Source organism: Nipponia nippon, unplaced genomic scaffold, assembly GCF_047370975.1.
Source record: "Nipponia nippon isolate SJK-2023a ecotype South Korea unplaced genomic scaffold, ASM4737097v1 scaffold_9, whole genome shotgun sequence".
Taxonomy (NCBI): domain Eukaryota; kingdom Metazoa; phylum Chordata; class Aves; order Pelecaniformes; family Threskiornithidae; genus Nipponia; species Nipponia nippon.
This window is the reverse complement of record NW_028262413.1, coordinates 15,364,709-15,466,822: the sequence shown is the minus strand read 5'-3', so window position 1 is coordinate 15,466,822 and position 102,114 is coordinate 15,364,709. Positions and strand designations below refer to the sequence as shown.

At 43.7% G+C, this 102,114-nt stretch overlaps 1 protein-coding gene and 2 long non-coding RNA genes across 10 annotated transcripts; 2 read left to right on the top strand and 1 right to left on the bottom strand.

Moving 5' to 3' along the window:
• Positions 1 to 24,092: 24,092 nt before the first annotated feature.
• LOC148050114 (uncharacterized) lies at positions 24,093 to 30,039 on the top strand. 2 transcript variants are annotated; one of them, XR_015701488.1, is made up of 4 exons: positions 24,093 to 24,258; positions 25,433 to 25,471; positions 25,556 to 25,616; positions 28,294 to 30,039. It is a non-coding gene; the product is annotated as an uncharacterized LOC148050114 (long non-coding RNA). The 2 variants fall into 2 exon arrangements; XR_015701489.1 differs by having other exon boundaries at positions 25,433 to 25,616; positions 28,309 to 30,039.
• Positions 30,040 to 30,091: 52 nt separating this feature from the next.
• LOC148050113 (uncharacterized) lies at positions 30,092 to 31,829 on the bottom strand. Its single transcript, XR_015701487.1, has 3 exons — positions 31,339 to 31,829; positions 31,136 to 31,202; positions 30,092 to 30,923 (listed from the first exon to the last, which is right to left on the bottom strand). It is a non-coding gene; the product is annotated as an uncharacterized LOC148050113 (long non-coding RNA).
• A 5-nt stretch (positions 31,830 to 31,834) lies between these two features.
• On the top strand, positions 31,835 to 95,508 carry RAD18 (RAD18 E3 ubiquitin protein ligase). Of its 7 annotated transcripts, none has more exons than XM_087744657.1 (14): positions 31,835 to 32,031; positions 32,602 to 32,683; positions 37,606 to 37,667; positions 39,127 to 39,197; positions 47,197 to 47,552; positions 49,715 to 49,814; positions 52,555 to 52,739; positions 56,673 to 56,749; positions 57,461 to 57,521; positions 63,840 to 63,974; positions 67,190 to 67,346; positions 79,784 to 79,846; positions 81,126 to 81,183; positions 94,219 to 95,508. In XM_087744657.1, exons 1-13 carry the CDS (start codon positions 31,972 to 31,974, stop codon positions 81,148 to 81,150), a joined length of 1,434 nt encoding a protein of 477 aa, XP_087600783.1. In that variant the 5' UTR covers positions 31,835 to 31,971; the 3' UTR covers positions 81,151 to 81,183; positions 94,219 to 95,508. The 7 variants fall into 7 exon arrangements, with proteins under 7 accessions (XP_087600783.1, XP_087600782.1, XP_087600781.1 ...); XM_087744656.1 differs by having other exon boundaries at positions 94,216 to 95,508; XM_087744655.1 differs by lacking the exon at positions 81,126 to 81,183.
• Positions 95,509 to 102,114: the final 6,606 nt, after the last annotated feature.

Below are 102,114 nucleotides of genomic sequence, written 5' to 3'. Positions count from 1 at the left end.
CAAATGAGCTAAAGCTGGTTTTTGAAAAATGAATACTTTTGTCTGCGTTATATTGTAGAACCATTCAGAGGTTCCCATTACTGAGATCTGTACAAAAGTGCTGTAAGAGATTTTTCTCCACTAAGATTTCTGCCAGAAAAGAAAAGGGGGGAGGAAACTGGAGGCAAACTCACCATGTGGGTGTTAAATACCACTTGACTCTTGGTACTTAGAGTCCCATTGTGCCTCTAACTTGGTTTACTATCTCACTAGTAACCAAAAAGGACGTTAACATGTGTATTAATGGCCTATGCATTGCGCTGTAATTATCTGCCATGTCCACTGAGCACCGCCTTGCGAATCTAATAGCGTATGCAAATCAAAGGAGAGCTGTGCATGTGCGTGTACAGTTCCGTTTCTGGATGCAAACTGCTTGACACAAAGATGGATGTGATCCATGTAGCCCAAATAGTGCCCTGGCTGCCGGGGGTTAAAGGAGCAGATGTGGCTCGGGGCAGGGGTCTGCTGTGCCCTGGCGGGGGTGCTGGGCTGCGACCACCCCAGGGTGGGGAACACAGGGGGACTAGTGGCTCCTCTGAGACCACCGTGCAGATCCAGTGCTGGCCACGTCGCTGGTGAGCTTCACGAGCAGCCAGCCACCCTTTGGTCCCGGGTCCGCCTGGGTCAGTGAGGTGCACGGGTGCCTCGCTGCTCGGGGGCGCGCTGGAGGGGCTCTGTCGCCGTGACCCTGGAGCAGGGCGATGCCTTGTTGCTGTACCCGCCTGTGATTTTACATACAAAATAATTGCGTTTAAAAAAAAAAAAATCTAGTTTGGCTATTTCTGAGTGTTTTGCAGTGTGTTTTTGTCCTGATGCCAGGGACAGTTATTGCATTGCACAAGAACTAAACTTTCTCCAGACCTTTTTTCTCAGCGTATCTTAATACTGAGATTTGGGTATTTTATTAGAAGGGAAAATCAGCAAAGAAGATACGAAGAGCATGATAGCGAACAAATGATTTCTAAATAATTTTTCTTCAAGCTTGACTCTAAATCTTATCCAAGACAGTTATTACAGCTGAAACTCACTGTCCTTGTCCCCAAGATCGGAAATTTGATGCATTTTCTGTGGAACTAACTCAAACAATGGTGTCAATGGAGGAATGAAGCTGATCTGTAATCTGGGAGGGGAACTTAATATATTTTTTCTTTCTTAAATAGGTTGCTCTAACTGGAGCAGGCTGTCTCTTGTGAAATATGTGCATCATAGCATATCATCTCTGCTGCGATATTTTTTTTTTCATAGAAAATTTGATGACAACATTACTCTTGAGCGATAATGTGAAGAGGGGCCAGGGATTGTTGCTTGGCTGAGCAGGAGCAAATGCAATATTTCGCGGAGCACATGTGGCAGTGCCTTTGATTTGCAGTGGGACCCATTTGTTTTTAAGACAATATTGATTGGGAAAGCAGCTCCCATCGATTCCTCCTTGAGGACTCTTTTGTTTTCTTCTTTTCAGTAAATGGTGTTTCCTTGTAAAGCACCCACTTTTCCTGAGATAAAATAGACCTGCCTGAGGTGGCAAATGGCAGGATGAATTGAGGTGTTTCTATCTGCAGCTAACGAAGTGGCCCACGGAGGTAGCTCCTGCTCCGCTGGGTCAGGGCCCGGCTGAGGGTCTGGCTTTGTCACCCCAGGTGCTGCCCCCGAGCTCCTCTGCGCTGCGGAGGCCCCGGGCTGCCCAGGGCTCCCTGTCCTCCCAGTCCCGGAGCGCAGCAGCAGTAGCACCTCCTGTGCAGGTACCGAGGGGCATTTCTCATTATCATGAGGCATTTAGAGATTGAGAGAGACAAGGTGTTAGAGGTATCAGTGATCACATCGTGCTTCTGTGCAGTTTTTACCATTACGAAGCCAGGACTGCAGAGCAGCTGCCTGACTCTGGGGTCGTGCCGGGAAGGGTCTCAGGACAGAAGCACACCCAAGGGTGTCAGGAGACATGTATTTCTGTCAGACCAACTGACATGCAAACAAGCTGTTGGATGTGTGATTAGGTGAACAGCTGGTTGGGGAAACGGAGAGATTAATTCACTGCTTGCTGGTAGTACTGCCCTTTAAAGCCTGACTCCCCCCGCTGTGGGAGAGCAGGGACCCCGACCCTCCGGGGCCTCAGACCCAGCCATGTTCTTGCAGGGACACTGGGAAGAACAGGATGGCTCCGAAGCCTGCCAGGCAGTGGGAGAGGCAGGGCCAGCCGGGCTATCTTGTGTTCGGTTTTGTTCTTCCACTATTTTAGTTTGTTTTATGCCTGCCCCATTGCTATGTGCTTCCCTTTTATGAGAGGATGATCCACAGTAAACAACGAAGTTGTTTATAGGTATGATGAAAGGAGCAGGAGATTTCAATTTCACACTAGAATAAATGCAAAAGAATTTGTGCCCTGGAGCCGCTCTCTTTCTGCCTGCTTCCAGTTGTTTTTGCGTTGATGCTGTTGGCTTTCTTTTGCTTCTGGCATTCATCCCCCATCATCCAAACTGTACCTCCTCATACGCAGGCAGGGAAGCTGCTCCCCGGCACCCAGAGGAGCCCTACCTCGTGAGGCAGCGATTTGCTTTCAGCTGTGCCTCCCAGGCCCTTTTTGCAGGGAGGGATGGGGTTGGTGTTGGGAGGGGGTGCTGGGCCCCTCCCTAGGCTCCGGTGGGACCTGCCACCATCCGCCACGGCCGGGACGCACCCCGGCGGCAGTGCCCCGACTTCGCGTCTCAGCCTCACCGAGGACCTGATAGTTTAACACGAAACCACTCTGAAATGCTGAAATGAAACCTTGGCCGCCTCCAACCATCTTTGGGATAATTAATTGTCAAGAAATGCTCTGAGAGTAATTTGCCCTGTATTTAGGTGGATCCAATAATTCAATACTTAGGTGAATCCAACAGCCATTCACTGTATGTTCTTTAAAGATGCACCTCAGGGCAGCCTGTCACTTGTCATGCTCACAGCTAATGAATGAAAAAATGACATAGAAATGAAATGTAAAGGAAATGGTGGCAGCATTTAGAGTGATTAATGCTTTGAACCTGGACTTGAAGTGCAGCAAGTGCTTTCAGCGTTACTGACTGAATTAAATAATCCAAATTAGTAATATATTTTAATTTTTTTTCCTGTGTAAAGACATTAAAGTGCTTTTAGCAAATGAGGTAAAGATTTTACCATCCATGTTTAAAGCAAAAATGGAGCACTGTGCCGTGGCATTCCCAAAGCCTGCAGCCAGCTCATGGTGTGGGGCTGCGTGTGGCTGTCCCCTCCCTGCGCAGCCTCTCCTGTAGCGCCTGTGAGTCTGACTGCCCTGAATGTGGCCCTGTTGGTGCTACTGGTGACAGCGGTCATCTGTGCACAGCCACGGGTCACACTGTGACAGATGGCTGTGGAGCCAGGATTGAACCTGGGGTGGTTGCTCATCCCTTGGGGAGAGGACCGTCCCCTCCTGGTGAGAGCCAGGGCCCTGTGGGATGGTCTGGGACCACCTGGCAGGGGGACTCACCCTGGGCATCCCAGTTCGGAGGGATTTTAGAGACCCTGCTGCTGCCTTCAGCTCAGGCACGGCTGCGACTGCGGGTCCCTTCGGGCAGCGGCGAGCTGACGGTCTCTGCTCCAGCCTGCCCTGTGCTGCCCTGGCTTGCTCTCAGTTGGCAGCTGCTCTATTGCATTGGCGTTGTTGATAAGGGTACATATTAATTGAACCGTCATCATTTCTGGTTCGACCACATCCACCTTGGGCCATTTACTGCATTTTTCCCTCCCTGATGCCCTCTATCCGTGGCATGCTCCATGTCCAGGGCGGCCCATCAGCTATGGCCTCTGAGGGGCTGGCTGCTGCTGGGCAGAACAGTGGGAGCAAACGCAGCCCGAGTCATGCAGCGGCGATTTTCCTGAGTGGATGCACATGAGTTTTGGAGACGTTCCCTGTGAGCATATGTTTAATTTCCTGTGGAGAGGGGAAAGGATTTGCTAGATGAGATTGACTCTTGAAACGGGCACAGCATTTTTTAAAAAGTAAATTCCCCTGGGTCCACCTGGCAAGAGTGGGGGAAACTGGCACCAGTTAGTGCCACTGCAGTACGTGCTGGGTTTCAGTGCATTTTGATTTTATTATTAATTTTAATATTTTTCTTTGAATGTCTCCCTTCCTCCTCCAGCACGTAACCAGAACAATATCCCCCATCTCCCTGGAGCTGCAGCCCTTCCCGTGGCTCTCCAGTGCTGATGTGTGGCCGCTGCATCTTGCGGGCGCGCTGGGGAGCCCGTCTGCGTGGCGGTGCTGCCTGTGCCGCCAGCAGAGACCCCCGGCTGCCGCCACCCTCCCTGCCCACCGGCTGGGCTCCAGTAGGATGCAGCAGCGGCAGTGCTGGGCCAGCTCTGTAGTACCTGCTCTGGGTGGTTAGCTGTCCATCCTCCTGGCCGGAGCAGTGCAGCCAGTGTGGGAGGTCTCTGTGGCCATGAAATCCTCCTCCGTAGGGATGTCTGCAAGGCAGCAGGAGTGTTTGCAGAGCCAATCCCCAGCGCAGTGTCCGTGTGCCCAGGACACCCACAGGACAGGTTTCAGTGCTGGAGTGGCTGGCGTGCACCTGCTGAAGTCCTTGCAGCCAGGTCTGAGCTTGCGGGCGCCAGTGGGGAAGTTGTGTTGTATCCTGTGCCTAAGCTGTCCACTGTACCAGAGGGAAAAATAAGAGTTTTCCCCCAACTTCTGTTAACTTTTTTTTTTTTCCCCTTAATATACACCTACAGGCTCACTCTCTAGAGAAACATTGGAAACCAGATTTTAGCACGCTTTAGGGATTGCAGCGTTATCCATCTTCTGTAAATACCGCAGAGCTGTGTGGAGTTGGAAACCCTTTTATGATTGCAGCTCAGCTGAAAACCAGTGCTGCGTTCCTGGTGCGCTTCAGGATCACTTCACTTGTCAGCCGGGTGGAAGGCAACAGCTGTTGAAGCGTTTTGGTTTAAGTGTTTCATGAGAGCGAAGCGCAGGAAATGGAATGTACTGAATTTTAAATACATCTCACGTGTCGAGATCGGAGTAAGTGTTGCAGGTAAACGAGTATTGCTCGATACCATAGGGACACTTCATCCCTCCCCAGAAATCTTTAAGAAACTTATGCTTGGAATACTTGATACTACAAAATCAATGGAGGTTTGTGTCTTGGAAATGAAGCTCCAGCGCTGGAGCAAAACTTATCCCAGCCCTTTAAATCTAATCATGCGCGTTGTCAGCATCCAAAGGCCAGACACCCTCTTGACAGCTCCTAATTCCACCCAAGCGGCCATCAGTATGAATAAGACACATCTCTGTGGACATGCAAATGTATTCGGTTCTATTTAACAAAGATAAATATCTTAATTAAGATAACCAACCGCCTGGGGGATTTTGAAAATTAGATGAGCGTGGGCTCCGCAGTGAGAGCTTGGCGCAGATGCTTTGGCTGCTCTTCCAGAAAGCTTGAGCAGCTTCTGACAGCCGTGGCGGGATGCAGTGCTGCAGCGCTTGCAGCGGCCCCGCGCTACCTGGGAGCCTCCCCGTGGTGAGGGGGCATCGCTGAGGCTGGCCACCAGCCCAAGCCCTCGTACACTGGCTCAAAGCAAACGTGCTCGTTTCCCACCCTGATCTGTCTCAGCCGGCAAGCAATAAATGTTCCTGACAGAGCAGCTTTAAGCATTCCCTAACATGCTGCTGGTGAAGATGAATTTCTGTCTTCAAACTGTTGTTGTATCCATTTAGTTCTTTTTCATTCCCTTCATAAAAGCCTTTTTAAAAATGATAGCAATTGCTGAAGCCCGCTGGAGCCCTGGGGTGGAGCTGGGGAAGTGCTGAGCGGCTCAAAGGCACAAACTCAACACCTTGAGACCAAGAGCACCTCTGGAGCGGGGCAGCAGCCGAGCCCTTCCCAGCCTGGGGCTGGGATCACAGAGCCTGTCCGGGGAGACTGGCGCTGCTGCAGGGCCGGAGGGAAACGCTAATAAAAGAAAACAGCTGCAGAGCCAGTGCTAATGGGATTATTAACATCCTTTGGTTTATCGCTTGGCTTTCAGGTGCTCCATGGGGCTTGCAAAGAAGATTGCTGTGCCAGGGTGGTCCTGCGCGGTCAGGAGAGAGGCACTGATGTGTGCTGAGGTGGAAGTCACCTCCTTTTTGCTCTCCTTGCCACTTTGAAACATGAACTTGTTTTGTGCAAGGTAGCTGGTGCACAGCTGCAGGGAGCCCCGTCAGGGTGCCATGTACCTCTGAACGTGTCCATCACCTCCTGAGCCCAAACCCGGGCAGGCGTCGGCTCGTCCGCAAAGCCTGCCCGGTCGGGGACAGGCTCATGAGGGTCCCCGGAGCCAAGTGCTCAGTCACCAAAACATGGGCTTACATTCTGTGACTGTGGTTTAGAAAGCTCTGTACCTTCCCTCCATAGCAGTCACTGTGCTACTCAGCAAAAGAAATGGAATTATTCCTCGCAGGAGCAGAGCCCCAGCGTAGCAGCTTCCTCTGCAATCCTGAGGCTTCTTAACTGCCCAGGTCCTGAAATGACTGAGGGTAAGGGGGCTCTCAAGAAGCCTCCAGGGTGAGATGCAGGCTTTTTTTAAAGAAAGGAATAAAAGAAAAGTCTTGCATAAGTCAAAACAGCTGCTAGTGCATGACTAATGCCTTCCCTTCTCCCTCCTCCCCTCCTGTAGTAACAGAAGTTCACAGGCATTATATAAATGATTGTTTCCTGTAAAAAGTTATACATTGTTCATAGGTCTTTTGGAGACAAACCTCACATTCAGCAATCCGTTACCTTGCCGTGTTTACTAATAGCTTTGGATCCAGCTGACGAACGCGCTCTGCTGCCCCGCTGCATTTCTGAAATGAGCTGATAACAACAAAGTCCAAACCCATTGTTCCCGGCCTGGCTGGTGCGAGGGGGCTTTATTCCTGCCAAAGTCAACTGGGACAATTCTCTATGTTTTAAAGCAGAGGTTATTGATGAATAGTGTTGACAGCTGAATTAGCTGGGCTCTGCTGGCGAGTAACGGCGCTGGGGCGTGCGCGGCGCTGCACCCGTCGGCGTGGCTGGTGCGGCAGCCGCCGGCGGCACTGGCCGTGCCCTCCCAGACCACCGTGCCCTCCCAGACCACCCTGCCTGGCGGCGGGGCTGCCGGTGCCTTCCCCAGGGAAGTGCTGACTGGCAGCCAGTGCAATGACAGAACCAAGGATTTGCATCTTTTTGGTTTAAGGGTGTGCATTGGCAAGCTCCTGGAAAATTATGTTATGGTTGGTTTGTCTTATGAAAAGTGCAAGGAAATCCTTTAAAGAGCTGACAGCTAAACTGGCCTTGAGACATTATTTCGTTCAAGCCATACTTTCCCATTCTGGCAGTGCTTCTCTGCAATATCTTTCTAACTTCTTTGCTCACTTGTTTGCCTCTTGCTGGTTTAAACCTTTGGTGGCTCCGGCTGGCCGGTGCGGCAGGAGGGCAGCAACTGGGAGGGGATGAGGGGCTCCCTGCCCATCTTTTGCTGCTGGGAGCAGCACCAGCACCCAGCTCTGCAGTGGGAAACGTGCAAAGCCTCTTGCGGGCAGGTGCCTGCTGCCCAGCTGAAGGCTGCCAGCCTCCCCTTCCTTCCCTCCTGTGTCCCAGCGGGAGCACTGCTGCTGCTGGTCTGCCCAGTACCATGCAGTGGGGAACTGGGATGAATCACTTTTATGCTGAATTTTTAATGATATGTCTTGTTCTTGTTTTCCTGCATGGATCTCTCGGTTCTGGATGTTTTGGGTCTGTGTCTCTGTTTAGATTCGTGTGAGTTCACACATCCGCAGCAGAAAGGATCAGGGTGTCAGCAGGGATTCTTCAGCCTGAGGTTTCAGGGTCTTTTCTGAAAAGCTTTTCTGAAGCTTCTGAAAGCTTCTAGCACAAAAGGCTGAAGAAATAGGAGTGTGTATTTACCAACCACCGAACTTCTTTCAGAGCCAGTGACTCCACAACCTGCGTTCAGCTGAGTGATGTGACAGTACATTCAGGCCAGACCTTTCTGTCTGGCCCCAGCACGAGGCATGCCAGCGCTGCTGCTCCCCGTGCTGCTGGGCACGGTGCCGCCCGGGAGGAGCAGCGCTGCTGGCTCCGGCAGGGATGAGCACCCCCGGCAGAAGGAGCCAGTGCCTGAGCACCCGGAGCACCGGCTGTGCTGGGGGGCTGGAGCGGGGACGCTGCTGCGGCCGGGCACGGGCAGGGCTGGGGGAACGGGGCTGGTTTGGTTTCTTGCAGCTGATGCCTTTCCCCTGAGCACTTGTCTTCCCTCGGCTGCGGCTGAAGCAGCTGAATGGACGCACCGTGTCTCTCTGGTTCCCAAATATTGCACTGCCACAGGACATGCTCCCGGTTTCTGCTTTTCTGTGGTCTGGGAGGTAAACTGCTGCTAGCGTTACTAATGGACTTCTGCTTTTAGCCTGAGTGCTGCGGGCTTCTGTACCAAGGTAGGAATCATGGAGTCAATTAAGTAATTACCTGGTGTTTCAGTTGTCAACATACGAGGCTTTGTGTTTTTTTACCGTTGGCGTCAAACCCTACATGCGTCTTACTCCAGACTCATCAGTGATAATTTGTCCAAACCTCTCTGCCCTGTGGGCTTGGGGTGGACGCGTGAGGTGATGTGAGGGAGCCAGGGCACCCTCCTGCCCTTCGGAGCTCGCCCTCCCCCTGTCGCTGGGCTTGAGAAGGTGGCGTGGGGCACCCGGCTGGTCACTGCTGGCTGATGGCACCCAGCCGGCCCCTGTCCTGGTGCTTTCTGACCTGTGCCTAGTGAGACCCGGGGGAGCCGGGACCGTGCTCACTGCTGGTGCAGAGCGTGATCCCTCGGACAGCAGAGCTGTGTTGTTGTGATGGCCGGGAGAAATTAATATTTCAGTCAACTCCTGGACTCTTCAGCAGAATGGGCTTTAAATCCTGAGCATTTCATCACTGTAACAGGCCGCAGCTCATCATGGCGCAGCTCTGATGGAGTCACCCAGCACTGCTCATGTGGACGCGATGCGAGAGTCCTGAGGCTGCTGATGCTTTGGCACGTTCCCGACAGGACAAATACATCACTGCGGAGCTGTGCTGTGGGCATCTTCATGCTGTGTTGGCCAGGAGGAGGGAGAAGACCAGAAGCAGATGTCACAGTGGATCCTGGCTGTCTGTCGCTGGGTTTGCCGTCTCTGCCATGCAGAGCAGCACAGGCCGATTTGCGGTGCCCGGGCAGCACTGCATGCACGGAGCACAACCAGCCCCTGGAAAGGCAACGCAAAGCACTGTCTTCCCTTTGTGGGAAGGCTTCAGAAATCCGGGTGGTAGATTATGCTTTGGAAGTGTTAATCAGAGTACATCTTCTAACAAGCTATGAAATAGTTTGTACCTCTGGCTGAAAGCCCTGTGGCATTTCACCGTGCACGGGACCTGCCTCTCCGCTTCCGGAGAATCTGCATCCCAGCCGGTGTCGCAGAGTCCTGAGCACAGACCCTGCAGGGATCCAACTTGCTTTGCAGCTTTTACTTTCAAAACACTGTGATGTGTTTAAGGTTCTCCAAAGGGAAACGTCTCCCTTCTGTAGGAACAGAAATGGTTTAATGGTTTTGTTTTTTCTCCAGAGAAAAAAGTCAGTCTCCTGAGTCTCCCCAGTGGTGGCAGATGCTGTCATCTCAACAGCCAACTGATGTGCTGGCTTGGCTCCTCAATCCTAGCTGAGGAACTGACCTGGTCCTGGGGAGGAGGCTCCATCCACCAGCATGCCAGGACCACCCCCCACCCCCAGCAGACAGTTTTTGGGATGGTTTCTGTCCAAATCTCAAGCCTCTCCGTTCCTGCTTGACTTGTCTGCAAACAGCCTGACCTCTTGACGAATGGAGCCGGCAGGAGAGTGGTCACAGCCCTTCTGGGGAGGTGATGCAGGTTGAAGCGGTAGCGGTGGTTTCCTACAGAAACAGGGGGCACTTGCTGGTGTTTGCAGACTGGTGCTAAAGTAGGAAGGTGAATCAGGAGCCTGGAAAATGCTGGGGAGTGGCACCAAACCAATGGAGAACGTTGAAGAAAGTTATTTATTTGGGGGGGGGGGGGGGGGAAGGACAATAACAAAAATACTTTACAGATCAAAAGCTTCTTTCAGTAATTTTATACACATGCACACACACACGGCCGTTCAACTGATCACCCCACAGCAAACGAGCAGGATCTGTCTTGTGTCAGAGACCATGCTCCTGGGTTTCTCCGGGAAAAACGGGACGAACGTCTGTCTGCCAGGAAGGTCCAGTCTTCAGCTTGGTTAAATCATTTAGTGAAATATTTACTGACTGCTTTTAAAGTCCTGGATCTGTCGGTGACAAATGGCCAGTTTCTGCTGTTGGTTGTGCTCACTCTTCACGGCACTGGGCAGGTCCTGGGAGAGTGTGCGCAAGGGCAGCATCGGGCCCTGGGCTGGGGTGGGCTCCGGCAGCCCCGGAGCAGCCGTGGGCTTTGCTCTGCAGCTCCCTCCGCACTGAACCCCTGCAGCTGAGACCAGCCCCCCCAACGGAAGGGGGCAATCAGTGCTGCAAAACCATGGAGGGTTTATGCCTGTAGTAACTTACCGTACGGCAAGGGCTGGTGGGGATTTCTCAGCTGAGGAATAACTTATTCCTCATGTAAAATCTCATTCTGTACAAATAATGAAATGCCTTCAGCAGTTTCGGGATTTCCCCAGGTGGGCTGTCCCCCACACCCCATGGGGTGCTCAGGCAAGCGTGGGACAGCATCGCACTTGGTGACAACGTGCTCATCCCCAAATGTGCCCATGTTTGATCTGATTCATGGGAAATCAGTGGAGTCTGAGTCCTGCCGTGAAGTGTTTTACTTTCTCCACTGCCTGACCTTCCTGTCAGGCGTGCTGAACTGAACTGAGAGCTGCTCAGCGAAGCAGGGGGTAAGCTGGGTCTTGCCGTTAACGGGGTTTTATGTCAGTGACTGACTGTAGTTGAAGTGTAGGGGCTATTTATTGCAACATTATTTACAGTTTTTCATCTTTCTGAAGAGCAAAATTATCCACAGAGCAGCTAGCTACCTCCTTCGGCTGCAGCTGGTGCTGGGTACCTGCAGGGAAGCGGTTCCCTCTGCATGCCAGAGTTATAAAACCAGTATCACAAGGCTGGTTTATATGCCCTAGGAGAGGAGCAGCCAGTGAACACTGACTGCTCCGCATGCCAGAGTCATTTAACATGAGACGCGACTTTGTGAGGGCTCAGTGGAGCTGGTGGGGGTTAATTACGACTTTGGGTACACCTCTATATTTTGGGAAGCAAACATCACTCCCCCCTCCTGGACCCTGCCCAGAGGCGCGGTGTGAGCCCACCCACGGGTGCTGGATGTAACTGATGGTGCAAAACCATTCTCTGGTCGTTTTAGTCAAGTTTAGGGCATTTCACTGCAGCGTCAGCAGCTGCAAAGGGAACAAATCAAAGCTCGGGTATCTGGAGCGCTGCAGGCTCGCCACGTTTCCATACCGCTGCTGCCATGGCCCCCAGCAGCAGGGCAGCACTTGCCAGCCCCGGCGTGTGCCGAGCCACCGGTGGGTGTAGGCGGCAGGGCGCGGGCCGGGGCTGATTTTTTTTTTTTTTCAGTGAGGAATACACCTGCTTTTTTTTTTTTTTTTTTTTTTTTTTGACAGTTTGGTCCAAATATTGTTTTCCATTGCCTGTCTCCAGCTGTCTGTTCCATGTCCTTGAATATTGATCTTTGGGGATACTGATCATCAGAACATGACAGTATTTCTGTGGTTTAATGTAAAGCTTTTCTTTTGGAAAGCAGCTTCGTAGGAAAAAGTTTGGATCATTGAGGACTGACAACTAATATTGCTCTGTTAAATTCAGATAGGTCTGATTAGTTTACCTTTACAGCATCCCTGTGGTGCAGTCAAGTATTGTCATCCTCCTTACAGACAGAGGCAAGATGACATCCTTCAAACAGTTACGGAAGATGTAGCAGAGCTGGGGACAGAAAGTATTATCTTGCAAATCCCAGGTGAGTGCCCTAGAAAGCCTTTCTCCTTTGGAAGCAGATCCTTAAAACTTACATCCGTTTCTCTTTATAATTTGTTTCTGCTCTACATATTTCTGCGAATATGATGTTTTGATCTCTTTTTTTTAAGTCTCCTTTATGTTCTGGGATTATTTCCAAGTTGCTGTCTAATCAGATTTTTTAATTGTTTTTATTATATTAGCTGACAAATACAGACAAACACGAAGGTTTGAGTTTTTTTAGAGTTTTAATTTTTATAATTGTTTAGTGAAAACTATAGAGTAATCTCCAAATTGTCTGGAGAATGAAATAAATGTAATTTTATGGGAATAACATTTAGAAGGGTATTAGAAGATTGAAGATAATTGAGAAAATGTTTTCAAATTACAACATCCAGTCTCTGCACAAAGCACTGTTGTGGCGGTATGCTCCCCCTGCTCCCCGCCCCCGCCTGACCTTTTCCCGTAACTCCGATCAAGTGATAGCTGCCAGCGGTGCCCATGATGGGTGCATCTGGTCTTGATGGCTGCATCCCGCTCGAGGTGGATTGGGAGAGACGGATAACACCACAATAGCCAAGGGCTAATTTATGGCAATGCGCCCACCTGACCAGTGCTCATCCGTGCCCGACTCAAGCCAGATTTGGAAGAAACTGGCATCTGTGGTCGGTATGCAAATATGACTATAAGTCAATCATCTCACCCCCATAAATAGTGAGCAGCCCAAGAGCCCTTTGAGCTCTCCTGCACGGCAGCGGGCTGCACGCCGGGATCTCCCCTTGAGTAGGGACACCTCTCAAGGTTACTGCTCGAGGTTGAGAGAATCCTTATCACGTCAGATACTCGGTAAGTGAATCGGGAACAAGTGCACTGAAACTTTGTAGCCTTAGCTAAGTAATATAAAGGATTCATTGCGCATATATTATCCTTTAGACATAAACCGTTGACCAAGTCTGGGACTAGGATTGTATCCAGCCGCACCTAGACTCCTCTCTGAGAAGGAGTTTAGAAAGCAAGGGGGTTCTCTCTGAACCTCGTGACTCAACGGGAGGGTCCCCCGACAGTCTTGTCTGACCCTGTCCCCATGCAGTAAATAATCCAGTGTACCTTGCCATTGAATCTTGTTAAACCACTATCACATTTGCTATCGAACTTTGTTATCAATAAACATATTGTTGCTTCTCTCTTATGAGTGAAGTGCACTCTCACTCCATCCGCAACAACTATCAAATTCAGAGTTTGGTTCGTACAGCTTTGATTACCTTCAATAGCATTTTTCTTCAAAAAAAAAAAAAAGAGAAAGTGAAGCCTTTGCAGCCATTAGTGAGCGGCAGGCAGTGGTAGATGGGAAGGGCAGCAGCTCTGAGCAGGGGAGCAGCAAGTTCCCGTTTGCTGCTGGTGCCCCTTCACAGTCCGGGTGCCAGGGCTGGGGGCAGCTGGCGGCAGCTGCTGAGTGTCGCCAGTGATCGTCTGTGCCCGAGGCTTTGCTGGTGCCCGCAGTGGGGAATCAGACGTTATTTCAGGGAGGGCAATGGCTTTTGTGCTGTGGCTGTGGGAAAAACCATGATGCGTTTGGTTTGCACGTGCTGCAAGATGCGACCCTGGAGAAATAAGTCCCTTCTGCTTAGTAAGATGTATTGTAAATGAATAAATGTCACACTGTCCTGCTCCTGTTTTCTGTATTTCTTATCAGAACGGGCTCTTGAGATGCATCTCTGCAAGCCGACTCATGCTGGACCTTATTAAAATGTCTTCTTTTGACTTGCGTGCCTGTGAAAACCAGAAGGCAACCACATGGCTTGCAGGCAGCAGAGCAGAAATGATCAGCCTGTACACAGGCAATGTAATTCTCAGAGCTTTCCTGTGTCAGAAAAGGGGCCGTGGGATGTATCCTACTACCCAGCAGCGTAAATCCGTCCATATGGAAGGGACTCCATCTTTCCCCACCTCCTCAATGCTAACTTCAGCTAGTCTCTTCCCATTTTTCTTCAGTGGCTGCTGCCTGCCATCCCTCTGCCTTTATCCCATTAGATGTTTGCCAGAGAACTGTGATTTATTCCAAATTAAATTTTAGTAGTAAAAAGAATAGAGTCACTCTAATTGTTTTTTCCTTTGAAAGCGGGACAGAGAGCAATATTGTTTAGCAGGCTCCAGTTAATTTGACTTTTAGTCTATTTTGCAGTTATTGACCAGCATTTCTTAGCTATGTTGTTCACTGTAGGTATGGATAGTGGAAGAAGTCATAAATCTCGCAGCATGCTATTAAGCTAAGGGAAGCCCTGTGAATTGGCAGCGTTGGCCGGGATGATCTGAAGCGTTCCCTGATTCGACGCAACCCCCCGCACACCAGGCCCCCCACCGCCCCGCTTCCGTGCCCCCTCGGCACGTGCTGCTCTTTGTGTGAGTGCTGTTGCTGAGCCCAGGGGCTTAAATCACAGTACTGTAGCGTGGGCTGAAAACCCTGGTGTGGGGAGCGGGGACGGGAAAGAGACTTTCAGCATTTTCTGGAACAGCTTAAAGGGATGAGGTTTCCACAAAATCAGTCAAATGCACCATTTCTTCCTCAAAGTTATACAGAAAAAGAAAACATGAGTAAGCATTGCTAAGGAGGAAGAACCTGATTTCCCATTTTTTTTGTCTTAGTAGCTCACTTCTCCAGAAGAGACTTTCAGTACGGTAATGAAGTGTTTTATAGCAAAGAACATTTTCTGACTACTACCAGTGAGCTGATGTATGAAAAAAGAAGCGCCAGTAGTGAGGCTGATTAGCCACAATAAATTATACAATCTAGAAAACATGTCAGCCACTGAGCGTGCAGGATGTCTGATGGGCGGAAAATCTCATTACTGAGCCGGGGAGAGCGGCCAGGCGCCGTTTTATTCATAATACAAATGTGCAAATTAGCCACAATGAAAGGCCAAGCTGTCAGAAACACGAGCTGTTTACATCTCGTCGCAAATGTGAAAGTAGAGCCCATTTCATTGTAAAAGATGTCACATGCCAGGCATTTGTACTTGAAGACGGTCCTGCCTTCCCAGTGGGAAATTCAGGCTTGTGTTTGTGACATCCGAGAGTGCGGGGCTTGGTCTGAACCCTTCCGAGCGCAGCAAGCCCAGCAACACAAATGGTTTTGCTGCAAAAGATAATGCATAAATTTTCCATACTGCGATGGTAATTCCTCTCCTCCGATGCTGGGGCTTAATGGACTGGTGGAACCCACCTGTTTTATCCTCATTTCTGTGGGCTCTGGCATCTGCAGTGACCCTGGTATATTTAGAACCAGAGTTTCAAGTACTTACTGAAGAAATGTTAGGAAAAAACACATGGGGGTGTTCTGGGCTTGGGTCTTTTTAGCAAATAAGAACTTCACCCAGAAACAGTTTTTATCAGCCCCAAATTAGTTGTGAATTCATCTCGAATGACCCAGACAGCATTGCTTGGGACAAAAATTAGGAAATGGTCTGTGGGGATGATCTCGGCTGATGCAGTGTTTGAGAGGCTTTGCACAGGGCGCTGGACACCATGCTCAGCTCCCTGCCCTGCCCCAGGGCTCCTGGGTCCTCCTCCCCCTCCTCCCCCTCCTCCTCCTCCTCCTCTTCTTCCTCCTTCCCTTCCCCATGCTGTGTGTGGGGCCCTCTCTCCTCCCAGGTGCTCCTCAGGCAGCAGAGCCTTCACCAACCCGGTGGGTGCCTGGTTGGTTTGTCCACAGCAAAGCAACTCCCCCCCAAACCCTTTTCTACTCCTGCTTTAAGACAGATTCGTGCCATTCGCTCCTTTTTGTGCATGTGGCTGTCTGGCAGTGGACCAGAGAAGAGCTTTGCGAATCCCAGTCGTCGCCACTCTTCCCATTCATCCCAAGCTATTAAATACTTGTACACCACTTTTAAGCTGTCACTCTATTTCTCCCCAGAGTCAGCTGAATTTCAGAGCTGGGAGAAGGATGACTCCTATATGAAGTTTTCATATGCGGTTAAATTCAGCAAGGAAGCCCCTATATAAGTGTAAATGATATCCAGCAGTAACGCAGGAGTTACGTGCTGTCAAATCCGCTCTACAGGAAGGAACCGAATGGTTTCTTGGAAGCTGGTACAGTTGTCTGTTGTGGAGCAAACACAGGAATAGCTTTTCCTTTTCGTGAGAAGCTCTGAGCAATGTGGAGAAGACTGGCTTAAGTAAAAAATGCAAATTTTCTTACCCTGTATTCGTGCAGAGAAAGAAACACAGTTTGCACAGGGTGCAAATTTATGGTGAAATTATTTAACGAACAAGAAAACTCGGGCACGACCTCTGTGACCATCTGCCGCACTGAGCTTCCACTGATTTATGCTTCCAATAGATTTCTTAATTAATGCCATTATTTTCTTTCTGTTTTCTTCAGTAATTATAAGCAGAGCATCAGCCGGCAGTGAGTATTGCAGAGTGCCATGACTGCGGGAGGAGCTGCACAGCCCAGCAAGTACAGCTCTGGGATGGGGAACAAATGTGCAGTTTTGGGTTTATGGATGAGAAAGGTAATAATGTAGAAAGAAATAATGCAGAAAGGTAATAATGTAGAAAGAAATAATGCAAGAGCTAGCTGTGCTTAATGGCTGGCAATGATGATGACAAGCTCTTTTTGCCTGTTAAATGATTTCTGGGAGTCCCAGACAACATGAATCCAGAGGAGGAAACAGATGATTCTGGGACTGTATCGGAATTTGTACTGGGAGACTTCATTTAAAAGGATCTGGCTAGGGTTTTGATGGGAAAAGTGGTGACAAAGGCTCTTGCTCATCCTGTTGCCCAGAAGATGTGCAAATAAGCAGGGAACGCGTGCTTCTTTATGGCGCCATTAAAAAGTCTACCGTCTCTTTGCCAAAGCCTCCAAGGGGCGACACAATTCCCTTCACTTGTGCCTTTGACAGACTGGTGTCAAGCAGAGAAACTGGGATGGGAATCCAGTCTCGAGGAGCAGCTTCCAAAGAAAAGGAAATTTTGACCACAGCCGTGTGAAAGCCAGAAGCCTGCAGCGTGCTGCAAGGGACGGCGCCCGTGGGGAGCACCATGGGCGCTTGCTGCCGCGTCCTGTCTCGCACATCTCTTCTCGTGCACCAGAAGGCGTCGCGTCGGGACGTGCAACTGGAGGTGCAGAGGGGAGATCATGGCCCCTCTGCTCGTCTGCACGGCAGGAGCACAATTTCTAAATTACCTGCTCCAGCTGCATATACAGTAGCTGCTTCAAAGACTAAAAAATCGGTTTTGCTTCTTTCATCTTCTCTGTTCATAACTCACTTCCTGAGGCTCAGAAATACAAACTTCCTACAATTTCTCTTTTTTCTTTTTTTATTTTTAACCCTCTTTCTCCCAGGAAGGCCAGTGGGACCTGGGTCCTGGGTTAAGGGGTGCCCTGTCGAACGGCTGGCTGGGCTTGAGTGCCCTTGCAAGAGCAGAGCAGAAATACCAGGGCCACCTGCGACTCATGGTTCATACATTTAACAATGCATGAAAGAGTTTTTTCCTACAATTAGATAGCAGCACATAAAAGCCAGGGGACAGTGATGTCTATTATAGCACTTCGCAATTAGGTCATATGTTAGTGTATGAACATATTTCCTGCTGCTGGTTAATTCATAGATAATTAATTAGCAGAGATGTCTGATTAAATTGCAAATTAAAGAAGGGCAAATAGCACACAAGTTCATGTATCCTGATTTTTGCAGATAAAGCTGAATGAAAATTTTCACTGAAATTTTTGGTGGGGAAGCGAGCATTAAACATCTATTATGTTTTATAGGAAAGGGAGTCACTCTCATTGGACACTGAATTAGAAAAACACTTTATTTTGAATTTATCAAAATGAAATGTCCTCACTTTTTGTTGCCAGAGTCATTACTTGGAAGACTGAAATATAGAAAGGGAAAGAGGCAAACCAGAAGCAGCAGCCATAGAAGTGCTTTAAATTATTGTGGCAATGTCTGGTTAATCTGAACCAACCCTTTTAAAAAATTGTAGATTTCCCCCCAGTTGTACATTTCAGTCCCATTGAATCTGGGTTTGCAAACAGTCTTGGAATCTCAGCTCTACCCTGGGCAGGAAAATAGTTTTCTTTGCAGGCTGAGTTATTGCTATCTATTTATCACCATCCAGAAAGCAGGCTCGCTTCTGCACTGCAAGTAACACAAAGTGGCTGGAGCTGTTTTTTTCTGCAGGTGCTCTGGTTATAAATTTCTCTTTCTTTCCCTTTTTATTTTCACTGCTAATAAATAAATCCAGGCATAAAGAGGCTAAGTTGACTGGGAGCCAAAATTGCCTGTTCATAGTTCTCTTGTTCTAGCTATTTTACTACCCGTTTATTTGATGAGCAGCAGTTAACCCAGGGAAATGAAGAGATAAATGCATTGTAGGTGACAGATACAGCAGCACGAGGAGCAGTGAGAGTCTTTGCTGAGGCACAGTTAGCAAAGCCATGATTCAGGGAAACATATCTTCAGTGGCTGCTGGAGACTCATCAGCATCTTGGCGAGACGATGCTGAAAGCGCTAGGGACCACTGGTGTTTACTAACAAGCAGGCTCGCTGGGACAAACTGCTGCTGGTGGCAGCATGGGCTGGCAGGAGGGGCAGGACGGATTCGTGCCCTCGGGGAGCTCCAGGCAGAAAGTCCATAATCTGCTGTAGGGCTTGATGGCAAAAATTGTATTCCTAATTAAACCAAAGCTGGAAAGTGCTTGAGGGGGGCAGAGCCCAGTGAAAAGATATTCACTGTGTCTTGCACTTCTTAGTAATTAATGGTGGGGAAATAAACAAATGTATTATGGAGCAGCAGCAGGTTTGGGGAACGATGTAGTACTAAAAGTGGCCTTGCTGTCAGCTCCTTCCTACTGTTTGGCTCCTTTGACTGCTGCCCTGTGTTCTTCGAACTGCCTTCAGGGAGAGGGAAATATAAGCCAAAAAAGCTAGAGCAGCTTGTAAATATTTATACAGAATACTTTGCAGATCTGGGAGGACCTCTTGACTTTCAGTCCTTACTTGTAGGTTGCCATTATTTTATCCATTTGGAGGTTTGTGAGATTGGTTTGGCTGGGGGATGAGCAGGGCCAGAGCTAGAGAGAATGCTGCCCTGGAAGGTTACAAGATAAATCTTGTAGAAACCAAAAAAGTTGATCAATTTGCTGCGTTACATTCCCAAAACAAGAGGTTTACTGTTAAGACAAAGATCTCCTGATGAGGATGAAGAGGCTTATGTGGGGAAGTGGCAAAAGAACTGATTGCCCACTGCCATAGCAAAGCAAGCTGTTCAGAGTTGCTGTGGTTAAACAGTCCAGAAAGATACAGCACAGAGCATTGCCTTTTACAATCGTTATTTAAACAACTCCTTACGTTCCTGGGGAATGTAACCTTTCCTTAATTCCACAAACACCTACTGAGCAGAGGAGATTGGGGTTAGAGGTTTGTTTAGATTTAATTTCAAGGCTTTTCCTTTCAAAGTCATATATTTTACTTCACGTATCTTTTGAAGTTTTTTCCTTGCATTAGAAAGTGGACTGCTTGGCCCATTGAACACCGAAGGAAACCAGGACACAGACACACAACTCACAACCCTCAGCAAGTCAGTGAAATTAAAAGGAGCCTCATCCCGAGCCCCCTCTCCAGTTCTGCATCCCAGGAGCAATGCAGTCGTGCTCCCAGAACGGTGGCTCAGGGATGGGTTCTGTGCTGAGCATGTCCTGGCTGTGTCGCTGAAGTGTGGGGTGCTGTGACCCTTCAGAAATTTTGGCTCATGAAAAAGCAGGGGGTGGGAAGGCAAGAGCCCACCCGAGGCTCTTCAGTCCCAGCGCAGGGACCCACCTTACCCCTCTCTGTGTGCTAATCAAGTGCATTTTCAATTATCCAAATTGTCCTTTCTTCCTAGATAAGCTCTTTTTAAGCAGGCGCTGGCGATGCTGCTGCGCCTGCATCCCTAGGTGTGAGCTCTGCAGCCCTTTGGCTTCTCCTTTCAGGTCCACACAGAATTACACAAAGCCCGTCCTGGCTACAGCCGGCACCTTCTGTGGAGCAGAAATCCCAGCTCTTGCTGCGGTCAAGTGCAGGAAATAAGATTCTCTCCCCCTCTGGTATGTTCACCCAATACAGCATTTTAGACATTGTCTTGTCTTCTTCCAGAGCATCTTATTTTGGCTACCGTAAGACTGAGCTAGATGAAATGCTGCTATGCTCTGAAACAATACTTGCCATGTTCCCAAGGCAGAGGGGATGTTCTTGTGGTTGCTCTAACTATTTAAAACATAGCTGCGTGGTTGATTTCCATGGATCTTACCTTAGGGATTTACAAGATCTTCAGTAAATCTGACCCCTGGGCACAGTTCTCCCCTCCCAGTCACAACATAATGCACCACTGCATTTTTTGGCTGACTGGTGCTGCCCTCGGCCTGCCCCTGGGGAGCAGCCCCAGCCAGGCACTGGAGATGGAGTGGAGGGAGCTGTGCCACCCCAGCACGGCAAGGCTGAGAACTGCTTAATATTCAGGAACAGGGGAAGGCGTCAATGAAATGATAAGGACAGCAGTAGAATAAACCAAACACAATCTTTAGCAAAAGAAAAAAGTCCCAGTGATGAGCATTTTGGTGGCAAATCTGCAGATATATCACACAAGAGGCTAGGAACAATTTGTATCCAAACTCCCAGGTCTTTCAGCTGAAAAAGGCTAAATCTGTGCAGGAGAGCTGAAATACCACCTGAGAAACACTTCAATTAATGTATTAACATTTTTGCCTTCGTATTCACATACTTTACCCATTTTTCCTCTGCATGGGAATGCAAAGTGTTGTTTTCTATTTGATAGCTACTGTCTGTTACCTTAATTGCAGCTCTCGCTGGGGGTGAATACAGAGCACTGAATGTTGTGCACACCCAGAGACACGGAATAACCACATAGGAAGTCACTAAAAGAAATTTAGCACTGGAAAGTAAAGTAATCTCATGCTGAGAAACGAAGGGTCTTAGCACTGCCTTTCCTGGTGCTTGGATGCTAATTATGGGGTCTTTCTGCTGGTTCTATTTCTCAAAAGCACGCGGCATCCTTGCTTTTCTATAAGCAACTGAATTAATTTTGTTCAGCTTTTTTTGGGGGAAAAAAAAGGAATTGCACCCAGGCTGAGAACCAAGCAACCAGAGACTCTAAATTAAAAAGCTAGCAAAAGAATAAACTATTGGAGATGATCAAATAGAATGGAAAATATTACGGACCTACCAATGCATCTAACTGTGCACAGCTTATCAGTTTGATAGTTTTTATATTGGAATTAATCAGAGCTAGTGAGATTACTCATGATTTTCATAACATTTACTGGATCAGCATCAGTGCCCAAATGGGAGATATCTGCATGTGCTAGAACAACGGCTCCCTAACGTCAACAAGCATCTGCTGTGGCAGAAGACCAAAAAGGCTAATTCATCGACGGCTTATTATTTGAATTTGTGTCCCTGTCTTGAGTCAGGGGTCCAACGGGTTCGTCTGCTGCCTCCTCTCCCCGAGCTGCCTGTCAAGCAGGCACTGGCATTTCATGCTGCCCTTAGGTCAGGTCCAACTCGATCAGCATTGGTTTATTATGAAATGCCCAGAGTGATTTTACTCATCGTGTCTGTCTCAAAACAGTTCAAGAGAAAGTTTAAATATTATTTCTGGCTCCTTCAGCCGCTAACTCTAACAGCTTTTTCATGGAAGTTTCCATGCTGCTCTGTAAAACTGTAAGATTTTTTCCCACTGATTTACATTGGCCTAAAAACATTGAAGTAGACTAAAAAAAAAGATGAAAGGATTTCGTTTGTGCTTTCAAGGCATTTCTGTGTGAAACAACCAGATACTCATGGAACCGTGGCACAGATAAATAGCAGCAGAAGGGAGCTGACTGCAGTTCGGTGCAGTGTTACCTGCCAGTATAACCTCTGCCGGGGGTGATAAATACATTTCAGCACAGGGGCTGTGAACATTTTGACTAATGAAAGGTTATTAGCATTTCCCTGTTGTCTTTTGTGCTTGGAAGGCAGCGACCGAAGCTCTCGGTATCTCTGGCTGCACTGCTGCGCACGAGGCTGCTGCACTTTGCTCGCCAAGAAAACAGTAGTGGGGTGGTGGGACTATCATTAAACTGGAGGCTTTTAGCCAACAACTAATCACATGAAGTAAAAAATAGCACCTCTGAATCAGCCTCTGCTGTCTGTTGTCTTTGAATCTCACAGTGATTTATACATGTTCAAAAAATAACAGACGTTGCAGGGCTGACCCAGCACCCCCTTACAGACGCTCCGATACTCTACCCCTGTGAAATCCTCCTCTGGCTGCTTTGATCCTATGCCTGATTTTTCTCTGGCAGAGGAGTGGCGATAACAGCTGGGATGAGAGCTCAGGCCTCCAGCTTGTTCAGCCCCGCTGCCACCTCCCGGGGATGTCTCTTCGCCCGAGGGGGCTGGAGCAGAGCCTGCACAGCCTCACCACCCTCCAGTGCGGGTGCTGCTCCCGTGTCCTCCACACCACCCTGCTGCGGAGTGCGTATGCACCTTCCCTGATGGCACGATTAGTCTAATTGCAGAGATTGATTAAGACATAAAAGTTAAACCCAGGCTTTGAGGGGAAGGTACTCTTTGTCTCATGAAAACTTATTTCATGGCTGCTGAGGTCTATTTTTGTAATGGCTCTTTGAAGAGTTCCTGGTTTTCCTGTTCAGCAGACGCAGGGCTCCTTGTTTCATCACAGCAAAGGTAAGAGTAGGCTGCAAACACCAGAGCCTAATTAACAGTGCATGTAAATCCCATTTGATAATGGATGCTTGGCCTGATGAAGTTTGGGGAGGTTTGATGCTGTGCTGAGATGAGCAGGATGAGCTCACCCAGTTCGAGGAGGAGGAGGAGGACCAAGCCTGAGCATCCTTGTTTGTGTGATGGCAGCTCCAGCGGGGGTCAAGGATCTTCTGAGCTAGAAGAGAGAGAGGAGAGCCAGCAGGACTGTTGAACAGGCAGGGAGGGAGGGAAGGCCTAGGGTGGACACATGGACTGTCAGCAGACATGGCTGCTGCCACTTGTGTTGGCAGAGCCATGGCGGAGGAAGCGGGAGGCCAGCGGCGCTTTGGCTGTGCCCGCGGGCGTTGCTGAGGGCAGACCGGGGCGGGCAGGGGCGATGGCCGCCCAGTGGGCAGTAATGCCAGGAGAGGGTGAGGTCCTGCTACTGCAGCTGACAGTGAGCTCAGAGTGCCAGCTGCACAGCTTTCACGCCTTCATCTCGCTTCGTCAAATACATCTAAACTATCGCACGCACTTCTTCCATGGGTGCGTGAAGGACGTTCTCACCAGCACGTGTACTCACGGAAGGATCCTGTTGGTATTTACAGCAGCCGAGCAACCTGCCTGAGCTCTCCTGTGGGCAGCTCTGTTCCCCACTGCAGCTAAAGGAAAACCCGCTGTGGAGGCTCGAGCGAGCCTGGCGAGGCGCATGGATGGCTGCGACTCCTGACCTTTTCAAAGCCCTGTTGCAGATGGCTGCTCTCCTCCCCGATCTCCCGAGCTAGTGCAGCAAGGTCAGCCTGAACGTGCTGCCCGCTCCTGCTCAGTGTGGGCTGGAAAAGAGAGGATTTATCATTGCATTGTGATTTAATTTGGTTGTTTGTCCTGTAAAGAAAAGGTGAGGTATAATTAAAAAGAACTTCCCTAGATTTTGGGCTTTTGTGTCCTATGCGGAGAAGGGTTTTGGTGTGAGTGACCTATGATATGGATCATAATCCAAATACATAACTTGCTCCTTACCTCGACTTTGAAGATCGTATTTTTGACCTCTCAAAGAGATGCTACAGCAGTACAAAAAATGTTATTCCTTTTGAAATTGAAAAATACACATCAGGAGAACTTTTCATGGGGGGGCAATGTATGAAATGTTGTATAATGCAATGGTTTTGTTCTGGTTGCATGTTCAGGCATGGCAAAAATGTCAATATAAATTGTAAACACTAAAGCAGGCATTCACATTCACACCTGTAGATGTTAAAAGCTTTATAGCAGTCATGTGAAGTCCCTAATGAGCCTAACAGATAAGGAAAGCAAGGCCAGGGGTAGTCCTTGTCTGAAGTTGAATGAGTGGGCTTTAGAGCTGGGAATAGACCCAAACTTTCCAGAGAGCCAATGCTGAAGAGAGCCAGCGCTGTTATCTGCCAAGGAACAAGGAGCCGAGCAACAAACAACAGCAGCGGTGCTTCAGCGGCAGCTGATCGGGTGTGTGCTTCGGGTTGGGTGTCGAGCGCCTTGAAACGAGGGTGGGAAGCAGAAGGTCTTGGTGTTGGCAGACGGAGGCGGGCCGGTGCGTGCGCAGGATGCCCTGCACTGCCAGCTGCCGGGGAGGGCCAGGAGATGCTAACGCACCAGCGTGTCGGTCGCTGCGCCGTCCGCAGCTTGAGCAGCAGAGCAGGGTCGTTGCTGCCAAGGGCTGCACAGAAACCCTGAGGAAGGGAAAGAGGCTATAAAGTGCACAAGTGTCTTATAGGGCCCCAGTGTCAGCTGGAAATGCCAATCATTGATTTGTAAACTGCCACTAAAGATGAATTGCAGTTTAAATTGGATTTTGTAAAAGCAGCCATAAACCATCTTGCCATGCAATGCCATCTCCTTTATAAAGTGCCTTGTGCAAAATGCCCCCGACGCCGTGTGCTTCAGACAAAGCGGTGTGGATCACTGCTATCTGGTGATCCTGTTTGCTTGCGATGCTCTCGCTTGCCCAGTTCGCAGCTCTCCAAGGAAATGATGGGAACACAGAATAAAACGCCCCGGTGTCAGGGGTGCCTGGGCTCCGCTTGTGCAGTTCTCTGAGGGTGAAGCATGCAGAACAAAGTGCTTTTTGGTCAGGTTAGTATGCTGAACCAAATAGCATCAAAGACATAGGAGAGAAGTATTTCCTGACAGCCACTGCAAGGAAACAAATAAGTAGCATTCACAAAGTTTAACTTTCCAGTCTGCCCCATTACTTCAAAGCTTAATTACACCATTTAGAGGACATCGGATCAATGGTAGTAGCAAACAGCAGCATTAGCTTACCCAGCAGAACAGCCCCTTCTCTGTCTCTGCCATACTAAATAGCTTGTTTGGCCAATATCCCCTTTGCCAAGAGGGTGGTATAGGAAGAATTAAACTATTTAATCAATGGTTAGAGGCTGTAAACATTTAGTGAAAAGGCTTGTAATTTTTGGTTTAATATATTATCTCATTGCACGTCTTCTATTAATTTCAGGAGGCATTTCATATACTGCTTGTTTAAAAAACAGGAGTTCCACATTTGAGAAATGCCTGTAGAGCTGGAGGCCTTTCTGTGTTTTGTGCGTTTCATTCCCTTGCCCGTTGCTGGGCTGCCAGAAGTGCTGTTAATGGAAAATGTTCCTGTCTCTGTCCTCTCCAGCACAACGGACTCCTCTGAGATGGACTTCCACCGCCACAGGTCTGACTCCCCCACGCCGCTCCATAGGTCCTGGGTTTGGCCGCTTGTGCCACCGTTGTGCTACAAACCGGCATTCTTTCCCAGGTGAAAAGCATCACGTGAGCTCATTTTCCATTTGCCAAGGACAAAGCACCTCAAATTCACGGTAATGTACATCAGCCTCCAGTTTTGCTATTTATGTATTTCTTACCTTTTTTTTTTTTTTCCTTTGCTTTCTTTAAATTAAAAAAGATTGAGCAGGGTCTTTTATACCAATGTAGGCACATTTTATTCCATGCTGTTCTTCACTACATGCAGTTCAGCTAAAATACTCAACAATTAAATGACACACACACTGGACAGTGAGTCCTTTTCTTACGGTGCTGGCAAGCCAAGTGCTGCCATAATGCCTACCCGCACAACCTGACCCATTTAATGCGTGTTCTGTTCTTTGATCCTATGAGCTGCTAATGGCCGAGTGGCGCTTAGCATCGCTGGTTGACTGACAACGTCTGGTCCAAGTACTAAAACTGCATCATCTCATTGCCATGAAAAATCCTTGAAGCAGAAATGTTAAATTTCTTTTGTGGCTCCTGTCTCTGAAAAGGATATGAGAGAAAACAATTCTGCATAATCTCGTTAGACTAATGCTATTATTTTTAATGAATCGCTTCAGATTGTGCCTTGAAGTAAGAAGGGCAAAAAGGATAAAATTTTCTGCTTCTGATAGCTCTTTCTGTCTCAGAAAAGAGAACTTTGGCACAAGTACTAGACATTTGCTATGAATTAGATGCTGACAGTGAGCATTGGAATGTCCCAGTTTTCCTGCCTGTGAAAATGGAAAATGCTATCTCTGTTGTAGGAATATTCAGAGGATAAATACATTGATATTAGTGCACTGCTTCAAATATTTACTTCCTGGTCTGGCAAGGTGTTAATGTGCTGTGGTCTGCACCAGATCCTGGGAAGGTCACAGAAAAGTGTTTGTACCCCCTGGGGACGTGCAAAGGAAGAACCAAGCATCACCATGCTTGTGCGAGTTGTCTTCTTACCCCATCCCAGGCCAGTTCTAACGCTGAGTACCCTATTGTGGTATGTGAAAGAAGAGAGAGATTTAGCTTTGTAAAATAATACCGTACTTAGAGTGAACTTTTCAGTAATTTATGTCTCATTTAAACTCTTCAGCTTCATGCCTGAGAAGTCCGTCTGCATTTTTCTCTAATAGTCAATAGGAGTTCTTAAATGACAATCTATCTGGGTAATAGTGACTATTATTAGAAGATTAAGGCAGCCAAATTGAGTACACTCTAGAGAGACTTTTGATCCCAGCTTTACGCACTTCTTTCCATATAAAATTCTAACAGCAGACCTTTTAAGAAGCGCTGGTAGTGCGCTTTGAAAGGGGGGGTCTGAAATACAGCTCTCAGCCAGAGTTACTCTGCTAACTCCTCCTGATTCTGACACTGTAGTGTGAATAGACAGGCGCTCCCCAAATATCAGAAATGAGAAGATGAGCAGTGAGTCCCTCTTGTGCTTGGTTCACCCTGAGCTTGCTCCTGGGAGCTTTCCTGTGGCTCCTCAGCCTGCCCTCGGTCCGGAGGGAGGGACCCCGCTCCCCAGCTGAACCCCACCTGGACAGGCTCTCTTGTCCTCTCGCTTCAAAAGGCTGCACGGAGCATTTGATGGAGGAGGGGGAAATGATGTGATTTCTTTTGCTTCTATCATCCTGAAAGGTCTGATTTAGAGGGAAACAGACTGCAAATAGATTCCTGAAGAAAAAAGTAAAAATGTTTAGTGCTACCAGTTACTAATGCAATAAATGTCATGGCTAGATTACATTTTACTTAAAGCATAGAACTAGGGTAGAAACGTCTTACTGGACATTGCAAAGACACCCTTCTACCTCCAGCAATGACTCTATTTAAACGCCCTGTTTTTGAACCCTTGTGTCTTGCTAAATGACAAAGGTTGTATGTATTGATTAAAATACAGATATATATATATATATATATATATATATTTGTAGCTCATAATCTTGACTGCTTACAAAACTTTGCAAGTAGAAACAGGACAAAATATAAATTACTGATATGTTCAGGTGGTATTGTTTTTTAGCTAGAACTATTTATTACAAAATGATGATGCCAGCTGATGTGCTAGCTATCACGTAAGTAACTTTTGACACTAAATAGTAAGTTCACGCTGCGGTGCTAAGCCTTCTCACACGTCCATGACTTACGCAAAGGCTGTTACACACTACGTCTTTGCCGTGTTGCCGCAGGCTTTTGATCAATGCTGTGCATTCGATTCAGTCCAGGAAAGAATGAGTAAAGCTCTTTGGACGAGTGCTGGGCCTTAGCTATGTTTCTGGACCAAACCTTGTCTTGGTTCACTTGCATTGGTCTGATGGGCTGTTCAGGCTATCTGCACTGGCAGATGTTAGAGCTGAAATGCTGTTATTTTGGTTGGCATGGTGAATATTTAATTCAGATTGCTATTGAAAGGATTGCTTTGACAGGGACTTTGTGTAGTCCCGTCTCAAGAGTTAGTACTTCACGGTGGGATTTTTTTGTTCTAAAATTCTCAACATCAGACTAAATTTAGTAATGTACAAATCAATAAATTACTGCCAACTTTAACATAAGGGCAGAGTTAGGTCAATGTTAAATGTTTTTGAACAATCTTACTCATGGTATTTAGGCTCTTCTCCTCTTTAGTTGGGAATGACACGATGAGAAACTTTCCACTGCTTTAGATGTTAAGGAATCTTTGAAAATATTTAGAAACAATCAATTAAAAATGTTCTATGGTTTGAGTTTTGATTTTTTTTTTTTTAAGTACAGCATGTTCTTCTGCAGATTTTCATCCAATCTACATGCTTGTGTCCCAGAGGCTTGTTTCCATGGTGCATTTGTATTTCTGTCACAGAGGATGTCCAGTGACACATACGTATGAGAGGCGGATCATAGTGGACTATTTCGTTTTAAGAGCAATCTACTAAGGGCAGCTGAAGAGGAGCCGTTTGTCTGTCAGAGCACAGAGGAAAACAGCAGTTCTGTAAGCAGTGCTGAAGCTGGAGCACCATTTGGGAACAAGCAGTTTTTACATTATTAAGTTGAGCACAACCAGCTGGAAACTATGTAAAACTCCACTTAAATGTTTCTTTGTCTCAACAGTATATATGAAAATAAGTAGCTTTTGGAGATTTGCTTCGTGTCAGGCTACTCCACCTCCTACTAAGGTTTTCCATACATTTCTGTCTGCTAACAGAACAGGGTAATAAGCTTATAGAAATGTAGGTTGGTACCTACTGGTATTTTAATTTAAATGACTATTTCAGGGGGTTGGGAGAAGGGTATATGTTCTCTGTGGTGTTCTGTGTATAATAACGAGTTATAACTTGGTACTTCAGCAAAACAAACCAGTTTAATACTGCTACACCGGAGTCCAAAGTGCCAATAAAACAGCGGGAAGCATTCCTACAGAGGAGGAGAACTGTCCTCACTCTGCAGGAGTCCTTGGGTTTAAATCTGCTCCCTGGGACCCGTCATGCTCAAGCAGGCTCCACCCGAGCAGGCGGGAGCATTTTGCCTGACCAAATTCTCCCGGCAGTCTGGTAGAGATGGAGAGGGGTGAGAGGCTTCCCAGCGCCTCTCCCTGCAGTGGGATTGCTGCCGTGGGACAGCCCGCAGGACTGCATCTCGCAGGGAAAATGCTCACAAATAAGCACGCTCTTTTAGCCACCAAGGCTGGATGGGCATCCATGGCTCCGCCGGACTGAGCGCCAACTGAAATGTCCTTTGCTGCTTCTAAATGACTGCGCCTCTGTGGGGCGAGACCCCCGGGTGATAACGGCACCCAGCTCCATCCCTGCCGCCCCGTCGTGTCCCCCGGCACAGAGCCACCGCAAACCAGAGGCACTGCAGGATGGCTCTGCTGAACGCTGCCCGTGAGACGGAGCAACGCACAGCCCTGAGCTCACCCCCTCGCTGCAGGCTAAGGGGATAATTTGGCTGCGCTGCCTAAGAAGGTGGATGCTCTCCAACTTCTGAGTCGTACAAGATTTAAGCGAAAGCACGGGTTTTCCAGTTTTTTTGATACGGTGCTTTTACTGTGGAAATAGTTTAAGTTGCTTTTTATCCAGTAGCAGCCTGTGTGGATGGTGCTCAGCTATAAACTCATTGCACTTTGGTATTCATCAGTCTACCAAAATAAAAAATAAACACGTTGCTGTAGTAATGAAATCCTTGTGTCCGATCCTGGGGAGGATGAGTTAATCGCCAACCAATAAGCTCATGTCAGAAAGTGTGTGAACCTGGAACAAGATCTGCAGTGTGCATGAGGGAAGAGAAAGAACAGAAAATTGAAAAAGAACCGTAAGAGATTGATACATTGGTTTTCCACAGCTCGCAGAGAAAGCAGAAGAAACAGATTCCTTAAGGTGAAAAGAATGGGCACTTAAATGGCAATGAAATTATTCTGTAAATTCTGGCACTTTCGGCAAGTGTCAGACAGTAATCAGATCCATTCAAATATATAAATTCAGAGATTCATAATGCGTAAGGCCAGCAGAGACCATTATGGTAATTTCTTCTGATCTTCTGCATCATGTGGGTCATGGCGTCCCTTATACATATATAAAAAAAAAAGAATTACTGAGTGCCAGTTCATGGAGCTTGACTTTATTTTATCCAATTCAAAAAACAGACTAGTATAAATCAGGAATAAGACCGTGGAAATTACACTGCTACAGAAACTCACATGAAAAATCAGGCATGCGTGCGCATGGTTTTCAGATAACAGCACATTTTAATCACCAGCAGCTACAAAAGTGAAGTGCTTAAAACAAACCTGTGAAATGAAGGAGGCAAAGTGAGGCATTATTGTTCTGCAGACTAATATAGTTAAATATGCATTGTGTGCGTGTGTAAAAACCTCTGCTACAACAAATTTAATCAACGGGAAGATTTGTAACAGTGTGCAGCATGGAGTGGAGCGTATCAGTGTATCGCAGCGCAGTATCTGCAAGGGGACTGACGTCGTTCCCCTTCAGTGAGCACCATGTGCCATGGGCACTACATGAGCACTGGTGGCATAGCCTTGGTAAATGACTGGCTTCTGAAATTTGAATTGCACCGAGACAGCACAATTTGGTTTGCAATTTTATCCTACGTGACTTTGGCAATGTGCTAAGTTCCCCCAAACTCCCAGGCAATTATTAAACCTTCTGAAACTACATCAGTAGTGCTCAGCCATGAGCATTGCTCCCTGCCATTTTTTTGTTTTTCATCCATAAGGCCATGTATTTTTAGTCTGGGTTTTGCGATGTCCCCTCTGTGGAAATCAAAGAGCCAGATCTGGCCGTGCCCAGGACAGCGGTGATGGGGCTGATGCCCATTTCCATGGCAACCCAGCACAGCCCTGTGCACGTCTGTGCAGAAGGTCGTTCCCATAGCAAAGGCCTGACGTACACCTGTACGGAGAAACGTAAGCAGAAATCAGGACTGGCTGTGAGGTGGTGCAGCAGGTTAGTTGCAGAAGGGAAGTTAGGTAGGGGACCGGTTTTCCAAATCTCATTGACACGTTGTCTTAGATGTTTTTTAAATTAATATCTCCTGGAAGATACGGGTGAACACTCTCACATCTAGCTTATGGGATCACTCAATGACACGTTTCATTTGTTACCTGAGTAAACAACCGATCACAGTGGCCGAGAATCATGCTGCATCCATAAGCTGTCCACGGGAGTTCACTGAACGTGACAAATACAAAAACGGTGCCATTACTTTAGCTCCTGCGGGGATGTCTGTGTTATGAGGTAACTTCCACGGGCGCGTTAAAAAGGGGAGAGGTAGGTACTGAAAATGCATTTGGTGCTGAAAAATTACCTCACTTAATAGTCATCCATAGGATTTTAAAATTTCCCAAGTAGGTGTTTAATTAAACAGCCTTAGAAAATGGGTGTGGGTGGGCACGGCTCCCCAGCGCCGGCCCAGTGACCCGCCGACAGCGGTGCTCCTGCCCGGCGGAGGCCGACCCCGCCGGCCCCGCACGCCCGGTGCCGGTTTCGTGTCAACACAGCCGTTTTCCTTCCTTCTTTCCCTCTTTCCTTCCTTCCTTCCTTGCTTCCCAGGAGCCGTGGCCGCCGCGGGCCGGGCGGGCTCAGGGCTCGGCCTCAACGTGCTCCGGCCGCCGCGCTCGGCGAGGCCCGGCTGCCCGCACACCCGCGCAGGGAGGAGCCCTACTGGGAACCGGGAACAAGACTGTGGGGATGAACCACAGCGGACTGGGGCGCACGCTGCAAAGCAAGCGGCGCCGGCGAGCTCCGCCGCGGCCCGGCGAGGCGGCCTGGCTCCCGTCCGGTCCCGTTCCCGGGACTACAGCTCCCGGCAGTCCGCGGCGCCGCCGGAAGCGCGGCCCGGTGGCGGCGCGCAGGGCTGAGCGCGGGGGATTTGGACTCGCTGCCGGCCGGGCCGGGCGTGAGGCGCGGGTCGGGAGGGGCCGGGCTGGGCCGGGCCGCCATGGCCCTGGCGCTGCCGGTGCCCGAGCCGCCGTGGCCGGCGAGCCTGTCCCCGCTGAAGGTGCGTGAGGCGAGGGGAGGCGCGGCGGGGCCTGCTCGCAGGGCGGGAGGGAGAGAGGGCGGGCGAGATGGCGGCGGGGGTGTCAGCGGGGCGTCCGGGGAGCGTCCCGCGGGGTGGCCCGGCCTCAGGTGGAGCCGCGCCGGCACCGCAGCCCCCTGTGCCCTGCGCGGCTGGCGGGCGGCAGGCAGTCAGGCGGGCGGGCGGCAGGGAGGCAGGCAGGGCGGGCAGGGGCCTCCGTGGCTCTCCCTGGCGGGGGGCCGAGGGCCCGGCCCGCTCCTCCGGGCCTCGTCGTGCCCCGGCGCGGGGCCGAGCGCCGGCGGTCAGCGGGCCCCAGCTGAGCCCAGCGCGGCCCGGCCGTGGGACAGCCCGCCGCCGCTCCTGCCGGCGCTGCCGGCCGTAACGCCCTGACACTGAATCCGCCCTCGCCTGAAGCGGGCGATTTGCCTTAATCTGCACTGTGCGAGAGCACAGCGCAAAAGACTACGTGGCTGGAAGTGCGCGCTTGCTAGCGTGCTGTTCACGTCCGACGTCCCACCGCGAGTTATTCGGTGACCTCGACTTTTCTTGCAGGCAGTGGATGACTTGTTGCGGTGTGGGATATGCTTTGATTACTTCAGCATTGCGATGATCATTCCACAGTGTTCGCATAACTGTAAGTACGGCGTAAGGAGTACGGTTACTTCTCGCACTGGGAGTACCGTGTGTAAATTTCTTGCTCCTGTGGGACTCGTCCCATCCTACTGTCTGGTGTACTAACTTCATGAGTACTAAGTTCATAGAGGCCAACAGAAAACTGTTACTTCCTTTTCATTTTAAATCTGTGTCTCCTGTCCTGTGATTAACGTCATATTTTATGGATGATCACTTAATACATCACTATTGACTTGGTGGTTGTGGTTTAAATGTACTTGAGTTTTAATAAAAATTGCACAGAAACAGCAATTTTAATAAAAATTGCTCAAGAATAGGAGCCAAGGTAAATGGGGCATTTATGGCAAGTCAATAAAGGGGCAGTGACATTGTCCTTCCCTCTATCCTGGGGCTTTTTGGAATTTACAATTAATGTATTTCATGTAAGTGCACCTTCCCATACATTCCAGGGATTACAGGGGTGGCTGTGATGGGAGTGTGTCTTGTCCCTGTGGCTCCATTTAAACCTGACTTGTCGTTCAATTGACAGATTAAGGCAAACGGGTAGGGCCAAAGACGGTGTGCAGAAATTTTCAGTGAACGGTTTGGTCTTCATACCTCCTTCCCAGGAAACGCAGGACTAGAGAATGACCTTGTGGGCCTTATGGGCTGGCACAATCCTCTTGCACCTTATCTGAGTCATAGACAACTATTGAAAAATGTCCTATAAAATATTTTCTTCTTTAGACTTTCAGAGACAAGTCATCATTTGACCATTTATTATTTACTGGCATGTTGAGCAGAGATTACTGATCCTTTATTTCCTTTACAAAACATGTAGCTCTTGTAGCTTAGTGAGCAAGGACGTTTTCCTGTGAGGTATTACAGAGGGGCCCTTTTGGATGAAAGCTGTGAAGCAGCCAGCAACCTTTCCTTTTGCAGTTATGGTTGCACCCTTCTGACAGCACAAACACCTGTCGTCTGGATTAATGCCTTTAAACACCACCTCTTCCTACAATTATTCATTTAAATATCTTTCATTACACAAATAAGCACAAATACAGGCTGGGCAGAGAATGGATTGAGAGCAGCCCTGAGGAGAAGGACTTGGGGGTGTTGGTTGATGAGAAGCTCAACATAACCTGGCAATGTGCTCTCGCAGCCCAGAAAGCCAACCGTATCCTGGGCTGCATCAAAAGAAGTGTGGCCAGCAGGTTGAGGGAGGTGATTCTCCCCCTCTGTTCCACTCTCGTGAGACCCCACCTGGAGTGCTGTGTTCAGCTCTGGGGCCGCCAACATAAGAAGGACAGGGACCTGTTGGAGCAAGTCCAGAGGAGGGCCACGAAGATGATCAGAGGGCTGGAGCGCCTCTCCTATGAAGACAGGCTGAGAGAGTTGGGGTTGTTCAGCCTGGAGAAGTGGAAGCTGCAGGGAGGCCTTAGAGCAACCTTCCAGTACCTGAAGGGGGCCTACAAGAAGGCTGGAGAGGGACTTTTTACAAGGGCGTGTAGTGACGGGACAAGGGGTAATGGCTTTAAAGTGAAAGAGGGTAGATTTAGATTGGATATGAGGAAGAAGTTCTTCACTGTGAGGGTGGTGAGGCACTGGAACAGGTTGCCCAGAGAAGTTGTGGATGCCCCATCCTTGGAAGTGCTTGAGGCCAGGTTGGATGGGGCTTTGAGCCAACCTGGGGTTGGAACCAGATGATCTTTAAACATCCCTTCCAACCCAAACCATTCTGTGATTATATGAACATCTCAAGGGCGGAACAAAATGTAAAGCTGTATGGCAGAGGGCATTAAGTGTTACGAGCTAAAATTTTCCGTGCTGCTCTGTCTGTCTCAGGCTGATATCTGCTGGAATGTGGTAGCGAAGCAGTTTACTGAAAGTCAGATTGGGGGAAGTGCATTGCCTTTTCTCACATTAAAATAAATGCTTATAATTGTTTTGTTCAGAAACTATAGCACTTCTTCTTCCTTACATGAAGGAGGACATTGTAGTTCGGCAATGAAATTTAGTTTAGCTTGGCAAAACTACCGCCATTGAAAACAGCACATTTATGGTGGGGCGCACTGGAAATTCTCTAGAGTAGCTGGTGGTACAGCCTGCCTGTGACAGCTGTGTTCAGAGGCCCTTAACTTTGAAAAGAATCTGTCTCCCTTCTTTTTTTAACAGATTATACATTTAACTTTCCCCCATAAATTGCAGCCAACCTAAGTTTTCTACAATAAATCAAGATTTCTTGAAATATTTCCTACTCGGTTGTCTTTGTGTAATCTCTTCAGTCCACTGAGATTGTACAACTGGAGGAAAAAAGCCCTCTGCCATTAATGAGTGATTATTTGCAAATAGATGAAGATGAAATATGTTTGCTTGCAGAATTTGTTTCTCTTTTTCTTAATGATCTACTACAGGGCGTCTAGCCATCTCTATCATGTTTGCACCTATAGCCATTTAAAATTCCTCCCCTGCTCATTCTTGGGTGACTGGTAGCCTTCAACAGCTCTCTTGACAGTAGTTGTTTAACTTCCACAGTGCTTCGGATTGTACCTTTAGTGACAGAAGAGATGTGCCATTCATATTTTTTTCACATAATAAAAGCGTCTGAAGATGGACATCTTTTTTAATGTGGACATCTCCCCAGGTGGAGAGTGAATTGTGGCTCTGAGATTTCTTATACTTTCAGTCTGAGAGGATTGGATTTGGTTAATTAATATGGCGTGGGCTGGGACAGTTGGATCTGAGTTTTTGTCCCAGCCCTGAATGGCCTCTTCAGACCCGCAAAGCTGCGGCTGGCTGAGCCCACGTGCCCTGCCTTTCAGGTGTGTGTCCTACACCTCTGTCTCACAAACTCAGTCCACTCATGCTGAGGTGGTTGCCTGGTGGGCATGACCACTGGCACGGGGTGTTAAAATGTGCTGCTCTGTTGAGGGACCCTGGCGGCTGGGACCAGCCAGGGGATGGTGGTGGGTGAGGGTATCTCAGCTCTGCGTTCTGCTGCCTCTGCCGTCAGGGTGCTGCCTTCCAGCAAGGGATGGAGCTGGTGCCGGGAGCAGCTGCCGGCCCCAGTGAATCAGCAGCGTGGTGAAGTCAGAGCCTTTATCCCAAGCAGAGCTTAATGCAGTGCAGCCCTGGCCTGGGGCCAGCGTAGCTTGGAAGGTGGGCAGGGGAACCTGGGTCTGTTTGACTTATTCACATAGAAGTGGCTATGGATGTTGGAGGGAGCTCTTTTTTGTCATCCAGGATTTTCCTTTCTTTAAATCTGTATTGAAACTACTACTATGCTTCCAGTTAAGCTTGCTCACTTAAAAAAAACGCCTATGGTCTTCGATATGTTGTGTGTAAATTGTGGCATTACTGACTTTTCTTGTGCCAGGCTTGTTTTATTCCTCTTTCTTCTCACAGCCTTGCTACTTCCACTTTAAACTCAACAGAGATTGTTATTTGCTGGCAGTGACTTGTATACTTTCACTCTGTCATTGTCATTAAGCATCCCATGATGGTTGTCAGATTAAATTCATACTTTGGCATTTTCTTCAGTATACTGAAATGCAGTGCTGTGGCTGAGTCTTGTAATTAGTTTGGTAGATGCAGTTTTACAGGTAGGTTTGGTCTGTTGGTGCAGATGGAAGTGAACTTTGTGGCACCATTTAATTCTTGGTGTATGTGCTGTCTACAGTAGGCAGAGACCTATTTTGTTACCCCAGGAATGGCCAGGCTGAGACCTGGGCCGTGGTGGGGCTATTTCTGCCATAGGAAGAGGAGGCGAGTGGGAGAGAAGGGACTGGGGAAAGAGAATTGTGAGGCCATTGTCTTCTCTGCACATGCCCAAGGCCAGCCCTAGGCACAAATGTTAAGACTAAAAGTTTGTCATTTATTATCCTCGAACATGCTTCAGTTACCCTGGTTCTGAGCAGTGATGGCTGCAAACATAGGTCAGTCCCATTGCTTGCTGAAGGTGACTGGTTGTTGGATGTTGGCAGGCTAGATCTATAAGCTAATTCGTATTCATTCAGTTGAAATATATTTCTTTTTTTTTATGGATTCCTCCCCCATATCACATCTTACTATGTAACGTAACTTTTGAGTATTTAGATGGATTTGCGGTTTTAAGTGTTGAATTAGTGCGTTAATTCTCCTGCTGCTTTTCAGACTCCTTCACGGAGGGTCTTTGAAATATATCTGCTTAGGTAGCTCTTAAAGTGTGTTGAATGCTGAGACTCTGACTGATAATGATCTAGTAAGTGAATGTCTGTTTTGCTGGAGAGTGATAAAACTTTTTATATCTTGAAGTGGTTATGAAAGCTCATAGATAAGTAGAGAAAGTAGAATAATTTCAGGAATTTACTGTGGCAAAATGAAGCTTATGCCATATTTCACCAAAGAATCTATTGAAGCATCCTGTGATGATGATATGACTTGCTTTTTCTGGGAAACATTTAAGCCATCTCTCAGTTAGGATTCCAGTGCTGCTTCCCATCCTTTTTAGCCTTTTCCCTCAACAACAGGTTGGTATTGTTTTAGAAAGGGGAAGAAACACCTGGGAAGAAGAGGAGATAGAGTTTGTCCGGGGCTATGCAGGAAGGTGAAAGCGATCCAACGTTAGTCATGTCAAAAAAAAAAAAAAAGTGGTGGGGGGGGAGTGAGCCATGCAAACACACTGCTTTTAGTGGTGGTAGCAGACTAAGGTTTTCTTGTCTTGCAAAAGTAAACATCTGCTTTTGACAGAGGGACTGAGATTAAATGTTGAAAGATACTTTCATGAAATACGGATTTTTTTGCTACTATGGTAATCTTAACTCTATGGAAAAATGGTGTATTTTCAATATTGGTGTATTGTGGAATAGTTTGCATATATTGTACGAAAAGAAAATACACTGGTGAGGATGTTGAACTGCATTTAGAAGACTGCATGTTTAAAAATTATGTATTTTGTTTTTCCAGATTGTTCCCTTTGTATACGCAAGTTTTTGTCCTACAAAACTCAGTGTCCAACATGCTGTGTGGTAAGTGTTTTTCTTTTCCTCAGCTTGTTTTTTGTTTATTTTTTGGTGAATCTTAGGAGCTTTTGCCTTTGGACTATGCTAAATAATTAATTCTGGTCACGTATTACCACCTTTCCTTTTGGTGAGCAGCTCTTTGGGCAAAGTGTGGTGCTCTTACAACTGGAATTCTCCTGTTTCAGAGCTACTCTTCTGTCAGCATAGGCAGAAGTAGATGGAACATCAAACCTGGGTTTTGGCTCACAGCTGTGTATACAATCTATTGTGAAACATTTAACATTGCCTCCTAAGTTGTTACAATACACTGTCATTTAGCACGAGTGCTGAAATTTAAGCACTTAAATTTTCTGTGTTTGAGTGGCCTCACTTCATCTTTGAAGGAACCTTTAGAAGAGTCCACAGACCACCTACACCTAAAACTCACTGACTCTATTGTGTAGCCTTTTTGGGGACGAGAGGACTATGTTACGCACCAGGGAGAGGAGGCGTTTTCCATGGGAATTAGGTTAAATGTGAAAAGCACTAGTGGCAGGTTTGGCCTGCTCTGCAGGTGGGTGATTATTACAGTCTGACTTGAAGGCCTTTTTTGATTAAAGATCACAGAATGCAATTTATTCTAGGCCTTAATCTAACTTTTCATCTTAAGCCAATTGGGCTTTATTGAACTCCTAAAAATGGTAGGCGGCCTAAAAACAATGAATGGTGCTTCAGGAATATTGGCAAAATAGAAGTAATTTTCTTCTGTGTTTCTAAAGCATGAACCAGACTAGACTTTTCAAGACTGGAAAGCAGATCTATTTGTAGCTTTGCCAGTTTTTAAACATTCAAACAAGTACAGACTACTTGATATACTTTTCTGGGGAATACATTTTACTACCGCCTTCTTTAAAATCACAGGTATTGATAGTAGCAAGACTAATAAAAGCTTTGTAAAAAAAGAGCAGCAGAGAGAGACAGCCAGAGAGATAAAAATCAGAAATTGTTTAAAAAGAATGAATTGAATACACAAAGCCATCTGATAATTCATATTTTCATTCTATAATCACTCAAAAGGTTAACATTTCCCTTCATCAGTTTTCATGCCTTGTTGCTTAAGGTTTTTATCACATTCATGGGATCCTTGGTTTGGTTTTTGAAGTAATTAGAACGAGGCTACAATAAAGCATTGTTGGAGACGAGGTACACTGGATTTTGTTACTTTAGCTTTATGCTTCATTTTTATCTATTACCTATAATTTCCAAGACTTAGAGTTCTCAGGCAGTTATTTTAGTTTGGGATATTTTTCAGGAAAAAACGTTTACGCTTTATGCGTCTTCATTCACATAGCAATTTAGTGGGGGGCGGTTGAAGCATAGATCCAAGAAACAAATTATTGATCACTTGAACATTTTCTGGGTACTTGTTGTTTTCACTGTATTTGAATTTTTTTTCTCCCTTTTTCTTTCTTTCTTTTTTTAATAGGCAGTCTCGGAATCTGACCTGAAAAATAACCGGACATTAGATGAACTAGTAAAGAGCTTTAATTCTGCAAGGTATACTGTAATTTTATTAATAGTCTCTGGTTTGGCAGTTGGAAAGGCAAGTGTGAGTTACTTTGTGTGATCAGGCCAGGAGTCCTCGTAGAGGAGCAGCGTGAGGACTGAGCGACAAAATTGCGGTGTGACAGAAATGTTGTCAAAGATGAATGTTTATGCTTTTGGAAAAATCCTACAGTTTTCTGGCTGAAGGTTGCTGTCCACTCAGGTGATGTGTCGGGGTTGTGTAAGCTTATTTTGGTTTTGCTTCTGGCTAGCTGCCACCTAAGTTACGGTCTCTTTTAACATCTAGGAAGTCAAGCAGATGTGTCAGGATTCTCCAGGGAAAATAATGGTAATAAAGATTTTCTTCTAAGATCCTTCTAATGTGTGCAGGGGAAATTCTGAACAGAAAGATTTTGTCGAGTGGTAATGGTCAACTTGCAAGAGAGTTCTCTTGGTGAAGTCATTGGATGGGAAAAATGTAGGTATTGAGGGACCACAAATGGGAGTTTTCCTGGATAAGAAAAGTAATGGAGTATTGTGCTTTTGCTTGGATTTCTTATCTACTTTTCTGTTTGTTTTTAATTAATTTTTGATCTCCTCATCCCTTTGAAAGACAGGAACAACAGAATAAGTATGACTTGGTAAATGCTTACCACTGTAGATATATTAGATTTCTTGTATTATGTCTCTGTTTTCTTTTGGTTAGAAGCAGCTCTGTGACTTGCGAGGTATTTTGTAGGTGTTCCTATGTCTATGGGAGACAAATACACTATCATCTTTTTCTCTGAAATGAACTTGGAGCTTGAAGTCAATGAGATTCTTGGCTTCATAAGTGATAGGAAGCATAGTTCAGTTTATTGCTTTGTTTCTTGAGAGAGTTTCTCTGTGATGAAAATCTAATCTTCTGTATGACCACTATTAGATTGAATTGATTTTATTTGAAGAATTGAAATTCCACAGTTCCATTATTTTAGCTTGAACTCTGTCTTTGGTGTTCCCTAGTGATAAATGGATTACTATTTTTTTTGGTAACGTCTAATTTTGTAGGGAACAAGTAGTGCTGACTTGGATCCATTATGATATTGAATCTTAAACGTTAATTTTTTTTGACTGCTTTAATGGATCAATATAAATCTTACCAGTCAGCGTAGTTTAATAATCTTTCCTTTTGTGACTTGGAGTTCAATCAATTTCTCAACATCAAGTCAGATCAATAAGACAAAAACTGTAGTGTCCTGTTCAGCACCGGGTAGGGGGTGAGGTGGGAGAGCGCCAGTGCAGGCTTCTTTCTGGCTCTCGGTGACAAAGGCCCAACAACAAATGGCTTACTAAGATAACTGCTTTATTAAGACAGACTCATATGAGGAATATAGGTAGCGAGTAAATCTTGCGTTGTTTCAGATGCTGGGCACCCTGCATTCGTGCCTCTCTCAGCCTGGGATTGTGTTTACTCTGCAGATGGTCCTGAGTTTGAGGGGAACACTGCTTGCCTGGAGGGTGTTATGTGATATAAGTATCATTAAAGCATAAGAGGATTGTTGGTTTCTGCCCTAGCGATGTTGGTACAGGACAAATCTGCTGTCTCCCCCGCTCCTTCCCCATCTGCTTTGTTTCCTTTTAGATGTCCCCAAAACAAATCCAAAGTCCAGGGGCTGATTTTGAAACATGCTAAGCTCTTCTCAAGTTTGTCCAGAATTGACTTTGAGCCTCAGGTAGTTTAGCATTTACGAAAATTAGGCCTTAAATCTTTTCAGTATTTCACAAAATTCAAATGCATTTCTTAAGTCAGGCCTGTAGGGAAAGAAAATGTTAATGTTGGTAGTACTTAGCAAAGTAAAAGCTGTGCTCCAAGGTCAGTGTGTGCATGGAATAGAAATCATTCTAAATAGACCTGAGTGCTGATCCCATTTATACTTCTGCTCAACATTTAGCTCGTGCGCAAGTGTTTGCAGAATTAGAGCCTTCATGATCATTTGTGCTCAGTGAGTGTTGTCTTGGGAGTCCTGCTTCCTTCCCGTAGAAGTGGTGGACTCTGATGTTTCCCAGTAAAAGTGAAGATGCGTCATTCATTATGGCCCATTAACATCATATTCTGTGTGAAAGGGTAGAGGAGCAGTTTTGAATAGGCTTTAATAGGTCTGAATTCATGTTGCCCTGCCCTTGTGTTCAGGTGCACACAGAGATCCTGAGCAGTGGTGGAGTTAAGGGAGTGCTTTGCTCTGATCAATTACGCCCATCGGCTCCTGTCAGGGTGAGGGCAACCTTTGCTCAGCTTTCTCTCTGCTGCTTATGCTGTGCTTTGCAGGCAGAATTTATCGCTCTGATCAGGTCAGGAGAGCAAGACAGCGAGTGCTGTTTGCACCATCTTTCCTTCAGTTGCAGTGAGGCCAGTGTCTTAAAAAATAATGATTTGGGATTGTTTTGAAATTAATTTCATTGTCCTCTAATAAAGAGATTACTTTGATGAAAATTGTCAGTTTCTACATCACCTAGTTAGAAAATTTATCGATAGAAATTAGAATTATACTTGCGTAAGTATAAAACTAGTCCTTGCTGAAAATGATCTGTCCTTTTTTCATACATAGGGAAGAAAAATATGTTTTTACTTTCGAGTTTATATCGTAGTTTCCTAATCAGGGTTACTTCACGGCTAGTGAGTCAGAGGAATAAACACATCCACTCTGAGTGCTTGAGAGAGCAGGTACCGTCATTTCTAATACACCGACTAAACTTCCAGGAGGACTGCAGAAGGAATTTCAAGGAGAGAAATTGTCCTTTAGTACAGTTAGGAACAGCTCACAGACGACAGTCCTAGGAAGATTCACGACCCCATCTCTTCCCCAGAATTAATTTATGTGGAAGCACTGGATTCCCATCTACTTTCTCTGCTTCATAGCTGCTTTGGGAAGGGAGAAGTAAATGGACCATAAAATGGGAACCAGGATCTTGATGAAGGAGGACACTGGAATTTTTTTTTGTGGGTCTTGCAGCTCTGAAGAAAAAATATTCACAAGATGTTTATAGTGTTATTAAAGCATGCTTGGCAGAGAGAGTATGCTGTATAGAGTGAGTTAAGATGACCATCCATTTTTAGTTAAACTAAAAGAAGCCTAGCTCCCCGTCCTAACCCAAGCCAGCGATTAAAGAGGATGGGTCTCAGAGGAGGATTTCGGCAGTGGTTGTTAACAGTGCACGTTAGGACTCGCTAACATCTCGTTGATTCATCTTTCAGCTTTTAAAGGGTGCCTGTGCTCTTAAGCTGAGGTTTGTCAGCTGTGACGCATTTATTGCTTTTGTGCCAGGAAGGTAAAATTGTATCTGCTAAAACCTTTCAGAGCTGAAAGTAGTCTGCCTTAAATTCTTAAGAGCATGTAATAGATAATGTTGAAAACTGCAAGCAAAACGCAGAGCTTTTTGAAAACGGTGCTGTCCTGAGGTTTGCCAATAGAATGAGTTTGTAGGCGAGCTGGACAGTCTGGTGATGGTAGAGGGTGGGCTTCTCCATTAACTGCATGCTTTCTCTTGACTCTGCTGTCTCTCTCTGAATGATGGATGAATCTTCCACTCTAGTCAGGCTTGTCCTAATCACTCCAATAACAACTATCAGAATTCCTGTGAATAAAGAGAAATTTGAGTAATTCACTCTGGTGGTGAAGGAGGGGAGTGGCAGCTGATAAAGGTGCTGTTGGGTAGCCCAGGGCTGCGTGTGAAGTGCTGGTGGTGCTCTGGATCCTCCATCCCTGGGGCGCCCGGGTTTGGGGTGCCCGTTGGTGGGGCGCAGGTCTGGCAGGGCCACTAGATGTCATCACACGGCCAGCGAAGCTGCTCAGCGTGCCCAAAATACTGCCTTCTGGGAAAAGCCAGTCTGGGACTTTTCTCTCCTCTTTTGAATTTGGTACTAGTGTTTTCTGTATTTTCCCACAAAAAAAAAAAAAAGGCATACAGAGTTTTCATGTGTGTTTTCGCAAACAAGTTTTCATATTCTCATCCTAGTGTTCTTTCCATTGATTCTGTGCCAAAATCAGATCCCTTCGGAAAGTCTATTCATAAGTCTTTATCCTTCAATACGAGGAAAAATGCCGTATGATTATTTGTAGACCAGTGGTGTAATTAAAGCAACCTTTATTATCAACTTATTGTTAGGGTAGGTTTTGGGTTTTGGGTTGTTTTTCCAGTTTCTCTCTCTCTCTCTCTTTGTTTTATACCAGACCATATTTTATTGAGACAACTGTTATTACAGAATCTGAATTTTCTGTTCAGGTTTCTCTATTTTGGCTGCCTTCATGCAAATATTAACAAGTTGCGTTTGAAGTGAGATGGTCTTTTATTTGAGTAGTCTGTTTTGTCAGCTCTGGAGTAACTCTCTTGAGTTCAGAAGTCTATCCTTTCGTGCAGAACTCATTGCAAAAATGCCGAGTCTTGCACTCTGAGCCTTTTGCTGCGTGTCTGCCGCCTGCTTCTGTTGGCCGCAGAGCTGCCTTCCTCCCTCCAGCTCTACCTTCAGCCTTTATCGGAACTGCTCAGCTGCCCCTTGCTTGGCTTTGCAGTCCGTCTCGGGTCCAGGCCCACCTCCAAACGTGCATTTTGGCCCGGCAGCCTTCCTGAGGGACAAATCAGACTACTGAAGTTTCTCCTTCAGAGAATTCGAGGTACTATAAGCTGTACTATTGTAATACTTCCTGAGAAAAAAATGTTGAGAAAAAGATATACGAATCACTCTTAAGTCTGGAGAAAAGATAAACGGATTGTGAAGTTTGACTTTCAGGAGTGCTGTCAGCTAGTGTGAACACGTTGGGAAATACATTTTAGCTAGTGAATACATGTTGTGGAAAAATAAACAGACATAATCGGTGGTAACAAATAGTAGAATGTGTTACTTTGACAAGAGGAGGAGCTCTCAAAAGCGATAGAAAATACTCTGAAAAGATGAGGGAGATCAGTTGCATTCTCTAGATGAAGACAATGAATATAGGCAACTGGCTAACTGTTCAGATATTTTTGCCTTTTGGGGCTGTATTGTTCTTTATTTTATGGGAAAACTAAACTGTGATGTGATGCGAAATGATTACATTTACGGATCTGTTTTATGGTTTCTGAGCCATGCAGAATTTAGCATGCTGTAGCATAGGACGCTGGGCTTTTGTGTAAAAATGGTTGCTTAACAGTCAAAAGAATAATATGATAAGGCTGTGTGTTGACTTTGATTAGCTACTTTAGTGGTATGCTACCTGTATGAAAACCTGGGGGAGCCTGAAGAAATAGACATTTTTTTTACATAACCAAAAGATAAATTCCTTGTTCAAAAAGGGGGAAAAAAATTTTAAAAGTACATCTTTGGTTGAACACCCAGCTGCATCCTTTGGAGGGTTAAACTTTGCCTAAGTGTATAAGGAATAAAAGGCAACTAATTTGTTTGCTTTTGAACCTGACTGTAGAATATAACTGTCTGTGATGTGACAAGTCTTCTGAGGCTATAGTTTGTAGCCTTTAAGTTGAAGAATACCATGCATTTATCTGCAGTAAAATGATATACTTTGTCTGCCAATTATTGCTGCTAATGGCCGTGTTGAGCAGATCATGCTGTCAGACCTTTCTGGTATTTCTGTGTGAAATATACTCCTTTTAAACAGCAAAGCAGGAGTGGGACAGGGCTGCGTGAAGGTACTCTGTTTATGGTCCCATTACCTAGCTCCTGAGTTCCCCGTGAAGTTGATCCTACGCCAACAGTAGCTAGACCACTCTGTCTGTGTCAGCTGGGGAATTAACCTCCTGAAAAACTTCCAGACCATATCTAGGCATAAGCAGACAGAAAAACATAGTTTTGCTGCCAGACTTAATTGCACTTGTTTGCAGTGCAGAAAGTTAGAGTGTTTTGGGACAGACGTGAATTGCCACTGACAGATGTGGTCATCACATCCAGTAATCCGGGAAACTTAAACTCCAAATCGGGCTTCTGAGTCTGGCTTGTATACAACCAGTGCAGAGTGTTCGGTGTGCTGAGCTCATCGTTCTGGTTGTTCACCAGGAACCTAACTTAAACTAGTATAATTGTGGGGTCAGCTGGTGACTTATGTATCTTTTAAAAATTAGTTGATATATACAGATGTTTCTTAATTAGTTGTCCTTCTCAGACATGAAAAATCTTTATCATAAAAGACTGAAACGTTTTCCAAGTAGTTACCCAGTGCTGAACTGTCTTCAGCACAGCAGGGACTGGGGACATGGAGGCACAGAGACATGCAAGGTATACCGTGCCTTTTGGTGTAGGGGCTCTTAGACTCCTCAGCATCCTCAAAAGCGATCCCTGTTCCCACCCCTCCCTCTTGTGTTATCCTGCTATAAAGAGAAGTGAAGGGGAGGTCCTCCCTACCCTACTTAGCAAGTGGGGACAGAGTATCTCTAAGAGGTGAACCCATCTCCTCCATTTGTTGTTAAAGGGACAGGTCATTTCCTTTAAGATTTTCTGTTTTTTGTAAGCTGTCCCAGGGTGTCAGAGCTTGTAGATGGTAAAACTTTTTTTGTAATTGCCTTTTTTTTGGGTAGGACTTCTGAGGATGCAGCAGGCTGGGGCTTGGTGGGCGGTAGTTGTGAGAATGGCAGCAAGTCAGGGAGAAAGCTAACAAACACCTGGGCAGCTGTGCAGGCTTTGCACTCTTGGAGAGCTCAAGTGAATGGTGTGCAGGTTGCCAAGAGGTGATGGAGCGGTGAATTAAAGAGGAATAGGTTAATGACTGCATGTGTACTTCTGCTGGCTGTTTTTGGCTGGATGATACGATTGTTGTGACCCTCAGGATGTGAAGGACTCTAGTCAAAGTAGTAGTGGGTAAGAGTGGGACATGTGGTTTGTCTGTCATTGACGTTAGCTGGGAAAGCCTTCCCCCCACCTGTGATGATACAGGAGTGAAAGTGAACCACAAGGTACGCAGGCAGTCTAGACAGCTGCATTGCTATGCCGTCCCCATCTCCCTGCCAAGAATACAGTCTCTGGCTTAATTTATCTTAGACTGATCTGTATAAAATACATGGTAAAATAAACAGGATTCTGCAAAAACTCCTGGGGTGGGGGTAGGAATAAAACATGTCTTTAAGATTTTTTGCAATTGCCTGAGTTAGGACAACTGTGACTTTAATACTTTTAGCTTTGAGGTAACATGAAGAATTATAACGAGACAGACAGGAGAATGAGCCTTCTGCTGTTACCGTGTTCCAACTGATAAAATATTAGTTTATTTCTTTGAAAAGAGACTTCTGTTTAACTTACGGCTTGACATTTGCTAGCCCTGAGGAGGGTAGGGAGTACAAGTGGCGGGTAAAGAGTGCGTAGATGGGTGGCAAGCGTTCTGGTGGAGGTTGAAGTGAGCTGTTCTTGAGGGCGGTTATGTTTTTCCCTTATTTTATACGAGAAGAGAATGGAGGGTTTGTGCTCTTTGGCTGGTCATCGATGGAACGTGACAGAAATAGTTTGGGTTAGCTGACACTCTCAAGAGTTGACAAGCATGCAGTTATCTCTTGGTGGGGTTCTGTTCAGTTGGCTGGGCGCCGAGCAGCTGTGCTAAGGAGACCCACAGTAAGGAGGGACAGAAGGAATATGGCAATGCTTTCTGCTAAGCTCTTTGGTTTCAGGAGCCTCTGTCACAGCTGGTACAGTGCTTGAAGTACTCTGACTTGAAAATGGTCATCTACCATCTTCAAGTAAGGGGGAAAACTTTTTGTCCTTTACTATGTTCCATGTGATGTTTTGAGAGGCATTTTATTACATTTGCAAAATGTCATTTATTATGTTTGAAAATCAGGAAGATAATTCTTTGATTCTGTAGAGCACGGTGGGGCTCAGCTGGTGTGCTCCTACTCCTGGTTTGTGTGGGCCAGCCAATTCCCAAGTGCTGCAAGGGGGAGAGGGATGAAGGAATGGAAGAAAAGCTCCGTCTGTTTTTGTTCTGGTTTCTTCTCAAAGAAAAAGCTAATAGTGTTCAGTGTAGCTAACTGCATGTTGTCTTCTGGATGCCTCTAGACAACAGCTGTTCCAGTTGGTCTTGGATACTCCACTGATTTCATCTCCATTGGCCTGTAGCAGGCATTCTGTTGGCAAAACCCACATTAGGGGTCCTGTTTCTTGGCCAGTTTTAAAAGAAGAGGTGCCAGTGATTGGCAGTTTCTTGAAAAAGGAAAAAGTTTGCACCTTGACAAAGGCAGACGGCCTGGAAGGAACAGATCAGAAGATTTTCAAAACTGAGGAACATCATAACCTTTACGGGAGTTCTGCAGAGGTTGATGGTAAAGACAGTGAAGTGGCATCACGAAAGAGTCCTGAGTGCACCAAAAGTCATGAAAAGCCTTCGACATCTGTGGTAAAAGCAGTCAAGAAAGGTGAGATGCTTAATTTTTGGTTTTTTGTGGTGTTCTCTTCCCCAAGTCCGTGGTTGTGGTTGGCTGTATGCATTAGAGTACCTTCAGTATGTGGCATTCATCTCATTTCTCTGCATTGTTCTGATCTGCATTGGCATGTTCAGATGCTTCCCGTTTAACTGAACTATGCTTCATTCAGCTTACTGCTGATGTGGGCCAGCTCTCCTACAGGCATATTCTTGATGAGGAAGTTTGGGCTGATGCCAAGTAATTAAACAGAGTTCAACACTTACAGATTCCTTTGCTTTGAGTAACAACTCTAAAAAACAATAGTGGCACAACAGACTTGCTCAGTAAAAAATGAAGTAATTTTCTCTTTTCCTTCCCCTTAATGACTAGATAGACAACACTGACATTCATTCTGCTCTCATATCCTTAAGTAACCAGAAGCAAGGTATTTTATAATGTGTTTGTTATTTGAAGGGTGCAACCACAATCAAAATGTTCATGGTTTCAGTTTTGTTGATGTTCCTATTCATACACTCTCCAGAAGAAAGTAATCTGCTTTGTTCTTCTGTAATTCTACAGTGTTAAGATTAATGTATTTTGAAGCATGAAAATGCCCACTTATGCTAATCAACTACAATAAAATGACAGAATCCTCTTAGTTTTCACATGATGCCAACCATCCTATTGACCCAATTGAAAGCCTAAATTAAAATAAAAGACCATGTAGGAGTGCAACACTGCTTCTTATTAGTTCATATTTATCTGTTCTTTTGTTTAACAATTTATTCAGCTGGAACTCTGAAGTTCATATTTATTCATTAGCTGGGTAAATACTGCTTAAAGATGTAATACAGCCAGCAAAGTAGCCATATGAAAATGGCATCAACTTAGCCAGAAGTTATGTTTCCTAGTTTTATGCATCAGACTTGCTTGCGTTAGTAATTTAAAACTCAGATGAAATTTTACTGCTCATTTATTCTTGAGCAATTGAAATTTTCACTTGCTTACCATTTTATGACCTTATTAAATCCTCGAGCATGCATTACATTGAAATTATTTCCATAAATGCAAAGTAGTTGGTCAAACAATATAAATGAAAGACTTGAAATGAGGCAATGCTGCAGTGGTTTTAGTAAGTATTATTTGTTCCTGTGCTAAGAATTGAAATGTTAACTTCAAATACAATAATAGACTGCTCAGAACTATTGTGTTATGTTACTGCCCCAACTTTTTTTTTGTTTTTAACCTTTGACTAGAATATGATGTCATGGGAGTCAGGAATTGCAAAGCAGTGTTACCAGATAACTCTCTCAATTCCCACAACATTTCACAGCATTTTTCATAGGTTGTTTTTTGTTTTGTCTTTTAAATCAAAACCAACTTCCTTCATACTAATACAGAGGATGTCAGTTAAAGAATCTTTCTCATACTGTTCATTTAAAATTAGCCTTTTGTTTTTGACGTAATGTGACTGCTAAAGACAAATATTTTAAGTCTGTGGTTTTTTTGACTGTCTTTACAGGTAATGTTTCTAAGTGCTTCTTGACAATAAGATGCAAGAAGAATTCTGAGTTGGGTGGGACCATGGTATGGGGCGTTTGTGAGCCTCTGAGCCCAAGTCACAAAATCTAGTTATCTGTACTAAGAAATGAGTATGAAGCATGGTTGGATTGTAGGATTCCTGTGAGGCTGAGTTAACTCATGTATTGACAGCCCTGTTGAGAGCCATAGACTGGGAACATGACGTTGATATGAATAAAGTGTGTGCTATATTGTTGTATCGAAATGAAGCAGCTTCCTTTATTTAGGAGTGAAATACTGCAAAAGTGAAAGACATTAGCATGGAAATATGCTGCTGTTTATATTAGCCTCTAGGTTTCTGTGTAGAATGTATGTTGTTCTAGATTTTTATTAGAGATTTCATTCCATCTGACTGCAGGGAAGTGACAGCCATTCCGATATTACATAGAGAGGAAAATAAGTGTTCTGGAATGAAAACAAGAGCAAAAAATGAAGATTCTGGATAGACGTGCCAGATCTTTTAAAAAAAAAAAAAAAGAAATCTGGAATTCTGAATTTTCATTTTCTTCAATCAACAATTAGTTTTTCAGATTAAAACATTTGCTCTTTGCTGTAATATACATGCTAGTAAATTCCTTCTCCCTTGCTTTCAGTGGATTGTCCTGTTTGTGAGGTTGCTATTCCAGAGCAATATATAAACAAACATCTGGATAGCTGCTTGACAAGAGAAGAGAAGAAGGACAGCCTCAGAAGGTAAAAAACAACTTTAAGAACGTTTATATGCATGTAGCCATTTTTCTGCACTGCTGAAATAAGAAATATTAGTTGATGGGTTATAATACAGTGGATTGTGTTTGTTTCTTGGTTGCCTGCTGTATAGATCGCTCTAAAATCACTGTATAAATATGATAGCGGTGATTTTCCCCTCTCAAGAAAGTATGTGGATTGTCAGCAGAATTACTTTTTGGCTTTTAGAGGCAAGAAAACCCTGGACAATGTTTTAAAGACTTCAACAGAGGGAGTAAAACTTAGTCTGTATGTTATTTTTGTCACATTTCTGCTCACTAGCATTAAAATTCTATTCAGATAACACTTATTCCCATTTTTCACTTGGTGAATGAATTGCTTCCCCTGAGCCAGATGGGCCAAAAGACAATTGCTTCACTAGCTGTCAAGTTAAAAAATAAAAATCGTACCTTAGTCTGCTCACTGTGATTCTTTTCAAGTTGCCTCAGTCAAGGTTGTTTCTTTAAGATCTCAATTTCCATAAGATTAATGCATGCCTTTGACATTATGCCTCTGCCCTAGAATTTGTCGTGGTCGCCACATTCACATCAGAAGTGTAGATTTCAGTTTGTTTTACTTACTAGCATAAATTTAGGCCATTATTATTTCTAACTGATCAGACTTAAGAACTGCAAGGGACTTTTACTGCATGCCGTTTTTACTGCATGCTTGTATTTCAAATTCTTCTGAACCTCGAATTAGAAAGTAATTTTATGTTAAAGCTCTTATTTTGCCCAGTCATGCTTAGAATGCAATCTATAAGCTAAAGGACTTGGAAGACGAATAGATGGTAAATTAATATTGAGATCTGATTTTACATTTGAATTTTCATTTGGGATGTTTTTAGTGTTTTCTCTGTTCTTAATGAATGGAAATAAAAGCCAGATCTTTCTTTGGTGTTAAGCCGATGTCCCTAACAGAATTTTAAACTTTCCTTATTTTATCTAGACTGCTTGGATCTTAAGAAAGTATCATGCAAGATACTTCTCCTTAGGGACTGGCTATCACGTATTTAATACTGCCCTTTTGGCAATGTATTTATTTTATACCAGTGTGGTTCGTGTTTCAGTAACAGCACATCTCTAGTTCTTCTCTGAGAAATTTTAGCTCTGTTTATTCTCAAATTAGGAGCACATGGCATGCTATGTTAACAGTTGAGCAGTATTTCAGCGGAACTGATAATTTAGTCCCCAAAACCTGCACAGGATTAATTACAACAGGTAAGTGTATGTTCACAAAGAACACTGCATTTCTCAAGGATGGGGAAAAAAACCCCACCAATGTTAAGATTCAAAACTGTTGTGAACTGTTTTTACGTAGCTGTCTGCTTGCAAAGCTGTCATCACACTTCTAGGTCATGATACCAAGCTCTTTCAGGGCTTTCAAAAGATTTAATTATTCAATGACATTTTTTTATATTTCCCAAAAGAATCTGCAAAAAGTCTTTTTCCTGAAAAGTGTTTTGTGGTAATGCATCTTTTTTTGCCAGCTATGCTACAGGGGCTATATGAAAGTAAATGAATTAATGACAATTTTTGTGTAAGCTTTTTTTTTTTTTTTTTTTTAAAACTTTGAAATTCGTTTTCTATGTGATAAGTTTAAAGTGCTGAATACAGTTTTCAAATAAGTCTCTTGCTTTCACAGTGGGAAGCTGTTAATTTCTCTGTAATTCAGAGCAGTGCAGCTGAACTTTATTTTGCTGCAGGAAGAAAAGTGTCTCTAATTAAATGCTGTTCTTCTGTAACTAATAAATGATTTAAGTTGAAGTAGATGAGTGAGGCAGTAGATGGATTTCGGTACCTTTTGTTGGCTAGTTTGAGTGTATTTCACCAGGAGGTGTAGGGAAGACTGAAGTAATTTGTGCAGAAGGAAACGGTTCTGCTAATTTTAGATGACAAAAGTTGTAGTAGGACTTGAATTTTCTATGGCAGTTTCCTGTAATTAAGATGTTTTCCCTGGTTGTGCCAGGAACGTTGAGTGCTTCTGACATAACGCAGTGTGAAGGAGTAAATTTTGGTTTTAGATGTTATTCATCTGAGAGCACTATTCATTCTCTTTAATGTCACCTTCTGTATTACCAAATTACCCTTCTGTTAGGTGGGAACTACAGATTTGCTTTCAGGTGCACGACTGTATCTTTCTCAAAGTAATTTTCCCAGAAAGCTGAAAAATCTCCTAATTAAAGTTTTGGCTTGCAGTTTTAATGCTTTTAAAACTTCAACTGATTCAGGTAAGACATGGCCAGTACTTGGGTGGAAAACCTGTGTTTCAGCAATCTGAATCCAGTACGCTTCCTTTTGAATTCAGAGTGAATGTAAGCTTGATCCTAATGAAGACGAACAATACTGCGTTTGCTGATATGATTCTGAAGCCTTTACTGTAGATATAAAAAATGGAGCTGCAGTACTTGTTACATGAGCAGTGTTTGCATCATTTCCTAAAGAAAATCAGTAGTAGACCTATTGCTTTCTGCATGTTTGAAATTTTCTTTGTGGTAGATGGAAAAAGTCTTCTGGCTTCCTAGAGCTGTTGCTGTTGCATCTGTAATAAACTGTGTAATTGGTTGTGGGTCTGTCACGGCTGAAAAGATTTTTTTCAGGTATTTCTTACCCAGAGTGGGTGAAGTACCCTGTCAAAATGTAAATCAGTACTTTAATTTTCATAAGAGTATTAATTAAAAAAAGTTTGTTTCCTTTTCCTTTTGCAGTTCTGCTCACAAAAGGAAGCCTATGTCTAAAGTTGTTTACAACTTGCTCTCTGATCGTGATTTGAAGAAGAAGCTAAAGGAACATGGTCTGTCTACTCATGGGACTCGACAACAGCTCATTAAAAGACACCAAGAATTTGTGCACATGTATAATGCTCAGTGTGATTCTCTAAATCCCAAATCAGGTAAGTTAGAAATTCTAGGAAAGTTGTTACCATTGCAAACTATTTGTATGCATTTCTCCTTCTCTTAGTTCTCAGGGTAGGAATAAGATTGGTTTGAATATTTGGGAAAACTGCAGCTGGAAGGATTTATCTTATATAAATCAAGATTAATGCAAAAAAAGGAAATTTAATGAATACCAGAATTGTGTTGCTATACTCTGGAAGTATCCAGCAAGGATGTAAATTTGTGTTGAAATTCTTTGATACTTCCTGATTTACTAACGCTGTTCTGAAAAATATTCTGTGTTGTTATTGACTTTGCATTTTAATGAGTGCCTTTAAATTAGACTCCGAGGCTTTTGATCAAAAAATTGGAAATACTTGAGGTTCTTAGTAAGTGAATGAATTATTGATTTATCTTTTGTTCTGAATTTGTTCTCTTCCTCCTATACACCGAGACTTTTACATTTTTATTGGATTTAATTTCAAAATTAGATTTCTTTTTGGAGATAATAGGTAAGGGTAGAATGAATTACGAAGAAGGTGTTAATGTTTTGCTGGAGTTTGTATCAATTTAGGTGTTTGGCAGCAATTTTATGCAATTAAACTCAGACTGTATATGGCATTAAACAGCTGTATGGGATAAGGAGAAGTGTTTTAGTCTCTAATGTAGTGCAATATAAACTTCCTTTAAACAGCAGTCTATTGTTCGCATGTGCTCAGGCTTAATGCTTGGAAAATGCCAGGGCTGGAACAGGGAGGATGAGATCTGAGTTAGGGTATTTGTGCTGCCTGGTTTTGTAGGCAGTGTGGCCATTTTTTAAATTTTGAATAGCATGTATGAGCTAGAGGGAGAATTGTCCCAGCTCATCTTGTTATATTCTCTTTTCTACAAGATGAAAACATGCATCTTTTTTGAAGATTCGTCATCTCTCAATTCAGTTCTGCAAGTGATACAAGTAACAGCACAAATACACTGGCATGTGTGGGTGAGGGATACATGTCAGATTTATAGCTATATTTTTTTTTTTATTTGATTAGAAGCTTATGGCAAACAGTCCTTTTAAAGGAATTTCTAACAGGATCATGTTCTGATACTACTCTCCTGGGAGCTGCACAGCCGTTAGTGTCCTGGAAATTCTCATATAGCTGGTATTGTATTTTCTGCGCTGTTTTCAGAATGTAGCTTGCTGTCTGCTAGGTCTATAGCGTAGGTCAGTCCTGCGGCTGGCAAGAGCTGGTCTCAGTTACTTCAGAGGTAGAGAGATGAGAAATATTGTTCCTCACCCTTAGTTTGGTCTCTTTAATTGTCATGGTTACTTAGAGACTTAAGTCCTGAAGCACAAGTTCACCATTTCTTCCAGAAGTTGTAAACAATTCTGAATGTTTTTCTGTGTATTGAAGGGCTCGGAAACTATTTGGACCAGACAAATTTTTGGTCTCGCTGGCAGTGGGACTGTCGGGAACTGAATGAGTGGGCAGGCAGCGCAGGCAGGGCAGAGCAGTGAGCCGGGAGCTGCAGAGCTGCTCGTGCACAGCTGGGTTCAGCATCTCTGTGGGTCAGATAGCGTACCGCTGCAGGTGCACAGCTAAACTTTGCATTTGCTATTGGTTGCATATCCATAACAGAAGTAATTTGGGGCCAGGGGTGAGAAGTAACCTTTGAGAAGGATGCCAGATTTAAACACAGTAAAAACCACTTAATTTGTCAGTTATAATTTAACAAATTTGACAGTATAGGGAAGTATTTATTTCAAGTGAATATTAAAAGCTCATATGTTTACTCTGTGCACATGTGGTTTTATATGTGACCAGACAGTTGGAAACGCTGATTATCCACAACTTCTACCATGGCATTTCAAAAATAAAGTATGTTTTTGGTGTTCAACTCCTTCTATTAAACAGGCAGAACCAGCAGATGTGGTGCTTTTTGAAAAATAAAGCCAGTCACTGAGGACTGTAAATACGAATTTAGCAGCCAAACTTTAGGCTCCTGCTTCTTGAAATCTTGATTTCACTTAACCAGCTCGTGGCTTGGATTGTGGGAGCAAGTGTATGAGAAAAGCGAGTTTGCAACCAACACTATTTTCTTTTTCATTTTGCTCCTTTAACCGTTTTAAGAACTTGACTAAGAAGGTTAAGTGCCTATGTGATTTAGGTGCCAAATGTCACTGCTTAGTTTGTGCCTAAGCACTTCCAAAAATAAACATAAATGCTTTCAAAAATTGTTTTCTAGGACTTCAGGAAGTCTCTGGGATGAGAACCAGCACACACAATTAAGACTGTGTTTGACTTCAGCAACAATAGAAGTTTAGGAAGTTTGTTGTTTAACTCTGCGAGAACAGCACTTGTATCAGAATTTCAATCCCGATATGATTTATGTTGATCTTGGAAATTTAATTAAACACTCTCAAAGCCCCTCTCCGAGTTCCCCGGGGCAGGAGTAGACGTAAAGCTGCTGTAGGTCATGGAGGTACGCCGTCATCCGGTGGCTAAACAGGAGCGGAGCAGTTTTGAAGTAGAAGCGAGGAGTGAGCTGGTCAGGAGCCGCGGCAGCTCCGGGTGAGGGGAAAGGAAGGGTGGCGGGGTTGCGGTTGCACTGCTGCTGTTACGCCGCAGCAAGGCCAGCATGAGAAGTGGATGCTGGTTCGACTGGAGCCTCGTGTTGGCTCAAGGCATGCTAGAACTGAAGCTGTGCAGTGCAGGTGGTTCTCTGTTAGCCCTTCAACGTGCTGGGAGGTACTCGGCTCTTGGTGATTCTTTGCTTGATGCTGGTGATGAAGTAGCTCCAGGTCCCTGTCTGTGTCGTTCGTCCAGGCTACCTAAATGAAGAGTTTCATAGTGTGTCACAGCATGCTTCAGCTAGTCTGCCCTAAATAATACAAAACTTTTACTGCGTTCTGGCTCAATACCTATTTATAAAGGGTGATTTATTAAACTAGCACTTAAGATGCAGACATGCATTTTCAGTGGTAGCAGTGAACCTAAGGTCACTATATAATATGAATAGCTGAGCTTCTGAGGAAACATGGGTGCCAAATTCCTGGATTTTGCTTAAACCAGTTTTGAACGGGTTTTATTCCTTCACAGCTTAATAAGCTTCTTGTTCTCTAGATACTTTACTGTGTAGTGAAAGTGTTTGTTTTAATAAATACCCGTAGCTACCTAGCAGCTCTGTGAAAATGATTAAGTGTAGAAACAGATTTGTAAAAGTAAATGTCAGAAGACAGGGTCCTGCATAGCTGTAGTTTTAGTTAAAATATTAACAAACAGAGTTATGTCTGTTTATGTGCTTTTGAGGTGTTGGACTTAACAGTTAGAGTAGGTTGTAATTCGTCTTTGGACTACAGATTTTGGACATAAGCCTGCAGACAGTTTTGCATTGCCTTGGAAGGTATTCCTTGGAGGTAAAAGTAAGATAAACAGTAGATGTCATTATTTTATCTTCTGTTTCAAGATACGTGATAACATGGAAACTCTTTATAAAAAACATGCCTGTACACAACAGAAATACTATAGTATGCTAGAGTAAGATCCAAATGCGATTTGAAAAGGCTACATTTTCCCAGGAATTTAATACAAAGGAAATAAGAGTAATGGCCCGGGAGGTGGCTGAGAGCCAGCTGCCAGCAAGCACCTTGCTGCAAGGCGCCTTGGCCAAGGCCCACGGCTCCCGACCTTGCCTCCTGGGCCCAAGTCTCAGGTACTGCCTCTGCTGCTCAGCTGCCGCAGATGGAAGCGGTTCCTCTGCATGAACAAATGCCCACTGAGCATGGGTGTAAAACCATGCCGTTTGGATTTGCCTGTGATTGGAGTCTGAGTTTTCGCTGTTGGAGAGCTAATGCTCATTTGTCTCTTTGTGATTTAAGTTCATGGTAGTTTCGTTCAGTGCTGTTCAAGCTTTTTATTTAACAGCTCCTGTTTCAATGATCCCTTTCTTGTATTTTCAAACAGTTGCAGAGGTTGTTAAAGAGCTGGAAAAGAATGAGAAGATTCGGGTTCAGCTTGAATTTAATAAAACCGGTGAAAATGTAAGCTAATTATCTTTGTTCTCAAAGAGGGGGATGGCTAGGAGAAATTGCAGAGTGGGCACTGAACATGTTTGCCTATCAGTTTATTATGGGAATTCCCAGATTCCCAGGTTGCATGTTGGAATTTGCATATACCATCTTATAATCAACATGATTTTCTCATACCACTCTTGTCATGGGCAGTTCTTCATGCACTGCTGATGTTTCTCTGCCCAAACCGTTTAAGTAGGAGCATTTTTTTGATTGTGATAAAAATTCTTGAGAAATGTTCCCCTTGGTCATATTGGAGGATTTTGACCCTCCATGGCAGTGTGGGGAATATTTTGCTTCCTAGAATTCTCTAGGATTTAGCTAGCAAATTCCTTGCTTCCGTATCAGCAATAGCGCCTGTTCTTTTCCCATGACATATGATACTTTTGTGACTTTTGGAGCATGTTTGTGGCACGGTATTAGGAAATATTTTATGGGCCACACATGCTGGGTGTTAAATGGGGTGGTGTGGCTTAGTCCTGTTGACTTTGTGAAAGCAAAGCAAGACAGCATGTATACATACTTTAAATATATATTACTGTATGTAGATGAGATGGTAAGAGCTGGCGGGGGGAAAAACAGACAGCTGATCCTTCTAACAGTTTTAAGTTTTTAGTTTTAAAGTATGCAGCTTTATCATCTTTTTGTTTCTGTAAATAAACATCTGTGTGATTTCTGTAGAGCTTGACCTTCACAAAGGACCAGACAGAGGAAGAAATAGATGAGATCCACACTGATTATCGTAAGTAATACTCAAGTTTCACTTCATTTTGTTTCTAAATTCACCTTCTTTTCCTTTGTATTAAAATATACACACAAAAGTGATGCTTTTCGTGTGTGTGTACTTCCCCTGCCCCCCATTTAATAAATCAAAGCTGAAACTTCTTTGAAACCTCTTTGAAACTCAGTTTCTGTTAAGTACAGACGTTTGACAAAACTCACTGCCAGGGCTGGATAAGATTGAGATGGAAGCTGGTTAGCACATCTCCATTTATGCACTTTCTACTTACCTTCTTAACATCCTCCTATGTTTGTGGGACATAAAGAACAGCAGAGTTTTTCTGTCTCCCGCACTGGATGTGCAATGCGTAGTTGTATGGTTTCACTGGGAACCCTCAGGCAGAAATAAGGAGCAGAACTTCTCTGAAAGGACTCCCTGAGACCCCAGCAGTGCTGGGTGTGCGTGCCGGCCATATCCCGTCGAGCTGCCTGGGCTGCTGGCTGTCACATGGAGGGGGAGCTCTGTTTCGGTGTCCTGCTCTGCGTCAGACTCTCCGTGCAATTCTTATGATGCCGGTTTTGAAGAGCAGAAGAGCAGCTGTGACTGTGGTGAAAGCTGATCGTGCTTTGCTTGTGAGATTTCACCCTTCCTTGCCCCAGATTTTTTGGCACGTTCTCTGAGAATAATCTGAATTACTCAAAGAGGTTCATGTAAATTGGTTAATTATTTTGCCAGTTCTATACTTTGTTAAAACTTGGGCTTGCTGATTGTTTAAAAAAAAGGCAGCTTATTACCTACTGTTGTGTCCCTGTGAACAATGGCATGCACTCCTAAGTGTTTTTATATGTACAGAATTTTCTCAGCTTCAGGTTTGATATTGTTTTCCCCTTTTTTTGAGGTTCTGGGCACTGTATGACTTCTGCTCTGCAGTCAGTTCTGCTGGCTGTGAGCCCTCCAAGAGCACCAGCCTGGCTCAGGCATAGCTGAGCCGCTCCGGAGGGAGGCATCTCTGCCAACTACGAGTGTGCTGAGCTGGCAGGATGGGGTGAATGCTGGCTGTCTTGGCCCTGCACTCACCAGTATACCCAGTAACACAGATAATGGGAAAACCCAGTACTCAGGATATTCTCTGAGAACAGTGTTTTCTCTCTCTGTGGAACCATCTAACAATCTTTTTTGTTAGTTTAGAAGCAAACGTTCTTGTGAGAGTTAAAGACTGCAGGACTTGCATCCTGTTGTAGTAATTTAGTACAGAAATAGCTAATGTAAACTGATTTTTACAGGTGATTTCCTGACCCTTCTTTGTGTGTGTGTACTTAGGTCCCTAGTCGTGTTTTATTATTCACAAATTCGTTCCTGTTGTTTCCCACTCATTTCTCTTCATGTGCAGTCTGCTTGCTCACTCAAACATGGTAGTTAGCCATGTAATGCTAAAACGATATTCAATGAACATTAAACTTCTCTGCTTTCAGCCACAGAGGAGCAAAGCAATGAAGGGACAACTTGTTCTGATTATACTTAAGGGTGTATTTAAATCTGCAATATGGTCATATTTCCTGTGTTTCCTTGCCTTGCTTCAGGCATATAAATTATTCCATAATGCGGCTAGATTTAGCCTTGTTGATTTTAGTTGGGTTTCTGTGAAGGCTAAATAAGGGCCTAAATCTTTAGCAAATTTTTCCCTTGCTTTTTGTTGCTGTCCCTGAGAATATATTTTTTTTTTAAGTGTACATGCACTGTTTGTGGTTTTGAATCTTAAGCGTTCTCCTCTAATTCCAAGAAACTGGTTAATAATTACTCTCTTGCCATGCAGAAATCTCTAGCAATACAATGCGGGGAAAAAAAAGGTAAAATGATCTTAAAAGTATTAATCCCAAATTGGGTATTTTCCCCCACAAGGCTTTAGTAGCTCTGTAAAGAACAAATCCAAAGTTCAGTGACAGAACTTTTGAATGGAGGGCCCCAGAACAGAGCAAATGCCTCGTAACGAGCCGTTAGTGCGCCGCTCGTTAGCGTGCTGCTAAGGTGGAAGGTGAGCCTGAACAAAAGCTGTCCGAGGAAAGTACCTGAATTCACAGTCAGCTGTGAGCACCGTCACCCTGATCCTTCTCCCCGCAGACGGGGAATGTTTCGGGGTGGCAGGGCTGGCATGGAGTAACCCAAGAGCGAAGGAGCTGCTGAGGGGGATGTGCTTGGTGCGGTGCCCGCACGGCTCTTTGTAGGGTGATGCTGTCACCAGAGAACTGATCCTATGCTAGAAACCCACTTAACTTGCTTTTTTTAGATGTTGGATGTGCACAGATTCCTTGTAAAGCTGGATCCCTGGTTGCGTTCGCATTGCAACCTTGCAAGCAGTTGTATTGCATGACTGGGGTGGGGCGTGGAAACAGTCGGCCAGTTCTGCACCGGGCTGCTGTGCGCTGCTGGCAGTGGCCACGGGGGAATGGCATTGCCGGTCCTTCCTTTTATTTTCTTGACCTGTTGTACACGTTTTAGAACAAGAAGATATTAAAGTGCTGTCTTAATTTTCCAAAACCAGGTATTTTATTGAGTTTGTATGATTAAAAGGATATGGTTTCAAAATTATCAAGACCACCAAGTGAATAAATTAGCCTCAGGCAGCTTAATTGAACATTTAAAAGTCAAAAAGAAAAGAGAGTTAGGAAAAAAGAGAAGATAGAAATATTTTAATAGGAATATATGGTTTTAAAATGAATAAAAAGTGATGACCAAAGAGGTGAATGTTAACTAGTGTCAGCAAATTATTTCTCATAAAAGCAATAGGGAAGAAATCATAAGCATGAAAAAAGGATTGTACATTAGAATTAGTGGAGATTAAAAGAACTTTTATCAAATGCCTTTTTTCACTGTAGCACAGATGGACTTTAAAAAGCTTTATTATACAGTGAAGGGTTTTTTTTCCTTTTAATTTACAACATTTGCACCCTCGGTCCCTAATTCAGAGCTGAATTAGTGGATTAATTAACTATGGCATAAATGCTGAATAAAAAACCCCAACCATATACTTTTTGTTCTGTACTTCCATATGAAACACACAGCACAGTGGAACTATGTCACAGCCTTGTTGAAAAGCAAGATAAAACAGCTGTGATAAGCCCCCCCCCCCCCTTTTATTTTATTCTTGTCTTCTTTACAATTTCCTATGCTCTTGGCAAATTGCAAATTACACTGTTGGTATTTTTTTTTTCTTTTTTGTGTGTGAAGTCTTTTTGAAATACCAATTAATATTTTGGCTTGATGAACCTGAGGCTGGTTTATATGCTAGCTGGAAGCTCTGCATGAGCAGCCGCCAGAGTCTGTGCCTGGAAGGTGCAATTAAATGTGCTGTCCCCTGCAGTAGCTTCCGCCTGCTCCTTGGGAACTCGGTGACACCCTCAACCCGGTGTCAACCTCATTCTGCTTTTTTCATGGACAGGCCTCTATTTAAAGAGTTAAAAAAATCTACAGGAAAAGAAATACATTTGTTCAAAAAGATTTTATTCTGTTGCTCTTTCTTCTTATAAATCTTTTAATTTGCAATGTTATTCAGAGGCTTACTGATTTATGTTTTGTGTTTTAAATATTTGTAATTATATCTGTGGTGGTTTTATTATTGAAATACCTGTAGTTTTACAAAATGTGTGTCGTATGTCGTTTCAGCGCAGTGGTGATTTACAGTGTATCTGAATAGTGCCTTGCTTTGCCAGGACATTTGTTTTTTACTTTACACCATAAAACAAAACAACAAAAAATAGTAATACTGGAAAAACTGAAGCGCCGAAGGAATTACGTAATGAATGTGCAGCGGCTCAAACACAAGCATCTGGGACAAGAACTTTCTTTTTATTAAGGGAGTTGTTGACCTTATGTGGCGTTTTCAGCTACGCAGGGAGAGGGAGTCGGTTTTAAATCTGTTTCCTTCTGTGGGGCAGAACTTGATATGATTTTATCTTAGCTTTTTCCCCCTCCTGTCACCGCAGCAGGATGTATATCTGGGTTAGGCGCAGCAATTATTTAAACGTGCCGTACCCCGTGCAGCGCTTGGCAAGGGGTGTCCGCTCCTTCAGGCGCTGGGCCACCCTGTCTCCACTGCTACACATGCCCTGGGCCAGTGTTGGGTGCCCTGGCCGTGCTGAGCAGGGTGCCGAGGCCAAGTGGTGCTGTGAGAAGATGTCGTGGTCAAGGAGGAGGTCAGGGCTGGTCACGGGGGAAGCCAGACCCCACCGTTGAGCCAGGACTGGGAGGGATGGGGGAGTATGGGCAGCAGGAAGGGAAGAAGATGGAGAACCGCCAGTGCACGCAGAGGAGCACGGGGTGACGGCGAGATGCGGGTTGGAAACCCGGGGAGTGCCTGTACTGCAGCTGTGGGGAAGGTTGGGGTTTTTCCTGCGTCTCTCCTCTCCCTAACCCGTGGAGGAAAAAGAAAGTAGTTCAGAGACTGATTTTAAAAAAGAAAACAGAAGCAAACTAACAAAACAGATAAGTTATGAGGGAGTTCTTTGTTTCAGCTGGGCTTGAAGTTGATTTCTCAGTATCCCGATTCACCAGGACATTTGCTTTGCTGCCACGAGTTAGACGTTGCTCTCGGCACTTGTGTGTGAAGCTTGCGCGTGTGCCCGCAGTGCAAGGGGGTGCCCGGGTGGGCTGGCTGCGTGCGGCGGGATGGGCCAGGTCTGCAGCGCTAGCAGGCTGGTGGCCCAGTTTGCCCATCGCTAGCCCTCGGCTCTTGTTAGTCCTGAGGATTCCTGTTCACTTTTCTGCCCATCCTCTCTGCTGGGGTTTAGCTTAGTCTTTCCTGCAAGCATAACTTCGGCAGCGTGTGTGGCTTTTACAGAGCAGAGACTTTAAACAACATTCAGTTCTGTGTGTGCAAAGAAAGAAAAAAGACTGGGTGTGCGCACTGGTGCGTATAAGACAAGGTATGCTCTTTTCTCACGAGCTGCTTTATTTAGTCCATAGCTATATTGCAATTGCTGGGAAACTTTCCTGCAGATGATGTACATGTGCTGCCAGCCTTCTGCGTCGGCGGAGGAGGGAGCATGGTGGTCCCCTACCGCTGTGTAGAGTCCTGCTCTGTGCAAGGATGGATCGGAAAATACTCCGGCTCGGAGCTGGGATTTTATTGCGTCTTGGACCTCTGAAATCTCTATGAGCTGGTTGTCCAGACACTGTTGAGAGAGGTAGTATGGAGCCCAGAGGAAGGGTTCTGTGTGCTTCACCTTCTTGTGCTGTTACAAACGGTTGCTTTGCCCCAAGGATGTTTCGGATGTACGTCGGGCCTTCCTGCCTCTGACGCGGAAAACATTTTGAATGCTTTTTCCGTCGGCTGAAAATTAGGCTAAAGGTTTTAGCTGAAATACTTTATTTGTCTCAAAAGAACCAATCTGTTTCTCAGGGTGATTTTTTTGTTCAGAGTGCTTCCGAATAAAGGAAATTAATGTTTGCTGCCTTCGCTTTAACATATCAATATAAAGCCATGCGTATGGACTGAGACGTTCATGCTGTACTAGCTGTGGGTAGCTACAGTCAAATACGCTGTTTCAGTAGAAGTTGGCGTGTTCTGTAGGGAAAACAACGTTCCCTTCATGAGCAGTGAGGGTTAGGTAATCTGCATTGTCTGTCTGAGGAGACCGGGTATTTTCCCAGCCTCTGAGTAAAGAATGTGAAGTATCTAGATTAAAAAACAACATTGCTTTGACTGAATACCAGAATATTGCTTAAAACATACTAAGTGATTGAAAGTGCAAAAAGTATGCCAAAGAGCAATTAACTGTGATTTAGAGGTTCTGAATCAAAACAGCACAATAAGCATGACACAAAGGCTTTCGACATTGCTTTACTGCAGAAATGGGGGAAAAACCCAAAGCAACTTTAAAGCAATTTGCAGAGTAGTCATGAGATTTTACTCTTTCTCTCTAGCAGAGTGCTCCTTGCAGGACTACCTAAAACTAAACCATGTGACTGAGAGCATCGTCCAGATGCTTCTTGAACTCTGACAGGCTTGGTGCCGTGACTACAATATTAAATGTTGTCACAATTAGGAAAAAAAAAAAAGACATCATATGAAGAAAAAACAAACAGTTCTCCTGTGCAAAAATTAAGTTTGCGTCTGTGCAAGTGTTCTTGTCTACTGGGTAACTCTGTAAAAGCATAGATGCAGATTCGGATTGTTAATAGAATATGGAACATATTGCAGTGATGAGTTGCTTTTCATTTGCTGTAACAAAAATGTTTTTAATTCAGTATTTTTTGTTTATTTCTGTTCACATCCTGTTTACTTTTTATGGCGTACCTTAAGAGTCCTGTGGCAATGATCAGTAATGCATTGTTACATTTCAGGAAACAAACACAGAAGTGAATTTCAATTTTTGGTGGATCAAGTAAATAATCGGTGGAAGAAAAGTGGTAAGAGGAAAACAGAAAGTGCTCAAAACAAAGAAGAAGTCACTGTCAAAGAATTGCCAGTGGCCACAGGTTAGTGATGTTGTCTAATATCCCTCTCTTCGATCCACAGTAATAAGTGGGGGTTTTCCTAAAGAAATATTCTTTCCTCCCGTTGTTCTTCTACAGTCCCTAAGGGGAAAAAAAAGGCATAAAAATCAAACAGACCCTAAAAAGATTGACTGCCATTGATTTTACTGTGATACAGAAGCACAACCCGTAATAAATATATGATTTGTTTGATTTTAGTGGGATTGTGTATAGATGTGCTTTATTTAGGGGCATATTTTAATTAGCTGGTTGAAATGGGATCTTAGGTTCCAATCCAAATCTACTGAAGTTGCTGAGAGTGGGCATGTGACAATCTGCATCTTTGAAATGAAGGCGACCATGGGTATTGCTTGCTGGGTTTCAGCTTTTCTTTATCATAATCTGATCGGGAGTTGGTAATCGGGACCTACAAAGATATCTGTGTGGATTGGAACAAGTGTTTTTTTTGTCCTGAAGTTGAAGCAATAAAATACTTTGGCTTCTTTTAGACTGTTTCTACAGTACATTGCCTCTTTTTTTTTTTTTTTTTTAACTTGCTTCATTTTGTGTTTATATGCTTCAACACAGTGAAAAGTGGGAAGGCACAGCTGCAGTTACTTGGTTCTTTATGAGTTAGGAACAACATCCAGCATATGTTCGTTATCTTCACTACCCACAACATCAAAGAAATACCCTTGTGTGCTTTTAACTTGTTCCTTATAGGCTTGTTCAGTCTCATCTGTTTTATGTTACTGGTTGCTTTGGCAGCGTACATATATCTTTGAATGTGTGATTTAGAAAAACATTCCTCAACCTAATATAACTTGTGGAGTTATAATCTATTCAAGATACTGAATTTTGGAGAGAATTCCATTGAACAGAATTGGATGTGCTGTTGTCTGTATCCTTGCGAAAATATGGCAGTTTAGTTTGTATCAGCTCTCACAAATCCCTGCTCTCTTGAGTTGAGCTGAACTAATCTTTGGCTATCTCCTCTGCTGTCTTCTCTAGCAGAGCTCTCAAGAATAAAAATAAATGAAAATACCAATATAATAGTATGAATTTTATCCTTATCGTTTCATGCAGACCTTGATGCAATGCATAATCCTTTCCATGTGAGGGGTAAAAATTAAGGAATCTCAAGGATAAAGTTTATCTTGTTTGACATAATTTACAGTGATGTTCCTCTTCTATAGCAGAGACAGAAGCAATATGTTATTAGATAATGGGATCAGAGACTTTGAAATATTAATTTCTAGCTATGCTCTGTGGAGAGATCGGCTACTGTGAATTACTGGGTTTCTATCTTCTGTGTAAGCTTTTTGTTTGTGCACTGAACCACAGACTTTGAGAAGCTGAAGTAAAGCCATATAGTTTTTCCAAAAGAGTGCTCAGGTAGAAAATAACTTGTATCAGGTGTATCAAGCTGTATCGTGTTGACTTAAGTACATGATACCACCTCAGCTGGTTCTGACAAACCTGCAAAATATTGATTATGATTTTTGTGCACTGAGCGTTCAATAATCTTTGAAATTTCACCTTCTAGTTTTATGCCAAACATCTGCACCTGGTTGTTTGTAAACCATTTAAAAAACAAAACAAAACAAAAAGAAGATTTATGGGTGAAGTGTTCCTTATTAACAGCAATTACCTTTTTATTAAACTAGAAATTATAATATGTGAGAGGAAGAAAACCAGCAGTGGTCTGATGACTTGCCATTTCAAAGGCTTTATATGCATTCCTTACCCACTTTATTTGGATTCTCATGGACGTAGTGGAATTGTACAGAATTAAAACGTACTTTTTTTTTTTTTTTTTTTTAAACGCTTCATGTCTTCCATTGCCCTCTACTGTAGTATTGGTTGATGAAACTTAAACCTCTCTGAAAATCTCACTCTGTTTTTGCTGATGTTTTAATCATCCCTTCCTGATTTACATCATCTTGTTTTGCATCTTTAAACTGAAAATGTTCGATTTCCAGTCTTTATATTCTATAACTTTTAAGCATAGTTTTTTGCTTTGCCTAAGGCGAAGCACCATAAGAATTTGATAAATACTTGTGATGCACTTCCTCTGGATTGCATTATTGCACAGGGCCTTTGCTATTTTTAACCTCATAATTTCAGAGTTATGTTTCATTAGTTGGACAACTGACGCACTGTAATCTGCCGGTTGTTTTCAATGAACAAAAATATGCTCCTGATATTTAATTATACATTTTAGCAGAAGGGAAAGGGCAAACTGTAGCCAAATTCAAAGATTGTATAGTTCTTCCACACTCTAATTGCAGTTCTGTTTGGCCATTTCTGTCAAAATCATTTCTGGAGGGTTAGAAAAGTCAAAGTGGTTTGAGGAGGAACATAGCTTGATTCATGAGGGTGAACAGAATACTTCTGTGAACGGCCGTGATAAGGATTATTGAGATGAGTCTCAGTATGGTTTTAATGTCCCATGCAACTTTGTAGTTAAATAAGTAATTTGAAAATATTTGTGGATATGGCATGAGAGTAGTTTATCTTTACATATCATACTTTCTAGTCTATATTTGCTTTCTCTTTGGAGAGGTAGAAGGTATCTTTTCAGACAACTGTTCATCTTTTTATAGATAAAAACACTTGACACAAAAATAATGGAATGGTTTTACAATTTGTTTCTGATACGTGTTGTCTAGAAATGATTTTTCCTATTAAAAAATGGAAATCTCAATTGTCTAGATTAACATTGTCTTTCTTAGATGCATAAGGAAATAAATCATAATGCTTCTCATTGAAAACAAGCCTATTAACTTGATCTGTAAAACTTTAAAGCTATCAAGCTGTCTCATGCAGTGGATGAAGTGAATTGGTAGCAAGAAGCAGAGAACAGTGCTGTCCCATTAAGTGTTCGCTAATTTCTGAAATAAAGTTTCATCTTACGAAACGTGACGAATATCCTTACCCTCTATTTCTCTTCTTGTTTGTGTTTGATACTCCTATCAATGAAACATTTCTGTTTCAGTCTCTGGTTCTTAGGGGGTGGGGTTTTTTACTATGCAGAAAAAGAAATTGAACCTTGGAAACTGTGAGAGTTTTGGGAAGCAAGTAAGTGGGAATGAGGTGTTGCTATTTAAATATTTATAACTTTGTTTTTTCTTAAAATCTATCTCCAGGCTGCAAAAACTTAAACAATAGTATTTTGCTTTGTCATTCTTGCTAATCTCTGCCTTTCTTCTTGGTAGAACATAGAGAAGAGCATCACACAGGTATTGTCCTTGGAAAAGCCCAGATACTCAAAACAGAAACTCCTGATGGCAAAAGAAGTGAATCTCATTCCTTGGAGGAAGGCCAGAGATCGGTCTCTCCTGCGTTTTCACTGTCATCTGGATCAACAAGCAGGTCAGTGAAGAAGAGTCTCTTCTCCCTGGTTTGTACTAGATGAGAGCAAACATGGAAAAACTTTGCCAGTAACCTTGAGCAATATGTGTCCTACTTCATAGGATGGGTTCCTAAGCTGTGGTTACTGATTCATTCTCCTCCATGTTTCTGGCTGTTCAGTTGCTTGAGGGATGGAGCTGAAATACATTCAGAATTCACTTAGTAGTTTTGTAATGACTTGATAAAGGGATGATGGTGTAAATGTTCCTTTTGATACAGAAACAGTGAGTGGAATGTCTGTGGAACCAGGAGAACGTTTGGTGTTGCTCTTCCACTGCATCATCTTCCCTTCTGTTTCAACTTTTATTTAGAGAGGTCCAAAAATTGATATCGCCTGTCTTTTAATAGTTCTTTGAGTATTGCTGTAAGAAATAGAGCTTAAATGACCCGTTATTTGCAGTCAGTGGTAGAATGCCACTGAACCTTGAAGTCCTGACCGCCATTCACTTTTCTTTATTCACGCGTTTAGTTTTGCTTCCTGAAATTGCCTTATTTGGTTTCAGAAAATGAAGGATCAAGGAAGGCTTTATAAATCAAGTAAGATTTTATGCTTTGGTAGTTCAGTGATAATTTTATTGGAGACTCAGCTGTTATTGCTGAGAAGATCTATCTAGTTTTTGAAGGTAGTGTTTGTCTCTGTTTAAGATAGTTACTTCATAGATCATAACTTGCTATCTACTACTGCATCAATTGTCAAAGATGATGACAATGAATACTTAGATAAACATCCTTTTGCAATACTGGTTGCTGTGGCCCCAGTTTCTGGAGGAAAGGGGAACAAGTCATTGGAAACAAATACTGAATAACTGGTTTTTGATATGTGTCTAAAAGTAAGAAAGCTAATCTTGATAATAATCTCATTATCTTTTTGATAACAGAAATGAGAGGATAAGGCACCCTTTGCAGATCTGCATTTACTAGGAAGAAAAAGGTTTCCTATGTTTAGAAGTGGGAGATAATCAGAGGAAGTAGCTGAAGGTCAACAGCTCAGCTAGGAGTAACATTTCTTAATTTCCCACCCATTACACCCATAGCGTGTGCCTCCTCCTCCTTGTTCTGCGTATATGAAGAATAATGTAGTGCTTGACTTCATCATAATTTATTAAAAGAACAATTTAGCTGTTGAAAAGTTTAACAGAAACAAATTTTTCTAAGTTCATTTTGGTTCACAAAGAGTTTTTAAAAGTCAGCGTGGGCATTAAAGATGTTGCCTTTCACAGAGGTGAATATTAAATGGTGAATTAAAGCCTAGGAAGACATAGGAAAGAGGACATCGACTTGGGGGATTAGAGAGCATCAGATGTTAAATGTCTTTGTTTTATATGATGAGGTTTTGCTGCCTGTTTAGTTCATTTCCTTGAACTAAATGGGAGCATATAGTAAATATTTGCCTGTAAACAGCAATATGCTGGCTGGGCAGATCTCTTATATGGAGGCAGAAGGGGTCTTTGTTGCTGTTTCAAACTGTCATTACATTTTTGTTTGGCTTCAAACTTGCATTATATACCAGTAAAGACATTCCCCTCCCAGCGGCCTTTCCCCTCTTTAGTGTATGTGTCTTTCTGCCTGAATTGTTACTGTAAAATTCATAAATGTAGCATATCATTGTATTTGCTGTTTAATGTGTAACAAACCTATTAAGACTACTGATGTACTAGCTTTATCCAAGTTTCTCAGGTTGTCATGCAAATGATGATAGTTTTTCCTTCCCTGTGATGCAGGTAACTGTTATCTCGGTAATTTCTTCACTTCTAAAATAGGGTCCAGTGCCCTGGACTCACAAAGAGATTTGCACATTGTAATACCTGATGTTTGAGTATCTTATTTTTAGGTCTGTGGTCTTCAGAGCAGAATCCACAGGTCTCAGTAGGACACACTGAATCACAGAGGCTGGGCGACCCTCTGGAGATCATCCAGTCCAACCCTGCACAGAGCAGGGTCAGCTGGAGCAGGCTGCTCCGGACCTTGTCCCATCGGATTTTAATATCTCCAGGCGTGGAGACTCCATACCCTCTCTGGGCAACCTGCTGCGGTGTTTGACCACCCCCACAGTACAATGGCTTCTTCGTATGTTTTGAGGGAATTTCCTGAGTTTCAGTTTGTGCCCATTGTCTCTTGTTCTGTCACTGGATACCACTGAGAATAGACTGTTGTCTTTGCTCCCTCCCATCAGGTATTGCTAAACATTGATAAGAACCCCTTGAGCATTCTCTTCTGAAGGCTAAACAGTTCCAGCTCTCTCAGCCTTTCCTCTTAAATCTTAGAAGAATTAAGAGTTAAGAAGAATTAAGGGCTTCAGAATTAGCTTTGTGTGAAGCAGCATGCTGAGCAGTGAGTTGTAAGGACTTACCAGTGGACACCACAGGTGAGAGTGTCTTTGAAGTCTGCCCTTGGCAGCGTGCAGGTGCCTGGCTTAGCAGTGTTGCCTTGTGATTCACAGCCAAAGCCCTCCTGATTTTAAGCACTGAAGCCCTTTTAGAGATGGACCAAGAACTAAGCCCTAAACTGGAGGGGGAGGTGTACGCCTTAAAAGGCCCTTGTAGGCTTGCGCTGTTCTGGGTTGCGACAGTCTCTTCTTGAAGCTGCTCCACTCAGGATCTGTACTGAAAGATGAAATGGGCCAGGGAAAAATGACTCTTCAGTGCTCACTTAGAAAGGAAGAAACTGGCCCTGTGGCTTTGTTCCAGAGCCTGGTTTTATGTGCCTGAAGCCTCAGCTTTCCAGTTTGCGGCCTGGGCCGTGGCTGCTCTGCTGCCGATGGGCAGTTCTGGGGAAGCACGTGGCAGCAGGAACCTGACGTTTGGTTTGTGTAGCGGTGGCGGGCAGGATCCCAGGCAGAAGCTGTCCCCCAGGGCTAGTGCAAGGCCAACTCTTGCGGGCTTGTGCGTGGTGTCATGTTTGACAGGTAAGCAGATGATAAATGGAGCTGCTTCATCCTCACTCTGCCTGCTGTTGCGGTTGCCCTAGAGCTGTGACTGTTATTTTAGTTCCACAAAATAAATGCCTTCAGCTTGGCTCTTCATCCAGAATTTAAACCAGGTGTTCCTGTTCTTCCCTATTTTCCTTAATTTTTTTTTTAATTGCAAATTAACCTTTTGGCATTAAGGACCTTGGAAAATCTGGAATTTTAATCTTACAGAGTGAGTTCTTGGGAGGTAGAAAGGGCTTGTATTAGCTCATCCAAGGTATCATTAAATCTCTGTTTCGCTGCCAATTTGGTGGGTGAATGACGTTATGAATGATTTTCCCCATGGCCTTTGACATCGAAGTTAAACTTTTATTCTTTACCTTTTTCTGTCTGTAGGCTTGTGTATATCAACTTAAAGTCTGGATGAAAGTGTGTCTAAGAGACTGTAAGAAAGTTTGCTAACGGATATTGGCATGTGGCAGTTACTAATGATGTGAATGTGCTTTCATGAACCAAGTTGGCAGATTTTGTTGGAAAGCGTGCATTTGTTTGCATTATGTCTTGCTTAAGGCAGATTTGTTTAGTCCTTCTTTTTATGCATTCACTCTCTCCAAATGAAATATTTCCATAGACTTCTTGAATCAAACACAGAACGTCTCAGTTGTACAGACCAGTGGGTATGCATCACAGATATTTGGACCACCTTTTGAAAAAAACATGCTTAATAGCTCCCTCTGGTTTGCTCTTAAATTCAGCTCCTGTGGAACAGGAACAGAACTACTAGAGTCTGCATAGAATTGTTTTTTCAGAATCTCTCTGGGATTTTCTCTTCACTTTCCTGCTTTGTGCATGTCCCTTGGTTTGTATGTGTGGTGTGTTTTTTATTTATTTTTCTTTTAAATATAGGGCAGTTTGCTTAACCTTAAAAGCTGGCTACGGCACTGGTCAAGAAGTTCAATAAAGTGGTTGGGTTGTTTGGTTTGGTTTTGTGGTTTTTTGTTGTTGTTGGTTTTGTTTTGTTTTGTTTTGTTTTGTTTTGTTCCCCCTCCCCGTTATAGTTGAATTTAGTCCACAATGCTTGGCAGTTGGGCTGTGGAGTGTGCTGGAGGGCATTACACACTATAGATTCTCATCCTTTACATCCAAACCCCTGTTTTTATACTCTGCTCAAAAAGAGGTGAAAACAGCAATAGTAATACAGTGAAAGCTTAGCATTTTTGTGTGTTTTTTGGGAAACAAACAAACAAAGGTTACAGGGATCAACTCTCTCCAAATACTGATGTGAGGGAACCCTTGTGAAAAAGAATTAAATGCGCTTTTTGTCTTTACTGTTTCTGTTCCTGATAGCTACGCTGAAAAAACAGCAGGTCTGATGTCCCACTGCAATACCCAGGTCTTTGTTTGGCCCTTTGAGGCATGTCAGGTTCTGCCATGTCTACAGACTACCTTTGGACTACAGGTTTCTTGCCTCTCTCTTTCAGTTTGCCAGGAATCAGGTAAAGTGCCAGGTGTATGTTGAACTGTGGCTCATACTCCCAGTATGCTGCTTACACATTTCTGATAATTAAAATGGACCTGAATTATGGTAAGATTTTCAGAGATTGTAAAAAGTAGGTATAGTCATATAAACGGCGTGAAAGAAAGTGATGTATTGTCACTCTCTGGTTACCATGGGGTTAATGTTTTGTTAAGTGTAGTGAAATAAATATAGCACAAATCAAAAAAGAATGATTTAGATTTTGAGGGTTTAAGTAGCATTGTGCTATTGTACCAAGTCATGATTTTCTGAGGCTTGCATTTTATTTCTGATAATAAGAGGATATCCTTTGACAAGGGTAAATGTTTTTCACATTGAAATGTCAAAACTTGAAATATGTTTGGAAGTCCAAATCTACATGCTGTGTTTTTATGAAGAGAGCACTCCTAAATGGAGGGCTGACATTATGATGGCTTAAAAGAAAATTAGGATTTTGAACAGCGTATAGAATATAACAAAACAATTTTGGAGAGTTGAAATTTTTACTCTGTGAAAAGGTGCTGCAAGTAAATTAATGGCTCTTATGCTTTCTCCTTCCTAAGAACATATGCCTTTTGTCAATCTGATATCAATATTTGCTAAGGGAGCAGTTGGTCGATATTAGAAATTCATATATTGTACAAGAATCACTGATGTACTGATATAATTTAAAAGTTGATACTTTAATTGAGGAAAATAAAAAAATTTACACCTGCTGGAAAAAAGATACAGGCCATGCATGGAGGTTATAGCATTGACCCAACCATGTTTGGTCTTTTCATAAATCGATGATCCCACTAAGAGAGCAAAATGTGCATAACAGATAAAGACCAAAACAAATGCTCTGGGGAGGCCTTAGAGCAGCCTTCCAGTACCTGAAGGGGGCCTACAAGAAAGCTGGAGGGGACTTTTTACAAGGGCGTGTAGTGACGGGACAAGGGGTAATGGCTTTAAACTGAAAGGGTAGATTTAGATTGGATATAAGGAAGAAATTCTTCACTGTGAGGGTGGTGAGGCACTGGAACAGGTTGCCCAGAGAAGCTGTGGATGCCCCATCCTTGGAAGTGTTCGCGGCCAGGCTGGATGGGGCTTTGAGCAACCTGGTCTAGTGGAAGGTGTCCCTCCCATCTGCTATAGGGGTTTGGAACCAGATGATCTTTAACGTCCCTTCCAACCCAACCCGTTCTATGATTCTATGAAAGTGATTATATATGGCATATATCCAGAAGGACATCAGTCCCTAGTCTAGAGCCATGGGGTTTGGACATCTTTGAGCCCTGAAAACAGAAGTGATAGTGCACCCGTGCTGTCTAGTGCTGTAGTCTGCATGATGTCCCAACTGTTTCCAGACTCCCAAGGAAAGTAGGTAAGATAGATCCAGCAGATCTTTTCCTTTTGTGAAGGCAGAATCTCAAAGGCATGCTCTCGAGGCACAGAGGAGGCCACTGAAAGCCAAGAAATCCTGGAAGGTATCAAGAAAAACAGTGAAACAGTTGAACCTATGTAAGGTTTAGTATAAATGAGAGCCCTCTGTGGGGAGTCCTGGGGAAGGTCCAAGGCTGGCAAACCTGCTTTCCTCCAAAAACAGGAAGATGAAGCCATGCTCAGTGGTGCCAGGGGTGCGTGGTTTGAAGAGGGGGGGTGCTGGGAAGCCAAGGAGGACTTTGTGGTGAACAGTTAATCTTGGATGTTACACAGGACTTACAGCCACTCCAGCAGCAAGCTTGTATTTATCACAGGCAGGTCAAAGTGGAAGCAGGGTGCAAGGTGCAGGAAACTATTTTCCCTCACTTCTCGTGACTGGACATTTGCCTTCAAAGGATATTGGTAAAATGAGACAGCCTGTAGCTCATTTCTCATGCTAGCACTGAGGAAAAAAATGCACAATGCACGTGCCAGAGTTAAGTACATGATGCACAGCAAGATGGACTGATTAAAGGACACTGGCTGTTCACCATGAAGCCAAGAAGGAACTTAATCTGCCTTAAAATAAACAAAGTCAAAGAAACATTTGCTCCTTTCATTTTTAGAACAAGACATGTTATTCACACTTATGTCGGCTTTTTTCGTCACTACTTTGAGGTGGTGTGTTTATCTTAAAAAAAAAAAAAAAAAAAAAAGGCTGGGTGGGGAGTCAAATCCAAATGATGGTCAAGAAAGGAATAGTTTACTCTTGGTTGATTATCTGTAAGGGCCCAGAAGCTAATGCTGCAGAAAAGTGAGGCAGAGTTGGGGAACTGCCCGAGTCGTTGGAGCTGCACTTTTCTCAACCTGGAGACATGAATAAGTCCAAGAAATGAAACCTCTGCACACCCTGTCACCTTGTCTGTCAGCCTCTCGCATCTTGAGCAGTTAAGTTTCAGAACTTTGATGCTTTTGCTATAGAAACTTACTCATCTGGAACTGATACGTAAAATCTTAGCGTAGAATAATGACCTTTATTAAAGAAAAGGACAGAAAACCTCTTGTGAGAAATTGTCTTGGATTTGGAGTCTGAATAAAATCTAAAGATGTGTTTCGCTTTGTCTGGCCCCAGTATAGGTGGTTATCTATGGGGTATGGAAAAGGCAGAAAATACTGAAGAAACGAAGAAAACTGTTCTAAATTCTGTGATCACTTTGGGCCCCCTAGGCGAAAATTTGTAGAAACAACATACAGAATGAGGTAGCTGTTTCTTTTTTATTTAATTAATTTTCTTCAGTTTAAGTGAATTCATTCAATGATAAGAAGAGCTTAGGAGTTTTCTTCAGGGGGGAAACAAAGAATTATTTTAAAATGTGAATTCAGTTGGTGGTCAAAATTTCTTTTGCTTAGATGAAAATGTTTTTTGATAATTGTTTTTCAACTGTCTGGCATTTTTAAGGAGTTGTTTTAATTTGCAAACAATTTTTTTCCCCTGCATGTGGAAAAAGGTATATAATTACTTCAACTCAAAATCAAGCAATTGCTCAGTCTTTGTAAAAGAAATTGATGTTTAAGAGAGACTAGATGCAGAGAACTATTTCTTTGAGTGACTGGCTTGGATCACTGGATTGTTTGAAGAAATTCTGAAACAGAGGGCTTTTTAGCTACAGCTGGAAAGTTCACAACCCCGCAGCTTGTTTTTGTACAGTTCCGTACATAAATCCTCAGTCTCAATGCAATTACAGTGTCAGAGTTGATTTGGTTTGCTGGCGGGCTCTGATTACTCTTGAGCTGATAGCCCGTTCACATCTACACTTACAGGCTAAGGTGGTAACTCACTCTAGTACATTTTGTGCTCAGTTTTAAAATAATGTGGTAGGCATAGACTGTGAATTACACATGCAAATTATGAACTTGCATTATTGTTCTGAGTGTTAGCCAAATTTTTTCACTTTTATTGTTTTGCTTGTGACAACCACAGTTGGTGATAAATGATAATAACACTACATTTTTCAAGGCAAGGAAGTACATCATGTTCAGGCATCAAACCTGTTCTTTTTCTATTTTAGGGGACTAAAAGCACATGAATAGCCCTTTGTCATCCATCCCCTGCCCCTTATTTTTTTCGAAATGTAATTGGAACATCGGGGTAGGATTTAAAAGTATGATAATAACTCATTCCTTGGGCATCCAGTTTGTGTACCGAAAATGAGTTTTTGACAGACTTACACTTTTGAGAGTTAAAAAAAAATGCTGGACTTCAAAACTTGCCCTATCCACCATTGTTTTTACAGTGTGTTTTACCATGTTTTTCATTTGAACATTTCATATTAGATTTGGCGCTGAAATAAGGTATTTAAACGGTTGCCTGCACCCAGGCTATGGGAAGAGGCAAGCTTGGTAACAGAGGAGTGCAGTTAATGGTGACAGATCCAGCAGACAATTGCGTTGCCAAAATGTAGCCCTATTTAGGTCATGCTTTGAGGAGCAGTTGGGAAGACGCAGTGACACTCTTCCTTCTGTTGACTGTGGCCCAGGGCTTCTTGCTTCCACCCCAGCACTCGTGCATGGGGCTGGGGTTTGGGCTGTGCCTGCTCCTCATGCAGTCACCACTTTTAATTTCAAGTTACTTCATTTCCATATTAAAACTGCTCTGTTGGGTAATGTTTGTAGTTCGACAGATTTATTCAGCAGTTCATGAAAGTTCCTGGGGAATCATTGAAGAGTTTCTAAAATGGCACGCAAAACTTTTAAATCCATTTTGTTTCATAATAATTTTTTCCATGTGGCACCAGTGCTTTGTGTATATTTCTGGTATCTTTTTCCTTTCTATCTTTATGATTAAATGTGCATGTGTTAAAGGTTTCTCTGATCTAATCTGGTGGTGTTTTTCTCCCATGATATCCTGTTGGTGGCTCTGTAGTTACGGCCACAGTAACATCTGGTGAATCTCACTTCAGAGGGGAGAACAGGCAACAGGAGGAGACAAAATGGTAATGGATACAAAAAATCCTGCCACCTTATAAAAGCTGCATGCCATTTATTAATTTATTTAAGAAGAGCTAAAAAAAAAAGTATGCTTGCATGTGATTCCCAGTCTCCCAGTGTGTCCTAGGAGCTGGCGTTTTCTAATGTGTTACACTGAGGGTGTGGAGATCTCTGAGGATGAATCCTTGCTCAGTTTAGGGCATGTTCAGATGGTGGAAGCGATGCTCTGTGTCCCTGCTGTGAGGGCAAGCTGGCTGGTGTCTCTGGGAGAGATCCAGGCTGATGAGAGGCACTGGGGTTAAGCCATGGGCACGGAGAACCCGCAGCACGGGCTCTGCTGGCGCAGGGGTCTGGGAGCCACCGAGAGCGTGTGCGTGGCCAGGAGAGCCCAGGATGGCAGTGAAAAACCGTATGGCTGAGCAGGAGCAGCCCAGCAATGTGCTCTTCTGCTGGCTGCCTAAAAGAGATGTTGTACCCAGAGGGCTCTATGTGAATGATCGGGGAGTGCCCAAATCATTCCCAGCGTGCCCTGAGCCTTGTCAGCTGCCCGATGACATTATTTGGGTTGAAATTCCTTCTCCTGTTTGAATTATTATCTTCTCTCTAATGATGCAATGTATTGTGAATATTAAGTGTTTTGGTGAACTTCTGACTCCTGTTCTTGAAAATCTGTCAACCAGGTAACGAGCTAAGATGTTAGACTGCTGTCCTGCACCTGAGATATGGAAGTTGTGTACAAAATGGTTCTTGCTTTTTAATTTGTAACTCTCCAACGGAGACAGTGCAAAGACAGTCTCGTGCTTCTCGGTAAGGAGTGCTGTTTGCCATATATTTGCACAAAGCGATCTTCATTCAGCAAAAATGATACTGAAACAGTAAAAGCAGGCAGCAGGCCGTGGTACGTGCACGGGGAGGCGTGCCGGGGCTCCCTGCGGCTGAAATGGGCAGCAAGCAGCTTTCAGCTCCCTTCGTCCCAGGGGCTGCAAACGTGGCTCTGCCTTCGTAAAGTGCCCAGTAAAACCACTACATGGGTCTTCTGTACAAAGACAGCCTCTCTAGTATGAGACATGTTGTTTGTTAAAAGTGTTTTTTTTTGGCAGAAATACCATTTGTATACTTCAGAAATTGTCTGTCTTATCAGGACTCTGTTTTGCCATGCTGGAGTCTGTCCTGTGAGAATGACTATTTCTGGTCTGTTTTCCTTAATATGTGTTTTGAACAAACATATAATATGATACTGATATCTGTGTATAAAGTTATGACTTTGAGGATCTATTTTTACAATTCATGTCTGCTGTCTTTAACAAACAGGGATGTAATTTTGTTATAAAACCTTTAAAGTAAATCCAAGAGAACTGGTATCCAACTGCTGTCCCATGGTTTACACTAAAATCTCCCAACTGTTTGTGTAACATAGTTTGTTATGTAATTTCTGCAATAACCTACAGACTGTTTGAGCTGCCAGGCAACTTTTTGAAAGACAGTTTCCAGAAAACAACATTTTCCAACTTGTTAGTTGATTTCTGCAAGCCCGCAATTTGGCATATACTTGAGAACTCGGCAATAGTTTATATCACTGAGCCTGAACGTGCAATAAAAGTTATTTATCAATAATTGACCAGAGTATTGTGTTCACTTAATTCAGATTTTATTGAAATTTGACAAAATTTTCTCACTATTTAAAATACAGGCTGAAATAATCTGTGTAGTTGTTTGGGTTTTTTTAACTTTGAGTATGTGAAGAGGTCTGGCTGACATCACTGAGCTCATACCTGTAGTTAACTAAATACGTGTGTATGTATGTACATGTGTGGATATATCTACGCACGCATGGATTCTTCCAGTGTTGATGCAATAGTGATAGCTGAATTCAATAGCAACCTAATTTAAGTAGTCTCTGTGACTACTGTAAAATACATACGAATGTAGCAAGCAAAATTCTGCTCCATCATCGTTGAGGGTGTTGTCGTTGAGGGCACAGCTGATAAGCAGCTGTGTCACGTTAGTGCCTTGAGGAGATCTGTTAGACAGATTCCTTTAGGAGCTGATGTGAACCCCTAATTTCCACAATGGGACCCGTTCTTCAGCTTTGCAGATGGGTGTTTAGCCCCTAGTCCAGTGAGCATTGTATAACTCTTCACTACTAGCAAAGTTTTAAAAATACATTTAAATTTTATATAGGCCTAAGCGTTTAAAAGAAACAAAATAACCATAAAGACTTTATGCATTTATGTGCTTGCTCTTACAAAAGCAGTCTGGGATGACATTTTGGGCTCTTATTACTGCAACAGCTTGAAGGCTTGCTGAGCATGGACAGGAGTTGCTTGAGTCTGTTGTTAGCCAGGTTGGTAGCTTATTGTCATAAAACTCATCATGCAAAGTGTTCTTACTTGGTTTTTTTTTTATTTTTATTTATTTATTTATTTATTTATTTTGAGTTACCATCTTAAATCCTTTACATTGAAGCTTCTCACCTGTCCAGCACTGGTACTGAGTTTGACCTGTTGTGTTCTGTATTTTAAGTATATGAGCACTGACTTAGAAAAGAAATATTGTCCTTGTCGTGTTAGAATGTAAAATTACGTGTGAAGATGAAAAACTGAATAATCCCTTCAAGTAGGTTTTTAAAAAAAATTGTGAAGTGTTGAGCTTGATTCAATCCTCGTTCACCTCAATTTGCAGTATCCAAGGCACTGAGATGCTTTTTTCCTTTGTCTAAGAAAAACATCCATTAAAGTTTTGAATTAATTCTTTTAATTAAGAAATAAATAGCTTTATGAAATACATCTTTCAACGGTCAGTTGTATTTTTTTCAGAATATGTGATCAAACCACAGAGCAAAAATATTTTACTTTGGGGCAGATAGCAGCTGGAGATTGTTATGACCTTGTGTAGCGTATGCTTTTGTCTCTTTTCTGGATTGTGCCTTTTCCTCGGAAGGTAGGTTTGACAAGGAAAACTTGCTTCAAGCAGTTCAAAATGAGCCACCTCTGTTCGTGTGATGAGTTACTGTGGTGGCTGGCAAAGCACATTTCACTTGGCTTTCGTCTGGATGTGCTGACAGTCTTGGCAGTTGGGATTTTTGTCACTAACAATTTCAATGTTAAGGTTTTTTTCTTTGATGTTGATTCTTTTTTTTTTTTTTTTTGTTATGGTTAAAATGTAAGATTACACCTAAGCCTCAAGTTTTGAGATTGAAAGCACCTTTACTCCTTGAAATGTTGTACTTCACCGACAGAATTATCTTGCAAATCCTCTCAAGAGAAATTGTCTGGTGCCTGTGAATATAAAGCTATTGTGGTTACCGATAGGCAGACATGAACAGAGAGAATTGTCTTGTATGTTAAATAATGAAAATGAGACCCACTAACGACTCTGAAAATTCTGTGATGCAGAGCTGGAACTTTCTGGACTGTGCTGTTAGTTGAAATTACTTCTTTTCAATTGAAATTACTTTTCGTTGCCAGTGCTGTGTGGAGGGGTCTCTCTCATCTACGGATTCTATTGCCTTTGACAAGTAGAGCCCTGCTTTGCTGTAGGTGTTGCTAAAATAATTTATATCTGTTTTATTTTCCCATTCAGCTCCAGTTCAGACATTCTGAGAGATCTGCAAGGGTCTGAGACATGTTCAGCATCCTCTAACAGGTAAGTAGAATATGCGGGTGGAAAAGTCCTTGTGGCTGATTTAGGTCAGTAGTTTCCAGTTTGTGGAATCCTACGTGTTTTCTGCAGGAGAGGCAAATGTCTCTAAAAAGTCAGGTTCTTGGTGAATCTCCACAGTTGTGGGAGATACAATTTGGTCGGTGTTTTTGGATCCTTGGAAAATAATACCTGGGTGCTCCAAGGATTTGCAGGTGACTAGTTGAAAATCATTGTTCTAAGGTATATTTGATTATGAGTATATATTTTTAAAAGGGAAAAAAAAAAACCAAACGGTGGGAACTGATTTTTATGGGAAATTAAGATTCTGATTTTCTGTTGTATTTAAAATTACATCATTGTCAGTTTCGCATCTCTGTCAAGTTGAACACGCTGGAATTGCAGCATCTGTTTCAATTTACTTCTGTTCGAAGAGAGAAGAGCACTTTCTTGTTTTTAAAATCTTAACATCTTATTTCTTAAAACCAAAAATCTCCCTCTATTATATAGTGATAATATTTAAAATTTGGGCTTAGCTGTGCAAAGTGTTGTACAAAGAAATACTAAGAAACCATCCAAGGATTCCTGAGGTAACCCAACGAAATACATGAAGATGGAGAGGAAATACAGAGATATATGGGGGCGTTGAAGGTGTGCAGTTATAGTGAAATTTGGAATAGCATAGTGTTAGATCAGATGAAAAGCTTTGTAGTTATTATAGAAATAAACAGGAATGAAGATGGTCGGAGTCTGCAAAAGTAGTACAGTTTACCCTTGCAGTTGAAATTGGCTTGATCTGGGATCTCTCTTCAAATATCACATCCACTTTGGTAGCTGATCTTAGGGGCGTGATGAGAACCGTATTGCATTTAGTTCTCTTAGTCTGCTTTTTAAAGAGTATTTATGACACAGTTTTGTCTATTATCCATTACATACATATGTGGCCAATAGATCGTGGCAGCTCTTAAAATTCATGATTAGTGACAGAAATAACATTTGAAACTCTTAAAATGTGTGTTTAGATAATCTAATGGATTTTAAGGAGCTTTAACGGAAGCACTGATAAGACCTTGATTACAGTGGCGTCAGAGGTCAATGAGGAGTGCACCACTGGAAAAACACAAAGTAATCATAAAGCCTTTAATGTAAAGGGAAGCATCACTTTGGGAAGGTGAGTGGTGTTTACTGGAAGGACGCTCAGAAGCACACTTTATTTTGTAGTACCTGCAAGTGACTCATTGAGACGGGCAGTAAAGTAAAAACTACTTGGTTGTACATATTGCAGATGCTGGTCTCTGGTCCCCTGGTGACGGTCTTCTGGTGCTGCTGCCGTGTATCAAAGAGTAAGCAGCCACAGCTATCTTTCATAGATGTGTTTAGATCTGCTATGAGATTTATGCATGACCCTGATAAACAGGGATCATCTAAAGTCCCTGGTAACCACCTCATTACGTAATTACCGATTACCTGTGAAGTATTATATCTCAGCTGGCTATTTCTTAGTGAATTGGATCGCTAGGAATTGGGCTTCTGAATAAAAGCCAATCCATAAGGTTTTGTGGTTCTGAATTGTGATCAAAACAGGAAAGGTGGAACTGTGGGTACCGGAGCTGAATGGCTTACGAGAAAGGGAGCCAGCCAGCAGCCTGCAGCTCCCTACGTTGTCTTGATTAGATGCTTGAGGTGTGAAAATGCACAGCAAGAGGTGGAGAAAGTGGGTGTCTGTGCCTTTAAGTGCATCTTATTCTCTGTTTGGAGAGGAGTGAAAGATGTGAGTGAAGAAGCCAAGACAACTGAATCATAGAATTGTCTAGGTTGGAAAAGACCTTTAAGATCATCAAGTCCAACCGTTAACCTAGCGCTGCCAAGTCCACCACTAAACCATGTCCCTAAGCACCACATCTACACATCTTTTCAATACCTCCAGGGATGGAGACTCAACCACTTCCCTGGGCAGCCTGTTCCAATGCTTGACCACCCTTTTGGTGAAGAAGTTTTTCCTGATGTCTAACCTAAACCTCCCCTGGCGCAGCCTGAGGCCGTTTCCTCTCATCCTATCACTCGTTACTAGGGAGAAGAGACCGACCCCCACCTTGCTACAACCTCCTTTCAGGTAGTTGTAGAGAGTGATAAGGTCTCCCCTCAGCCTCCTTTACTCCAGGCTAAACAACCCCAGGTCCCTCAACCGCTCCTCATAAGACCTGCGCCCTAGACCCTTCACCAGCCTCCTCGCCCTTCTTTGGACACGCTCCAGCACCTCAATGTCCTTCTTGTAGTGAGGGGCCCAAAACTGAACACAGTACTCAAGGTGCAGCCTCACCAGTGCCGAGTAGATGGGGATGATCACCTCCTTGGTCCTGCTGGCCACTGAGAGCTGCCCCTGCCAGCTGCATGAGAGGAGTTCTCATGTATGTGCATCTCTGTCCTTGGCAGTATGTACATGATGCTGCTGCTGCTGCTACCACAGTTGCCTCTGACTTACTTGGTGGGAAACCAGGGTAGGGAGGGATGCTAGTTGGACAGAAGTGAGGAGATGAGGATGAGGACATAAGAAGTTAGAAGAAATTTCTTGATTTCCTCTTGGTTGCAGTTGGGAACTTACTGAATTTATGGAGCTTGGTAATGTCCATTCTTACCAGTTGCTGCAAATGCTTCTGAGCTCATTCTTATCCTTGTAGTCTACTAACACTTTGAGGGTACGTCTAGATTGCAGGACAGGTGCTTTTTGCCATGTTTCCTGTGGTCCTGGTTCCTTGCTCCTTGTGACTGTGCTGGCTCCTGCTAAGGAGGATCATGCTGCAGCTCCTTGCTACCCTGGCCAGGGCTGGCTGCCGCTGGGACATGCTCCAGGAGTGAGCAGCGTGGCTCCTTCCACGGGCCTGGCAGACATTTGCCTGGCAGGGAATGGATAGCATTGCTGTTCCTGGCTATCCAATAGAATATTTTTCATTTTTTTAATAAATGCTTTACCTTTATTGTACTTCTGTACCTGCCCTGAGTTAGGATATTAATTGTGTATATTTTTCTAAAATTGTAATTCAATCTGTGCTGTTTGTCTGCTTGACTCCCTGTTTGAATGGGAAAAATCCACCTGGTCAGGTCTCAAGTCATTTTGTTAAAATCAGTTTGGGACAAAATACCACATCAGTATTATAGAATTAATACACCTGCTTCATTTTTGGAGGAGATTAGATTTAGGAAGAACAATGGTCGGCTCAAACTGTAACAGAAACTACAGGTGCTTCCTTTGTCAGGACTGGAGTGTTTACCCGAGAGGGCTGGAAAGCCTGGGTGTAGAGGAGAAGGCTTTCAGGAGAAGGTCTGTTGGAGGAATTGACCTGTGCTTGTGCTTGCAGGTGGGGCTCAAGGACATATATTTCTGGTTATGTGGAAGAATGGCATGTGGCGTACGCTGCCAGAAGCAGTTTTGTTGGCTACCCTTAGGAGAAGGAACTTGGCATGGAAAACTTGTCTGTCCTGCAGTGGTCCACTGCGTGGAGAGGCAGTTCAGGAGGCTGGCAGCAGAGCACCATGCGAATGTCTCTGTTCCCATGGCTGACATAGCAAGCATCCCGCTTTATCCATGACAAACCTAAAAACGTCTGGTTGGAACTGCTTCCAGTTTTTCAAACGGTACCTGTTAAAATCACTTCACCTGATGAGAGTGAACATGTAAGGGTGTCTGATGCTGGTTGGTGTGATGAGCTTGTGTACTTTTGCTTTTAAAGCCAGAGACCTTTACCAGGATGCAAACATTGGCCTAAAAATGTTCCCAATCAGTTCAGCTTTTGAGTACGTAAAGTGACTGCTCTGGCGTGGTGGTGGAGGATGGGGCTGGAAATCGTACCCTGTGGATGTTGCGGTGCTCCATGCCGTCAGGGCTCTGCTTATTTGTGCGAGGGCTCAGGAGCAGGCCAAGAGATAACGGCTATGGAATGAATTGTTCTGCAACAGTGCCAGCATGAAGAATGGTAACAAGAGGTATATATTTTTAAAACAAACTTGCACTTAATGATAGAACTGTAATTAATTACCATGGGGAACTGTGTACTTCCTTGGTATTTTCTATAAGAATTCATTGGAGCCTCTTTTGTTGAGGGGAAAACTTAGGTTTTGATGATTCTGTGCTTGCTGTAGGAGGATATTTAACATACTTCTGATGATATTTTAATTGTGCATGTAATGCCTGGAGTACGTGGCTTCTATTTATTACATCTAGCTTTAATTTTGTAGGTAGTAGCTAGTCTACCATACATGTTAAAAACACCCAGTTTAAAAGTATTTTTGAGAAATTTTGTAAAAGTGAATGGCAAGGCTAACAGTCTTTACCTTCGCAGTTGTATTTTCTATTCAGTCATATTTTCTATATCTTTGGAGACTGCTATCTCCAAACTTGCAGATGGTAGACTATAGTTTCTTTATTAGCACTCAGTGACTTGCAATTAATTTTGGTGATGGTACAATCAAATTAATGTCTATTCTTTTTTTGTACTCCCTGAACTCCATTCCAGAGGTGCCAATTGGCAGAATTCTTTTCTGCAGTACAGGAGACAATATGCTGTGGCTTAAGGGTCTGGCATTTGTGACTTCTTGCATGAGTTGGAAAAACATGTTCCTTAGTGGAAGAAGAAATAGGAATGTCAATAATGAAAACAGTACTAGAGTTTGTTAATGGAGTGTTTCTACCTGGCAGTAATGGATGTTAACAGTAGCTATGATATGTATCCGTAGCAAAATCATTTGTTCCTTGGGTAATTTCCTTCACCCAGGAAACTTCTCAGTCATTTGGCGGGTTTAAGCTGAGTGGTAGTAAAGTTTGGCCAGGTTGGTAAGTGCAGAAGAATGTTAAGTAAAGCAGATCTGCAACTTTTGTTAAAGGTGTTCTGTTCATTGCAGAAGTGTATCCTGCAGGATGCTGAGTGGCACGGTAGGTCCAACGAGGGCTTTGCTTTGGCAGACTTACCATGGGAAGGCACAGGCCAGCACACCAAAGAACAGACAGATGGTGTATTTCATAACCAGCCCAGATTTTTTAAAAGTTGAGTTATGCCTGAAAGATATCATCTCTCTTACTTTATTTTTTTAAGAGTTAATAATCAGATATTTGCAAAACAAGAGAACCAAGTGATATAGAAGCTCCAGTTTTTGGATTTGTGTTTTAATATACTTTTGAACATAAGGTAATTACCATTGTGCTGTGGAAAAACGTAGGCATCAAAGCTAGAAATGGGCAGAATATAAAACAATAAAGCTAGTCTTAAACTAAATGAGATTTCTGCTTCATTCTGTGTACCAAGTAATTTGTTCTTGCAAGTGTAGTTGTATTTTGCAGATTCTCAAAAACAAACAAACAAACAAAAACAAAAATGGGAGGGAAGGTGCAACTGCTGATTGATGCTCTTTGTAAAGTGACACATTAGCAAAATGGGTAATTTGAATGTTGTTTATCTTTGCCATATGTTATGTTATAGTTTAGCCTTCCAGATGCTTAAACTATTGGCTTTGCGTTATGTTGCTGTCTTGCTCTGGAGTGTATTAAACGTTTGCCAGTGGGTGAGTATCGGAAGTAAGGTTTTTCCATGTAGAACAAAAGCCTGTAGCTAATGGCCAACTTGAATTCCTGTGCTAGATATGCCTTTCCATTAGCTCTTCGAAGTTTCTTGCTGAAGCTTGAAAGGTGTCGTCCTGGTCTGTGTGTAGCCTAGGCTCAAGGGCACATTTGGTACTGATGAGAATACTTTTAAATAGTCCATATTCAGACTTCTACGTCTTTTAATACCTGGAAATCCCAAATGACATTATTTGATATTAGGGCATGAGGACTGAACATTTCAAAGCGTTACTGTGTGCTGCCCTACAGAATCTCCCCTTTGAGGTGAGTACGTACTTACCCTGTTGGTGACAGGTCTAGTTAGAAACTCACTGAGCCTCTCTGCAGAGCAAGACCAAGGAAAAGAGTCTTCGTTTAGATACAGGTGTGATCGGGGAGAATACGTTTCTTTATACTTTCTTAGTATTTTAGGTGCAAATCCTTATTATTGCTCTTACTTTCACATACTAAAAGACAAGCCAATATTGCTCCAGAGTATGATCCTTAAAAGCAGGATCGTTTTGTTAACTGAAATGGAGAAAATTATTTGTCTTTATGTAAATGACTCATTTTTGTCAAATGTGATTTTAAGTCCTTCTAAAAAATATGTTCTATTTTATGCTTTTCCACAGTTTGGATTTGGGGTTTCTTGTGTCTCTGGAAGGGTGAAATTCAAGTTAAAGCTTCAGTGGAAGAAATATGAACAGCCTGCTCTTTGCTCAGCAGTGAAAGCACAGCTCAATAATTTTAATTTACTTCATTCAGGGAGTTCCTGGGAGTGGGAAAGATGATCACTGCTTTTTAGCTCTGCTCCTTACTCCCCAGCGGGAGCGGTGAGCTGGCATCCTCTGCAGCGTGTCCAGATGATGTGCGGATGCCAGGCAAGTGGTAGGGCACTTGCAGTGGGAAGGCTCAGTTCAGTATTCCCGCCTGTAACCAGGATGGTCTCAGCGGTGCTGTGTTGGGGCGAAATGAGCAGGACTGGATCCTTTCACTGCCCATTTCGTGACCGTTTTCTTTTTAGCGTTTGCCAGTATTCTTAGCAGGAGAGTTACAGGTTTTGTACAATTTCAGACTGAAGACCTCTGAAAGAGAATTAGACTGTGTAAAACAAGCTCAAAACTCGTGCTGACCCTTTATTTTCCTTGAGCAGATGAAAAAATGGCAAAAGTGAGATGGAATGGTTGGGTCTCAATTGAAATCTATGGCTTTGGTTTCCAAGAGCAGCCTTCTTGTCTGTTCAGGTGTTAAGCTGAAGTTGGCCTGACCGTAACAGGTTCTGTAGGTGTAGTTATGTCTTAGCAGACAGTGAGAGACTCGTGTGAACGGATCAAGTCCTAAGCTAAGTTAATGGTTGGACATGATGATCTTAAAGGTCTTTTCCAACCTAAATGATTCTATGGTTCTATGATATTGTGCCTTTTTCAGTGGGAACGGTGATTTGTTGAGTTCACTTCATTCCTAAGGTGAGGTAGGGTGCTAGAAATGTCATTGCAACATATCTGTACCTGACTTGACCTGGCATGGGGATAAACGACTGTGTAGTATGTAGTCACAATCTTCTCGTCCCTAGACAACAAACCTCGTTATTACAAAATGCACCATAAGATATGGGAAGGGATCTGACTTATCAAAGTACTACCATTTGCACATTTCTGTAAGAGGTCAAGTACATTTGCTTTGCATTTTTAATATTGGTGGCACTATGCCATGCGACCAGTGGCTCAAAGTCTAAGAGTACAAAAATGTTCTTACCCTAATTAAAATGAACATAAACCAAAGTTGAACCTATTTTAATAGCCCTGAAGTAATCAGTCTTATGTCCTTGCTGCCCAAGGAGACGTGTGTGGAGAGGCCGTGGGGCTCCCAGAAGCTTCCTGGCTCGCAGGGCGCTTTGCAGTGTGGCTCTGCGGCTGGTGCCTTCCCGTTACACCCGAGCATCCCGGTCGGGTTGGGGCGCTCGCTGTGTGGTACCAGAGTCTCCGCAGCAGGGACCGAGTACCACGGGGTGCCTTCCTCTGCTTGTAGATGCTCAGACCTACTGAAAGGCATAGCAATGCTGTGCAGAGTTTGGAAGACTTCTGGACACTGCCTTAATTCTTAAAAAGAAAGCTCTCGGATATGGAAAGTGTATCAAAGATCAGAACACATTCATTATTGTCATAATTCAGTGTGTCTTTTCAGCCATGCAGGGGAGAAATGTTTTTTTCCACATGCTTTTAAAATATTCCACTGTAAGACAGTTTGGAGTTAAATGCTCCTTTGCTCTTCTGTAGTTAGTTACTAAAATAGTTGACTTCCTTTTTCTTTGGGTGAAGAACATACCTAACTCAATCAAAATCACCTTTAACTCTTAGCTTTCTGGAGACTATTTAAGCAGCAGTCCCTTTACATTAGCAAGATACTGTGTATTAACCAGCTTCACTTTAGGGAAGACACTTGATCTGTGACAGTTGACTGGCTGCTTTCAGAAGAATGCATTTACTTCAGCCCTGTCTGGCTCCACAAACTAAGTCCTTTAGCCATTTCAACCAAGTCTTTTTTTCTGTGGTCTCTACCGCCCATTCCTTGAGTTGAATAGGTATACCCAAATCATTGCCTGTTTTTCCCCATGAACCACAATTTTCATTAGTCTGTGCTGTTGGCAACTTAATTTTTATTGGCAGATAAGTGGGTTTAAATTCAGAGTAAAGTTTTAATCCTTCAAATATAAATTAAGTTCCTGATCCTGAGCAAGCATCTTTGTGCAGGGTAGTGTTAATAGGTGAGGCATAAAAATTTGAATGACATGCGACCTGCTTCTGGAAACAGCTATATATATCTGAATAGCTCTGTTGACTTTGGTGTGTTGCTGACATATAGGATTATACAAATGCCTAAGACTTTGCAGGTTCATGGCTTGGTGAGCATTTAGTATTACACTGACATGGACCCTGCATTCAGAAATTGCCTTATTAAACAAAACCTCCAGGCAACAATTGTTTGTTTAACCCATTTTTGTGTCTGCAGATGACAGTATCGGTCTGCTTACTGATGTTTTGGGGAGAAATGCAAATCTCTGAATCATATTTTTGTGACTGTGATTGCATATTTTGTAATCAAAAGAGGGTTTTTTAGGTTTCGTTTTTTCTCTTGTTCCCTTTACAGTTCAGGAGAGGGAGTCAAGTCACAGGGTTCAAAAAATTGCTGCTCCCTAGGAAGGGCCCTCTGCTCCAGATGAAGCAGTGGAGGCGGCTGCCTGCCAAAGAAGGGAGCTGTGGCAACGAAATGAGTACGTCTGCGGTGGGCAACCATCATTCTCCACTTCTAAAGAAAGCTAGAGAAAACTAACTGGAGATTGATTTTAGAAGACAAAGAATTAATTTTCTATGTCATTTTAGGGCCTATATTATACTTTCTAGAATAGTTGGGATTGGCAATACTACTTGTTTTTTTCCCAGACTTTCAGGATATGTGCGTTCTTGTCAAAAGGTGTTAGCTGACATCTGGCATGGTTAAGTTCAGGTCAAGACAAACCCACAGAGGTGTCAGATGAATAAGAAAATATTTTTCTCTCTAAAGTTTTGCAGGTGCAGTCACTTGTATTCCTTGTAACTATAGTAAAAATACTATCAGATGGAGTTTGGGAACTCGAATGGGCTTTACTAAAGTACTAGGCTGCCCGTCATTTGTCCGGTGTCTTCATAAATCCTGTGCGTGCAATGGTGGGAAAGGGGCTGCTGGGTCTTTATTTCATGAGCTGATGTAGATGGCCAGAGGTGAGGAGTCCACAGTCTCCTAGTGTTAATTTGCTTAACCATTGCCATCATTAAAAGGGTGGTTATTTCTTTGCTGAAAAGTGAGTGACACGTACAAGTCTGATAAGGAGAGAAGTGGAAGTTTTACACTTTGGAAGACTATTAGCATTTCTCCTTGATCTCCTCTTTTCCAGAGGAAACAAAACCAGTTCCTGTAACCTTCCCTTATAAGTCATGTTCCCTACACCTCTAATCCCTCCGGTTGTTTTTCTTTTCTAGCCTCCTTTGGAGGAGAAGGGAATGATGGGGGGGGGGGGGGGGGAAACAATGTGCCATGTACACACTGTTCTGGTGTTCCAGCTGAGGCCTTGCTATAGCTGACCCTCCTGGGGGGGCATTCTATGAAAACCAAATGTTTTGGCCTGGTTTGTGCCCCTCTGTGTCCCATCACCCCCACCCACCTGCTATATTTCCCCTTTTCAGCCTTTTGAATATCTTGCATCCTCCACAAGTTCCCCATAATACAGTAGAGCCTCATTAACCAGCATCTTTTTGGACATTATTACCTTTCTCTCTAGTGAAATGTCACACCTCTTCAGTGGAGTGATCCCCGTGCAGGCATGCGTTTTCTCAGATACGTTACTGGTTGGTTTTTATGCAAAGACTATATTGGCATTTGAGGCACAAGCTGGTTTTAGACTCCTCTGAAGTCACCAGTGCTGGTACTGGGCGCAGATTCTGTCTCTTTGGCCGACTTAAAATGTTACTTACCAAGAATTAGTTATTTTTTTTATTTCTGCAGGGCTCGATAACTGTGATAACTGTAACGAAATACAAACCAACAGTGGCACTGAGCTGTCCCGATGGTATCTGCCTAGAGTGGTGCGACACTGGGCTATTTGAGCAGGTCGCAGGGGTGGTGCAGCTGTGTTGCTGTTTGTACCTCGCAGCCTTCTCGGGCTCCAGTATTACACAAGCATCTTATTTAAGCTCTCTCTAAACTTACATAAGCAGCTATAAATCATGAACAGTCCCAGTTAAGACAAAGGGCATAGTATTTGCAGGGTGGGTCTTTAGATTGATTTTAATCAGTTATTTCTTGGAATAGATTTCTGTGACCAATATCTTCTCTGGCTTAGTGGTAGTTACAAAGCTTTAGACTACTAAAAGTTGTAATTAACTTCTGCATTTTTTCAGTTTCCTTTTTTTTTTTTTTTAATTTTTTTATTTGCATGGAAATTAATTGATTAATTCCTCATTTAATTCAATGTTAATTTTTTTCTAAAGTTTGCATCCTATCTTAAATTCAGCAAAACAAAACTAGAAAATGTGAGATACTTCATTATAAAACAAAATCTGGATATAATAAAGGGACAGTAGAAGGTGATATCTGTAAGGCCATCTATAAAGTGGATTAAATACTTGTAAATAGAGGCAGGATTGTAAAAGTATTTATGGAAGTAAAAATAAAAATCAGTTGTCCTCAAGCACTTTAAACTGAAATAAATATAATTATTTTGTCAGCGAGATATTTGGTATGAGAGGAAAGCTGCTACAGAGAGTTTACTTTGCCATTATAAGCTACAAGGACATTTGGAAATACTTTGGGATAATATTCTCTGGATTTAAATAGGTGATCAAGCTTAGGTTTTTATTTACTGGAAGAAGGAGATTACAGATCTAAGACAGAGAACGGTGCTGTGCCAAAGCAAACGTAAAACAGTACAGACGAATGCAACTTTGATTTTCATTCTGCAGCTTCAGAACGTGCCGTACAAACCCGTCAGCGTTTAGGATACTTGGCTGCAAGTGCCTGGGCTGTCGTCCGCCTCTGCCGCACGCGCCAGCACCATCGTTGCCTGGCATCCCTGCCAGTGCTCCCTGTGGCCTGTCTCCTTCCTCGTTACACCCGGCAGTGAAGAGATCATTATATTACTGACTGCTTATCATGACATAGCTGTCGGAGTTCTGCAGACCATCATTTAGTATGCTTTTCTGTGGCATAATGGAGTCCTTGTGAAGGTGGTACTGCACGGTGCCATGGGAGGCAGCACAGCAGGGTTAGAGTCATCGTGGAACCTGTGCTCTGGAGCACACACAGCTTCCCTGTGAAGAAAATGCAAAACAATACCGAGAGGCTTGAAGGGTAATAGAATCATAGAATCGTTAAGGTTGGAAAAGACCCTTAAGATCATCGAGTCCAACCGTTAACCTATCACTGCCAAGTCCACCACTAAACCATGTCCTTGAGCACCACGTCTACCCTGCTTTTAAATACCTCCAGGGATGGAGACTCAATCACTTCCCTGGGCAGCCTGTTCCAGTGCCTGACTAGCCTTTTGGTGAAGAAGTTTTTCCTAATATCCAACCTAAACTTTCCCTGGCGCAGCTTGAGGCCGTTTCCTCTCGTCCTATCGCTTGTTACTTGGGAGAAGTGAATAGCAAATTAGATGAGGCCCTAAACATTCTTTCTCTATATTAATTATATAATCATATTTGAAATAATTTACTGAATCTCAAGAATTACTATTAATTAATAATTAAATTAAGTAATAATTAATTAATTGTTTTCTGTCAACCTATAGACAAGATATTTCAAGCTAGAGCTCAACAATTCATTAGTAAGTAAGCAGTGCAATTCTTCCCAAACAGTGCCAGTATGCCAATTCTACCTGACAAGATGATCTCAAATAAATAAATGAAAATTGATAAGAAATCCCCTTTTTTCACAGCCCTGTCTGTGTATGTAGTTTCTGCTCTTTATAGCCAAATAATGTCTCTAGGCAAGTGCAGCAATTAATTTTAGGCAAAGAAACATTAAGTGTTTAATGTATTTTTAGCTTTATTTAATGCAGTTAGTTTTTGGAGAAAAACCCTTACGTTGTTTTGTCAGGCTGGTCTCACCGTCGGTAAGTGCTTTGCAGACCATCGGGAGTTAATTTTATTCACCGATTCATGCACCAGCTGCAGCTGCTGGGAGTGATACCTCCGGCAGTGTGGGGCCAGGGAGGTAGTCGTCTTTGTGGGAAACGCCGTGTCAAGGCCACGGCCATTCGGTACCCAGTGGGTGCAGCTGAAAGGCTCCAGCTGGCTTGGAGAACTGTAAGGCTGCTCTGTGCCCATGGGCTAGCAAAGCGCCCTAGGATGGGAAAAGCAAAGGTGATTAAGGTGATTAATAGGCGATACACTGCATCGGACAGGGTGTCCATCCAGCGCAGGATTCTTCATCCATCAGTGGCCAAAGCCATGTGCTCTGGAGAAGGGTTAGTGTATCACTTCCACGTCTTGTCCTGTCCCTAAAGAGTGTGCTGCTCCAGTGTCGTTCATCAGAGGCTCGTAACGACCTAACCACCAAGGTTAATTATCCTTTGCGCTGTCATACGACTGCAGAATTGGAAGGAGATAGGCAAGTTCTCCTTGGCCTAGAACGGAAGATATGGGCCACGTACAAGAGTTGGGTACGATGGATACAAAGAGCAAGAGCTCCCTTGGGTTTACTTGAAAATAGCTACTTTAAGAGCTTAATTCAAAGGAAAAAAGTAATTTGTATCACGGCACTCTTAAAACCTGTGTGCATCCATTTATGAATACTTTCATTAGTTAGCCTGTGTGTTTTAGCTAGTCATGGGACTGCCTTTGGTGGTGAATTACTGTACTGAGAGATTTCGCGAAACTCAGCCTTAGCATTTGCATTGAATTTAAATAATGCAAAATTGTGAACTGTAGCAGAGAAAAAGGTGACACATAGAAAGAGGTTTTGTTATTGTCTAATTTCACTAACTTTTAAAACCTTAGCTGCTTCTAGGTTAAAATGAGTGATCCTCTCCACTGAGTGAATGCAGGGGATAGAAATCAGGGAGCAAAGGGTACAGCTGGGAAGGAAAAGCGTTTGTCTTCGGTCTTCATGCATTGTAGAAATCACACTTGTAAGGTTTGTAGCGTTGAGGATTGGGGAGAGTTGGATAGGGTTATGCATATGCATTGTCTCTTCCTTCTGTGCTCTGCAGGTACGTGTATTTAATCACGCTGCTGTCTCCAGAGGTACAGACTAAATCTGATTGTGCTGGGATTCGTGCTGATCTTCCTGGATGTGATTAACGGTCTCAGAGATGCAGGAGCTCTGCTGCTGTTGTGGTGCTGAACTGAGCTCTGAAATACGAGTTGTTCCTGTTAATCTCTTTTAGCATATATCTTGCAGCAGTCAACAGGGACATGGACTTTGGCATTTGAGAGTTTTCCATTGTTATTTTCAGTTGTGAATTCCCAGTTTAAGCCAAAATGAATAGTCCCTGCAGGATGGATTCATCCTAGCAAATCATAAAAAAAAAAGAGTAAATTTATAAAGAATGTTTTATTAGCAATAGCTATTGATGGATCAGCGATATCTTTCATGTCAACACTGTGGAATTTTAAGCTCTGAGGCTGAATGATGGAAATTAGCTGTTTAATTTAAATATGGCTAGGTCAACTTTTTTTTTTTTTCTTTAAAATTAACGCTATGACTAAAAAGAAAACACTTCTTTGAGTTTCCAGTGGAAAATTCTTTGCCCATAAATGAGAAGAGCATCTGGCAAAGAGCCTGTTTAAAGATGGGAGTCCCACACACTTGCCTTCTTGGGTAACTGTGACCAAAACCACTCGTCCTTTTCCTCAGTGGCTGTGCTGCTGAGGATGGCTCCTTCAAGTCGACCTTTTCTGATATAACATAATCATGGCTTCGTCAGCGCCAGGGGCTCTTCTCCTTTATGGACAAGGAATTTGAAGGGTTGCTGCTGCTCCTTCCTGTTCCGAACTGGTCCCTGGTGATGGGAGGAGAGGCACCGCGACTCCCCTGTCCCTGCATGCTCAGGGTGAGTGGGATGGTCCGTGGGTGCTGTCGTCGTCTTCGAACAAGAAGACAGAGCAGTGTTTCTCTCCATGATCACCAGTAACACATACGTGTATGCGCCCACATACCGCTCATGGTGCTTTAATACAGCCTTCAGTATTTGCCGTGTTTAGAGCATCTTCAAAACCATGTTTTCCTTTTTCTTTTTTTTTTTCTTCAGCAGCAGTTCTCTGGATCTGAGAGTTAGCAAAAGAAAGTCACGTCAGCCCCAAATCCCAGAAAACGATCAACTGCTTCCCAAGAGCAAGCGGAAGAAGAGCTAGCGCTGCAGTGATGTGAAGCTTAAAACCATGCGGAAGGCTTAATGCTGAGAAGTACTTCCTAGTTTTTTCCAGTTTTCAGTGTATCTGGGTACTTAATAAAATGCTGAATTTTCGCATAACCGTCATTCAAACTGCCTTAAAATAACCAGATTGCTGTGCTGATGCTTTTTGTTTAAGCACTGTGGGCCATCTAACTCTGAAATAGGGCATAAACTATCGGAGCCCTGCTGGAGCCCTGAGCTCACTCTTGTGCCGCGCAGCAGCGTCACCGCTGAAGGCCGTGGGTCTGTGCATTGCTGCTGTTCCTGCTCGCATCCCGCAGAAGCTTGTTCTGCGCTCTTGGAAGCAGTTGTGGGACAGCGGTTTGCTTGGGTCGGGCAGATGCTGATGCTCCAGTTACCTGGCTCAGCCGGGGGGAGGCGTGGGGGGCACCGAGGGATGGGGCGGACTGCTGTTCTACAGGAATATGCTGCTTTTTTTTTTTTTTTTCACTATGTCCATGTAAACTTACTCATTAGTATGTGTCATTATTTCAGTTTAAAGTCATTACATTTGAAAGAAATGGGAAGGTTGTTGGACGTTAAGTATTCTAGCTTTAAAATAATTAGCATGAAAAGGTCTTATCTTCCTTAGAAGATGATGGAGTTTTGTAATGAAATAAATCAATGCAATAAAATTAAAGTAAGCCTGAACAACAGGGTAGGTTTTTAAAACTACAGCTTGTAAGCAAAATACATACCATGCAAAATCTTCAAAGATGTTCTTACTGAGTCCTGGAGCTTTGGTCGTAGCCGTTCATCGGGAAGTCTGCAAAGAAGGCACAAAATCTTTTTTTAAGATGGAGGGTCGTGCGTCTTTTGACTTTAGACTATAGCTGTAATTGGGACGGGACATTTTGCTTTCAAAATATTCCTCCTCAAACCATGGTAGCAGGCAGTATTTTTGTTTAGAACAGGCTAAACTATGGTGAATATAAACTGTAGTAAAACCACTGAGGTAAGTAGATGCAGAGGGAAAACAGGAAGCTGATCTTGTTTGTTTGTTACTAAAAGCAAACCTGCTGAAAGAGAGTAATTATTGACTTCTGCTTTTAGGTCTGCCTTTTAATTATAGCAATTAATACAAGACAGATTTAAATTTTGTGCATTTAGCCAGAGAAGAATAAAAATGTTTGCGTGCATAATGGTCAATGTGTCTGAAATTCATGTATATCAGTTTACATCAGCTGTTGAGCATCCCTTAGTGGTTTTTATCGTTATGTTTTAATTAAATTTGAGTTAGGAGCACTTCATTTTCTTTAGTATGGTAATGATATCCACTGTCATACACAGAAAATAGCCTCAAAAAACTCTGTCAACGCTACTAGAACATAAAACATGAGATCTGGCTATAAAGAGGAATGTGACTGTACCTCTAACAGAACTCGAGGCGGTGTTTTGCTCAGCTTACCCCCGTTGTGACTGCGCAGCGCTGGCGCGCTGGAGCTGGGGGGGGAGGCGCAAACCGTCCGTCGCTGGGCAGCAGCAGGTGTCTGAAAGCGCAGAATGGCTGGCTTGGTTTTTAAGCGCAATTGCACATTGAAGCAGGGGGCTGTGAGCCTGGGGGCCCTTGACACGCTGACTCACTGCATGATGACCAACTCGCTAAAGGTCAGCCTGGAAATTGCAGTCCAGGGGCCACGTACCTCCTGAGGTCCTTAACTCTGCTGGATCGGCAGGGAAATTAGGATCCTGCAGTACTTAACTACCTGGGAGCTTTCCTTTTTAATGCAGTGAATGGGCTATAAATGTGTTGTATCGATAGCAGGTACTTCTTCTGTAGCTTTGGAACCAGGTGCCACTTGCAGAGTTAACTTTGTAGTTAATGATAATAACTACTGATGTGAGATAAAAATGTATTTCAATACCCAATAAGGAGAAATAGTCTAATTTATTAAGTAAGTATGGGCTAGAAAGTACTTGGAAAAAAATCAATATAGAAGGTGAATAAAAACATATGAAATGTGAAGTATGCATTCTGTCTGTATTAGCTGTGAAAAGGCTGGTGCAAGCCCTTACGAGCGTTGTCCTGGGTGGCCAGAGGCTGGCAAGAGCTTTTGTGACTGTCCCGAGCAGAGCGAGGTGGGAAGCTGCTGCTGGAGCCGTGGAGGTCCCCGACAGCCGCGGTGCTGTCCCGACTGTCGTGGTGACGTCAGAATATGTCCTCTGACGCTTGGAGAACGCAAGAAAAAGTGCTGCCCTTGAAGCTATACTCCTTAACGTATAAAAAGTCATAAGCTTTGGAAATTACTATTGTCCTTCTGTTCATTCAATCAAATCGTTATTTCTCCAAGCAGAAAGCCAGAGCTTGGTCCCTCTTCGGGGTGCGTTTCGGAGGATTCCCTTCCTGTCAGCCTGGGCAGAATGTGAGGAGGCATTAACCTTCCTAACAATGTTTTAATCTTTTGCAAATGTTTTGAAAATAAACCCTTCTGTTGCCATTTGCAGTGACCCACCGAGTGACCTGCTATCTTGGATCTGTGGCAAGCTTTCCCCACAGAGCTGTTTTCAGTTAAAATAAAAACCAAAATGTTTATTTCTTATGTGCATCTACTTCGTTTTCTGCAACTATAAACCTCAGATGTTTATTTTTTTTATATTGATTTTGGCATTTAAAGCTGCTTGCTTCGTCAGTGTGGCTGTTCAGCTGGTGCCTGCAGTGTGCTGTACGATGCTGGATGCCAAATCTGAAAATTGCATCTGCAGCTGCATACGAGGCCATTGCCCATCACCTCTGGGGACCCACGGAGATGGGATGGAGCAAACCCCTGCGCATTTGGTTTCGCTGCCATAGGTCACACTGGCTTCAGCATGGGCTAAGGCAGCGGCTGAGCCAGGCAGCCCTGTTGGTAGCCGCTTCTCTGGAGAGGGAATGTGCTCTGGGCTGTGTTGAGCAGATGCGCGGAGGTTGAGGTATGGGGAATCTAAGGAAATCATTCTCAAGGCTCTGTTGGCTGTACTGGTTTTATAATTTGTTTTTCTTGTATTTGTTATCGTGTAACTAAGTGTAATTAAGTGGAGTGTAATGCTCCTGCCCTTTCCTCCTGCAAGGGGCCGCGACTCTCCTCGGTGCTGTGCATCGGGAAGGACAAGGAGGAATTCAGAGGGTGCACCCTCCCCTTTACTAGAAGAGCAAAGTCTTGAGGGGACAAATAACACCAAGCACAAATCACAGCCCTTTCATCCCCACAAACGTCTTAGACCTTCATGTGAAAAGGAAGCCCAGTCGCCAAGGGAGCGAGGGCTCCACAGGCACGGGCAGGATTTTGGAAAGGATTTAGCGCTGGCTGTGCTGTTCTTTGGGAGCAGCGTGGGAACAGAGGTGTTTGAACATACAGTGCTCTGCCCTCTGAAGAAGCTACAGCAGAATCCCTGGTGTTACTGGAAACACGGTGAGTTTGGGTGGGAGCGGGCTGAGGGGGCTGGAGAGGGTTGGAGCAGATCCCGACCCCTCTGCTCCCGGCCAGCGAGGGAAGCCCGGCTGGGATTTCCATCCTGCCCTCGAGAGCTGCATGGTTTAATACATTGAATGAAACTAATCCATCCAATCTCCTGCTTGTAATAAGCAGAATTTAATTAAGATTTCACTTTCTTTTTCTTTAACCATTTTATTTGTCATAACTCGATGTTCAGGGAGAACACTGTAAGGCAGTATTCCTTTCCCTAAGAAAACTTCTTAACTTTCCAGTGTAGGCAGCTTTAAAACAATTAATTTAAGGATCAGATAAAATACAACATCATGTATAAATTCCGTGATATTAACTTTAATGTGTGAAAGACTCCATTCTGAGATGATCATCCTGCAAGTCTGATTTTATTTTTATTTCTTTTGATCTATGAGTTCTCTTATTTTAGATCTGTATTAGGATTGTAAAGGAATGAGAACCACTTCTGGGCTTCTGTTGACCCATCCACTGCAAAGCCAAACCATTTTTTTGTCTCGAGTTAAGGCGTCCTGGTTTGCGTTTACAGCTGACATCTGCTGGTTAGTGCGACGCGTCTTGGTCTCCCTTTGCCGTTTGTACAGCACCTTCTGGTAAGGAGGATCTGGGTTGCAATGCGGCTGAAATGCCAGCCTGCGAACACTGGAAATGAGACTAGAGTGTACTGCCAATGTTTCCTTTGGAAATGGGGCTGCTGTGATTTTGGGAGGGTTTGGATCAGCCTGGTAAACAGCTCAACCAACTTCGGAGCCATTCCAGAGCCGTTCCTTCAGGCGTGCGATGGCTGTGGAGGGCGGCTGCAGCCCGATGCCGCCGGTCCTGGCTGCTGTAGCTGCGCTGGCCTGTTTTACATCCACAACGTACGGCGGTGCTGGCTGTTCACACAGTCGTCTGTCTGAGACCATAGTGGGTAATGAGGTACTGAGGTGCAATAACCTGATTATTGTTTGAGTTTAGTGAGCTTCCAAATCTCCCTTGTTGGTGTGTTTACTGTTCTGTTTGCAAAAAGCCATTATTCATTTCAGTCTATGGCTTAGCAAATTACAGCCTGTGTTTGCCCTGTGTATTTGGACTGATGTAGAACCAAATTCGGCCACACCGTATTTTCTGCAAGGTGACCTTTCTATGCATCTATTAGAAAATGCTTGGGTTTTCCCTCGGCTTTTTTTGTACCTGCTAGAATACAGCTCAGAAAAAGGAAACCTTGAAGCCAGCCTCCTTCCAAACCAGCTCAAAAGGTGCATTTAAAGAAAGAAAAGGAAAAAAAAAAAACCACACCTGAAATATTTCTCAAAGTTTTACCTTTTTAATAACACCCTGAAGGTTTTGGAGCCTAAATGCCAGCCATGATGCCAGGCAGTATAGGCAGGAACACCCTTAAATATACCCCCCACTTTTGCACACACCTCAGCACCACTATCAGCTGCCTGCTGCCCTTGGCTGCTGGCAGAGACCGCCAGTGCCGAGGGACAGGGACGGGAGGGCGGCTGCGTTCGCTGCCGTGTCTTGCCCATGCACGTTGCTCTGCAAGGCATCGCGCCCGTGCCCTGCGGTGGGCACGGAGAGCAGCCCTGCTCCTCTCTCGTGGAAACGCTGAACCTCCTCAGGCTCCGGGGAAACCTCCCCCCGATGTCAGCGGCTTCTCCGAAACTGTCTGGGAGCATCATTTATCGTTTCCAGCCTCTGGCACGGCAGCTATGACACCAAGAGGTGTCTCAGCTACATACCCACAGATGCTGAATAAGCTTCTTGTTTGGAAAGTATTTGCGATTCTGCACTTAAAAACAAATGCACAGACAGGAGCACTGATGTTTTTGGTACGTGAGCAATTGCTTAGTGAGTCTGAGAGGGCAAGTGCTGCCTAGATAGGATGTTGTGCCACAGTTAGTTGCATGGGCATCATGTTTTCTACCAACCTTGTAATTTCTCTAAGAAAAGTACCGATTAATGCAAGAATGGCATAGATGAGGTGAAAACTGCTGTCTTTTTCGGGAGAAGATTAAAGTGTGAGTGTTGTGATTGATTCATCACAAAAGGAACTTATTTATTTTCCTGCGTTATTTGTTCTGTCTGTTCCTTTATACACGCAGAACTGGGTTAGCATCACTGGTGTTAGCGCTGGAAATGGGGCTGCCGCTGCTGAAGGGACCTAACTCTTGAGTGCTGGGTTAAATTCATGAAATCATTGCAATGGTACATTTAAGTGAATATTTGAATGTCTCCTAACCCACGCTGCCAACGGGTTTGAAATGTTTTACTGTTTGTTTCCCTTTATCCCCCCATCAAACAGGCTCTATGTAAAGCACAGTTTTGCCCGATGCCATTGTTTCCGTAGCTCAGCCCAGTTCTGGGTATAGCAAAAGGCTTTGCTAACGAGCACGTCGTGTTCCAACCAGGAGCTCCCGGGAACTTCCTCGCCTCTTCATGGCAAAGGCCTCTGACTCATGTGAAGCGTGCGAGGTCGCCATCGACAGCTCCCGTGTTCAGGATGGGCATTTCTTATTAACAATTTGCCTGGCCTATTCAGATAGAAAATTACATCTTGAATTGATTCTGCAGCTCAAAGACCATATCAAATCTGGCTGCGGCTCCCTTTCCAGAGCATTTGCACAGCCGTACGTCACCGCAGGCGGTTTTATTTGTGTGTGCGTGCGCGTGCAGGGACCCTGCCCGTGGCCTGTTGCCGCAGCTCTGTAACTTGTCAAGCTGGGATAACTTGATTGTTTGTCTGTAAATACTTTGAATGAGTCTGAAATCTCTCTTTTTAGGGCATCTCTTGATATAAGATATAGATTTGAGTCTTCCTGGAAAATCTCTGCATTCTTCATTGTGCCATGGTTTTATGGCTGGTAATTTTAAAAGTTGAAGTTTCCAGCAAATAATAGTGTGTCAGTGGCAACGCTGCTAACAAGAAAGATTCTTTGCACAGAATTGTATCAGTAAATCATAGGTTATGTATCAGTATTTCAAGAAGTAAATCACAGAATATCTCAAGTTGGAAGGGACCCATAAGGATCATTGACCCCAACTCCCAGTAAATGGTTAAACTAAAGGATCCCTAGGGTGATCCATCCTCAAAAAAAAATCCTGAGAAGATTTAACTATTTTCAGAATTGCTCCTCCAGGTTCTCCTGTCCGGTGCCCTACCCACTAAGCTAATGGATAAAAAGTGCAATGACAGAAAAATGAACTTTCACGCCTATTTCTTTCTCACACACCGGTGTTTATGAAACGTTTTATTCAACATGACAAAAAATTTCAGGGTGAAAGAATGTAAAAAGGTTTGAATTCAGCTCCATTTGAACACCTTCTGCTGAACTGTCCTCTTCAGCAGCTGAAGCAAAAGACCATTTATATCACCTTAGCAACAGGTCCCACAGGCACCAGCCTATCTGGGCTTATTTATGGCACTGGGGAAGCAGCAGCTATGTGAAGAAAGCTAAACTACAAAACAAAAAAACATCAGAAAGGTTTTAAAAAGTGAAATGAAATTTTCGGACTAGGAAGAAAGCGGTAGTCGAGGTTATCACTGGATAACTGCAAAAGCCTCCAGCTACACCACAGCCTGCTTGATTTACTGTAAAAATAAGTAAATAAAACTACCATTTCTATGTGAGTAATACTATTTATAGGTACATATGAGCATGCACACACAGAAAGGCCCCAAGGAATCTTCCCTTTCAAGTTGGAGTGTGAGATTAAATGAGCTCCTAATTGACAATTGGTTTCTTAATTTCACCTTATGATTTCTTCTTGCTGCCAACTGTGTTTGCACGTGTGCTGGCTTCAGATGAACAGCTGCAGAATGCTCTCGATTACTCCATAATTATAAATCACTTGTATGGTTCTGCGCTAAACCAGAGGCAGAGTTTCAGGATTCAGCCTGGGTTGTGGGATTGAACTGGAGCTTGGCATTTGCATACACGGGAGACGGTTGTGGCGAGTGGCGTTCAGTGGCATCTGCTGCCTCAGTTCCTGCCAAGCGCACACTTAGCCGTCGCTTGGTACGGGTGAGTGCTGGCAGACCCTTCCATGGGCTTCTGAAGGAAAGCCTCTGTCAGTAAATGAGCCATTTGTAAATCTGTTTTAAATCGTTATTTTGATATTCTGCACAGCCAGCTGGAGATCACTTCCTAAATGCGCATAGGCAGGCTGTGCATCTAAAAACAACCCATTGCCATTTTCACCAAATCTTGAGTACTGCCCCCCTCCAGCATCCACTCTGCCCTGTCGTTGTTTAAAGGACAAGGTTTAATAACTGTCTGAAGATAGGTAAATGCAAGGCAAGTTTATTTGATGTAAAGGTGCACTTTAT

Bases quoted from the DNA above. Each gene is read 5' to 3' on its own strand.
- RAD18 (XM_087744653.1), top strand. From the start codon at position 31,972: ATGGCCCTGGCGCTGCCGGTGCCCGAGCCGCCGTGGCCGGCGAGCCTG. The intron at 37,668-39,126 runs GTAAGTGTTTTT...TTTTTTTAATAG, and splicing joins AGTGTCCAACATGCTGTGTG to GCAGTCTCGGAATCTGACCT. The intron at 56,750-57,460 runs GTAAGCTAATTA...TGATTTCTGTAG, and splicing joins TTAATAAAACCGGTGAAAAT to AGCTTGACCTTCACAAAGGA.